Source organism: Echiichthys vipera (genome assembly GCF_963691815.1).
Source record: "Echiichthys vipera genome assembly, chromosome: 21".
NCBI lineage: Eukaryota > Metazoa > Chordata > Actinopteri > Perciformes > Trachinidae > Echiichthys > Echiichthys vipera.
In genome coordinates this window covers 12,641,160-12,748,813 of record NC_139846.1, presented here as the reverse complement: position 1 = coordinate 12,748,813, position 107,654 = coordinate 12,641,160, and the positions used below count along the sequence as shown (strand labels likewise).

Here is a 107,654-nt window from a genome sequence, read left to right as displayed (position 1 = left end):
TCTCCACTTTAAAGTGACATTCACATTTTATGCAAATTTATAAAAGGGGTGTTCAGTACCTCTTACTTTACAGATTTAAATGTTGCGTGTAAACAATGAATAAAATCATAAAAAAAGACAATTACTAGTTGAAACTTCCTGTAATTTCACTTGCTAGAACATTTTAAAACCACTGACACATTTTAAACTATAATTTAAATCTGAAACAAAATTGCCAAATGAAAAAAAAAATGATAGGACTCACTTTAAAACGATTTGTCAAGTCTCAAGTTATTGATATTTATTAGTACACAGCAGTAAAGAGGCCTAATATTCAGCTATACGATCAGAAACATCCTCCATCTCCTCCATGATATATATATATATATATATATATATATAGCTCTAATTTATGGTCAAAGTAACTGATTGGGCCTTTAACTCTCTCCATTCTGGGGATTGGTTGTAACAGCCTTACAGTTATGTGTGTTTGTTTGTGTGTTTGTGTTTGTGTTGCTGCCCCTCCTCTGGCTCCTGATTGCTGGAAACCAGTTTCATCTTCTGCATCATGCACACCTGAAACTAATCAACACTGCAGTATATCAACCCTGGTTCTCCACTTACTCTGTTTGATTGTTGCTATAGCGACAGTGCTAGTTTAGTGCTCTTGGCCGAGTTGTGCATTTCTCTGGTGCCTGTTTTGATTTTGCTGCTTCCCGTGCCACACACTCTCTGTTTGCCTGCCTGTCTATTTCTCACCACTCTCTCTACCATAACCTTCCTCGCTACGACACTCTTAACTGGATTTCCCCTCATCAGCTCCAACATCATTGCCTGTAAACTTACAATAAAACCGTCATTAATCATTCTACAACTGAGTTTGTGTGCTGCGTTCAGTAACAGATTTAATTCATCAAAATTAAAGACTAAAACGGAGTGTGTCTCACTTTGGGGGATTGCTAATAACTTAACTTAACTTTTATCTTAACTTTTATTTTAACACAATTTTCCTTCACTGAAGTATTTCTATTTTATAGTTTTCCTTTCTGCTCTGCTACTTTTCGGGACATAAGGTACTTTTTACTCTTTTCATTCTTTTCTACTTTGCAAAACTATGATGCATTGTTAATGATTAAACTACTGCAACAACAACAACAAAGCTGTTAAAAGCATCATGCATATGCAGCAGGATTACAAATACACTAAATAAGATCATTTTGCATAATGGGTACTTTTGTTGTTGACACTTCAAGACATGTACACTCACCACCTTAAGTCTACTTTACTTGTTTTTTCTAAGGCAATGAGTTTGCGTACTTTTTTAAAGTAAAGACAACTTATTATATCTCACAGTGTAATGGAAGTTACAGTGCAGTGCAGTTTGAAAAATGATTTTGTTTACTGAAAGGCAGCGGCAAACAGAAAAGTCCTCAGTCTAGATTTAAAAGAACTGAGAGTTGCAGAAGACCTGCAGTTTTCTGGGAGTTATCTTAGACTTCTACTTCTGCATCCACTGAGTAAAAGGATCTAAATCATTCGTTCACCAGTCAGAAATCAAAGAAACTCAGTGCCAGTTGCACTTCAGTTACAATATTTGCCACATAGCCTACGACTGGCTCGCTGAGTTTGCTTTGGTGTAATTAAACTCCAGCTATTTGAGTTCATCCATCTGTTGTCCCTCAGGTTTATTGATTTACTCGCTGCCTTAGAGAGCGCTTTCCTTAGCCAGGAAAAACGCTGTGTGCCGTAAAAAGATTAACAAACAACACCATGCCCTTTTCACAGATCATCCGCTCCTGGGTCTAACGCGTCATTAGCTTTGTCCATAAAAGTGGAAATGAGCATGCACATGAACCCATTAACTACTGTAATAATTTTGAGAGATTTTCAGGGTTGAAAGTTGTCACATGAACTATTAAAAACATCAACCCTGAAGATACAACTGTGCTTGATTGCTGAATGTGATGCATTTGATTAGTTTTTGTCTGGGTTTACACACAGTCAGATAGCTTCAGAATATATGTTTTAGAGTGCGTCGCTGTCAGCATGCATAAAACAGGCGGGGGCTGCAGACAAGAGACAAGACGGATGAAGTTATTTTCAGATTCTCAGTGACTGAAAAATATGAAAATGTGGGACAGGTGTTTTGCCTTAAAGTATCTTTCAATATTCATGGCACAGGTTGAATGTTCATGTGACAAACAAAGCAAAGTTTGGAAATGCGAGTGATTGAGCAAACAAGTGAGCTCTGTTCAAACGACTTAGAGACTTTGATTACCCCCAACGGATCCGATCTGATCTGATCTGTGGCCAGGAGTCATGCAGATGGACATCGGAGGTTTGCCCATTTTTCAGAGGCAGAGCTGGAGGAATAAGTTACTGTGTATCAATGCTGGCTCCGGTGCCTAAATTCACAACAGTGTCAACTTAATGGCAAAAGCCTGACTTTCTTCTCTTGTAAGACTGACAGAGAGGACGTCTCAGCTTTGATCTTTTCATTGCATATCACTCTGCTGAGAAATAAAGAAACAAAATAGAACTAGAGTGACCCACCAGAACCATGTCTTACTGGAAATATGCTGCTGTTTGTTTTAGTAAAATATAAAGAAATTAAGAGCTTTTTTCCAAAACGAGATAAAAGCCAAATTTAAAAAAAAAATGAGTTTGTCATGCCACTTTGCTGTATACAGAACCTTTTCACTGATTCATCAGTATTCATCACTGCCAAATCGCTATATTTCCTTGTTTAAAATGGTCCGCAAGATGCAGTTCCTTTCCAAACCGCGACCTTCCTTTCCAAACCGCTCAGTGAGCGTTCTATGCAATCCAACATGGCCGCGCTCTGAAGCGGGAGAGTTTTTTGTTTTGTCCGTCCGTTCAACATGTTCAGACTGAGCCATAAAAAACATTTTGACAAGATCAATTGAATATTAACCAAATGTGTGGGTCTAGGTAAAAAATGTAATTTTCCTGAAAACTATTAAAATGGATTTATAGCGTTTTGGAAAAGAGCTCCTCAAATAGTATTATACATACTATGGGCAGACTATGAGAATGGGCCCATGAGCACTGACATAAGGACAAACAGTCTTTCCGACGTATGAGCAATCCTTGTGATGCTGTGGCGCTTTTTTTTTTGTTGCTTTGCATTTTTTGTAGTCTTTACTCATCTTTCTGGGGTATTGTGTCTTTTGTGGTAAATTTACATCTCACTGTAGTTGTTTTATGTCTCTTTATAATCATTTTTGTGTCACTGTAGTTGTTTTGTGTCTCGGATTAAAACACAGAAAAGAGGGAGAATCACTTCATTCTCTGCCCAGGACGCCATTCCTCCGCTATATGTTTACACAGAATATAGTTTGTTGCTTTATTAATGCTTTGAATATCAAGTACACTGCCTTTAACAGAAGGCAATATTATATGGATGATATATTTGTGACCAAACCACGTAACTAAAAGCAGAGCAATAGCTTGAATATATACAGTGGAGATATACAGTGTGTAGATATTTGCTCTCGTGCTACCAAATGATTAAATGGATTTGTTGCGTTGTATAACATCTCAAACCTGCTGTAACTACATTTGTTTTTATTTAACTTTAAATGTGAAGACATTAAAGCTACAAAAATCAATATTTTTGGCTACAAGGGGACACAATTGTACTGTGACTGTAAAGCAGATCATTTGCAACCAATCTGCACTTTCCCTCAGCTCTACAGAGCATTTTAGCATCTTTCAGCTCATTGTTTTTGTTTTAGGACCCGTAGCTTTACCATTTTTGAACAATTGCAGCTGAAGAGACACATTTTCGGGAGTTAGTGGCAACCAAAAACAGAGCTAAAAGAATGAGTTTTGGACTTAACAGGTGGACACAAAAATTACTCCAAACTAATACGAATGAATACTGCTGGATGTGTGAATGAAGCCACTGTTTGCTAACACATTCATCAGAACATCTGTGTGGTTTTAGCTTGTTCTGCCCGTGCCAACTGAACAACAACAGCATAAAAAAATCGATTAATTATACAGCTTTAAAAAGGGTATTTTTCCTTTCAGTTCGATGGTCACAATGTTGCATTGTTGTTGCACCGCTGTTTCATATAGATTTGTAAGTATACTCATGATTAATGCACACCACTGTTTATTAGCAGGCTACATTTCTAACATATGCACTTACGATCAGTATGTAAAGTGATCCGTCACTGCCAACACACACCGTGGAAAAAGCTGTTAGAAAGCTACACTCTTTGATTCATGTTCAGCAGAGGTGTAAACAAGCTTGGGAAACTGGTCCACACATTTATACAATGACAGGATGCTTGATCTCACTTTTGACATTAATACATAATTCAGTGTGGGGAAAAAATGACTCATGTAGTATTTAAACTTTCCATCTCGTCTGGCTGAAGTGGTTGCGTTTTGTTTAGGTCTGGGCTGGTTTGAATGGGAGAGTAATCGCATAAGGTTGGGAACCAACAAGACCTATGCTCTGTATGGCAGAGGCTTTAATTTAATGACACAGTTAATATACTTGATACAATATAAAGATTCCACTATGATTCCATATAATTTAACTGAATAAATGCCTGAAATTGTAGCCTATTGATTAATAAAATGATGATGAAGAAACTTGTGAAAATAATGTTTACTTTGACTTGTTGGGCTGATAGCAGAGTTTCAGGCTATCTTTGTGTTCTCTGTTTGTCTATAAACATTAGAACAGGCAAATGAAATGAAAATGTGTGAAGTTTATATTCTTCAAGATCTAAATACTCACAAGTGGCAGAAAATCTGCAGATCTTTTCAAAGTTGTAAACATAAACATTCTAAATGTGTCCAAGTTTTATTCCTGTTGCAGTGTATGTGAATTACATCAGCTGACAGGAAGGTAACAAGGACCAAGGCTGTTGCCTAGCAATGTAATTCCATTAAAAAGGTCTATAGGCAGAAAAAACTTTGTACCGTGAAGAGACGGCTCAAGAAAGCAGGAGACTCTTGTAAGTTTTTTGTTCAATTTGTCTGTGGTTTGTGATTACGCTGGATGAGTCGAGCCAGTGAGCAGGGAACATCAAAGACTTTATGAATTGTTGAACATCCTAAGCCTTTAGGTCCTGAGTACAAAACATCCTATAGTAGATGCGAAGTTTCATCACTATATCTGAAAGCACACAATGGGAATCTAAAAGTGCAAGAAGGCAGAACTAAAAAGGTTTCTGGATTTAAAAATGAACTGAATGAACTCATCAATCAATATTTAAAATTAAATGACTTCAAAGCTGCTATGATATATATGTTTTAGATTAATGATGGTTCAAATTGCTACATACGTAGCTAACACACTACTCTGTCAGTTTAGTGTCGTAGTTTTGGCTTTACAACCAACGACACTAACAATTCTGTGTTCTCATTAATATTGTTTATAGACACTTGACAAAAAATCTTAGAGACCACTGTTAGCGACCTAGCCAGCACCAAGCGGGGACAGCAACTAGCAACTAGCTGATGAGCACTGTGGAGCTAAATAGTGAGGTATTTCCCTCAGATGGAGAGAAAACAGAGCTAAAAGGAAGCGAATATTGGACTTAAATTAAATGATAATGTCCCACTGTATCTGCTGGATACTATACTTTTTAACCCCCCCCCCCCCCAACTGCTTGCACATGGTACCACTGACACACGCCTCAAGCTAGGCATACACTAAATATCTGTTAGCAGTTGCCAACTTTGAGTAAGTTAGCCAGCCTACCTCCATGGAGCGTGCACTCCATGCCGTTTATTGACGAGAGAAGACATGGGCGCGTTCACAGGAATCTGGTGCACGTGCACTGACGAGCAGAAAATAACATTATTTAGCCGTGTCTTTGCCAATAATAAGGTTAAAAAGGAACGTTGTTGCCCTGTATTATTTTTCCCATTAACCGCCAAAAGGAGCGGTTCGAGCTCAACTGTCCTTCAAAGGTCTTCCGGAAGGTAACCACTGACAACGGTGTGTGTGAGAGTGTTTACAGCGACTGCAGAAATTGCACAGAGGACAGGAAGAGTTTCCCCAAAATCTACGTAGTTTATTTGGGCGGTGAATCGTGTCAGACTGCTCTTTAGGAGTCATGAATAATAAATTAAGACCCGAAAAGTAGTGTAAGAGGTGATCTTTAAGGAAATGTTATCTGTCTGACCAATCAAATAAACCAGTTAGCCATCCTTTGATTCATAAATATATCCTTATCATATTTTTGATAGCCGTCTGGAGACCTCAGGGAGTCTGAGTCATGGCCCCGGTAAAGAGAGATGAATAATGTGTTTGAAATGAATTGAAAATGCTGAAGCGTAGGCTGTCGACATGTGGCATGGGCACTGAACCTGAGACAAAGTTTAGCTTCAATAGATAAGAGTGGGTGCCAGAATGACTCCCCTTGATTAAATGTACCAAGGCTCAAAGTAATTTCATACAGTCTTGAACTCTCTGAAAGACTTCCTGCAGGCATATTCAAATATCAGAGAGGAGGTTTGACCTTTTGAATAAGGTTGTTTTGGGCTTGAGGTTAACCAAAGTGGTTCCCAACCTTTTAATGATATAAAAGGGGATCTATCAGTTTTGCTTGTTACTGAAGAAAATACATTCATAAAGAATATGTATCCCCCTATACCTTTTGCTAGGATTGAAGAAACTTCTCCATGTTTACCAGCATTACTAGTTATGATCTGAAATATGTGCAAAATAAAACACTTGATGGTCAGGCATCATCTGTGCATTTTAGAGAGGGGATACATTTCGTGGCAGACTGAAATTTGCAGAAGACACTCAGTCTGAAATCATTTGTATCCCCCTATAACCTTCGCGGGGAAAGAAGAAACTTCTTCATATTTACCAACGTTCCTAGTTATGAACTGAAACAAGGCAGTAGTCATAATATGGGGAGGGCAGCCCACCGCAGTGTTCAAAAATGCTCTAAATGTCCCCCCCAATGTGGTGAAAAATATAAATAAATACAAACCGCTGTGTGCCATTATTACTACCAGTTCTAGGTGTACTGCACCTGTGTGTTCTGCCAAGTGGTGCCGCTGCTCTTCATTAAAGACAGGGCAGGCACATGTTAGACCTTCTTGGAAACCATGACAAAAAGAGCATCAGACTCCGTTTACATGTAAATATATTGTCAACATCGACATTTAAAAGAGCAAAGAGTTTGGTGATTTCTTCAGGTCTCCTTTATGCCCTGATCTTAAGGTGGACCAGGTCCTGAGCCTTGTCAGATGTGGCTAATAGTGGGATCATCACATGGTATTGGATAATGTGTAAATTTCAGATATTGTTTTGAATATTGAGAAAGGTATATTTTCAGCAATAAAATATTTAAAAATAAATATTAAAACTCAGAGACATAAATTGTTAATTGTTTCACCCTGATCAAAAAGCATGTTAAATAGGTGATTACAGTCTTTCCCCCATTTCTCCATTACATTAACCTAATCATCTGAATACATTATTGTCAGGTATCTATTTGAACCTTCCATTACTTTTAGCTTGCTTGCTAACAAGATTTCAGCCACTTTGACCTCCCAACTTGTTCAAGTGTTACAGCCAACTCATTATGTAGTCGTTTTTGTGTTTTGCTTTTTAATTAAAGCCTTGGCTAATTTACATTTGTAGGCTAATCATAGGCTCATTTATATTTTTAAAATGAGTTGCACTATTCCACAGCGAAGCAGGGTGCTTCTGCAAGCACTGGTCAGCTATTGTCAAATGCTTGGCTGGCATGGACGCAGATTTAATGCCTGTCAGCAACTGTCAGTGACAATAAATAGCACAGGAAGAGACAGGAAATGGCCCAGTGTGTGTATGTGTACAATCATATAGTTATGATGGAAATTAGTCTGTATCACCTCTACTGTAGGCCTACAATGGAAATGGAATCAGGTAAACAGTAAATCATCTATGCTGTGTATCACCCAGATCTGATAAGGCAAACAAACAGCAGTGCTCCTGCAATTCTGTAAATACGCAGGAGCAGAGGAGGCCCTCGTCTTTGAGCGGGAGAAATGTGAGTCTTAACATTTCAGCAGGACCACCCATGCAGTTAAGCCTATTTGTTAAGGGAGAAAGGGCAGCATCTAAACACCAGGAGCTAAACAAGTTTCATCCCTGCAAATTAGAATCAATGAACTTTGAAGCTTTTAATTCAGATCAATTGTCCAAGGAGTGGATATATTTTTAGATTTGTTTCTAGGTTGCAACCTCAAATGTCTTCCTACATTTATATGTATTAAAATGCTGACAATCACTGTGCATGCTTTACAGTTACATCAATGTCTGTAAGATAAAAGTAGCAATAACAAATCAGATAATTATGGGAGAAGCATCTGCAGAAATGAAGCTTACCTGTGACGCTATTGGAAATCACAGTGATGGATAGTCTATAGGTTTAGGTCAAAGGTTGTGAAGGTGCATATCTCAGTATAAGACTTACTCTATTGATGTTGGGAGGATTAATGATTATCTATAACATTATCACTGGGCTCTGTGCAGAGACTAGAGCTAATGTTATGCCCTAAATAAGTCCTGGATGAAAGAAAGAATGGACGTGAGGTACTTATTTTCATTTTATTGAAACTGAGTTACATCCATCACCGTCAAGGTTGTGTCCTCTACCTTTAACTGTTAGCACAGAACACATCAGACACCACCACGTCACTCCAAAAGCGAAAGCCTTCTTTATTGTAACTTTCAAAGCCCGAGTCAATCTTTTGATGTGCAAGACATTTACGTGAAAGAGGTGCATGAGGAATACACTTGCCTTTTTCAAATATCACAGCCTGTAAAGAAAGTTCACACTAAGTTTCCAAAGACTTCTCCAACAGCCATCAGTGTTTATTCTACAACTAGGCGACATAAAAAGTCTATCTGATAAAAAGAAATAAAGCATCAAGTGCTTCTCGATCTGTCATTGAGCAAAACTACTGCTCGACTTATTGACTTGCCATATGAGAACACTGAGCCTGTCATCGTCGTTGTGTCCTTGGGCAAGACAGGTCACTCACCTTGCCTCGTGCGGATGTGTCAGACTGCTGTATGTTTGATTTAATTAGCAGCCACGCTTCTGTGACTGCTATCGTAGTTTACGCGTGTCTGTGTGAATGAATGGAACCTGGACTCAGTAAAGCGCCTTGAGTACTGAGAAAGACGCTATTTAAATCCAATCCATTATTACTCGAAGACACTGTTCCAGCTGTTTAAACACCAATGTCTGTGTCAGCACTTCAAATGTGCCCGAACAAAACCAGTAAGTCATTTCACTCCCACCTGTTGTGACCTTTCCTCCAATTTTGATTCTGTCTCACAGGTGAATAATCACAACTAAGGGTTGTTCTCTGGGGCTACAAAACATTTTCATTCATAAGAATTTTTTGGCTTGTATCCTGATGTAAATTCACTATGAAATTTTTTTTAAACTACTACTGACTAATGTCATTAACTGATGAAATATAACTAGCAACTATCTCTGCAGACGCAAACTTGGATGCAGATTAGTACATTGTAAAAGGGCTCCATCTGGTGTAATATTGAAAAACTACATCTCTGAGTTTAATGACTTCATTTATTTATAGTATTTATTCCATGTCTATTCTGTTTTGTGTGGAACTTTTTTTTTTTTTATCTGTTATGGACCACAAGAGTCATGGAAATAGTAATAAATCATTTCATTAATTAATAATTAATTGTACAATAAAAAATAGGCATTTATACTGTTGTTTGCAAATTGATGTACTGTATTAATCTATGGACAAGTAGACAAAATTACAAAGAAATTCGTTTTCATATTTAATGGCCAATTAAAAAAAGAATTATGTTTTTAAAAAAGTACAAATGAGACATTAATACACAATTCCTTTTTATTGCAATTTAAAAATATAAATTAATTAATTACTTTGCAATTTAATTTATTCAATTGTAAATATTTAATGCCCATTTTCATTGTAGTGATTCATTGATGAAATGTGTGTGTTCCTACGATCTGGATGTAGCATATAGACATGTAATCACATGTTCTGTATACTGTCTGGTCACTGCTGACTATGGAGGTAATACTGATTTCTTGGACACACAAATCAAAGATCAACAACTGGAAAAAAGGACACTATTTATTAATGAAATGTCAGTTTTACCACAGCAAGGAAAAATAAAGCCCTGTAATAATCACCAGTGTATTTGGCAGTTTACAATGAATGACATTGTTACATTACTTCCCCCCATTACAAACAGGTTGCAGCCACACACAAAAAACACTGAATCAACCTTGTGAGTCTAATTACATATAAATAATTCTGACTGTGTTTTGTATTGAACAGAATAAAGAAAACGTCCTTTTAAACTCCAGGTTTTGAACCTGAATGATTTTCAAACTGTTTCCTGTATTCAGATCAGACTTAAGACGTCCGTCAGATGTTGATAAAAGGAAAATAGCATATCAAGAGAGGGCTGACACATCTGTTTCAACTGTATGTTATAAACCTTCATAATCAACAAAGTCATCCTTCATTTCCATTTCAAGTGTTCAAATGTTCCCCGTTATTTGGTTCTACAACTTTAGAACATTATTTTACAATTCATTTCATCAACTTGGCTTGTAGTGGAAATAGTGAGTCAGTAAAACCTCCTTTGTATCAAAAATATTACAGCGTCACCAATGTCCGACACAGAAAATACCATAAAGTTGCACTTATTTATAGTCTTCAGAATTGACCCAGCCCAAGAAAGCCCCATTTATACAACAGTTTACCTTATCATGGTCATATGCAACATTAAAAGTCAATGATCCAATCAAATTCCCTGCAATTTATTAAAATACCCAGATAGCACAACCTACTAGAGGACAAACTAAAACTGTATCAAGAAGAAGCTCAACTGTGTTATCTACGGCTACACTGCATGTTCTATCTCCAGTGAAAACAACTCACTCTTTGTAAACTACGAGCTAAAAGTGACTTTTTCTAAAAAAACTCTTCGGACATCACTTTGTACAAAAAGGACGTTTGGATTGTCGGATGAGATTCAAACCTTTTTGTTTCCCTTTAAAATTCCCTCCAACTTTCTTGATAACATAGACTGGTGAAAATGACACATTGCTACTTTTTTGACAAACTGCGTAAACTAATAATTTACTTCCTTTGCTTAAACGACATAAGTGCAACTGTTTAGCTATGTAACAAAGAAGCTAAATACACAAACATTTTAAAAAGGACTAAAATGAGACATTGCCTATTTTTCAGCAGCTCTTCTTTTCTATATTCAAGCATAGATTACAACCATGATTTCTATGTTTATAACAATTTGAGAACTAGGGAGTTGTGTTGAAACCCTAAAGCAAGACAAAACAATTTAAAGTAGTAAACATAAATCAGCATATAAATAGCTTAACCCGATACGCACCACATTCAAGAACAATTGCCATACCCAACACAAAAGATCTAAGCCTAATAGTGCAGTCAACGTTTTTTGAACCAACAAATTTCTATAGTATTTTATCCATCAAATCAGCGCTTTTATATTCTTACAGAGATCAGTAGAAAAAAAGACAACACAGACAAACTAAAATAACTTTGTTTTGCTCATAAAAAATGGGTTTAAATAAAGTCAATGTGATACAATTCTCCTTTTATCACAAATCAGATAGTATGCCTTAACATCACGAACACTGATAACCCCTCAGTATCAAATGTAGTTTCCATTAAGTCATTAACTAAATAACGGAGCCCTTACATCGGAACCTTTGCAACAACTAGCTGAGCACTTATCGGTGTATCTGTACATGAGTCACCACAGTAAGGCATGAAACAACCCACAGCTTTACATTTACACATTTTACACAAAATTAGGTTTTCACTGTAGCCTAATGAGCGAATAATGGAGAACTAATTTCTAAAAAAAAAGCTGCATTGTTCCCTATTTGACTGTCACTTATCTTAGATCAAACTGCACTAAATCATTTAAATATCACACCACCACCAGTGCGGCATGGATGATGAAACTGTCAGCCATGTGTGTCCCTGTAAGCATGTCTGTTACAATCACCAACTGTCACTTAGCGTATTAAAATGATTATGCAAGATAATCAGTGGCCTGTGGTAGCAGAAATAATACTTCAGAAATGCATCAAAGCATTAACAGCGTCAACAGTTAGAGATTTGATTAAATTATTGTTTCTACATGAAAAACTTTGGTCAGCAATTCTGACTGAAAAAAAGCTCCATTTTCTTCAAGAACCGTTTTGGACAGGATAGCACAAACCTTTAGTTCCTAAAACAGACATCTCCTTTAAGCGTCTCTGTTTCTGCATCTCACTGTATGCACTCTTTACAGTCTTGGAAACAAATGTATACAAAGTGCACGTACATTCAGTACTGTATACAAGAAATTATAAACTTGTAATTACAACTGTCCATGATGCTACTTGTTAAAAATCCCCACAAAATTTTCATAGCTCGTGTGCATCAAGCCATTTGCTTCCATGTTATTCTCACCTTCGCCAAAAACTGGACTGACAAAGAGCTGTGAGCGATGTAACGCAGTAAAATGCTCCTCAGACCCCGCAGTCGTTGGTTCTGTCTTGGAATTTGCGGCTGAGGATGAGCAGGGTGGAGAGGGCGGCGACTGATATGTGGAAGATCAGCTGCCACACGTTCCTCGGGCCGAGCAGGTAGAGGTTGCATAGGACGATGATGCTCAACAGGATGAAGGACTTGAGTTTCTTCCGAGATGAATGGAACAGGTAGAGGTGGCACTGTGGACGCAGAGAGGGCATCCACATGGTGTAAGAAAGAGTTCGACAAGGGGAGGGGGGGGGGGGGGGGGTCTGTTTGAAACAAAAATGTGAACTTGACTTACCTGAAACACACAGCAGACAAACGCCAGGAGAAATGCCACAACATTCCATATACCTTCATAATCATCCTGTGTAAAAGAGAATACAATTAACACAGTTATCAACATACCTTTAACTGTACCACATTTTAGATTTATCCACACAAGCGTGACAGTTTTGCAGTTTTTGCCGACCTCGCTCTTATCGAACTTCTGCTTTTACAGCAAAATGCTTATTCGTAGTAGCCAGTTCTGCCATTCTAAAATATCTATAATCAACGTTAGCTTATACGTGACTATTTCAGAATAAAATCCCCAACTAAGTGAAAGAGCCATAGTGCAGCATTCTACAGCACTGTACTTGTAATCATTACAGATGTTGTTGTTTTGGATGTCTGTACCTTGTTATTGTCCCCTCTGACTCCCAGCTTAACTTGTAAATTTGGTTTTAATCCTAGTACTTTCAAAACCCTTGTTATTGTTTTTTTTCCCGGTAGTTGTAAAACACCGCATTTTAATCATGTCTATGTCCTGTACATATAGAATAATTGACAATAAAGTTGACTTTCTCTTAAACAAGATATATTTAGGGATTAAACAACATCATTTATGACACATCAACATGCTACGAAACATTTGCGATAGGATTTTGGCTCTGACCATACCTGGAATGTGTACTCTATGAGGTGAACACCACGGATTATGTTCAAAGACCCACACATGATATTTAGGACCAGAGAGAGAATGCCTGGCGCGGTTACTGGTTCAAGTCTTATATTCTGACCTGTTAAGCGAAAGAAAGTGACCATACAAATAGTGTAAAATAATAAAACACATCCACAATACATCCTCATTTCTGCATCGCAGAAACGTGACGTAGACCACTGAATTGCATATGTGATAAGTCATTCGTTGAACAATCTTACCAGATCCAAGACCTTTCTCCATGTGGCCATTTGCTGTGCCGTTGGTGAGCTCCACTTCCTGCAAGTTAATTACTTGAGGTGGATGGATCCTCAGATCTCCCTGGACCTCAGCCAATGTTACCTCCAGGGTTGGACCACCGCTCTGGTTGTACTGCTGCTTCAGCTTCTGAATGGTGCCGTCTGTCAATTGGCAGAATATTAGAATAAATCAGTGTTTAAATCTAAAGCATCAAATCGCAGGAGCTTTGTTTGTCATTCAACACATCCTATTTTAATTCAAAACAATATTATGTGCGCTCTAAAATTATCAACAGCAAATCTAGATGACGATATTTCTCTTCCCACTCACCAAATTCCAAAAATGGATATGGCCTGGCTGCCAAGGCAACAACAGTGCTATTGAAGCATGCTGTGAATTCCCAGCGCAGATCTTCTAGGAAGCAGAAGGCCTTAGCAACAGGGAGGCTGCAGTGGCACACGGTCATGTAGGATACACCCTCTGACGAGACGAAGCTGAACAGGTGAGAGGAGAAAAGGTGTTTAGTAAACAAACAGCCTGACGCAGCATGACATGTGAGTGTGATCGACCAGACAGCAGCCAGTCCGTCTTCAGCATCACAAAATCGAAATAGAGACCCTTTATACTGTGTATTATGTCTTTGTGCCATTAAAGACAGTTATCAAAATCCTTACTATATGTTGAGCTCCTGGCCGTTGATGGTCCCTCTGTCAGGGAAACGGGCCAGTGCCTTGCTGATGGTCCTGAGCTGCTGCTTCCTCTCCTGGAGCTCTCGGTTGTGTTCAAAGTCTGTGGAGGCCGACAGGGGGAGTCCATCCCTCACCCGAACCACAAAGGCAAACAGGATCAGAGACATGATCCACTGGGTCCATGGAGAACACACTGCCTACGTGGGATAAAGAGAAAGATCAGATCGTCAGCATTGCTATGTTAGGGCTGCAACTTCTCCTACTTTCATAATTTGACAATCATGTTCTTGAATAAACTCATTTTGGTAAATAATATGTCAAAATGCTAGTCACAAACGCTCATCGCAAGTCCAAAAAGGTCGAATGGACGTCTTTAAATGTCTTTTTCTGTTTGAACAACAGTGTATATTGTTTACTTATCAGAAAGACAAAAAAACAACAAATATTTACTAATTACTTAAGTAATTACTGTGTGTGTGTGTGTGTGTGTGTGTGTGTGTGTGTGTGTGTGTGTGTAAGCTTGTCGTTTTAAATGTGTATTTTAAAGGTCTAGCCTATTCTTTTTGATGCTTTTATTGTTAAATTATGTCTGCACATTAAGGGAATGTACTGTAAATTTCGTTTTACTGGTACAATGACAATAAAGACCATTCAATTAAATCTTGGTTGAAACTGAGCCTTTAGCAGGTGCACACCGGTTCGGATCTTACATTTTGACCTCTTAGGCAAATTAAAGTGTCCAAACATATTAAATAACACAGAGAAAACTTCAAGAACGTTTTCTATTTTCATAAACATGAAATAAAAACAAAACACTGCGTCGTATATGCGACACTGTCTAAGTCTTATAGTGAACAGACTGGCAACAGAGTAAAAGCTAACTGCGTAACTTTGGTTTAAAATGTGTGCAGTTGTGTTAAATGTTACTCTGCTTTAAGAGATTATTAAGACTTCAGTCAAGGTCAATACGTGTACTTACACCTGAACTGTTACACCTTACCTCATTATCATGGGTTTCATGCTGAACCTTGTTACTTAGCTACTGAAGGTTAGCTGACTACACCATCATATAAAGGAAATACACCAGCAGCAGGTAGCCAGCTCCCGCTTTAGATACGCCTTACGAGTACTTTCTATTACCAGTGATCAATACTACTTATAATATAACCTAAATAACCTGTTATAACATACACATGAGATGTTATATTAAGATTAGCCAACGAGCTAACTTGAAATCTTTTTCCCGGATACAACAAAACCACAACAAATCTCCGACGGCAACTCGGGAGGGACAAAAATACTATTAACCAGGCGGAGTTGTTATGGTACAGCGCAGCAACCTCTTAACTAAAAGTGAAGTTAGCACATGCTAATTGTCGGCCGTCAGTGACTAGCTAATTCCCTGGCTAGCTACTGTACAGAGGTTAGTGACGATATGTCAGTTGCACAATTTGAGACACTGTAATCTGATTTTATTCATGGTTAAGTTGAATAGGAACAGAAACTGCGAGAAAACTCTAACGTAAGCTAAGCTAACGTTAGCTGCTAGCTGTTAGCTCAACCGTTTTGGAAGCGCTAACGTTAGCTTGTCCGTAGCTGTGTAATAAACATTTTTACTGTACGGTTATGGCTTCAAATAACATGGCTTGAACTTGTCATTGGTGTGGGTATAAATGTTTGCAGTACTGACGGTTAACATTAGTTAATGCCGACTCTGTGATGATCAGCTGTTCCTTGTTCGGATCGAAAGTGATTGTGGTGCATTGCATTCATATTTGGATTGCTTTTAAATAACGTATTAGCCACTGTAGTCTTCATGACTTGTTAGGCATGTAGATCATATTAGCTGTAGTTCATGCAAATAAATACTTTGTACATTTGAGACTGGCAGAGGTTGTCTATTATTGCTGCCTATGTTTAGCAGTGCAGTTTTACGATCTGACAATACCATCCCCAGTGCACCAAACACAGTCACGCTTTGTAACATGATAGCAGTTCGGCTAATACATTGCAACATTTATATATAAGTCAGCATGTTCCAGTTTCCTTTTGATCATTAGTTTTGAAGTAATTTATATATAAGTGCTTTAGAACTGTTTATTAATTTGCTTAAAATTAAAGTCGGTTGACACACTTGACAAATAAGGTCATATATATATGTGTCTTCCTTATGACTGCACTTCATATCTTGGACCATGACTGTTCTGATCAAGTGAAAGCCACATATCTTTCCTTGTGGTTAGCAGCTAAAGGCCTGACACTAGAAAAAAAGAATAAAATAATAAGGCTTTGTTTTCCTGGCTAGACTATCACCCCCTCAACCCACATGAACACAATGTGAGGTGATGAATAGTATAGGTCATCCGTGACTCTGCATTTCCTGAACAATATGCAGGCTGTATCATGCAAAGCGTGAGAAGATTAAGCTTTAAATAAATCAGAACATTGCTGACAGATTTTTGGACGCTCTGCTTTTTTGCAGCCTTGCACTTTGCCAGCGAAACATGTCTGGCAAGGCAAAGTATTAGTCTAATATGTGATGTATTCACACAAGCTTATGACACACCTCATATTGTTATGTAGTTTTTAGTAGCAACAGTTTATTGTCTTTTTTATGGTACAGGAGGGGGACACTAAGTTCACAAGGCGGTGTCATGATTTCCTAATAATGTGACAAGGTCAAACATTGTGAGGTGCTTGTGCTGTGGTGGCTACTTGTTTACTTAATCAAAATCAAACATGTTCACACCAAAAGGACACCGACACACCTTGAAGCTGAATCGTACACTCACACTTTGTCACAATGTGATAAATTAGTGGACAGTGGACACAGGGTTAAAAATGTACAGCTAGGAAGCATTGCTGTGCTGTGCTTGGATTTGCATATGTCCCCACAGACTTCCCTCTCACTCCCCCTCCCATCATTCTCTCCCCTCCCCTTTCTGTTTCTGTCCTCCCTCACTGTCTTAAGTCTCTCTACGTTGATTTCCAACACCCTGCTCTAAAAGGCTGTCATTTGTAGGTGTACACTTCAGAAGCTTACTTCTTCTTTAAGAGAAGGGAACCTTATTCTCTTTCCTGCTTAGCTTTTTTGTACTCTGTCTACATTTTAGGTCACCTACACTTTGATCACAATGGGGGTGAAAGACCGTCCTCAGTGTTACTTTGATGTGGAGCTCAACCGGGAGCCAGGTAAGAGAATTTAAAATCAGTTAGTTAGACATGTAAACAGCCTCAGCTCACTTTCATTGCCAGTTACTTTGAACTGAAAGCATCAATCAATATGTTTAAACTCTATGTATGTATGTTGTTTCTTTTGGAGCCATGCGATAGTCAATGGTTATATGAAATTAAAGTGGAACAACCAGTAGTACACTGGCTTGGTCGACTGGTTTTGTGTGAGTAACCATGGTTGTATTAAAGTCTCGGTCTGAGAAGCTATTAGCATTATGTACTTTACAAGCAGGAACTTTGTGCCGTTATTGTAAATGTAAAGACCAGTTTAGTGGCCTCAGGACTAATTAATATAGCTTTATTGACTTATTTGGATAGGGAGTGATAACATATTCCGGTTTTGCGCCTAACATTGGAAAACTTTCTTGAAGGTGTAAGCTTCACCACAGGATTCTTCTAATTCTTGGAAACCAATTAAAATTGTGCAGTGTAGTAACATTTTCTACTTGTAACTCTTAATAGTATCTGGGCCTAATCATTTTCTTTAAGTCATTGTTTTTCATAAAGCTACATTTATATCTACAAAGCCTCATCTTCTTTAAATAGTTCTAATTTCTTTCCTTTTTTGTGTTTTCTTAGTTGGGCGCATAGTCTTTCAACTTTTTTCAGATGTTTGTCCCAAGACAAGCAAAAACTTTCTCTGTTTGTGCACTGGTAAGTAATGTTGCTTGTTTTGTACTGTATAACCACATATTTGTGTTTCAAAAAGTCTAAAAAAGAGAGAAACCCGATGAGAGCATTACATGAAACTAATCTGCTTGTACAACTGACAACTGTAAACCATGTCATTATAGTACTCAATTCAATTTCCACAAGCAGTTGTGTTGTTGATTTGTCAGATAAAAGCAGAGACATCGGGGTAACATGCTACACAACAATCATTTTCTGGGTTTAAATTGTGTCATCTCTGTGTTGCATTAACATGTCTTTCTTTCTATCCTCTCCTCTCTACAATACAAATAATCATAATGACTTAATATATAAGAATATGACATGGATTGAAAAAAAGGGCCACTGTAGCAAAGTACACACTCTCTTTGGTCATTTGATATATTGAGGATAGGAGCAATGGCTGGAGTGTAAATTGTCCAGTGACAGATGGAGTCACTTGATGGGTAGAGGGTCCTGGTCTGCCTCTCTAGATATTTCATCCCACTGAGTAGAACGCTGTGTACTGTAGTAGTGTCGGTCTGCCTAGAGATAGCCATAAATCTGCAACCAGACTGCAGATCGATCCCCCCTCTCATTTTTCACCCCACCTGGCCAACGGGAATGTGATGCTGGCAAGGGCAGACACGGGAGATGGCTGGTTAGTCTGTTCCTTTGCGTGGTCACACAAACACAACATACCACACACAACTCAGATGGGCAGTTTGTTGTGGCTTTCTCAGAGTCTCAAATTTGTCCTTTTAGGAGGAGATCAGCTCACACTATGAGAAACCAAACCCTCGAAACAAAGCTGAAGCCATTGAAGCAGAATACTAGAAGACTAGCAACCTAAGCCGCTCATTTGAACAGTCAGCTCTTTGTCCTACGAAAGCACACGTAAACGCATCAACACATCTAATGAAATCTCTGCATTCACATCTCCTTTCACCCCTGCTGGTATCACTCCAGTGGAAGATTTTTGAATGAATTCTGCAGTCCTGCACATGGGTATTAACAAAATGATGCCTGAACAAAGGCATCCAGTTTATTGAAATCCTTTACCCCAAATGTGGTTTCATTCCCTTGTTAAGCATAAACCCCATGTGGCAACGTTCAAGACTAACATTTCTTAACACCTCAAGGCATCTGTTATACGAAAAGCGCTTCACACAGTAGCAGGTCTGTTTAGAGCCCGACCGTGTGGGATTTTTGAGACCATTACCGATGATAGAGGGGAAAATTGCCTTACATTGTCAACCAATACTCGAAAACAGCACTGAAAAAATAAAATAAATTGCTACATAGACATTAGTATTGAATGTTCAGTATCAGTCAATTGCTGACCATTTAAATAGAGAACAATGTAATGACACAATTTCTAAAGCAACCCATGCATTGTTTTTGGCATTATTTGTTCTGTAAGACAAGATAAGGTTGACACCTGGATCTGGCTGGACCCTGTACTGTTTGGTCATTGTGCTTAATTGTGGGGTCAGCGATGACTATGATGTGAATGCCTGGATATTAAAGGTTCATCTGTAGTGGTCCCAGTAATATTTGTTTGTTGTGTACTGAAGTAACATATCCCATGTCATAGTTAAATGGGCTGGCTTTGCCTCCACGGCTCTCCCAGACTTCCCCAAAGCATGAAATACAGACTCTCTTTTTTTTCACCGCTTAGCCAAACTGGTTATCATAATAAACAACAGAGAAACCTACAAAGCTTACAACAGGGAGCATAATTCTTTGCTCAGGGCTCCATTACACCACTGTATCTTTACACAGCAAATATTTGCTTGCTGCCATAGTAAGGCTCTGAATGTTGAGCACAGCTCCTTTAATAGCTCCCCCGGAAACTGAAAGTGAAACTTAAGCTCCATTGGCATTGTTTCCTTGTGCTACTTTGACATGTTTCTGTTTAAAGAGGATTTTTCTTTTCATCATAATGTGTACTGCTTTCAGTTGTTTGAGCTATTTATCTCATCTGAGTTTATCTCAACACACACATACTCTTTGCATTAAAAATGGCAGCGGGAGCAACCTTGATTCAGGAAGATGATCATCCGATATATCGTGATATCAGCTGAATGTGCACGCTGATTTATTTATTCATTTTTGGCAGTTTTTTAAGCCTTTATAAGATAGGACAGACAGGAAATGGGGTGAGAGGGGGGGGGGGGCATGCAGCAAAGGGCCGCAGGTCGGAGTTGAACCCGCGGCCGCTGCCTCGAGGACCTTCAGCCTCTTTGCATGGGGCGACTGCTCTAAACACTAGCCACCAGCCGCTACACACTGATTTATTTTAAAACTGCAAAGGCCAGTGGGGTAGCTCCAACTAAAACAATCAGTCCAGCCAGAAAGTTTTTATATAGGTGCATATCGGACAACATATACATTGATGCTGATAGATACTGATATGTATGTGAGGGGCCAGTATCATCAGATAAATCGGTCTGGCTCTGTGTCTGTTGAAGGTTTTGTGTTGGATGAGAGCTCAGTTTAACATATATGTGTAATTGCAGGTGAAAGAGGAGCTGGCAAAATCACAGGGAAAAAGCTGTGCTACAAAGGCTCCACATTTCATAGAGTTGTAAAGAACTTTATGGTCCAAGGAGGCGACTTCACCGAAGGTAATTATTTCTAACATTTAACCTCATTCGCTTTGAAAGTTTGTGTTTGATTAAAATTGTTTCATATTTCTTTTTAACATAAAATCCAACGGAAAGCAACAGAGCTGCTTTGAAAAAGATGCTGCATCTGACTTTGCTAAAGGAACTATTAATGGCTTTTTTTGGTACAAAATGTGTTTCAATAATGTTTTCACGGCTAACAGTTACAACAAAAACTAAAAATAGATGCTATTAGTCTCATCAAAGTGCCAATATGTTTACGACAGGAATCCAAGAGACGATACTGTTTCCTTAATGTGGCCGCTGCTTTCAAAAATGTGTCCTTTAAACACGTTTTTTGTCCAAAATGCTGATGAGACAGCACTTTTTCTGTAAAGTTCTTTTAATGGCCTAATTATTTTATTGTGTTAATTTCTGCAGGAAATGGAAGAGGAGGAGAGTCCATATACGGTGGCTACTTTGAAGGTAATGGAATATCAAATTATCTAATAAACAGCCCACATTGTTGAAGTCTCATAAATGTTTATCTAAATACATCTTAGCAACGTTTGCATGAGAATAATATTGCATGTGCCTGTTGTGCTAATAATTGTTTCTTTTGAATTTCCTATGTATGACTCTGTCGACCTTCACTTTTCCATTGTATAGTGCTGTCTTCTGTTTAGTAACAGTAGTGGGCTTTATGCAAACAGCATGGAGAGAAGGTATTCTCTTTACTGAAAGCTACAATCTTCCTGCCTAAAATTTTCAACATATTCTTTTATTTATAGAGTGATCTTTTGCAAAATGAGAAGGTAAGAGATGTACACAGCTCAGTAACACCATGTCAACATTGTCCCCACCACCTTCCTCTGTCAGTCAAAACGGTGCGAATGTTTGCAGTGGTGCAGATGCAAATTTGTACTGTTACAGGATTTTCTATTCAGACAGCGACCCTGTTAGACCCCCCACACTCAAAACCTCGGGCTGCTCAAGTTACTTTTTATGCTACATACGTGGTATTTATAGCTGCATGTGGTCAGATACAGGCTGCAGGTTTCTCTGCTAAATAGGAAGACTCAATACGGCAGTGGGAAAAAAACAGAGGGACATAAACTACAGCTTTATATATTGGGAATCGTTTTAAATGTTGTGTTTTCCAAATTTAAAGGCAAAAGCTCGACGATATTTATGACTATTAACTGATTTTATTCTATATGTGATTATTTCCAGTGGATTTTCATAATTCAGTTTATTAAATTGTTCATACTCTTTTTCACAGCATTCAATGGGTGGTTTACGTTCATTTCGTGTGCTATGAAAGTCACCTTTAGGAGACTTGAAACTTGCTTTAGATACAACATTCACTTGGTTCCCACGGCTCCTTGAAAGTTTGTGAATTTGAATTAAGGCCATGGATGGTCTTTTTTAAAAGACAGAAATATACATGGAAATGTATATATTTTGTGCAAGAATAGAATTTGGAAGTTCTTTTGGTACATAAGTTTTTTTCAGTTCTGAATTCTGAAGTTTGCAGTTTTCAGTTCAAAATAAAGGTTTTTATTGAAATGCCTTGGATATTTAAAAAACATACTAGTACAGCAGTGGTAGAGCCAATAAATAATAAATAAGTTATGAATGAATTATTAATAAATTATTAATAATTTGTTCTCTAATTTTTAACTCCATTGTAAACATATTTGTAACTTAATGTTAGTACATCTGCTACGCGGTCTGCATGCGAGTCTCCCACTGTCAGCCTGCTAGTTCTCATTATGACATTTCCCAGTGTTGTAACAGTAATTGACCTCGATCCATGTCTCGCACTAAAAAAGTCAAATTGTATAGAAGTCAATGAGAAAATGAGCCTACTTCTTTCTTAACATTTTACTAATGAGTTCATGGTCTCAGTCACTAGTTTCAAGCCTTTTCAATACAGCATGGTGTTCATTTAGTAAATTATGGTCCCATTAACCTCTTCTTCCCTGAGCCCCCGCCGGCGGGGGCTATCACGCAGTATAACAACATCCCCCTCTGCAGCAACATGTAGCTTGCATACAGACACACATGCTGCATACCCACAGAAAGCTAAGAATCTCTTCTACACGCTCATATAAACCATTTGTATGACCAACAAACACAGTTACAACAGCGAGCAATCAAACAATATGAGGCGAAAAAACAGAAATAAGAGCAACACAGACAAATAAAGCTGGCACAGCAAGATTTCACTGCATCCACTCCATAGCAGAGTCTCCACACGTTCCAAAAATACTATTTTTATCACTCTACGACCAAGTTTCACTGATCCAGTAGCCAAATATGACAGAAAACAACAAGCGCATTTGAAAACCAAAACCAGAAATGCTGTCTTACCTTTGCAGTATCACAGTGAAAAGTTTAATCCACAGAAATAAAAACCGCTGAAATGGAAGGACAACATCTCCCAGCATGCTTTGGAGGTTTTTCCGGCTTCTTTGACCTGCTAAGCCCGCTTTTCAAAGGCTCTGATTGGGTCATAGCGCCTGTCCGTCATGTAGTGTAGCTCGTCCTTATCCCTTTGTGATTCGCTAGTCGTGTGGTTTAAGTAAAAAAAAACGCTCACAACTTGATTCTATTGGTTCTTACGATTCCAACGAGGTGTCATGCTTCAAGATTGACCAAAGTGGACGGAAGATATAGCCCCGCGTAAGGGCGCTAGCGCCGTTAGCGCTGTGACGCACGGTGACAGACTGAGGCTGGCGTGAATACACGGACTGACACTCGCTGTTCTGCTGCTTTTATGCACTTTATCTTCCTGTGGCTGTGCAAGCCAAGGATCTGTGTCTTGTAAATAGTTGTTTGCAGAATATTTTGGCCAGCACTTTGCTATTGCACTTTGTAGTGGCACATTGTTGTTGTTGCTGTTGCTGATTTCCATCATTATTGTTACTATTTTAATTACTATGTCCCTACTATTATTATATTATTACAGTTATTGTTGTATTATAGTGAATACAGTAATCTGACCCTTTTGGAGACAAATGTAGTCCTTTTGTAGGGTTTATGTGTGTGTGTGTAGGGGGGGGGGGGGTCCTATTTATTATTATTTTTTTTTTTTTTCAAAAACTGTTTTCTCTTAGATCCAAAATGACATTTAAATTAAATTAAATTAATTTTACAACGTGGTACCTAAGAAATCTCAAATGGCACTAATGGTGCCAAGTTGTGCCAAATCGTGCCAAATATGCCAAACTTGAGGACGCCTATATATTTCTTCAATAAGACCTCTATAATTGTTCCTCTGCTTTATTTCAGCAGCATCAAACTTCTCACAGGTGATGTCCAGATGTTGTTCCATGGCTTTATTGAGTTTTTTGGCTACTGTGGCATTATTTTCAAAGGGATATTTATATAAAATGACAATTTTTTTTGGGCGAGGGAAGAAATTCTTCCATTTTTGCTTTGTTCCATCTGCATTTACTCTGACACACTTGCATTAATAGTGCTGCTTACACTTCTGATGCCATCTCACATGTGTAACCTTTATTGTAATACCAAGATAATGCACATAAAGCTTGTAATTACAGAGATATACCCTATTTATTCTGAGCATGTCATTTTCGAGCAGGAACCTCAAAAACGGACTCAGGGAAGAAGAGGTTAAAGTAAAATAGACCATAAAGCAGGGTTCTTGAATTTGATATTTAAGAAGGTGTTTGAACTGGATTTATCATAGTGAGCATCTAGTCGACTTCTATTGGTCCACTTCACATGACTGTGAAGCACTTATGTTTACAGTACAGTTATGTTTTTACAAGAGTTGCATTTCCTTCTTGATTGTCTTCTGCTTTTATTTGTTTATTCAGGTCTTTAGCTTATTATTTATTTATTTTTTTATTTCTAATATCTGCTCAATTCTCTTTGTATCTTCTGTCACTGAGAATTTTCGAAATCATCCCGGCTCAATGATAATGTAACCTTGATGATAAAAAAGGCAATCATCTATCTAAAGCAAGATTCAATTAATTTTTCTCCCAACGCATGTTAAAATGAATGGAAACCAGTATAATGGGATTTGTAGTTAATAGTTTATATCATACAAAACCAGTTTGGTACTTTAGAAAAGGACTAGAAGTAACAAACAAAACAACACAAACCTTTATAAAACTGCCTTTTATGGAAGGACTGGTTGGCAAGGCAATGATTTGGTTACCTGGATTAAAATCCTGTTCTCCCCTGAATATTTCCGCTATCATGCATCAGAGAACACACTCTGAGACTTCGATACCTCTGTCTCTGCTCCCGACAGATGAGAACTTCACGCTCAAACACGACAGAGCCTTCCTGTTGTCAATGGCCAATCGTGGGAAGGACACCAACGGTTCACAGTTTTTCATGTGAGTTCCACAAAGTTAGTCCAATAGAATTTGTCTTTGAGTGTGAACGTAATCAACCTCCTCACTGTGTGCAGTTAGATTTTCAAAGTGCAGAGAAACATGGATTCATTCTTTCTTTCTTTTTTTACCTATAAATGTGTTACATTTTTTCTCTTGCCGTTTTTGTGTAAAATTTACAGAAACTCTAGCATCCTGCTCTTCCAAGGTAATGTGTCTCCAAGGCTGTGTTTCTCTCTCTCTCTCCTGACTGTATTTATTATTCAGTATTTTACATTTGTGTTCTGCACAGTAAAGTGTTTATTTCTGACATATTTTGAACAATATTCACAATTGAACTGAGGTAATGTGGCTTCCTTTATCACTAAAACAGGCTGTCAGCACCATAAGTAAGAATTGAATAGAAACTCTTGAAACATAAAGGAGGTAATGCTGTCTGTCTGTTAGGAAGATCCAAACATGGTCATATAACTGCCCGCACTCTGTTGTTGAGGGTTTTTATTGCCTGTTCATGGCTGTCTTTAATTGAAAAGCCCAGATTACAAGTTTTCTAAATGTATTTGCAATCAATTTTCAACAGACAACTAGTCTGATAAATGATTTACCTTATTAAGATTTTTCCAGTGGTACAGTAGCATCCGCACTTTGTTGAAGTTACTTGTTTATTCTCATAGTTTTCCTCCTTTCTCTCTTTCTCGTGACCCCACCCCTGCCATTGGTTGACCTTCCCTGGCATCTTGCTGGATTTCCCACAAACAGCACAACCAAGACGGCACCTCATCTCGATGGGTAAAATCTAAAAGCTTTCAAGAAGCATTAAAATGATATTTAGACTTAATAACGAACCTTCATTTCTGACTTGATTTTCCAGCATGCGATTCAATTATTTCCAGAATTCTTAGAAAAAAAACTCAATATTTGTGACTATATACTAATGAGTCAAAATAAAAAAAACAAGCATATTTTAGTGTGTGTAATGGTGTGTTTAGGTAGAATGCATAAAGTTTACAATAGCACATGCATTCAGAAGATAAATACTAGGTGCTGGACAGAAGAAAATGTGAAAGACCGAAATAGAGTCTTCACACTAGATAATGCTCCCATAAACATATGTGTGTTGGTAAAATAAATATATTTTTATAGGAGCATAAGCTAGTCTATTTCTCAGTGTTTGTGTGGCATACCTTCAGAAACAGATATAAGTTTTCAGGGCCTTTGAAGACACTGAGATCACATAATAGTCAATTCGCTGCATAGTTGTAAGAGGTGTCTGTTTCTCCCACCTCTTTGCAGAGTCCACGTTGTCTTTGGTCTGGTCATCTCCGGCTTTGAAGTGATAAAGAAGGTCGAGGGGCTGAAGACTGACTCAGCCAGCAGACCCTACGCTGATGTGAGAGTGATGGATTGTGGGCAACTTATCACCAAGTCCGCTAATGATGGTACGTTCAATAACCAATCTACACTTTCTTGAAGGTTGTCAAGGCCTTGAAAGCCTTTTTTCCCCCTGTGATTAATTTGCTTGGCGTGGGTTTTTTCAAACTGTTGTTTTCGTGAAGAGTTCCTTCACACGGAACGCGAATATCACGTGGCATAAAACCCAAGGTCGATTTTTCTGAGCCTTCGCACCACAAATAAAGGCATCAACCAATAAGCCACACTGTCGTACTTATGAGGATTATAAAACAACAACACAGAGGCTCCGTAGTGCAAATCAAGACGTTAAACTTAATTACTGCTTTCAACCTTGACACAGTTTGAGCATACCAGATCCACTCCTTCCGTTCTTACCTTTCACAATAAAAGCCCCAAACATACACTACATAACTGTTAAAAGGGAATTCATATTCACTCAGAGCATTTCAGAAATTCAATAAAAATGGTCTGCTGCTAATTAAACTTTTTATTTAACAACTGTCGGTATGCATAGTTTTGATACAAAATATTAGTAGGCGAGCATTTCGTATTTTTGCATCACTTATTTGTCATGCCCCCTGTATGTAAATGCCTTTATTCTGTTTTTTAATGTCAACAAATGCGATAAAATGATTCCAAACTTAGCCACTCTGCCCAAGTTTATTTGTACCTACTTAAGATATAAAACTCAACTAGAGACCATTTTGTGATGATATCACACCCGCTGTGACACCAAATCACGCCAGACATAAAGTTGGGGGGACAATGGCCCCTTTCCTACCTCTTACCCAACTACTTCTGCCGCCCTTGCTCGAACCACACCCATCTTTGAACTCTGCCTTCATTTTGATTTTGACTACATGCCGGTAAAGTTTCGTGACTATATTTTGCACGGTTGTGAGGCTGTGGCGGTGATCTGTCCACAGTCAGAAATATAAACACCTAGCAAAGACTCAAAACTGCCTCTGTGATAGTTCCTGCTACAGCAGCTGTCTCCAGGACCACATATTGCCATGACACACACACACACACACACACACACACTGAATCACAAGGTGTGAAAACAACACCAGTGTCTTTGTCGCAGCTGGTAAAAATTGGGTCGCGGATACATTTTTACAAAAGGCTCCGTAATTTCTTTTTAATTCTTTAAAAACATCTGGGCACTGTAAATGCTACTTATACAGGAGTTAATTGGGACGTTTTTCAGCCAGTAATTAAAAAAGCGTTTGTCATTTATGTGTTTTTAATCATTTTTGGACAGCAAGAGCTCAGAGGAGTAATTGTTGCTTTTGGTCTTTTCTCTCATGGGACTTATTGACAAGAAAAATATCACCAGACTTGTCCACCAAGCTAATATAATGTCTGGTGTATATGACAATTTTTTGTTCGTTTTTAATACAAAAGCTTATCCATTATTTTTCAGTGAGGAATACATAAGCTTATACCTCTTATTCCCTTTTTTTGTCTCCTGTGGGGAATAACGTGTGTTGCCTGTGATTGTAACTGGGTCATATTTTGTGCTCATGCTGTAAGAAGTTGGCATTTTGGTGCCAGCATTTTCCCCCACTGGCATTAGCTACAGGGCATGTAACCTGATCTTTCGTTTAATGAGGATCAGTGAGGTGATCTCTGTAAAGTTCACTTGGCATCTGCCCACCTGACTGTGCCAGGCCTGCTTTCCCTGCCCCCATCATACCACGAAGAATCAAACAAAGCCTTAGTTGTTGTAGCGTTACACCACCCTCAAAGTGACTCCTGGCATTTGAACTTTCCTTCTTTCTGTTGATAAGATGCCTGTTTTTTAATGAAATGACTTGCCGTTATGTTTCTTGCTTCAGTACTTAAAGGCAAGCGGAAAAGAACCTCCCACTCTGCGGACTCGTCCATAAGTTCTCATGACTCGTCCTCTCAGTTCTCTTCAGCGGGATCTGAACGTGAATCAGATGAAAATCACAAACATCACAAGCACAAGAGACATGTGAAGAGTAAACGGTCTAAAAAGAAAAGGAGGGAATCAAAGATGAAGAGCATTGATGATCTGCCCTCCAAGCAAAGGTAGTTTTATTTTAGTTTACATGCTTAGAATAATTACTTGCATGTACTTCAAATGAGCCAGATCAGTATATTCAAGTAGATGTAGAAGTACTGACATGATTCATTGTCAGAGATGGGTTAGTTCTTTGCACAACAAAATGTTGTTTTGCATATTGTTGTCATTGAAGCTCTCACAGTCCCGTGGAAACAGAGATGCTGGAGGGAGACGGTGAAGTGGAGGGAGAGAAGGAGCAGAGTGGAAGGAGAGAGAAGCCCGTCGTCCGCCCAGAGGAAATCCCACCAGTGCCGGAGAACCGCTTCCTGCTGCGAAGGGACATGCCATCTCAGGAAGACAAAACAGAAATGTCAGCTTTTTTGGAATATATTTCTGATATATATTGACAAGTGTACACTTGAGTAATATCCCTAGGTGTTTACTTTGAAATGTGAACTTTTCAGAGTTGAGATAGAAGAAACAACTCTTGCAGCTGACCAGAAACCATCAGTCTCCAAGTCTGGACGGAAGATCAAAGGCAGAGGAACAATGGTTTGCTCACCTCAATTAACATCAAAGATTTGTCTGTTAAGCTCTGGTGTTTATGTAATATTTGTTCTCATAGTAGTCTGCTTGTAATTTTACCTGATCCACTTCAACTAATTCCAAGGGCCAATTTGTATACACTACCATTGTCAAGGGGTCGTAGGTAGTAGACAATGGTTCCTTTAAGGGGTCACAAGCCAAGGGTAGAAACCACATCTCTTTCATTGACCCCATAAACATTTTATTTAGTTTTTTTTCCCCATGCTTATCTCTGCCTGCATAACTTTTCTTTGCCACTATTATGCAATCTGAAGTATTTTTTGTAAATATCGCTTAAAGCAAAGAATCTTTAGCATCTTGTTAATGCTAGTATTGATATACAGTATTTTTACTTTTTTGCAGAGATATCGCACCCCCACAATGTCTAAATCGCGCTCTGCATCTTTGGAAGAACGTGGCAGCAGTGAAACTCCGCCACACTGGAAAGAAGAGATGAAGAGAACCAAAGTTTATCATCCACCGAGCATCGAGAGGTGGAGCAAAGGAGACAAGTAGGACTTAATATTTTTTACTTTGAAACTTAGAACATCAGTTTTTTCTTTATTTTTCTTCATGCATCTTTTGACTTAACAGATTGAATGACCATTCCTCAAGCAGATGGGAGGACAGTAGAGACTCTGAATGGTCCCGGTCTGCAGGACACTCCTCAGACTGCAGCACTGAGAGGTCCAGCCTGCACCGCCAACAGAAGAAAGAGAAGAAGAAAGCCAAACACAAGAAGAAGGCCAAAAAACGAAAACGTGGCAAGAAAAGCTCCAAGAATAAACCTCAAAAGTTGAAATTGGGTGAAAAGTCAGTGTCTTCAGAAAGAAAGTCCAGAAGATCACGCTCTCCATCCCGCACCTCTTCAGATCAGCATAATTCGTCAACTCGGAGGAGACGGCGGTCCTCGTTGTCTTTCAGAGACTCACAGTCCTACTCTAGATCCTACAAATCCAGTCAGTCCAGATCTAGGGGGAGGTCCAGGTCTTATTCAAGATCCAGAAGCCTTTCTAGGTCCAGAAGTCGATCTTTGTCTAGATCCAGATCCCAGTCCTATTCTCGATCTCGGTCTAGATCCAGGTCAAGGTTAAGATCAAGATCCAGATACAGATCTAGGTCTTTGTCTCCATCCAGAAAGAAGAGTTCATCCAGATCCCCAAGAAAGAGGAAAGCCAGCAAGCCCAAAGCAGATGCCAAGATGCCCGAGAAGCTTCCAGACAGCAAAGTCACACCTGTCTCCAGACTCCCGAGTGTCCCGGCTCCCGAAAATGTCCCTGTGATCCCAATGAGCGACAGTCCCCCACCCTCACGCTGGAAGCCCGATCAAAAGCCCTGGAAGCCCTCTTACATCCATATTCAGGAGATTAAAGCTAAAGTTGCTCCCAGCTCTTCCACTGGACAAACAGTAGCTAGGGTTACAGAAAAAGCTCAGAGTTCCATTACACCAAAGGGTCTGCAAGGTGCCTCTGAAAGCCACAAACCGGCAGGGCGCTCACACAGCAGGTCCTCCAGAACGAAGTCCTACAGCCGCTCATACAGTTGCTCAAGGAGCAGAAGTTACAGCAGGTCCAGGTCCAGATCTCCCCATCTGTGTAGATCAAGGTCACGCTCCTACAGCAGATCAGACTCTGAAAACTCTGAAAAACAGAAAGCACATAGAAAAAAGAAGAATTTACTAGACAAGGAATGGAAAGAGTATTACGGCTCTCTGAATAGGGTAAAAAATGTAGACAGGTACATTTCCCACACCAGTAGTCAAGAGGGGTCAGGATCGGAAGAGCGTGATCCTGATATCAGTGACTCTTTGGAGAAAAAAATCCTGCAGGATCAAGAGACAAAGCATCCCAGCTCAGTGCCGGCGGAGAGCTTTAATAGCAGGTCTGAATGGGATAGTGACAGTGATAAAGTGAGCCAGAGCAACATTGCTACACTGTCAAAAAAGCAGAAACAACCCACTCAGTCCAGTGGGGAATTTCTTGGCGTAAAGTTATCTGCTCTCACTGGATGGAATTCAGAAAGTGATTCTGAAAATATAACCACCAGGATGCTGGCCATATCTGAAAAAGAGGAAGGGGAGGCTAGTTCAGAATCAGAATATGAGGGTAGCAGAAAGACGTCAGGGGCAGTGACGACCGTGCCAGAGCACAAGATCGCTGCTGCTGCCGCTACTAGTGAGTCGGAGAAAAATCCTGACAAGGCTGCAGAGCCAGAGAAGCACAAGAGCAAGAAGAAGGCTAAGCGTAAGCATAAACATAAGAGACGAAGTGAGAACAAAAGTGGTTCCCATCACAGTAAGGACCAAGGAAAGAGATCAAAGAGGAAGCACCAGAAGCTCAAAGAGACTTTTCACTGGCAGCCACCTCTGGAGTTCGAAGAGGAGGAAGAAGAGGTTGAATTGAAACGTGAGAAACACAGCCCTGGTAGAGTTTTCAAGGAAAAGCCATGTGGAGGCAGTATGAATGAAGACTTAACTTCTTTAAACAAGAATCCTACTAGAGAAAAAGAGAGGGAACAACAGAGAGCAAAAGAATGTATCAACAGAAACCCAAAACACGCCGAACCTCATCTTCAGTCATCCAACAGTAATGGTGCTCTATCGCCCAGTATCAAAGAGTCATTGGATGATATGGACATTTGTACCCCAGAGCATGATGCTGAAATTGTAGAACCTCCAGTTACACAGTGTCTTTATAATAATGCCCCTGAATTAACTGTAAAATCTACCTCACAGTCTTCAGATACGGAAAGTGGAAATTGTGCTTTACCTCACAGCAAAGAACAGCCTTCTGTTACCTCCACATCAACAGCTGGTGGACTGCGAGATGAAACAGCCACTGGCAAACCTGTCGGTACTGCAGTCAACTTCAAATGGAGGCCTTTGAAAGGAACGTCAGCTCTCGGGAATGTGAACGTGCCGCCCGTCATCACAAATAACATCCAAGTTCAAGAGAACCAGACCTCCAACACGCAGGGAGTGAGGATGGAGATAAAAAGCAAAAGTCTAGTCCGACCGGGATCTCTTTTCGATGAGGTTCGTAAGACCGCACGTCTCAATCAGAGGCCCAGGAACCAAGAGAGCTCCAGCGAGGAGAGATCTCCGTCTGTGGGAAATATGAAGAAGAAGAAGAAGAAGAAGTCGCGCTCTGTTTCTAGTCACCGGTCCCGCTCCAGAGGCTGGTCCCAGTCCTATAGCAGGTCTAGAAGTAGGTCCCGCAGCTCAAGCTACTCTTCCAGGTAAGACAGATGATTAATTGAAGACCGTAAAATCAATAAATCTTTCTTAATGCCGGAGAGTTTTCCTGGATACGATTGTTGTGAAGTGATAAACTTGACGAATGTGAAGCATGTAGTCCCGAAGCTGGAATCTGTGTCTGTAATACAGACATTTTGTTCTAGCTTTGGTAAAATGTCATTTATACAGTAACACACCCTAATTCTTTTAGGAGCCGTAGCAGGAGTCGGAGGAGAAGTGGAAGAGGACGTTCCCGCTCTCGTAGCAGCACATATCGAAGTTACAGGAGTCACAGGTACACCCTAACACTGATTTCAGTGGTGGTTTCCAGTGGGGAAGTGTTTTCAGCGAACTCAGTGGAAACCACACAGAGCAGAAACCTTGAAGTTCCTGAGGGTTCAGTGTAATGCTCTTTATTTTACATTTCAGCCATGTAGAGACTTAAGAGTGCTCAATAACCTCTGTCGTGTTTAAAATGTTTTGTCTCTATACACAACCCTCCCAAAACGTCCCATTATATTTTTCCTTTTGTGTATTTTAATGTATGATCGGTCTTGAAGCATCTTTTAAATCTGTCTGTCTTTTTTGTGTCTTCTATTAGTCAGACGCACAGGAGAAGTCATTCCAGAAATCGCTCATATAATCGCCGTCGGAGATCCAGGTCTGTGAGCTGTTTATGCAACAGACACTCAGAAATGTTTCACTTTTCATGTGAGGTGTGACTTAAGTGCAGGTATAAACCTGAATAAATCTGATCTCATTTTGTCCTAATCACAAGTTAATTTGGAATCAGGTGTGAAATGCTTCAGTAGTATTCAAGAGTTTGAAAGGATATTTATATAACTGTCAGTTTTTCATTAACTGTGACAGGAAGGCTTTAGAAATCGAGTTTATATGATAGCATGCGAACAATGACTGAGTAATACGCATCAAGAAGAAACAGGCTTTTGTGTGAGGACATTAGAGTTAAAAGATGTACGAGAATATTCAATTATTCCATTGATTATTTTGATACATCATTTTTCAAGTGAAGATTAACTGCTTTTTTTTCTTCTTTTGCTTTGTGTTGATAAGCTTATTTTTCTTCTGGTTTGTAGGACAAAGTCAGCTATTGTAAAAAAAATCGCCTTGCCATCCTCTTATATTTATAGCCCTAAAGATGAATCTATACATCAATAATCATTTGTTGTAGCCCTAGAAGAGGTCCATCCTATATTTAGTTATTAATTATAGTATCTGCAATTCCATGGAGCAGGGATAACCGATCAATCTTTTTCACTATGCACGCAGACAACATTCAAATGAAAATCAGTGACGGGTCTGAATCATCATGCATTATAACTCTGCTTTCCCTCTGTGGGAATGAAACCCTCTTTTGGAGATACCCCGAAAATAATATCTCCGTATGTTAAAGCAGGTCACACTCTTACGACAGCTATTCCAGTCGGAGTCGGAGTGCGAGCCGGAGACGAGGGCGCAGACGAAGTGACAGCTACAGAAGCTCAGACCGACGATCCCGGTAAGTTGTTCTGCTGCGAATTTTAAGGGAACACATTTTTAAGGGAAACACTATTCTACAGCGGAGCAGACACGGGGCACTACCCCGGTGTTGCTAGTGCAATTGGCAATTCAGATGCAGCTGGACCTTATGATGAATCCCACTGCTTTTCTTGGCAAGACTCTCCCTACGTAGCATTTAAGTGCTAGGATTAGCCAAGCGTCCGTGCTTGTGCGTTCAGGTCTTATCCCCCCGGTCAATGGGGCAATTCTGACACCAAGCACTCGAGGTCAGGGCCTAACCTCAACTATCTGTCTAACCACTCAGCTGTTAGGCAGGGGGAGTGTTGCCCGGAAAAGCAGCGGGATTTCTAATTACGCCACAGCTACCGGTAATGCTGAAGTCATTCATATGAATATTTCATCAACAAATCAGTAGAGATTTGGAAGGGAACATCTCACATTTTGACATAAATTGTGGCCGCCAGGTCTGAAAAGTCAAGTCAGAGCATCGACCACACCAGCAACATGAAACCACACATCGAGTTGAAGCATGTGGGCGGAGGTTCTATAAGTTCATTGTTTTTGGGACTGAACTGTAAACTCGCTGACCACACTGACAAAGGCATACAACGCATTCAGCCAAGTGTGTGTTTGTAAGTATAACATGTTTCATTATGATCTCTGTCTGTTGAAGGTCATCCCGCTCCTCCAGCCGCAGTTCTTCCAGGCGCAGAAGTCCCAGTCGCAGCAGTCGGGACAGTTGAGCCTCAGGCGGGTCGATGGATTCAAGTCTAGTGAGAGGGAACAAAACCACAAAGTCTGGACACTGTGCACGCACAATAGCAATTATTGTATCAGCAACTAAAGTTCTAAGAGAAAGAGTTTTATTCCATCTTGTTACTAGTTTAATACTGCATTGTATGACAGTGATAGTTGATGTGAATGTTATAGAATGTAAATATACGAACCACTTTACAGGCTTACATGATCGGGACTATCAGCTGAGAACAACAGCCTACAACCTCCATGTGATATATATTATGATAAACTCTGTATTTTATATTGGATATTCCTTTTCTACTTGGGTTTTTTTCTACACTGAAATGTACAATAATGATACTGTAAGTGTGTCTAATCCTCTCATGTTAAGGATTAAGTGGGTAAAGGTTCAGGTTATGCCTTAAATTCATTTTCTCTAAAAACAAAAACAAAAAACAAAGTCCTCATTCAATGGAAAAAAAACATTTTGTAGCAGTTTCAAGCCGTAATTTGTCTTTGCTCCATTCGTTTATTATTGCATTGTGAATGTTAAAAGCTGTACGCAAAGTATATTGTCTGTGATTTTGTTTTATTCAAACCGTTATGAATGTTTAAACCTAATAAATACCACAGGATCTCAAGCCTCTGTTCTTCATCAGTGTACAATAGATAATCGAGCAGACGTCAGTTCATTTGTACCTCTACAATGGCGCCATCTACCTCTCAATTCAGAACTGCAGCTTGTGTGAACCTGCGACATCAATCCAATGAGTCGTAGTGTAATGACTTTTATCATGGCCGACTTAAACACGTATTATACACTGACCAAATACTGATCTTATTATACTGTAACTGTCTTATTTTTATTCATGCAGTTCGAAGAAAATTGAAAGACTCCATGAAATGATTCAGAACTAAATATAAACTATAATATGAAATTTAAATGTGGTTCCCTCCTTGCTATTATCTGTGAATACTTCAAACTGCTGGTGTATGAGTTCCTGTCCATCTCTGGAGCTTTTGTGAGCTGCGTGCTAGAGACCAAGAAAACTCCATCAGATACAGATTCCTTAAATTATAGTGACATTTCATGTGCAAATGCAGGTGGTGTAAACGTCTACCGTTCTGTGCTGGTATCACTCATACAAATGACACAATCAGCATGCATCGTGTGCTGCACTCATGGATTAAATAACTCAAATCAATTCAACTTTATTCATCCCTGAGGGGAAATTCTTGCTTACAGACAGGTAATATCAAGCGTTGGAAGTACTTTTTTTACGTTTTGTTCATAAAAAACTATTTCACAAGCTAATGGGGAACTCTTGTAAGATGCTAAAGTGTGTATTTAACATGTAAAATAACTGTAAAGCTCACAGCAGCAGTTCCTAACCCTGAAAAGACAAATCTGATGGATGAATAAATGTTACTATAAGAACATTTCAATGTATATTTTCTCTTACTTTTTTGTAAAATTCCAGATGCTTTTACCTCGTCAGGTCTTAAATTAAACAATCTGAGAAGAAAACAACCTTTTTGTAGCATAGTAAAAAAAAAAAAAGTGACGCTTCCTAGTTTTATTGAATATAACCCTATATATTCATCTTGCATTGAATAATTTAGCTTCCTCCAGGCATTGTTTTATTTCTAAGTCTTGTTTATGTGAGTATACGTAGGTGTATGTTGTGATGATAGGCGAGACTCAAGTGTATCTGAATACATTTATGTCAATCTAAATTATAACGTGTGAATGTGCAAACAGATTACAATTCACGTCCACATTCAGGTCATAAACTGGTAGACTAGTACACAGTACAGGCTCTTACTCGTGCCTCGCCTTTCAATCACTGATACAGGATTGGATTCATGTTTTCCCTCACAAAATATGTCCTACGGTACCCTTTTTGTTAACAAGCAGGTGTTTTATAGGGTGCAAAATATGATTTCCAGGCTCCTTTGAGAGTGTGGAGGCTTCACTTGAGCTCAACGCCTCAGGCTTCATAAGGAAAAATCATTAGCCTGCTGTCACTTTTTGGGGAAATAGATGGTTCAGTTTTCAATGAGTTTCTCCTCTTCAATTTCTCCTTGTCTGAAATGTTCAACAGCACACGATTTGAAATACCTACACCATGCTTTTTTTTCTCTTTAATGAAGCAATCCAGACTACATGATTACTTTGCTCATACGTCCACACACTGTAGCTAAAAATGAAAAGCTCAATGTGAAATTCATTTAAAGATTTTTGTCTGGGCGTTGACTGCCAGCTTCTCTGTCGACACCGATGTTGTTGGCTGAGTCCTGGACATGAATTGATGAACGGCACCTGCTCCAGGTTTTTTTTATGAGCGTATTGACTTCTGCTTCATACAGTGATCCAAGGATACTTTAGGGGGGCAACACAAGGCTGATTTACTAACTGGGCGAAGTGGGCAGCTGCCTTGGGGTAAGAAAATGTCAGAAAATGAATTTACACTTCTATACATCATGGTTAATTTGTGTTTCGGACTGTTGTTCAGACAAAGCAAGATAGTTCAAGACTTAACCCCTGTCTCTTGATGAGTTACGGATATTTTTAACTGTTTTCTGATGTTTTACAGGCCAAGTGATTAATGGATTCAGCGAAATATATATTCTGCAGATTAATTAATAATTCAAATAATTTCTTGTTGCAGCCCTAACTGCATTTAAGTTGTGGTTTGTAATACTGTACACGATAAAGGCCCTATAACTGAAATTAGAGGGGCTTTAAGGCAACATCTGTATTATCTAATGTTCCGTGCATGCAAAGGGACACCAAATTACTATCTACTTTTAACACCATCATTTCAGTTTATATTATGCTAACATGGTGTCTATTTGTAAAAAAAAAAGAAAAAGAGGTGGTTAAATGTCCAATATTATGCTTACTTTCAGATTCATGCTTGATTTTGTGTTTCTACTGGAAAATGTTTACATTCTTTAATGTTCAGAAAACCTGTATTCACCGTCCGTCTCAAGACCCCTTCGTAAAAAAAAACAATCAGCTCTGATTGGTCAGCATTTCCTGTTCTCTGCATCTGCACTTTCAGCATCTCTGCACCGTCATTGCAGCCGGGGGAATAACTGTAACAGCACTGCACTTCCTATTATTTATAATATAGTTGTGACATCACAACCGTACAGAAGTCCCGACGGCTCGTTTAAAGACACAGTTTCTGAATACAGCCTGTGTGCATTTCTCTGTAGATTTACTGTTTTGATACTTTCACAGTATTTATACAGCACCTCAATCTGCTTTATAATAAAAAAGACATGGAAGTCTAACTTTTACAACATGGGGCCTTTAATCAAATGACCAAATATCTCATTTATGTCCCAATTGTGGCACTGGTAGGCAAGTGTTACACATTCAAATGGGAATAATCCTTTGTATCGTTTTTTTATTTGGAGCTTGAGACAACAATTGAAATTCTCATTTGACAGTTTGCTCTCTTTTGGGGTTCGGTTAAACTGTGCCGATGCACAAACAACACCCGTTTGGAGAACTGTGGATAGAAGAAGTTACGCCGGGATGATAAATGACACAGTGCAGTGTTCATATATTGTGTAAGTGAAGTAACAATGACTCATGCAACATGGGAAAGAAATGAACTTCTCGACCTCTGCATCAGTCGGCCCCGTGTGACGTCACACCGCTGCACGGAGCGCACAGTGAGAGGAAGCCACCCAGGGTTGTTTTTGCGCCATATGGCTGCGTCCTCCCGGTTCTGCCGCTCACGCAAAACGAAACCAGAACAAAAAACAACAAAAGCAAGTACAGTCTACAAAGAAATGCCCCTGTCTCGCAACTCCACGTTAAACAGTACCGTGTCCCTTTAAAAACGTCTGACAAAAAGCCCATATGATCCCCGAGCTCCAATCACCAATTCCTTCTGCAAAAGCAGCCTCTGCATTTTTGTCTGTGTGAATGCTACAGCAGCACGGGGGGGAAAAAAAAGATTGAGGACAAGGCAAAAACTGAAGAAATGTGACAATTCAACGGTCATTTTCATGGCGGAGGGGAAACTGCTGCGAAAGGAGTTATTCTGGGACTCCTTAGAGCCTCGAAACGCTGGATCAAAATGGTAGGCTACAGAGGAGAGCGCTGCATTTTTGTTTATTATTTTTTTTTTGCCCTTCTTTGATCTCTCTTGCAAATTTGAGCTTCTTAGCAGGCCGATCAAACTTCCAACACTTGTGATCCATTGTGCGTCGGTTCCGCCGGCTGTCACACCGTGTGTTTGTGTGCTTTGTGTCCCGAAGTTCGGAACTTGCCGACACGGCACAAGTTGGAAATCCGAAGCTGCTGAAAGAATGCAACGGCTACAATAGCTACATTGATGCGGAGAAGGAGTTAAATTCTTTCATATCAGGGCGCTCCTGCGGAAAAAAAGAGAAAAGAGAGCTCAGGTCGTGACTGGTGCAAACGTAGACAGGATGAAACTCACAACACACCAGTGCAGGACAAGTTTGCTAGGCTTTGACATTCATGCATACATTAGAGATGAAGAGTAACACCTTATCCTCTGTGAGTCCAACTGAGGAGAAGGTGTCACTCCTCATGTCTTCATAACTTCACTTTGTTGCAGGTGACACTCAATAACAGCTCAATATCCTGGTGCTTTTGAATGCACGTTCAATTCCGGTGTTTGACAGTGAAAGCAGCACTATTTTACTGGGTAATGTTCAATTGTATGGGGTGTGTGTGTGTGTGTGTGCGTGTGTGTGTTGCATTTACAGACTATCCCTCTGTGATCATGATGAACTTGCATTGCCATGATGTTTTTGTTTTAATGCCCCTTCCTTACATGATGTGAAAATGATTGTGCAGAGACAGCCAGATAGAGTTATGGGAATAGTGAGGCAGACAGTCCGCTCTGTCTCCAGGGTCATATTAGGATGCCTCATTAGGAAAGCATGTGGAGCTTGATGCAGTGGTGGAGTAATCCCAGTGCGCGTTCACATCTGGAGGCTTGGGTTAATATCTGGGTCAGGTCAGCAGGGTTAGCCCTGGTGCTCGCTGGGTGGCTTCTGGTGGGAGCAATGAGGGAAAGAGAGAGAGAGAGAGGTTTTGGGATGCTTTTCTTCCCTTTTTTCCATTTGTTTTTTTTGTGCACACATGAGAGTAAGCTGTGATAAATCAAGTGCAAAGTGTGCTCGGTGAATGCAATATGCTGGTGATCAGAGATGCTGTGTTTTTTGACAGTTTGTGTAAACACAGCCTGGATCATTTCTGCAGTTACTTTGTTGACATCAAAAGCAGATTAGGCCATGCTAATTTTGATTTAACCGATAGCCTTATAACCAAACACTTACTCAGGGATGGATAAGTGGACAGGCCGACCTGGGGAAGAGGGGTCAGGGGCCATTGGACCAGAGGATCTGGTCCAAGGGTTTCTTGTAGGGCCTGACCGATATGGGATTTTTGAGAATTTTGAGGGATTTACAATACCGATTTAAGGGGTGGAAAAAGTCCCAGATTACCGGTATGATGGCCAGTGTAGTGGATTTTGGAGCTGGAATGAAAAGTTTTTATGTACATAGTGTGCTGATATGACGCTGCAAAGGTACTCAGAAGGCTGTTGTCTTAAACTTTATTAAATAATATTTAACATTATTATACATTATACATATGTAATTCATTGTCAGCCAATTCTAGAAATGAACACTGAGAAAATAATGAATAAATAAAAATAAATAGCTAAATAAACATCACGTTCAGTATCAGTCGAATGCTGATCATTGAAACAAAGAATAAACAAAAATGCAAAGATAGCTAAATAATACTGTACTGGCCAATGAATAAAGTAAATCAAGATAATATATAGTATATATTTACCAATAAACATCACTACTGTATGTTCAATAGACACAAAAGTACAAAGCGAGACAAAACGACCACAAAAGGACATGTTGTTTGTAGGGCCGTCCCCTCTTGGTCGATTAGTTGACTTATCGGTTGTTTTGGTCTTAGTCAGCTAGGATTTCTTTAGTTGGTTATCTCTTTTTTTGCTGTTTTCATGCCAAATGACTTATACTATAAGAGAGTTATGAGCACTTATCCACTTAAAAGGGAATTTATTCTTTGTGGGGAAACTCAGTTGGCCGTGAATTAGTTATTCTAATCAGCTAGTAGGTCAATAAACATGTCAAATAAGAATTTCTTTAATCGAAGACAGCCCAAGTCCTTTTGTAGTCATTTAGCTCTCTCTGCCATCTGTGGGTCTTGCTCCTACAGTATGCAGGAGGGTTGGGGGGCTTTTACATGTGTGTGCTTAGAGGCACATTGTCTCATCATCTGTCCATTCCCTTAATCGCATAATTGTTCATTTTTTCTCTTAATTTGGGTGACTTGTGGACATGTAATGTGTAATGTAAACTTTGGATGTTTATACTGCACACTGCGGGTCATCTGACACTTTAATTTCAGCGAGCATTGTCAGGTCCTGAGTAGCTCCTTCTCTTTCCTCACAGGGTGCTGTGAGTTTTACGTAACGGCCTATTCAGGGCATTCCTGCCCACCCTTGACTTTGAGGCATCACTGTCTCTGGGTGCTGAGCGAGGAAACTGCCTTTAGTCCTTGTGACAAGTGCAGTCGTTCCCGAGCCCCGGCAACAAACTCCAGCAGACATCCTCGGCCCCCGTAGGAGGCCGCTCTCCTTGGAAACGCAGACCAGACTGTAGGTGCGGCTAATTTATGCCCCCGAGATTAAGAACAGTGGACAAGGCTGCAGAGAGCAAGGTCAAACTCACTGGGCTTATGTAAGGTTTCTTTTGTTCTTACTGGTTAAAACGTGTTTGTTCAAAGTCAGTAGGGTTCGTCTTTGTAATTCCACTTTTTGTCAAACAGCATCGGCGTCTTTTCATCTGGGAAAAACTCTCCTCTAATTTAACCCCCAATAGGTTATGGGTAATGACTTTGAACTCTATTATTAAAGAGGCCAAACAGCTTTTTCTTTCCATTCAACTTGATATGAGGATTTCTGTTCGCCTTTCATTATCAGGCATTTCTAGATATTCACAGAGTTTTCCATCCAAAGTATTCTTCTAGCTTTTAGCTGAATTCAGGCCAGAGAGAGAGACTTAGGAGGAGCTTTAAAGCAGATGGGAATGAGCCTTCATGCTGAGAACTGCCAAGCAGAAAAGAAGGGATCCTTGACCCGATAGTCATCACAAATATTTGTTTCACGTTCAGTTGTACACGCACATACATTTTCCAGGAATTACACCGATTCAAAAAAAAACCCTAAAACTGATTACTCATTCATTCAAGGGAAGTGCTTAATTGTTTTAAAGGATTCATTTGACATTTTTTGATTTCTTGCAGAGAGTTAATAAAGAAGATTGCAAACACTCTCAACTGTCTATGAAGCTACAGAATATGTCAGAATCTCTTTTTAATGTTATTGCACATAGTACATCGGAATTGGACAGTCAATCAAAATGGTGCGATCCACAACAACAATTTTTAAAATATATATATGTATAAGAAAAGGTCAAATATATGAGGAGCTCTTTTCCAAAACGCTATAAATCCATTTTAATAGTTTTCAGGAAAATTACATTTTTTACCTAGACGCACACATTTGGTTAATATTCAATGTATCATGTCAAAATGTTTTATGGCTCAGTCTGATGATGTTGAACGGACGGACGAAACAAAAAACTCTATTATTACTCTATTATAACTCTATTATTTATTGCACACAGTTATTTAGTATAGTGCAAATTGGTAAGTACATCCAGGATGTTTTTAAGGTGCTTGTGAGTTAAGAACCATTAAGTTAAATGTGAATGCATTGTTTCTTGTTTTTCATTGTTTAGTTTGCGTATGGCTTTGGGGTAGAAGCTGGGGTACCATCTGCCAGAGGGCAGCAGGTGGATCAGGTTGTGTCCAGGGTGGGAAGAGTCCTTCACGATGTTGGCTCCTCTGCCAAGGCAGCATGATGTCCTTCAGGGAGGGCTTTGGGCAACCGGTGATTTTCTGGGCGGTGTTGATGGCCCTCTGAAGGGCTCTCCTGTCCGCTGCAGAGCACCTAGCATAATATGTGGTATTACAGTACGCCAGCGCACTGTGGATGGAGCAGCGGTAGAAGGACAAGAGCCGCTTCTCCTCCAGGTTGTTTTTCCTGAGGATCCTCAGGGAGAAGAGTCACTGCTGGGCCTTCTAGAGATCCTCTGTGATGTGCGTGCCCAGGAATGTAAATCATAACTAAGTCATAGAGTGTGGTTTATACCTAGTCTGTAAAGTGTCCTGAGATAACTTTTGTTATGATTTGGCACTATAAATAAAATTGAATTGAATTGAATCTAGAGTCAGAAACCTTTTCCACACAGTCCCTATTGATGAGTAGGGGTTGAGGGCTGCACTGAAGTCTATGATGAAACAGCTGGCTAGCTTAGCAAAAAGAGTGGAAACGGGGAGAAACCACTAGCCTGGCTTAGTCCGAAGATAACAAAATATGCCTGCTATCTCTAAAGCTGGTGAATAAAGCACTTTACAGTTTCTGGTTTATTTAGTAAACACAGAAACCAAACAATTTGCAGTTCTACATGTCTCAGACAATTGGGGCCAAGAAATAGTCCGCCACAGAACCCATCGTGAAATGGCGCGTTGAGGTGCTGAGTTGAGTTTGTTACCATTGAACAAGCTAGCTGTTTCCCTCTGTTTCCAGTTTTGTGCTAAGCTAAGCTTGGGTGCTGACCATAGAGCTTCACATTCAATGCCGAGTTATAAGAGAGGTATGAATCAAACCATCCACCATAGAGAAAATAAACACAATACCCAAAATTTCAAACGATTCCTCTAAGCTCATATTCACCTTTTTGCTGCGCTCCATTGATTGGTTACGGCTACAGAAAACCCATGCTCCTCTACCTCTTTTTCCTCATCGTCCTCTCTGACCTTCCCATCAAACATATCAAGTGCCTTCTTTGACTCTTTATTTCTCTCTCTCACACACACACACACACACACACACACACACACACACACACACACACACACACACACACACACACACACACACACACACACACACACACACACACACACACACACACACACACACACACACACACACACACACACACACACACAGTGTTGCCTCACCAGAGAGATCCTTCTGATAAGGAGCTCTTTAGAGTCTAATGTTAGCCTCGTCTGTCTGTGTCATGCTATGAAAGGGATAATGAAGATATCACAGTTTCATACCGTGTAATTGCCCTTCGGGTATGTCTGCACCTGCTCACCGCTTCACATCAGAATGCTCTTTCCTCTTTAATAGATCACTTCAAAGGTGCATCTCTCACTCTTTGTGTCGTATATTTGGACAAATCAGATTCCTTCCCCCCACTCACTTGATGTTTTTCCCTCTTCTTGATGTTTTGTACTGATAGAAATATCTTGATTGTACAACACTCTGCACTTTATTGTGCCATAGGTATTTGGCGTCGCATCTCTGTGTTTACTGCTGAATGCGTGCGCGGCGGGCGAGTGTGCGCGTCCGTTCGGGGCGCTGGCTTGGGAACAGTGTGTTATGACTCCAGCGGAGCGGTGGTGTGTGAAGCGTTGTAACGTGTGTGTGTGAAGAGGAGATGCCAGCACCACGGGCCTCTCTCTTGGCCAGGCTTCCTGACTCAGCGCTTCCTCTCCCAGCTCATTGGCCCAAACGCAAACTTCCTGGCAGAACTTCAGTGTGGACACTCTAACATAACCATCCCCCCCACCCCACCCGCCTCCAGGCAGCTCCTTTGATTATCCAACCGCTCGTCAGAGTCTTCTTAACTCCAGACCACCCCCACTTGATGTCTTCTTTCAACATCACTTCTGATTGGGCAACACACGCACACACTGTTCCCATCTTTACTAAACTGATAAAACACACTGTTGTTGTCCAGCATGTTCAAAGGACAAGTTGGGGGGGAAAAGGACAAATCATGCAGCTGAGGTAATCCTGCTCACGCTGTCAAATTTTAATGTACCTTACATCGCCATGGTGCTGCTCATGCTGTTTGCATCCTTATTTTTGTTTGTGCATCCCAATTTCATGCCCGGGTAAACGCATATCAGTTGTAGATTGACTTGTCACCTGTGGTTGCATTAACATATAGATGGGAATATATTTAAATCTAAGAGTGAAAGCTGGTGGAGAACTGCACCAGAGCAATGCTGGGGCAAGTCCATACTGCTAGATTAGGACAGGGGGAAAGCCTTCAGTGTGGAGGGGAGATTGGATGTCTAGGATTAGAGCAGCTCTAACTCTGATAATATTGTCTTTATTAATTGCAGCCAGCAGTGAATGTCGTGGGTTAAGAAAGTTAAATGTTTTAATGAGCTGAGGGGAATAAAATAATTAGCTAAAGTAGTGGAAAGAGAAAACCGAATAACCAGCAGCTCATTTTAAAGTAATTCGGGATTTGCCTTTAGCTCTATCTGAAAGTGTCCTGATGTACATTTGACCTGAGATCTCATGTAGTTTCCATGTGTTGAGGCAGTTCAGTTTGTCATGGATGTTTTTATTCATATTCACCAATAACTTTGATAAATCAGCAGGTTTTTTTCTCAACTAACTCCTGTGAGTTTGCATTGCACTTACTTTTAAATCAGTTTTAGTCTATAACAATGAAGGACTGTGTTATGTGTGTTATATGAAAGGCTCCGAGTGTTGAATCCAGAGAATTACAACCAGGCATGGCTCCCTGAGGTCTACAGCATCTTTCATCTAACTGTTTACATTTTACAGCTTGCAACTCAAGTGTTTTGTGCAACAAACTGCAGACAGACAAAGGTAGTGACAAGCTTGTGACCCATAGATGAGCAGCATATATGTATACCACAAAGTAGTCATGTGTTAAATTTTGTCTCATGATACGGCTTTTTGATGATTCATGAGGGTTGATTTTGCACCAATCTGCAACGCATGCACCACTAATTCACTGGATTGTATAATCCCACAGCCACAAGGTGTAACTACCCACCTTAACACCATTCTTGTCTAATAAACTGTGCCATCCCAGCGAGTATTATCTCCACTTTTAATGTGGCCGTGTGTGTGACATACAGTGTGTGACCTCAGCAGTGAACATGCTGCCATCACCCCCCCCCCCCCCCCCCCCCGTCATTGAGCATTGATTTTTATTAGCAATTTTTTTTTTTGTCATAGAGCTGTAATGATCACCGCAGGGCTTGTTAAAAGTGAGATCTCGCCACTTGTGCTATTACCAGTGTGGCTCGACTATGCGAGCCAACATGTTTGATAACAGGATCATATGAGTGCGGGCACATTTAGATCCTCTCTTTGCATGCATCAGCGGTGTCATCACACACACTATATTTCTTTTATTTTCTGTTTACTGACGTGGGCCCAAATTCATGATTATGATGCAGGTACGCATGCATGGGCAGTCAGGGTTGCAGGCGTGTGGGCTCGTGCGTCTGCTACTGTATATGCTATATCTACCTCAAGGTCAGTGCTGGGTCCCTGCACTGATTGGATTTAGAGAGGAGAGGAGGGAGTGCACACTGCAGACAGAGGAGAAATCTTCCACCAGACACATGGCCGGATTATGAGACAACAGCATAGACCTATAAAAGCCCCCCCCCACCCCCACCCCTTTTATACTAGAGCAAGACACCCTGACTAAATGACTAAAAAGGGTGTTGCGTGTCTCAGTGGGGTCATTTCTTTCTTGTAGGGCTGTGGTAATTTTGCATCTCTCTGCGGTTGTTGTATGTCTCTTCATAGTCGTTTTGTGTCTTTGTGGTCCTTTTGCGTCACTTCTTAGCTATTTTTGTGCCTCTTTGTGGCGGTGTTGCGTTTCTTTGTGGTTGTTTTGCCTCTTATTGGAGTCCTTTTTGCATTTCTGATGTGGTTTCAACCTTTTTTTGTTCATTTTGCCGCTCTGTTTTGTTGTTTTGTCTTAGTGTGGCCGTTTTGCATCTTCATCATCGCCATTTTGCGTCAGTTTGTAGTCACTTAGTGTGTATTTGTGGTCATTAAGCATCTCTTTGTCATTTGATTTGCCTTTCTGACAAGAAATGTTGACAGTCACTCTACAGTAAACAGGGACCTTGGCCGAGGGGACCCATGAGACCTCAGGCCCTTGGGCCTGTTCAGTAATCCATCCCTCACTAGACATAAATACCGAAAGCGGGGAGAAAACAGGCAGGCTGCTTTCTTTCCATGCCAGTCTTACCCCAGCCTGTATCCTAGACCAGAGATAACACCTCAAGGATTAAGCCACGATTCTCACCCAGAGAATCAGAAATCACTTCTCTGACTTGACTGCTTTGCGACTAAACCTGTCTCTTGTTTGGCGTCGGCAGCGGGGAAGGTCTGGTGAGTACACAGAGGACGCCATGTCAGTCATTACCCTGATGACATTTTAATGGCTGTCTGATTGGACTCCGCCAGAAATGACATGCCCTTGTCCCGTTCTGTTTGGTTATGTTTACACGTGACCTGATCCATATCCTGCTGCGTAAAAGCGCTCTGACGTTTTACTGTGAGGCCAGACTTGCTGTTGTTACTTGGTGGAGAGTTTGTATTCGGGTCTGTCATGCTTTGCTCTCGTCTGCAGCGATGATGACTCAGGGATCTTTCTATGTGTGTGTGTGTGTTTGTGTGTATGCGTGTGTGCGTGCTTTGCTTTCCTACCATCCCCATGCCAGTGAGTGAGATGAGCCCTGACACGGTGCCCACTCTCCTTCCTCCGGGTGTCAGTCACGTCGAGCCCTGCGCTGGGCCCCTTAGCAGGAGGCCTTGCTGTAAAGAGGGCTGCTGAGTGTGCTCTTTACTGTAGGTTGCTCCGTGGGTGGAAGTGGCAGAACCCCGATCCTCCCACTTCCCCGCTGGGTGACAACAGGGGTCAAGGTATGAGCTCATGGGATTGCTGTCTTCATGACTTTGGATGGTCGGGTGATCTCATTTGCTCCCGGTGGTCATTTCCAAATAGACAGACTTCACTGTGCATATGGACAATTTGACATTTTGCTGGTAGCAAGTACTGTAGCACTTGTTTGTAAAGTAATATGATGAGAATTACATGGCCTGAATTAGATTTGGATTGTTCAGATTGAATTTACAGAACTGCTTTGCAACTCATGGGTTAAATAAATTGTAAAATAATAAAAGTAACTTTGGACTATTAAATTTAATGCTTGAACTGTTGATCGACAAAATAAATCAACTCAAATTTAGATTTTTGCATAAAAGTCATTTATCAAGAACAATGCTAAACATTTTCTGGTTTCAGTTTCTACAGAGGAAAGATTGGATGCTTCCCCCCCTGCTCTAAGCAATTGTAAATTTAATATCTTTTGGTTTGGGACTAGTGTTCGTGCAAAACAAACTATTTTTGCGCTGATAAATTGTGATGGGCATTTTTCTTTTTTTTCTTTTTACATCTGGTATAATTTATTTCTCAGATAACTAATCAACACGTTCATCAGTCATTACAATAATCATCTCAAATGTATTAAAAGAAATGTGGTCAGGAATACTTTCAGCTATACTTACTGATGAGTGTAGTCTCGATGATGGTTAACATGTCATCACGTGAGTTATGGAGTCATGGTCGTGTGATGACAGGTGGTGGTATATGGGGATGAACCTCCATCTCCATGTCAACTAAGAGAACGACATCCACCAAGGAGGGCCGTTGAGATGTGGCTGTGTCCCTGTGTCTGCGTGGGTTTTCTCCGGGTTCTCCGGTTTCCTCCCACAGTCCAAAGACGTGCTCGTGTTAGATTAATTGATAACTCTAAACTGCCCGTAGGTGTGAATGGTTGTTGGTCTCTGTGCGTCTCTATGTGCCCTGTGATCGACTGGCGTCCTGTCCAGGGTGTACTCACGCCCCATGTCAGCTGGGATCGGCTCCAGCCCCCCACGACCCCGACAGGGACAAGCGGTTGAAGATGAATGGATTAGCGCTGGGCAATATGGTGGACCTCATAATGACAATAATGATATTTACCAATTTTAATTACAATACGGTCAAACTGTTGCTCAAAGCGATTATATGTATTTTGTTGTTATGAGACAAAACTCCACATATGTGTAAAAGAAAAACTTAAATAATTCAAACTTCATTTGGACAGCAATTAAATAATATAAATGCAATGTGATTGCACGGAAAATTAACATACAATAATATTAAATTATCCATAAGAGAGGATTCCTGTGTGATTGTGCGCATCCTCCCAGATATTGTTCTATTTAAACATATTATTATATTATATTGATTGTCATTTCAGAACATGTCATATATGATAGGGAATGAAATGAAGAACTCATACAATAAAGCTATTACAAATACAACAGTAGAAAAATATAAAAAGTAAACACATGTATAGTCACAGATATAAAAGACTGTAAGGACCAAGATAAAAAGGAGGCCAATGCCCTGAATACTAATAAATATTTTTATCAACATGAGCCATCAAAAAAACATAAAAATAAACTGATATTCATTTTTGTCTATCACCCACATGTGTTCGTTTTACCAAGATAAAGAAGGTGATGTGAGAGGACACTGAGTTCAGTCAGAGCAGTCTGTTGGCAGGCAGAGAGAAGGCTTTAACTCCCGCCGTCTTTTCCCCCTGGGACTCCCTCCTGCCTGCATACAACCTGCCCTCCCTCGCACTATTGATGTGTCCATGACTCTGTACCGTGCTCTGACATTGGCCCCCGCTAATGGCTCAGCCTGTTCGCCGATCAGCAAGCAAACAAGACAGTCGAGGTAGTTGTTGTTTAGTTCCCGGTTTAGAATCTGCTTTCTTACATGGTGCTTGCGAAAAAGTATCAGAATAGCATTTTAGGGAAATGTTAGCTTTATTTTAACACGAGAAACACTGAAAAGAATGAGTATTTAAAACAGTTTTACTACTGTCTAAGATTTACATGAGCTGCCCTCACAGTTAGTGTCAGCTACTGAAGAGACAATGGAACTTTTAAAATGGCAGCTCCGTGGAGGTGACGGAGATGCAGACTTTACAGGGCAGTAAATCGACATGGTGCCGTCCAATGCGGAGGTGTGGGAAAGAAAAGGACATTTTCACCAGTGAAAGTCAAATTAAAAAGAGAGATATCACCCTCAGGCTCTCTCTGGCTCGGGTCCAGAGAGAAGTCCGGCCCCTGCCAAATGCATACCACCGACCCTGACATGTCTGAGCTGGGTGAGGATTCACCAGTTATCTTTCAATCATACGCTTTGATTGACATATTGGCTGTGAGCTAGACTTGCACCACTGAGTCTGACCATCTCTCAAGATAACTAAAGTCCAACAGCAGTAATTAGCTTAACCTTTTTTTTTCTTCTTCTTCTTCTCATGAATGATGCAGCCTACTCTTAGGCCGAGCAGTAATCCTGTGCATCATCCATCACAGCTTCATCAAAACTGGATTAGTGGTAAAGTAGTTTGAAACTTTTCTTTTTAATTAAAGCGTTGCCATCAGGCTGATCAGGGAAGTGTTTTTTAAATGCCCGATTATCTTCCCCAAATGCACCAGCCCTCCAAAGTTGGACAAATAAGATGTCTGCCACTAACTCGAGTGGATAGCTATATTTTGTCTTGTGTCAGTTGTGACCTTTCAGAGTTGGTAATTGTGATGTGTGCAGTGATGAGTGTATTCATCAGGCCAATTTGTTTAATTTTGAAAAAAAAAAGGCTCTGAAGGTTGGAACCGTGATTCAAACCTGCCTGTTGAAGACAGTGCCACATGATCTAAAGGTCGTGAACATCTACTAAATAGATCTTGTGGTGAGATTGTAAGACTTCCGTGTCTTTTTTGGTTATAAAGCAGGTCAAAGTGATGTATAAAACTGTGAAAGTATCAAAACGCTCAATCTACAGAGAAACGCACACAGCCTGTGTTCAGAAACTGCGTCCAAGTTGTGATGTCACAAATATACTATATATAGGTAGAAACAGTGCTGTTACAGTCATTCCCTGACTGCAGTGATGGTGCAGAGATGCGGTAGGGGGTCTTAAAGAGACAGGCGCTAAAATGGAGCGTTTCAGACAGACGGTGAATACAGGTATATTCATACAGACGGTATGTGAAAAATAATGTGTTTTTGAACATTAAAGCATGTAAACTTGTTCTGGTGGAAACCCAGAATACAAGTATGAACCTTAAAATAAGCAGGATATGGGACCTTTAAACAATCCATTAAGTGTTGTGTTAGATACTGCAGTAGAATGAGGACGATTATAAGGCGTACTGTTCTACTGTCATTTTCTATAACATGTTTAGGGCACAGTAAATGTCTTACACTAAACTAAATCACATTGCTTTTGGATTAAAAGACAACAACCTTTCCGCGTGCAACAGGCCCTCACGTTGTGTTTGGCAGATTAAAAGAGTGGAAAGGGAGCTTTGATTGCAGCCTGTTTATATGACACCTCTTGTTGGGTGCGTCAGTAATCCCCCCCGCTGCGTGTTTGTCACAGGTCAGGCCAGATATGAATAATGTATTGGGAGACATCTGACTGAGAGGCTGGTTAAAGGTGGCGTTCCCTCTAATGACAGCAAACAAGCTCTCTCCCTGACATTTCCACAGAAAGGGGCGGCGTGGAGAAAAGGGATGACAGATGATGACAGACGCAGATCGAGGGAGTTGGATGCGGTCTTTAATTGCAAAGGACTCAGTACTCAATTTGTTTGGCTACAGTACTGTTTGTGATGAAATGTGACAGGAGGATTCGTTTTTATTGCATATTGTGACAGAAGCGGCAGCTGCTATTGCCACTACTCATCATTGATCATGTTTGCCACCATAATTATTATCATTGTCATATTCTATCACCTTAGCTGTGCTTGTTTCTACAATTCCGTTGTATTAACTGTCTTAACATATACGTCTTATTCACATTACTAAAGATATTATTATAGTTACTGTTAGGCTTTGCTTGCTTGCATCTCTGGAAGTGTGTCTGTCTGTCTCTCCCTGTCCATCTGTGTGTCTTTTCTCTCTTTCTCTCTCCTTTTCTTCCTCCCCAACCGGTGCAGACAGATGTCCGTCCTCCACAGAGCTGGGTCTGTCTGACGTTCCTGTCTGTTATAGGGAAGGTTTTCGTTGCCACTGTACTCTACAGAGGAATTGTTGGGTCTATGTAAATTACTCTGTTAAGTGTCCTGAGATAACTTTTGTTATGATTCGACACTATAAATAAAATTGAATTGAATTGAATTGAATTATTGTAACTCCAGCTATCTGCTATTGGATTAAATTGCCTTGTTAAAAGCATCTGTCCAGATGAAAAAAATGCAATCATTCGCTGATTGAAGCATCTCTTTGATTCAGCAGCATATGCATGTTTGTGCTGGAGTAAGAAACACTACAGTAAGTTCAGTTGACTTTAAAGAGCGTCAGTCACTGCATTCTTCATACATGATATTAAAAGACTGAGGCTAAAGCCACATTTCTCAGGCAAAAAGTTAATGATCCATGTAGAAGACATGGAAATAAAGAAGCGGCATTGTTCTAGTTAGCCCTATGGTAGTAGCCTAAATAAAAATGTAATTAAAATGTTTTTGTTCGAAGTGGAGAGGGCAATTGAGTGAGACGGATTATGATGAGGCACTTATTTGGATGACGTGCAAATACATTTACTGAGCACAGCACTCAAATTTGTTTTCTCAAATTAAGTGATTCTTTGCACGATTATAAAACTTATAATACTATACCAAAATACGTATGTGCATGCAAAGAATATATATATATATATATATATATATATATATCGTTTTTTTTAAAACATGGCCGCTCAGTATTGAGACGTAAAGACATGTGCAGACGGACAATGATGAAATCATTTGGGAACTCATTTGGAGTCCTGTATTATACGGTATGTGTGTATTGCGAGCATCATTTGTTTGCATTTCAAATCCCTAGGATCAAATTTTCAGAGCCCATTAATGACGGCTCACACATGCGATCCTGAAGAGGTAGAAGAATAAGCGTCAAGGGATTAGGGTTGATCACACAGTTGTTTTGTTTAAAGGAATATGAACCAAATCTACAACTTCATTAAACCTTTAAAAATACTGTTGGTTTCTACTTTGACCCTAAGATATCAGTGTTTTCAATATGTTGATATTCATCCTATAGAATTCAATCTTTGACAGCTTTGTCCTATTTGAATCTTAGAAGAAGATGCCGATCGTTAACGCTTAAGCAGCATAACTTCCAGTCTGCGACTTACACTTGATCTGATTAAGGCTGCAGCGTTTTGCCCTTGGGCGACGTCTGTAGCCTTGCAGAGGGAGAGATAACCCGATCTCCACTCCTCTCTGCCTCAGAGTCCAATTTAGCAGTTCAAAACTATGAATAAATCTAACACTTCCATAATTGAATTCTTCAAACAGGCCAGATTTTCAAGGTTAGGCCCAAATGCAAATCCATTTTCCAGCTTTAACAATGAACAGTCATTTTCGTTGAACTTAAAGAGAAATATGTTGGGCTGCAGGGGAAGAAACAAAAACAATTAGTTAATAAACTAATTAAGTACAGAGATTTACACAAATGCCGTAATAGTTATTGTCCAGAAATGAATTATTAATGTAATTAATATCTTGTCGTTTTTTTTCCTTTATGCTGTGTTTTCCGGCCCATTCAGCTGTAAATACTACAAAATAAGAGATGTAATTATGGCTCACAGCTACATCATCAACATCTGCAGCCAAAACAAGGTTTATATTAATATTCGTCCTATTCTGCCTTCAAGAGACGCCTTGAATGATAAATTCCACTAATTGTTTGCAGGGTTAGTTAGTATTTATTTGGCATGGTTTCCTTAATTATTTCTCCAGACATGTTTTGTCTTGTGCATAATTCTCCGCTCCTCAGGGACAGTATAGTGAGTGGGTGTGCTGAGAGAGCCGGCTAATAGGGGGGAGATGGCACTGAATACCAATGCTCAGACCAGTCAGTCCTTGCAGAGACCAGGCACCGTGTTTGTGTTTGTTGTGCGTGTGTGTGTATGTGCGCGTGCATTTGTGTTTTCTGTGCATGGTTGCACATCACATATGCGTGAGTGTGGGTCTCTGTGTGTTTGCAGCTCTGTCCCCACTCACATCCCGTCTGGATCGAAACCCTGCCCTTCCTGTGCTAAAATAAACCCACCTTGGGAAGTTGAGGACCTTGCACAGAGCGCTGAGTGTTACACCTTTTGATTTATCTTGTATCGTGCAGCATGCATGCAGTTTGTGCAATGCACTTAACAGATAAAAACCACTGATAACTGCTTTAAGATGTATTTATTTTGACTTAGGGAATTTAGGTGCCTCTACTCTAGAATAAGGCAATATTATCACTGTCATTATTGTGTTATTATTGATGTCAATGATTGCAATCAGCTATTGTTACTTGGGGCGGCCTCTAGCTCACCGGGTAGAGCATGCACGCCATATAGGCTCAGTCTTTGGCAGCGGCCTTGGTTCAAATCTGACCTGCAGCCCTTTCTTGTCACTTTTCAGCTGCACTTGAAAGTAAAAGGCCAAAAGTAAATCTGAAAAGCTTTCATTACCTTTTATTCAGAGCATGAAACAAATTTATTTCCATCTGCATGAAGATGTAGTTGAAAGCTTAAAAAAGACTACCAGGCATAAGTTTTTAAACCATAATTTGTTTAAATGATTGTTTTTGAAGTTTGTTTTGAAATGCATAGCATCTACCAGTGCCAAGTACCGGAGCATTTACAGCCAAAGACAGTTTGCAATACCAAGTTCACATAGGTGAACAAACAAAATCAAAGCAACCCACAGCCATAAAACAAAAAACACCCTGCCTCATGTCAGATCATCATCTTTCTGTTTATCAATGATGTTATATGACTGCTCTACAATAGGCTACAGTGTCTCTTCAGACAATGATGGACCTTTTGCTTGTTTTAACACCATATGAAAGTTTCAGTTTATATCAACAAACCAAATTATCATGTTATAACAAGAAAGTTATATATTTTTTAACTCGATATATATGCAAGGTTTTTTTTAATAAGACAGTTTTGTGATTAGAAGGTGAAGTGATTAAAGGAAATGAAATGTTTCTTGTAAAAACGAAACAGTTTCACCGTTTTATAACAAGAAACATCATTGGTTTGTCATGGCGACTGTAGAGACCACACTGACTTCCTATTGAAAACTTTAACTGATCTTTTTACTACATGATAATGAAGTCCTCTCTATCTTCCCTGTCTTTCTCCCTCCATCACCTTCTCCTTCCACCATCTCCAGCTCATAGTGGAGAAGACCACAGACTTCCCCTCTGCTGAGTTCTCCCTTGTGGAGGATGTGGCTCTGCACTTCACCTGTTTGATGGACAGGCTGAATGAGCAGCGCCTCTTCCAGCCTGACCTGTGTGACGTCGACATCGTTCTGGTGCGTCAGCACAGCACCTTCCCGGCCCACAAGGGCGTGCTGGCCGCTTACAGCCCTTTCTTCCATTCCCTTTTTGCACAAAGCAAACAGCTGCGGCGGGTGGACCTGTCGCTGGACGCCCTGACCTCACAGGGCCTGCAGCAAATCCTAAACTTCATTTACACCTCCAAACTGCTGGTGAGCAGCCGCACTGTCAGCGACGTGCTCAACGCCGCTACCCTGCTTCAGATGAGCGACATTGCTGCATCCTGTCGTGACCTCATCAGCAGCCACTCGCTCAGAACCACCTGTGCCGATATGGCCAATCAGGAAAGGCTTGGTGGCGGTGACCTAGCTGCTATTGCGATGCCCTCTAGCCAACTGTACCCAGAGATCAAACAGGAGTCAGAGCTGGGGAGGGTGTACAAGAGGGAAGGCAACAGCCCGTTCACCGTAAGAGTGGAGGAGGCAGGTAAGAAGTCCTCCCAGCAGAAGCAGTATTACCAGAAGGAGGACACATCAGTGGGCGGGGCGAGCACAGGTGTGGCTGCTTTGTGCAAAGTCGAGAGCAATGGAGAGGAGTCAAAGACCACGGACGGCCACGTCTCCTTCATCAGGGACCAGATCATTGTTGAAGTCAACCTCAACAACCAAACACTCAATGTGTCAAAGGGGTCGGAAAGCAAATCGGCAAGCGTCACGGAGGCGGCCACCATGTTCGGCTGCTGCCATGACAACGAGAGAGATTCAGAAGACGATGAGGAGAACGAGGCAGAGAACGACGACACAGTTGGAGAAGAGGAAGACGACGACCTGAAGAGGTCAGATATACTGGGGCAGAGCAGCGAGGAGGACGATGAGGAGGAAGACGAGGAAGAGGAGGAGAACACCCTAAACATTCCAGGGTTGGAGCAGCCGGCCTTGATGGATCGACCGCGCCGGGGCACCAGAGCCTTTGCCATAGCAGGTACAACATCCTCCATGCGGCAGACACTCGCAGAAGCCACGCTGGCCAACCAGCGGCAGGGCGGGAAGAGGACGCTGGATGCAGAAGGCCTGGGCCAAAAAGTGAGGCTGGAGGAGAAGCAACATTTCCCATGTAAGAAATGCCCTCGCGTCTTCAACAACCGCTGGTACCTGGAAAAGCACATGAACGTAACCCACAACCGTATGCAGATCTGCAACAACTGTGGGAAACGTTTCCTGCTGGAGAGCGAGCTGCTGCTGCACCAACAGACCGACTGTGAGAAGAGCATCCAGGTACGATCCAACCGTGATTATGGTGATGGCGAAAATCCTAGTTCACAAACAAAATTTCATTAGATCAGTTGACCAATAGTAAGTCGACTTGACAGTGCTGACCTTTGAGAGAATGTAAAGCCAAAATGGAGAAAGCTATTGAAGCTTATGAGCTTTTATTCAACCTCATTAGCGACCAAGTTTGCTAAATAAGTTAGTTCAGCAGCTAGCAAGCTTACTCGCTTGGACATATTTTTTCTCTCTTCTGTGAAAACTCTGTAATCATTGCTATTGTGACTGGCTAGCATTAGCATGTTCCTGGCTCGCTAGTTCAGCAACTGCAGTATTCACCAAACTATTTTAACAACATATCTCTTAGAGACATGTGGATGAATTTCGCTGTGCCACTTTCTGCTGTGACATTTCAGATTTGACTGAGTCGCCAAAATCTCTGCAAACCCTCTGGCAAGCTGTCATTAGTAAGAAGAAAGAAGCTTAGAGTACATAAAAGTGCTGACAAACTCACCTGGGTCACCTTTTACTGTTAGCACACATGCTTCATGAGCACCAGTAAATGGTTTGGGCCTGTTTTCTGCCCTGGGTTTTACCTCCCAGGCTATAAACAGGCTGCCTCTACCATCATTGGGTTATTGCATACAAAACATACAATGAGCTTCTAAAGTGTGATGATCTGTTATAAATTAAACTACCCAACAGTATATGCAAGTGCTGTTTAATTACTTAAATAAGATTTGATCATTTTGAGTTAAGTTCAGGATCTTTTTTATTTAGAGTATTTTATATTAAATACGTTAAGTGCATTTTACTGATTATACTGAAAATTAATGATAAAAACATTAGATTGATGTTGTTTTTAAGAGGTGAAATTAAACATCAGTACAAGTTAAGACAAATTAGGGGAAATGTTTTTGAGACAAGAATATAGATTTGGTTAAAAACCCAAATCCAACATCATTAAATGTCGAGCGTATTTATATCGGTTAAACTAAATAAGATTTTCAGCAGGGTTATTGCATTAATAATACAGGAATAAACACAGCTTGTCTAATAGTTTTGCTAGACTACCCAGGTTTTCCTCGCTCTAGTCACAAACCTATGTCTTTTGTCATAGTAGTAGTCTCAGCTTTTAATATTATTTAGTTATCAGTACATGCACAGTTGCCGGTCAGAGTGAGTAACTCAGTCAGTCAGTAATAATAAATTGTGATGCATCTCAGTCCCATCACTCCGTAGTGAGCAGCTGGACTCCTGCTGTGGTTTTGAAGATCGTTTGCTGCTTTAATCACTCACTCTAATTGCATTTTTTGGTACAATGCATGCTCAAGTCCCTTTGTAAAACCACACACCTGGATTGTGTTTGTAAAGACTGTTCCTATGATACCCCAACAGCTCCAGTAATAACTATATCTGACTTTTTCTTTTTCTTTTTTCTAAGTGTGTTACATGTGGCAAGGCCTTCAAAAAGCTGTGGTCGTTACACGAGCATAACAAGATCGTCCATGGCTACGCCGAGAAGAAGTTCTCCTGCGAGATCTGTGAGAAGAAGTTTTACACCATGGCTCATGTCAGGAAGCACATGGTCGGTGAGTGGCAGTGACGTCAACGATCCTGGTTGGTTGTTTGTTACTTTAGGCTTCCTTTTCCACTGATTGTTGTGCAGGATTTGTTTTGGGTGTTGCTTTCCTCTTCCACTTTTTGGGAGATAAGCATCTCATTACCCAAACAGTCTTACCTCATTCCCTGTTCATCTCTGTTTCAGTGGTAAAAGACGTCTGTGCATGAAGTCCTTTTTATCCTTCTTATTGAAGGAGCGACTTGAGAGTTTTGATGTGGATTGTCCATTGTCCATGCCATTGTCCGTAGTGTAATTAGCCAATGAAAAAGCATCAATGTTCTTTAAGTGCAATTTCAGAGTAGCAGTCTGCTTATTTGTCCTCCTGCTGCTATTGAGTGCCTCAATATTGAATACCATTAACTGTGTGTGTGTGTGTGTGTGTGTGTGTGTGTGTGTGTGTGTGTGTGTGTGTGTGTGTGTGTGTGTGTGTGTGTGTGTGTGTGTGTGTGTGTGTGTGTGTGTGTGTGTGTGTGTGTGTGTGTGTGTGTGTGTGTGTGTGTGTGTGTGTGTGTGTGTGTGTGTGTGTGTGTGTGTGTGTGTGTGTGTGTGTGTGTGTGTGTGTGTGTGTGTGTGTGTGTGTGTGTGTGTGTGTGTGTAGCCCACACAAAGGACATGCCGTTCACCTGTGAGACGTGCGGGAAGTCGTTCAAGCGCAGCATGTCCCTGAAAGTTCACTCTCTGCAGCATTCAGGAGAGAAACCCTTCAAGTGTGAGGTATAAGCTCTTGAAATACACTGCCGCTCTTCTCCACTTAACTCACATGAAGAGTTTCACTTCAACGGATATTTCCACCAGTTTAAATGATTGGTGTCTAGATTGTCATTTCAGTTATAAATAGGTCTCTTTGTGGCCGTTGCATGTGAAATACTCATGTTAAACTCAAGGAAGGGATCCAGATGTGCTGATAAAAAAAATCATTAAAGGGCCCATATTTTAAAAAGTGACATACCATGTTTTTTCTTTTTAATTATAAAGCAGGTCGAGGTGCTGTAAAACGCTCAATCCACAGAGTAACGCACACAGCCCGTATTTGTCTTCAAACAAGCCGTTAGGACTTGTGTACGGTTGTGATGTCACGACTTTACTATGGTATGTACAAGTATTTAGAAAAAGCTGTTCAAGTAATTCCCCTGCTGCAATGACGGTGCAGAGATGCCAAAAGCGCAGATGCAGACCCCCCATAAATAATGACCAATCAGAGCAGACTGGGCTTTTTTGGGAGGGGGTTCTTAAAGAGACTGGCGCTAAAACGGAGCGTTTCAGAGTACAGGTATATTCATACAGACACTATGAGAAAAATAATGTTTTTTGAAGCATGCAAACATGTTCTAGAAAATGCAAATATGAACCTAAAAATGAGCACAATATGGGACTTTTGACAAATGATTTAGCTATCCTTATACACCGGGAAACCCACTATGTATTTATTTTGTGTGTTGCTATCTGGGATCGTTCTTACTCAACACCGCACTTTTTTAAATGAATAGTCACTCTCCCTTTGTGGATGTGGCTGTAGCTTTTGCTGCATTTGTGAGATGTGGGATGGTTTGATTGAATGACCGAACTGCTTAAAAGAACAGTTTGACGGATGATACCACACTCATATCTGTACAGTAAATATGAAGCTACAACCTGAAGTTTAGCTTAGCTTAGCATAAAGCCTGGCTTTGTCTTAACGATAAAGAACGTGCTAAATTAAGTTACCTAGTGCTGGCTGTAGTGTCATAATTACCTCAAAGCAAAGACTGACATGTTTTTGTGTTTTCAAACAATTTCAATTTTTGTATTTCACAATACATACTTTTAATTTTATTCCTAAAATCTGTCACAATGTGTTTAACAGAAATGTATCACTGCCATTTCAGAACTGTAGTGAGCGCTTCCAGTACAAATACCAGCTGCGCTCCCACATGAGTATCCACATCGGACACAAGCAGTTCATGTGCCAGTGGTGTGGAAAGGACTTCAACATGAAGCAGTACTTTGACGAACACATGAAGACACACACTGGTGAGTCACGTCTTGCACTAATTCTGAGGATTTTCAAGTCACAGTACAAACTAAGTGGAATCCCACTCTTTGTTGATATGGTGAAATGATTACCAAACAGTCAAAACTGTTTGCACGTCTAGCAGACTCACAGAAACTTTTGCACTTATTTGGAGACACGTTATTGGCCACTTGTTGTATAGAAGTCCAATACTCACTCTCCTTAAAGCTCTGTTTTGGTCTTCATCAACTCCTGAGGGAAATATCCATCTCTTCCGCTGCTGAATGATACATTCACCAGCTAGTTGCTAACCTTGTCTGTCGACCATTTGGTGCTTGGCAGGTAATGTGCAGCTGCCTTCTGAATACGATTGACTGGGCCAAAGCGATCATTACATTACAGTTATTTTGATACATCGATTTAAAAATACTGATTATTTTATGATGTTGATGGTGTGTTTTTCAGCTCTTTGTGTCCCTCTCTGTGCAGGAGAGAAGCCGTACATCTGTGAGATCTGTGGGAAGAGCTTCACGAGCCGGCCCAACATGAAGCGCCACCGCCGCACACACACCGGGGAGAAGCCCTACCCCTGCGAGGTGTGCGGCCAGCGCTTCCGTTTCTCCAACATGCTCAAGGCCCACAGGGAGAAATGCTTCCGCGTCAGCAACCCCATGGTTACCGACGGCAACGACCCTCTGGGTCTCCATCAGCCTCTGGCCTCGCCTGCCGTGGACTCTTCCGGTCAGGTGCAGCTGGGGACGTCGCTCCCCGCCATGTCTGCAACCACACCCGCTGCTGCCTCTAGTCCACGCCACCTTCATGGCATGCAGCTGTCTCTCCCCCTGTTGCAATCCATGGGGGGGCTGCCTTCCACCCCTCATTTACCCCCACCGCCTCCCCTTTTCTCTGCTGGTAGGATGAACTCCAACAACTAACAAATCTCTGTAGCATCGAAAGCACTTTTGTTACTTTGGTTTTTCTTTAAGAGGACTCCTGCAGCAGGAGATGTACCTCAGTGACATTTACACTGAGGAGAAAAACTGACTGACGGCTACATGGAGGCCTCATGAACACACACACACACACAAACACAAACACACACACACCATCTAAAACAAAAAATAGTTATTTTTTACTCTGTTAAATACAATAGATAACCTCAGAGTCCAGTAGGACGTGTCGTCACCATGCTTCTCCTCATGAATTTCACAACTCTGTTCTGGTTTCATTTGGGATTTTCCACCACCTCACACATCTCTCCGGAGCCTTGCACAATGCATTGATTGTAGCATCTTTTACAAAGTGGGAGGAAGAGTTTCCTAAATTCTCACTCATACGGGGGTCAGCAGTCGAGCAAGAACCACAATATGATGAGGAAAAAAAACGTTTTATTTTTGATCGTTCTTTGTCAAGATGTAGCGAGTGGTTCCAGTCTGACCCAGCAATAACCAAATGCTGATTTGTCTCTGAGCATATACGTGTATAAGGCATTGCCAATAACCAAATCCTGTTAGCTCACCTGCTATAGTTACATAATGTTATACAGCATTTATAATCGATCCTGCACCTTACATTTAACTCTAGTGATATTTAAAATGTACTCCTATTTGTCTCCATTTTTCTATATGTGATAGTGTGTAATTCGTGGCACGTTACGTCAATTTGTAAGGAAGCAAGAGAAGTCGTAATGCGTGGAGAGTCGGCCGCGCAATGCAGTGTGTGGTGTGTGTGTGTGTGTCCGTGTATGAGATGTGAGGCAGAGTCGTGAGACGAGGATCTTCAGATCTACGTTTAGCTAATCAACGCTTGAGCTTCCCCCGAGTCAGGAGATGGAGTAATTTGTTGACTCTCATCTTTTGCTTACATTAAGCAAGCGTGCACCTCTCCTGTAGACCTGGCTTTGAAACAATATCGCAATTTTCTGTGACTTGTTAGTGAAAACCTGATGTACTCAGACCTACAGTATATTTGTAGGTTTCATGTTAACCTAGGTTTCCCAACTAAACCCAATCTGTGTAATTAGTTAGCAGATTACCAAGAGTGTAGGGAAAATAATATTCACAAGAACCTGCTTCTGTAGCTCATTACGTGTGCACATTTCATCATGATGTATATTGTGAAATGATAAACATTATAATCTCTCAAAGAGCACTGACAGTGAGTACTTTTGGCACAACAGACCGCTTCATTAAAAGGGCTTCTGATGATTATGTCACTATTATAAACTAATCAATTTCATATAACAGTGATCCATAGAAGCTGATCAGAGTTAGTGACATGCAGCTTGTAATAGCCTACCCCTCGAACATTTGTGGCTCTACGTGCACTTTTGACAGTTGTCTGTCATAAACCTACTGAAAGAGTAGAATATAATCAAATCTTTGCTAGTAAAAGGTTCTTCTCTTAAAGGCTTGACTTTTTGGAACATGCACTTATTTGCGCTCTTGCTGTGAATTAGATGCGAAGATTAATGCCACTGTCATGTCTGTTGGTTAAATATGAAGCCACATCCAGCGGGTGGTTAGCTGCGCTTAGCACAAAGACTGTGAAAGAGGGAAACGGCAAGCTTTGTTGTGCCTGAAGGTTTAAAAAAAGTATCTGACCAGCACCAAAAGCTCACTGTTTATTATGTTAAATCTTGTTTGTTTTATATATACAAAAAAGAAGTGTAAAATTGACAATTTGCAGCTTAACTGAGTTACAAACTGTGTCGTTTTGTCCCTTTTTTGTACAGTTTAAAGAAACAAGATTTAACATTTCTGACTTATTAACATTAGTGAGCTTAAAATGTGATGGTAGGTGGACTTCTGTTACCTTTTGGACAAAGATGTTTCCCCATTTCCAGACTTCATGCCAAGATAAGTTAAACAGTTGCTGGCTGCAGCTTCATTTAGCATACAGCTAAGATCTATATCTATCTAATCATCTAAATCTCTCCAAGAAAACAAACAAACATACTTCCCAAACTGTCAAAATAGTCCTTTAAATCTGACATGTCAATCAATTAATTGTCCAAAAAGAGTCTCTGTGCACTATTGATGCACTCCTGCTCACTTTATCTATAGATAGCCTACTTGTAGTGTAGCGTAAACCTGTAAATAGTGTTAAGATGTGTTTCTTCCTTGTGATTAATTCCTCATGTTTACATTTCGAGAGTAATTTGAATGTGCCCCCACGTGCATCTTGGCTGGTACTACGGAAAATTGGAATTTGTGGATTAAGCTTTTGTAAATGTGATAAGCTGTTCATTGTTTTATTTAAAAAACAAATTGAAGCACCTTAGTGTAGTCTTATTTCTTAGCTCACCCCAGTTACATGTATTTCTTAAACTGCCATGGTTAAATAGTTAGGGCCACATCAGATGTTATTTTAAAATGGTACTTTTTATTTTGTGTCTTCATGTGTCTAACACATGTTTTGTACTTTGATTTGCTGCTTTTGTACAGGGTCCAGTTTGAGACTGCCCTTTAAATGAAAAGTCTAGAGCTGTTAAATTGTTGAATATATTCTGGCTGTGATAAATCCAATTTAGCCTTACTGGACCGAGAGCTCCAAGGTCAGAAAAGACCTACGATTTAGACATTTTGAGCAGTTTGGTAGGGTAACTGCCAACATTTTATACCCATCTAAGGATTATGCTAGTTTTTGGTAGATGGGGCTTTTGATTGTTGACAGAGAGAGGACTAAGGCAATGTCACATAAACATAAGGACTGTTGCTCTCTTGTGGTATCTTAGTAAACTGCACTCTCTTAGCTACACTAAAGGAAGAGAAAAAGCCTCCCTTAAGAGTACATTATCATTCATAGTGTGTCTCTAGTTATCACTGGAGAAGCTCAGTACTTTGGGAAATATAGGGAAAATGTACTTGCCACGTAGTTTCCAACTTAACTGTTTTGAAAAGCACCAAGAGACAATACTGAGATACTGTGGTTAGAGTTTGTGTATTCGCCTTATACTCGGAGGAATTTGAATGTCTTTGTGTTATGGATGATAACAGTAGCTGATGGTAAAGGAGGAGGAATAGTAGTTAATACTACTGACTTATGCACTTTGAATTTGATTACCACACTAGCCCATAGCGAGGAACATGTATGCAGATACAAAGTGAACAATAGATAGCAGAAAGGTGTACTGGAAAAAGGATTTCCACACAGCCGGCCTAATCCAAAGGCATACATTTTACGTTTTAATGTAGCGTGTGGATATTGAGGCCTGTGAATGATTAACAAAATCTACAGTCAATTTTGTGATGTTGTTTGTTCAAATATGGATCAGAGTTTGGGATTGGTAAGTTGCATAAAGTGGCAGACTGGGGTCTGAGGAGTCATTTAGGTGTCACCCTGCACCGTAACTGGTGTTTCTGTGTTTCAGTCCGTCTGTTTGACACTGGGCCGCTCTTTAAGTATTTGTTAGGTGCATACAGTCCAGCTGTGGCTGTTTCTGATTGGCTCCTTCTCCAATCGCTACAGTAATTAAGAGAAAGTTTTGGCTCTTACCAGTTTTCTCCTATTGAAGGGGGCTTTAATATGTGACTGTTGTTTCATGCTATGAGAAAATGTAAAGGACGTTGTCAGTTGCCAAATTGATTTATGAGAGAGATATCAATTATTGAGAGCACTTTACACTCCAGTTCAGCCGGTATGGTTTGAAGGTTGATGCAGTAGAAGTTATATGAAATAAAATCTGCTGATGACAGGTGTGATTTTGTATTTCCATGGCATAAGATTATAGGAATTACAAAAATGCAGTCACTGCCAGAAATGTGTCCTTGGCAGGTGTTAAGTCCACAGAAATTCTATTTAGACCAAAGGGACGTAAAACTGTTTGTTCAAACCCTGCAAAAATAAGTCCTCCTGTATGTACTTGCTATGAATCAGTTTGAAATGTGCTAGAATCTTAAATTACGGGCTTCCAAACCAGTGTAGTATTAATCATTTTATATTAATTATTTTATAATAAATCTGCATCATATTCCTCATTTTGGAGGTGAATAGTACTGAGCAGATGACCTGATTTGTTTTAAAATGTAAAAATCAATCAAAAATTATAAGCAAATGGAAGTAATGTAATGTAAAAAAAACAAATATTTTGTTTAACGCCACTTTACACACTATATTAGATATATTGTGTTCATGTCACAGAGTTTAGAGCAAGTGTTAAAGTCTAAAGACACCCTAGAAAGCAGACTTTATATGTGGTTTCCCTTTGTCCTGGATTATTTAGTGAACAAGTATTTCCTAAATTTAACTGCAAACAAGACAACCCCATCTGAGTCATCATCAAAGCAAAACTTAATCAAACTGCATTAAAACTGTATCAAAGACAGACAGCCCTTACATCTCCCAAACCCTTGAAAAAAGAATATAACAACCCTTTTAAATGTAAGTTTTTTTTTAATTTTAAAGTAAAATTGCAGTAAAGCTGAGATTCTACAAACCGAGAAGGGAAATATTGCACAGTTAGGTGTCCTATATTCGAGGCAAGTTGGTGTTGTGTCTTTTTAATTAGCCAGATTCTCCTTTACCGAGGCTAGCAGCCAAAGGCTTGTATTAGACTAGGCAGAGGTGGACCTGCCCTTGTCCTTAAATGCGGGTTTGTCAGTGATTAAGTGGGTGCTAGACTCGAGCAGACTAGAGCATGGCAGTTGGTACAAAGCAGAGTGCTCGTAAGATTGCCAAGTTGGATGTCTACTGTAGTGTTGGGGCTTAGCTGCTAGAGCCGAAGCGTGTATCCAAAATGATTTGATTCTGTTGCCTTCAGCTTCAAGAAAAGTTTTGGGAATATTGCTTTTTATTTTAGTAGCAGTAACTAACGTTTATTGACAATATTGGAGAAAAAGCATTGTGTGTATGTAAGAATTTAAAGAAATGTGTTTATTTTTTAAAGACGCTGTTTTGTTTTTTTAAGAGCGGAGAAGCAGTTTCTTTTTTATGAACCCATATTTTGTGTGCAAACTTCTGGAGCCCCAAAACTGACAAAAGGTTAGGCTACCACACGTGTCAAAAGAAAATAATAATGCATCAAAGTATTTAGGTTGGGATTTTTTTAGCATTGTCTGACATTTTCTAGACAAACAATGAATTGATCTATTGAGATTTTGTAGTTTTTACATAATTGTTTGTTGCAGCCCTAGCAGGGAGAAATTTAGTTTTTTCTTTGACCTCCATCAGTTTGTAAAGAAGGAGCGAAAAAAGCCACTTTTTGCAGGATTAGGGGGAAACTACTGACTCGCTTCTAATGAAACCGATAATATTTTACAGCATTTTATCAGTTTCTGGGCTCCATATAGGCCTAAACTAAAACATAACGTTGAAAAACAAATGTTGGTTACTTTGCATGTGAAAGTTTGGTTGGCTGCTCTAATAAGTTTGTTTGACGGTGACTTTTCCCCTTTTGGGCAAAGATATATGTGATAATGACCATGGGCACCAATGCCATAGGAAATTCAAATATGTATTATCCACATACCCTCTACATTTCCCATACTTACTCATACTGCAGCTGTGTTAAATCATAATGTATACTGTTATTTGCTGATTCTCTACTTTATAATGTAAACACTATGTCTTAGTTAACTCTTGTGTACAAAGACCATGTGTAGGCAGTAGTTGTCAAGTTCAGCTATATTAAAATGCTAAAAACCGTACAAGGACGATAGTGTCTAGAGGTGCTAATAACATTAGACTGTATTTTCTGTCCTTTATTGTATTATTGACTAGTGTTTACTGTCTGTAACACAGCAGAGCGTAATGAAATCATTTCAATATTAAACATTATAGGTATATTATTGCAAATGGAGATGTGTGCTGTGTTTTTGTTTCTGCACTGAGAAACTGAAATGATGTCACGTCCCAGCCTCCATTATGACTTTGCTGCCATCTGTTGGGAAATACTCAACTCTTTGCTAACACATTTTCCGTTGTTGTCAAGTTTTGGTGTTAAAAGCTTTCATTTTATTCCGTTACAGTGCAAAGAAAACTGGCTGAATAAAATAACTGAAACACATATAAAAATGTTATCCATCCAAAAATAAAAATGTGCATGTTATTAAGCCAGAAGTACAATTAGCGTCATAATTAGAACTGCTATAGCATACTAATCTTAGATGTCACTGTTTACAAATTTCTGTCATCAAACAGGGACTGGACGGGGATTTAAATCTTGGCGAGACGCAGGGTGTTGAGGCGGACCCCCAGGATAGTGGCCCCTGAAGCGTACTGGATCTCTCTGAGGATCCCAGTCCACTTCCTCTCTGTCACGTCAAACCTGAGGAGGTTAACAGACTCATGCTCATGAAAGGTAAAACTCGGACACACACCTGTAATCAACAGTGAACAAATGGTTAACATCAATTATTTCTGAAGCTGAAAATGAGACTTCCTGACATGTGGTCCGACCTGACAAAGCGCATCTTGATGAGAAAGTAGGCGTGCAATGAATGAATGAACAAATGAATAAATTTGTCTGTAAGGACCCACCTCCAGATGTCCTTCATCTCTTTGGGAATGATTTCATCACTGTCCTCCAAAGGCATCATGGCAAAACCTCCCACAGCGTACAACAAGCCAGCCAAAGACACCAGGCTCAGAGAGCTACGCTCCTGGGGAAACACTACAAAGTCTGACCACCTGAAAAATGGAACCACACACAAAGAGGTAGAGTTCAGTAAGGTGCAATACACTTCAAGAGGGCTCAAGATGCTCGATTAGGAAATTAGTATTTATTAAGCTAAATTTGATCCTAAATTGCTTCAAAATAAAATTGCAATAACCCTAAACATTTGCATTTTCCTTAGGGCCAGAAACTGTATGCGACACCCACAGTGTCAGCTTTATAAATTCATTTTGGGGAACTCACGTGTTTGTAGCGATGTCGTACACCTCCACAGAGTCCGTCAGCCCAGTGTCGGTGACTCCTGCCGCCACATATATTTTGCCCTCGTGAACGGTGGCTCCCAATAAAGAACGTGCGACCTTCATGGGTGCAAGCTCCTTCCATTCAAATCTCTTGGCGTCATACGCACACATCTTCTTCAGACAGCTCCTTTTCACAAGAGAGACAATAAACATCCTAGTGGTGTCTTTACAGTATAGGACCTTTATGGAGTAAAAATATTCCTGTTGCTGGATTAAAGAATAAAGCACCTGCCCCAGATGGATATTAATGTTTTGATCCCACTTAATACTCACTTGTTGTCTCCCTTTCCTCCAATCACATAAACAATGTCGTTGTGGGATACTGTTGCATGTCCATAGACCGGGTAAGGAAGTGGCTCTAATTCACCCCATTTAAAAGATCTGTAAAGGTGTAAATTAATTAGGATTCAGTCCTGAGAGTCGCAGTGCATTCAATCATTTGCATTAACTCTGACTTGTACTCACTGTCTGTCGTAGACCAAAGCCGAGTCCAGCGTGTGCTCCTCCTCCTTCAGCTCTCTCCCTCCCAAAACAAAGATGGAGTTCTCGGCTTCGCCAAGCCCAAACAGGAAGCGGGGTGACGGGAGGGGGGGCATCCCCAACCAATCCGCACTGACCGGGTCATACTAAGGGTCACAGGAGGTCAAACATTTGTGAATGGGACAAGAGAGACACAGACACTGTGAGTAGATGTACTCAGGTTAAACACCCTAACACCCATCTTTTTATTCCTCTGTCTGTAGCCTCATGCATGACGCTGGAAACTCGAATTTTTCCACCTTTATACAAGCTCTTTGAAATTTACATTGAGTTAGATATTCAAACCCAAAACTGAGATAAGAATATAAAAGTTTTGTGTGTGACAGCGGCTTTACTTAGGGTCATTCAGGGTTATATCATCTGTCATGTCATGATTCCAGCGTCATGTTTAATTTTTTTAGTAATACAGGCAAAATATAAATGTTTATTACTTTCTCTTCTCTCAGGTCTTTATTTAAAACCTTCCCTACCTGTAGAAAGTAAGAGCACAGTGGATCTTCTTTATTCTGTTCATCAAAGAATAATCCTCCTGCCACAAAGATCTGGTTCTCCTTGGTGACGAGGCTGGTGTGGTTCTTAGGAACCTGTGTGGAAAGTGATGCTGCGAAGCAGTCGTTCCCTGTCGGATCGTAGGCCACAGCACCTGCCTCATTCACCATCAGTATCAAGTTCCTGACAAACATGCCAAATCGCAGAGTGTCATTCAGAATGCCTGGGAGAAGAGCTTCCTCTTCTTCCTCTTTATCCTCATCCTCTCCATCTTTCTCTGCTTTACCATCCTCCTTCTTGCTTTTGCTTTTTTTAATCTCAGGCATTTTCCCCGCCAGAGCATCCCTAACGATCTGGAGTTTCTGTTGCAGCTCGGGATTAAAAGAGATCACTTTGTGTTTCTCCACTTTTTCCTTCAGGTATTCCTCGCTGACCAGGCGCAAACGAACACAATCCAGCAAAGCTGGCAGATCTTTCTCTCTGCTTTCAGTGTCCCGGGACACCCAGTTCATCAACGCCTCGAACACTGCCTCCTCTGTCTCTACGTTCAGATTGTCATTTGCTAAAATGGCAGCCAACTCATTGGGGAGCAGCTGGAAGAACTCCTCATCTCTGGAGATGAGATTAAAGCGCTCGCAGGCGTAGTTTCGGGCAGAGACGGCCAACCTGGGACAGTCCAGCATCAGGCCGAGCCTGAAGATTGCCAGACAATTACTGAGGCTCAGGCGCTTTTGTAGGAAAGACACACAAACAGTGAAAATCGAAGGGATCTGGTACACATTAGCCACTGCAAAGATGTCCTGGACGTTCTGTTCTGTCACGTTGATTTTGGAGGTGTAGAGGTATTTAAGAACCAGCCCCATGACGCCCGGCTCCACATCCTCCAAGACAATCTCTTTCTTTTTGCTCTCCTCCAGGTCAGAGAGAAAGACGGAGCGGAAGTATGAGCTGCAGGCGCACAGGACCAGCCGGTGGCAGGGGAACTCCTTGTCTTTGATCTTCAGCACACAGTCAACCAGCTTGTCGTTCTCCAGCAGTTCAAACAGACCGTCCTGGAGCAGCGTCTGCTGGTACAACCTGGGTTCGTCCATGGGGTTTATCGGTTGAGCCATTGTTCCTGGCAGGGGGAGTTTGAAGAGCCTTTCAGGGGCTTCAAATCAAACAGAAGTGGGTTTTCTTTATAGCCAAGTTTTAGTTTCTAGCCTGGAAAGAGGATTCAGAGGCACAGTCAGTCTGCTATTAGCCCACACCAGCTGAACTCAGGGACGGCCCACTCTCTCAGCTGTCCTGACCCTTCAACTGAGCTCCAACTGGTAGGTTATTTATAGTCCTGGTGCTCCGTGTGGAGCTATGGGCTTTATTCTGGAACATGAAATGCAATATCCATACTTCAGTCCCCTTTTCCACCAGCAACCCCGCCCCTGCCCACTCCCCAGGAACATCCACCCACTCTCAGACAGCTGACACATTGCTTCATGGGAAATATATCCATCCTGAGTCATGGGTGGATCTGGAGTGGATGCGTTAAGAGGAGGCTACCTCTTGGGGGTCTCTGTCACCGAGTCATTATAGCAACAATGTCACTCCGTCCATTTGTTATATTACTACATGCACATGATATTCCCATTGTGTTATGGAACTCACATAACCTCAGAACAAACTATTGTAACTTTGCTTTAAAAGATCAAATTCAACAATCAATTGTTGCGAGGAACAATTATTTTCTGTGCTGCCAAAGCCCTATACAGTATATCTTATTTCTTTATGTGAGCCTGTGAATGTTCTCATTCATCCAGGTCTTCGTTATCGTCAAAGCAATTTCAGTCAAAAGCAACTGGACTTGGTTGTTTGTCTAGGAAGACGTTTCACCTCTCATCCAAGAGGCTTCATCAGTTCATGTACGCATCTGACCAGGCTGGGACTGGTCCAACTAACTGGTGTAAGATCCAGGTATTTAACCTCTCACAAGGCCGATGATGTCACTGAAACCCTTTGTGCTCCAAGTGCCAACGCCCGTCGTTAGAGTGGCAGTCGTTGGTGGGCAGTTGGTTTCGACTTCGTTAGTGCTCTATTGAGTCTGAACGACAGTCATTGGGGTCACAGGAGGCCATGTGTGAACAGTTGTCCTTTGAGGTTAGATTGTTGAATCTCCTGGTAAGGGATGAAAGGGCAGCATTGTAAATTGGAGATAAGTGGTGTCTCAGACCTCCTCCTCTGTTTAGTGATGGTTTCTCCACTTTTACATAGATGGCTTCTTTTACTCCTCTTTCAAACCATCTGTCCTCTCTGTGCAAGATTTGGACATTGCTGTCATCAAAGGAGTGGGCTTTCTCCTTGAGGTGTAAGTGGACAGCGGAGTCCAGGCCTGAGGAATTAGCTCTTGTGTGTTGGGCCATGCGTTTATGCAGTGGTTGTTTTGTTTCTCCAATGTAAAGATCTTTGCATTCCTCGTTGCATTGGACAGCATAAACCAGGTTGCTTTTGTGAGTGTGTGGTGTTCTTTCCTTGGGATGTACTAGTCTCTGTCTGAGTGTGTTACCGGGTTTGAAATACACAGGGATGCAGTGTTTGTTGAAGATGCCACATATGGGATGACTATGTTGTTTCTCCTGTTATCTTTTTCTTTCTCAACCACTTTGGTTTTCTTTCTGGAAGCAGCTGCCGTTTTCACAAAGGTCCAGCTGGGGTAGCCACAAGTTGAGAGGGCGCCTCTCAGGTGCTTGCGTTCTTCCCCTTGAGCCTGTGAGCTAGTGGGTACGTTATCAGCTCTATGCTGCAGTGTTCTGATAACGCCAAGCTTGTGTTCCAAAGGGTGGTGAGAGTCGAAAAGTAGATATTGATCCGTGTGAGTGGGTTTTCTGTATACCCCTATGTGGAGGCTCCTGTCATTCTCCATATGGACGTCACAGTCCAAGAAGGGCAAACTGTTCTTTATGTGAAGACTTTCACTGTTTCCAGAAACTGTGAAACACATCAGTGAGCCAAGCCGTGAACACGGGCACTGTAGTTTGTTTTGTTTATGCTATAAATCCCACAAACACTGTTCGGCAGCCATAAAAACGTCCAAGCACACCAATTGTGTATTCATCCACGGCTTATAATAGTCCTTAACAAAGACACAATTTACTATGTTTTAGGAATGTTTGCTAAAAATGACAGAATGACAATACATATTATGTTTTGTAGATATTTATAAACAAGCCATTTTTTTAGGCGTACAGAAGTTGTACTTTGCTACAAACATGAAATGAGTCCCGGTGTGAAGAACTTTCATCACATGTTCAGTTGATTGATCAGGTGTGCAAAATGGCTTCAACTGGTGTGACCAGAGTTCGCAAGAGTTTCCAGTGTGAAGGCCTCAAACAGGGATAAAGCTGCAAACCACTGATGTCATGCTACAGATATACCTCACAACCTTAACAAAGAGACTCAACACTGACTCGTGTACTGGAAAAGAAGTGCCATTCTCACATTCATATCAAAACATCTCCATCAGAAAGAAAACACAAAAAAACTGAACAATTTTTTGCAGTTTATTTTATTATTTCTTTTTTTGCATGAATGACAGTTTCAAAATGAAACCTTACAGTGCTGTTATTCATTTTCAGTGGCTACTGGACATTATACTGTATATTATTTGAGTAAATGTCTTTCATTAAGCTCTATTTCTTTCCCTTTCAGGTACAAATGATGGTAAAGGTATTTACAGTTAATTCTGTTCTCTACATCAGCAGAAGCCAGGCATCCATTCGCAATTCATGGTTCAAAATCTGGACTGGTGAAAATACTTTTGACTGAGCATCCTTCGCTTTTAGTGAAGCTGACATCAAATATCTACTCTGCTTTTTCCTTGCTGGGATCTGCGACTGGTTGTGCAGCAGTGGGTGAAGCTGGAGGTGCAGCTGCAGCACTGGTCGGGCTGATGGGGGCGGTGCTTGGAGGGGGAGCGGGAGGAAGGGGATCAGGATCATCGATAAGGGCCTGCCTCCTCTCTCTCTCCTTTATCACTTGAATCAGGCAATAGGTCACAAACATGACAATGATTGTGGTTATAGGAAAACCTGGGAAAGTAAGAAAAATGTAATTGTTAGTGATTCCATTTTCTTTATTTAAATACGATGGCTATAATAATATTGTGAAACTATCAAAACGCTCAATCCACAGAGAAATGCAAACAGGCCATCAGGACTTCTATACTGTTGGGATGTCACAAGTATACTAGGTAGAAAGTGCAGAAAGTTACTGCAATGACGGTGCAGAGCTGCCAAGAACACAGCTGCGGAAAACGCTGACCAATCAGAGCAGACTGGGCTTTTTCATGAGGGGGACTTAAAAAGACAGGCGCTAAATCAGAGCGTTTCAGACGGACAGTGAATACAGGTATACGTATCTTTTGAACAGTAAACCATGTAAACATGTTCTAGTAGAAAAGGTATGAAAATGAGTACAATATGGGACCCATTAAATTACCTTTGAGAAGCAGCCGCTTGGCGACCAACTTGGCAAAGTCCAAACTGTTCAAGGCCAGGATGTTGTACAACACAATGCTCCAGAAGTTAAAAGTATTGAAGATGGCTCTGATCCGACGGGACGTTGCTTCAGACATCCCCATCTGTAAATAAAACATTATTAATATTTAAAAAGCATTTTTTGTCACTATACTGAATGAAATGCAAAAGGCTAACAAACCTCTAAAGAAGCAAAAGGCTCCATGGAGAAGACCGTGGCAGTCCACAACTCAAAGTTGAGGCCAAAACAGTTAAAGAAAGCCCAGACCAGCACCACCTCGCAGGGTCCCAGCCAGAGGATGGTGACACCGAAGGTGCACAGTGTAGCCACCAACTCCTGCACCACATTCTCATGTTTTCCACCCAGGTAATCGTACACATACCTGCAGATAATGAGACAGCATCAGAACCGCTAAATTCGTCAAAATGAATAAGACTTTATTTGATGCAATTGATCTCACTTGCAGAGCCACTCGTTGATCCCTCTGTCAAAATGTCTACAAAAGGAGAAAAAACAGGTTTAGTCTAAAGATTTCTACAGTATAATCGAATGTGCTCACGCTTTGTTAACTTAACTCACGTTTCAGCAAACACGTAGAGCATCGTGATGCATTTTGGTGGCTTGGGGGGGTCCAGATGATCCAGTCTGGCCACTGTGTTGATGATCCCAAACATGACAGCTGCTTTTACCCAGTCATAGACCAGGTTAAAGTAAGCTAGGCCCACTGGAAATAATACAGTCGCATTAGCTATGCAGTCAATGTATTGTCACACACCAAGAACAAAGAAGTCAAAATATTAAATGCAAGTATTTCGGAGAGGTGGCACAGACCTAGAGCCCAGTCAGAGGATTTCTTCAGCAGCTTCAGGTCAGTGGGGATGGTGAGGATGTACATGAAATGGAAGAGAACGTCCACTACAATGATGACTCCCAGATGAATCAGGCCCTGCAGACTGATGTTCCACATCTCCCACTCTTTCCTGGTCTGGTCTGACTTGTTGGCCTGCAGAGGGCAGCAGACACATGTCACAAAACAAGAGACCTCCACATTGCGATGCTACAGCTCAGAAAGGCCTCTTCTGTGGCAGTGGTTGGACCCCTAACCAAAATGATATTAAAGTTTTTAGATGTTCCTCTTTCTCTTCTTTCCCTTGTGAATTATTGGGCGACTTAACATCTTCAAACCTCTAAAATACTCAGATAAAAGATGGAAAGTGTTACTCTTTGGCCTGGTCATAACCAAGCAGATATTGTTTTAAGGGGTAACGAATTATAATAAATTGTACTTACTTGAACATAAAACTTATCAAAGGTCATGATGGGCCCGAAATAGAAGAAAGGGAGGTAGAAGTTGTACTTGAGCAGCTCCAGGATGTTGAAGTTTCCATCTTTCTTCTCACAGTTCTCCAGAGCAAAGCTCATACAGCGCATGATGGTAAAGCCACAACCTCCATAGAAGAGAATGTGACGCAGCTCAAAGTCACCCTCCACAAAGCCTGCCTACACAGAGGAGAAACATGTAAAAATAAAGCAGGAAACCATCCCATTAATATTCATATATTTTGTATAACTTCTGTAGAGTGCCAGCAGTTTACCTGCCAGGACACGAAGGGTTCACACTTGAACGTAGCAAGGGTACAAAGGCCGGTGACGAAGCAAAGCCAGCGTATCTTCACTAAGGAGATGCTGTAGAGCAGGATACAGTGAGACAGGATAAGGGTGACGTAGGTCCAGCCCATACTGGTCCACACGGCCAGCAGCCCATACACCATGTACACCAGGGACCTGTACTGTGGGGGACAAATGTTGTGTCACCTCCAGTGGTGGAACGTTCAAATGTACAAATTCAAGGTACTTGTAGTTTACCTTCCATTTTATACAACTTTATGCTCCTACTCCTCTACTCAGTGCCAAATGTAGTACTTTTTACTTCACTACATTTCAATTTTGATTCAATTTTGAATTTGAATGTTTCTGATAAACTGATGGGTTAAGTGTTCCTCAAATTACATTACCCCCTTGTTAATCTAAAAAAAATTATTTAAAAAAAAATGGAGCTGGAAACCTTTCAAAAATTTCAAAGAGCTGGACAGTTTTTCTCAGGTCAGAAGAAGTTGACTTTCTAGAGATAGGTGGTTCTCAGGACATATTATGATGCATTGCACAACCTACAACACCCACAGCAGTAAAATGCAACATCCACATTAATGCCGCCGTTATATTAATCCAGAAGCATCATATAGGTGTATAATAGTAAAACACAGATTTAACTGCGTAACGAATACTTATTTTTGATCCTTAAGTGAAGATTTTGAATGGACGTTAACTTGCACTGGAGGGTTTTCACAGTGTAATAGTACTTTTACTTAAGTAAAGGATCTGATTACTTCTTCCTCCTCTTGTTACATATGAAGGATACAGAGTTTTACCATGAGCCGCTGCAGTGTTAACTAACAGCAATGACTGATTGTGCCAAATATAGAGCTGCATTTCTATTTGTTGTCTTAGTAATTCTTCATCTACAGTCATTTTCCTTGCACCTGGTCGCATTCATCATCTACCGTTGGGCTAATTATATAAAAAGCGACATGTGCAATGTTATAAAAATAAATTGTGACAAAGAGGATTTCAAATGTCACCAAGTATTCATAATAACACGACGCAGTGAGAGATAAACTTGATCGTCTCTTCCACCTCATTTCACAGTGGCCCGGTGTTTTTGCTTGGCTCATTAAACCTGAGTCCTTCACGTCCTTTATTACATTCTTCTTCTTCCTGCAGCAGCTCAATCAGTTAATCAGTCGGTCAGTAGAAGCACCTGTGGAGCCAGCATGGAGCAGATCTTAGCGAACAGCACATGGCCAGAGAGAGCAAACAGGATGTGTGCTCTGAAGGTGGAAAACCACATCATCCATTCCAAATCAGCCGTATCCTGTAGATCAATGAGCAGAAAAAATCAACGACAAATGTCTCGACAATGAATGAATGAACTACAGCGTGAATGCTCTCTCACCATTTTCCTCCCAAAGTAGTACCATCCTGGCTTAACGCTGGTTTTAAATGTCTTTCTGTTCTCACTGGCTGGAAATTAAGAAGAGAAAAACAATCAAAGAAATAATAAAATTTGAAGAGACAAAGCTTAGCGTATGAGGACACTCATACCAGCACACATACATGTATAATTCCCTTGCCCTTGAATACTGATGTGAAACTTTTGTTACAAGTGACAGTGAAACTCCCAATAAATGCAGAGCCAACACAGGGCCTATTTTCTTCTTGTTTGCTCTGTGGTATTAATACTGACATCTGATCTCCTCTGCGTGGTCTGCATAGCTCCAACTCTTCACCCTCACACAGTGACTCTGCTCCTGTACTGTATGTATACTACACATTGTGTTGTCTGTATGTGACTTCCGTACATCAGGCTAAAGTTAAAACTTGTGCCTCAAGATCAGGTTCACAGTCCAGACTTGTTTTGAGGTAAACTATGAAGAGTTCATACATGCTTTGTTTTTTTGCACATCTGCATGAGAGTATGTGTGTAAATGTGGAAGGAACCAAAGTACTATATAGCCTAGTTATTGTATTTGAGCAGCCCTTTATGTATTTGTACTGTATATGATTGGATTTCACTCACATGGACTTTTGTTGCACTTATCTACCTTTGGAAAGTTACAGTTAGGATAATCATTTAAAGGGGGGGTATTAGGCTCATTTTCAGGTTTGTACTTTGAGTTTCTACTCAACTACTTTGCTTTATTGGTAAAACACATTATTTTTCTCATACTGTCTGTCTGAATGCAGAGAAGTGGGTAGCAAAACAACCGATCTCCCATTTAAACAACAGCCCCTTCTCATACATCCCATGCAATTTTGTTTCAGAGCCAATTATTAAACTGATACTGCCAACTGGACAAGGGAGGTACTGTTGGGGCTGTATTCTTCGACCTAAGAAAAGCCTTTGACACTGTAAATCAAAAGGTACTCCTTGCTTAACTTTCCTCATTTAATTTCTCCAATAACGCCCTCAACTGGTCAAAATCATATTTAAAGAACAGAACTCAGTGTGTGAATGTCAACAATCAAAAATCTACTACACTGGATACACTGACTGGTGTCCCACAAGGATCTATACTAGGTCCACTTCTGTTCAGTCTCTACATAAATGATCTGCCATCTGTGTGCTCTGATGTAAGATTCAGCTTTATGCTGATGACACTGTGATTTATACACAATGCAGCAACAAACATCAGGCCGCAGCAAAACTTATTAATGCACTGAACCGTATCACATCTTGGCTAATTCAATCATGCCTTCAACTAAATACCTCAAAAACAGTCTGCATGTTCTTCTCAAAAAAGCAATGTTGCACTCCTGACCCAGACATAATGCTTTTTGGAGAAAAGTTACAAGTTGTCTCTTGGTTGAAGTACCTAGGCCTTCTGAGTGACTCTCAACTGCCCTTTAAATCCCATGTTAAAAAAGTTAGTTAAGTTCAGTTCAACTTCAAATTTTTGCTTTGTTAGAAATTCAATGACTACCGATGCAGCTAAGTTATATATGAATGCAATGGTAATGTCCCATTTCACATACTGTGTGACCAGCTTTGCACGAGCCAATAAAACAACACTAAAACCACTTGAAACGCTTTATAAACAAACTTGCAAAGTCCTAGACTGGAAGTCAATCCCCTACCACTATTGTCTTATTTGAAAGAGGTATAAACTTTTGACTTTGGACAACGTAATAAAGTATGGCAATATTTGCCTTATTTTTAAATTTTTAAATAATATAGCCCCCTTGGAGGAGACTGTGCCTTTAGCAACTCAGCATTTTCCGTTACAGCATCACAGGAATGGAGTTCAGTACCAGGTGACATAAGAAACATTAGTTCTTATCATTCCTTTTCAGGACATTACATTAAGACTGTTAGTGTGTAAATCACTGTGCTGGTGGTGCGTGTTAGTGCTTTATGCTGATATATATATGTTCATCCTGCTTGTTTGTGCTCTATGCTGCTGTATGTGCTTTTATGTAAGTGTGTTTGTCCTGTTTTAATCTGCCACATTATGTTATGCCCACAGGGTATAATGTCTTATGTATGCTGGGTGTTTATTTTACTATCTATTTGCCTCTGTCTATCCATTTGTTCTTATACATGCAATGTAAGGCCCCCTCCTGAAAAAGCACAGCCTGCTCTGATTGGTCAGCATTTTGAGGTCATCCTCATCTGCGCTCTCAGTGTCTCATTTAAAGGCACAGTCTCTGAACACGGGCTGTGTGCATTTCTATAGGAAATAAGTGTTTCGATACTTTTACTGGATTTAGATAGCACCTACTCTATGATAATAAAAAAATCATGGACAAGACATAGTTTCCTGTTTCATTTTGATATACTAACATCTCTTTTCAAATAACTTCACTTCCTGCTCTTCTTGTGTGTCTGCCCCACCCTAATTAGTTTCACCTGTCCCTCATTATAGTGTATTTTTCACTCTTTCCTCAGTGCCAGTTTTTCTTTGTACCCTGTCAAGCAGCTGTTTCTTTGTTACCTCTGCTAGTTGTTGTTATTTTTTAAAACTTGTCTTAACCCTTTTCCCTGCCAGATTTGTGCGCCTTCATCTCTGACTGATACCCTTGTTTGGACCAAATTTTTTGGCAAGTAAATTTGTTTTAATCTAGTTCCTTTCTCTGAGTAGTGATATTGAGACCTTTCGCCTGTGGTTTTGCATGTGGTCGTAACAGGGAAACTTCAAAAAAGTAAAAATGTTTATGTTAAAGAAAAACACAATATATAATCGCTATCAGATTGATTTAAACACTCATTTCAATATTAAAAAGCAAGGTTGAGCTTTGGTTACCCAGAAAATACTCGAGAGTACATCAGGGTCAATTAAATGTCAGTTTTGGTCGTTTCTTTGATATATTGACAATAACAACCTACATCTTTGCTTGAAGTAATTTTGATGTAGCACTTTTGTGTGAGTAGTTTTCAACACAGGTAATTGTATGCATGTCAAACTGTGTCATAATTAGCAGAGTAAATACTTCACATGTATGATTATTCAAGTTCCATATATGTGTGTGTAAGTGTATACTCACAACTGGACATGTCAAAGATCCAGCTGGAAGCCCAGAACATTGCCAGACAAAGCACCGTGTTGTAGAAATAGATCTCATATTTGGGAAGTGCAGCTTTGATCCCCATGGTGGCACAGACAGGAAGAGCTCTGGAGGCTCCTGAACACACCACACCAGACCAGTCAACATTTTATCTGTACAAATAAACCAGGTTTCTTCTTTATCTCGCCTACAAATAAGGAACTTATCCCTTTGTCACCCTGACCCTCTAGATCACATTATTATATACAGCTGAGAGGTATAAACTAAAACGGAAAGTGCAACAAAGCCACTTCAATGTTCGCATGAGAGACATTTATTCCAACTGTAACTAAAAATAGTCTTCTCAGCTTGTCAGTCATTCTTGATTTAGGTCTCTGTAATGTGTGAAGTACTGTAATTACCCCGACATAGTATTAATAGCGGTGGAAAGTAACAAAATACTTAATTAATTCTTCTGGTATATATTTCTTTCTGAGACACTTTCCACTTTTACTCTACGACAATACCTCAGAGGGAGATGTTGCATTTGTGCTAATTGTACCTACTGATAGTGTACCAGTGGTGGGAGAAGTAATCTGATCCTTTACTTAAGTAAAAGTAGCAATACTGTAATGTAAAAATCTCCGTTTCCTACACTCAAAAAAGTACACACTTGAAAGTAACCCAGCAGTTTTTTAGAGTATCAGAAGTAAAAGTACTCATTATACAGAATGACCTCTGGCAGTGTTGTATTATTGGACCATTTATTGATGCTTTTGCACGTTAGCATTATTTTAACATTAGAGCTTATTGTATCTGCTTTATATAGTTTAACCTATAACAATGCATAATCTCTAACAAACCGATCACTGATATTTTGTATGCAAAAGTAGCTGTGAAAACAAATGTAGTGGAGTAAAATGTACAGTATTTCACTATGAAATGTAATAAAACAGTAGACGACAATTAAATGTAAAAAACAAGTAGCTCTGATTTGTACTTGAAAACTATACAGGTCTATCTCCAACATTATTGTACAAAACATCAGTCATTTAACACAGAGAGAACCATTTTAAAGGTTTGTTTTATTAAATGTGTTTTCAAACTTGAGCATTGCTTCTTTTACTTGAATATAAGTGGCATTGCCTGAATGTAAAAATACTGCTACAAGTCAAAGTCCTGCATTCAGAACTTTATTTAAGTGGCAGTAAAATCTAGTTTAAAGTGTCGGAAGTAAGAATGACTCATTTTGCAGCAGAATGGCTCCTTCCAGAGTGTTGCATCTTAAAGCTAATTTCAACTACTTGAAGCTCATAGTTTAGGTTTTTGATGTAAAATGTTTTTCTGCAGAGTAGGCTGAGTATTTCTGTCAAATAAATGTAGAGAAGTAAAACAATATTTTCATTATATGTAGGAGTAAAGTTAATCAAAATGAAGTACAGTAAGTAAATAACTGCAGAAGGATTTGTAAACTTCTACTATCTCATACGATTTGCATAAATATAATGATCAATATTAGCCTTTACAGCTGCATACTTTACTGTTTTTCTTTTACATTCAAGAGCTGCTGTATCAGAACCATGCAGGATCCCCAGGTGATGTATGTGTCTCTGTGAAATGATTTTTTAAAGTCCTTAAAGCCTCCTGAGGCTTGTGATTATCAGATAAGAAGAACAGTGCAGGGCAAATGGGCAAGTTTCCACCGATTACAACTCAGAGACACCGACAAAGTACAGTTGCCGGCTATTTTTAACCAAACAACTTCTCTAATGTCTCTCCAAGTTATTCTTTCGTTCTTTTGCATCAAAACAATGTTGTATGGCTTTGTACACAAACATATTCCAAATCGAATTTCAGATCAGTATATGTTTATTTTAGCTCTGTTCTGTTTTTGCCTGTTGTCTCTTCACAATTCCTGCAATTGAAATGCCACACGGTCACGCACTTCAGTTTGTCCTCCGCAGCACCTGTTGTGATACTGACCTTGAACGCAGCAGTTGTGGGCGTGAAGGAGCTGCTATAAAAACACACTTTTTCCCAAGTCGTTCAAAAGTGGAGGGGAAAAAGCTCAGATCAAAACGTCATATTACAAAAAAAAAAAGCATTTAAGAAAATGTAAACTTTTACATGTGCTCAGGGTGGACTGCAGGTCCCTCTGACTCCCTCAGAGGGAGCTGCCATCGGTTAAAGGTGACATGATGTATTTATACTTTGACCACTGACACAGAGGGGGCGGAACATAAGGGCTGCTAACACACTAAGCCGTGCATTAGGAGTCTATTAGGTATTTTATTTTGGAATGATTTAACTTCCCCTTCCACCTGGTACTACAGCAGCAATAGTAGCTCTTTTACTGTATGAGCAGAATAGTGTCTTCATTTTTTGATTAATCACTTTCAGCGTCATCACGCAAAGGATAATGAATTACTATGATAATGTGATTGTTACATTTGCTTATATGTGCATTGGGGTTATAAATGTTATTTTCCATTTTTCAAATTAAAAGCCCTCTTTTCTCTTGGTGCCATGTTCCCTATTCCTGGTTGCCAGGTCTGTTTTGGGAGGGTCTAAGCCTGTTGCAATTCTGAGCTGAAGCCAAACATCCATGCCTCTCACATTCTCCAACGAACTGTGAAACAACACGCAGTGCCGTCTAGTGACAACAACACTAAATACAATGCAGTGAGAAGTGTCGTCTATACTGCTGGGGGGGGAAAAAAGCAAAAAGAACCATGCAGTATATTATTTATTATAAAAGGTTATTCAAAGCATACAGTATTAAAGAAAGAGGAAAGTCATGTGCATACCTGGCTGCGTCTTTGTTTTCTAGCTTTACAGTATCAGTGCTACACATTAATTGGGAGTTGTTCACAGAGTTGCCCAGGTGACGGTAATACTGCTGGAGAAAGGAGGCCTCCGAGGACTGTGTTAACCGCCCAGCATGTTTGTGACTAGTTAAGCTTCACATGTTGCTGTATACTTCAGTTTATTCAATATCTGTTCAGACCTTCAGATAACTACTTTCCTATATGTAGACATATCAAATATCAAAGGCCTAAAACTTTAAAAAGGTAAAAAGTTAACAAATACTGTGGTTCCTGTTCATAAAATTGAGGAGACCCAGTTTGACTACTCCTTCTTGCTGGTCTCTTGTCCTTCAAAGATGGGGTACTTTTTCTCCACCTCAGCCCACATCATGGTGCCGTTGGCCAGATCTCGAACCATCCCTGGCAACTGGGCGACCTGCAATATCATTTTGTATATTAGAACAAACGAAAATCTGCAAGTACGACACTGTACATGCCCTATATTTTGTTAATTAGAGCTGCGGTTATTGGATTGTTACCTCGGCCCTGATCTGCCTCATTGAGTCGCGGTCTCTCAGCGTGGCTGTGTGAGGCGTCTTGTTCACTGTGTCGAAGTCCACGGTGATGCCAAACGCCACCCCGATCTCGTCTGACCGGGCGTAACGCCTGCCGATCGATCCTGAAGAGTCGTCCACTTTGTGGGACACACCGTATTTGGTCATTGCCTCAGCTTAAGAGGAGAAAGAGGAAGAAAATTAAGGATAAACATCAGAAAGAAATTTACACTAAAAGAAAAAGTTTGAGGTTTTTGGATATGCGTTTGAGATAAGAGATTGGAGATCGACAGCACTCATTAAATATTTGTTAAATATGAAGCTACGGCTTGCAGCCAGTTAGCTTAGCTTAGCCAAAAACTCAAAGAAGTTACTGCTTCTGGTCAAGAAATAGTCTGGCAAATAACCAAATGTTAAGTGAGCTTCAGAGGTACTGGTAGACAGATTTTGTTATGGACAGAGCCAATATGATTCAAGTCTTTATGCTAACCTAAGCTAACAGCAAGAATGGTGTCGTTCTTCTCATCTAACTCCCGACATGAAAGCAAAATGAGTATTTTCCCAAAACTATTTCTTTAAACTTCACAATGCTGAAATGTGAAAGTTGGTATCACACTCACACAACTGCTGGACAAACGGTGTAAACTCCTGGTTTTGGCTCAAAGGAAGGATGGAACATTTGTATGGAGCTACAGTGGCAGGGAAGCTGAAATACTGGACAAGAAAAAGAAGTCATTTAAATTAAACACACACGTGATACTCACTCAGATCTCATTCTTTGTTTTGAAGCATTCTTACCGTCCTCTGTTCATCCCCCTGCCGGATGCGGAACGAGTGCTCGAAGATGGAGTACATGATTCTGCCGATGCCAAAGGACGGCTCGATTACATTGGGAACAATCTCCTCCACTGTTGGAAAATAGAGACGGCCGTTTTCCCACATGAACCAACTGACTGTTCTGCTCTGCAGCTCTGAGGCAAGTTTACTGTCGACTCTTACCGTGCACAGTCTTCTGGAACCTCTTCACACTGACCATGTCTTTGGTCACTTTAAATGCCATGCCTTTTGTCTCAATGCTGATCTCCCTATAGACATAAACATCACCAAATTAACTTGGAATGTAGATATGCATAAAAACATTGATGAATAAACTTTAATTGACTGTCCGGAAGTACCCTTTTGTATTGAGAAGCTTCTCTTGATCAGTGATGTAGCACTCGTCACAGGCAGCCAGGTACTCCAGAACCACCTTGGCGTTTTTCTTGTAGGCCGTTCCTATGGCTCCCTTATTGGGCTCAAACTGGACAACGTTTACCACTTTGTGTGAAGAAGTCAAGGTGTAAACCAGAGGAATCCAGCTTGAAAGCGAAATAAACACATGAAGGTCCAATAGCTTATAAATAGTTGCATTTCCACTATGGTCAGCTACCCTGAATGAGGCGGGTCTATCTCGCCAAAAACGCCCCTGATTTGCATGTGAGTCGCTTAGGGGGCCGATTGCTGATTGGATAACGCTAAGCAGGGTGTGACGTGTGGTAGTACAGACGCCACAAGAACACGGTGAAGTAGGGTAGACACTTTTATCCAGTGGTGTAGTAGAACACAGCACAGAAAATTATCTGTACATGCACTGGCGTGGCACTTTGCTGCATTCTCTCTCTCCCTCTCTCTCTCTCTCCCATTTACACAGACAACGTAACATTAGTACTGCAAGCGGAGTGACAGCCTGTCTGTCAACACACACTTTCACAAAATCTTTAAGGTGGAGTGTTTCTTTAAAGTTACTTGTACATGCGTTGACATTGTGAATGCCACCTTAAATTCAACTATTCTGTATTTCTCACTTTGGGGAAGTGGGGTGCAGCGCTGCATCACTGATCAGCTGATCACCAGCAATCTAAACCCATTCAGAGTGATACGTCACCTCCGGAGTGATGAAATGTTACAAAAAACAGTGTGTGTCCAGCACACACAAACATATAAACTCTCTCACACCGAACGGCCATTTTAGAGGGCGTGCCCTGAAACTTTCCCAGCGGCCACTTTATAGGGCTAGTGGAAACACGCCTAATGGAAGGTAAAAACAAACTGGCAGAAAAGGATCAAAAATAGTCAATAAACAAAATAAAAAATTCTCAAAAGCAAAAATCAAGAATGTATGAAAATGCAATTAAGTTCACCTGAAAATGTTTTCTCTGCAACATCCAAATGGCGAGACAATTAGCTGACATTGGCGACCTCTGCTGGTAGTATCAGAAAATACACTGGGGTAGACATTACATGCTACTAATGTCAATAACATGCCCCAAAATTGAGTGATTGTAGAACGCAGTCTATATTCTAATACTGTATATACATTTTAAAGCATACAAACACATGGTTTTAATTAGATTTTAGTGTAGTTCTAAGGCTTTTTTCCCTGGGAGAATCAAAGGATATGGGTTCTTTCAGGGACTTCTCAGCCACTAGAGCGACATTGGTGGCTCTGGCGTGACACGAGAGGTCATAGCAGGAGCGGTCAGCACATCCCACGATCTCAATCCAGCCCTGAGAGAGAAAACTTCCTTGACTGATGCACATCAACTTCTCAGTCTATAAGTATGTGTGAATAATTGAGAAACTATTTACATAGGAGGTTTTGGACTCAGCGTCCCAGCAGTCGCACGCGTAGTGAGCCATCTCATTCTCCATGTGCTGACGGAAGCGCACTTTATCTTTGGACAGCCCCGCTTTAATTAGATAAAGGTAGATTCTTCCAATGAAGTAACCCAACACTGAATTGTTGATCACTCCCTGTAGGAGAAGAGTTAATAGTTAACTGCACAATGTTTGATTTAATTTCAATCAATAATCCCATTAATCTATGCATACGACAATAACACATTATTTTATACCTATAATAATAATTATTATTATTATAATTATTATTACCACAATATTTGGTCCAATAGATGCACATTTTGAATATGATGCTAAATCAATTTGATTGACAGTTTATTAGAAAAAAAACCAATTACAAGCAGTATCTTAGTATTTATGGAGTGAATTTCAATTTAAATCCAACTTAATTTATTATAATATGTATTATAGTTTAGGTCATAAAAGTAAATTTTGCAGAAGAAAGACATTTCTATGAAACATGCTGTTACAATATTGAAATATCCCATATACTGTAGTCTTATGATGGGCTGTTTATAACAAATAAGCCTCTGTTTTCCTGCTAATTCATCCTGCATACATAACGTTAAATGAGGGTTTAAACATTTGTAAGTGACCAACAGTCACAACGTCAATAAGCCAATAAAATGATTCCCACCTGCTCCACAGCATCTCCCAGCCTCATGATATGTGCAGACTGGCCGCTGGTCTGGGCCTTGGAGGAGAATAACAGGATTTCCAAGTCGGCCACGTTGGAGAATTTGGGGTGAACCTTATCATTTGGATCCACAAAGTGCTCAATCTCAGCCATGGTGAACTCCCTGCAAGCAGGGGAAGTTTACAGTCACTGTATTGTCAGTATAATCTGCAGGCGAGCAAATAAAAGGAGGCTCTGACTACCTGACGCGAATCAGTCCAGAGCGAGGAGAGATCTCGTTCCTGAAGGAGTTCCCGATCTGGGCGGCACCGAAGGGCAGTTTACCCTGGTTAAACTCCAGTAAGCGTTTGAAGTTGAGGAACATTCCCTGAGCTGTTTCAGGCCTCAGGTAACTGCAAAGTTACACAATCATTTGACACCATTTTAATACAGCAAATGTTTGTTTTTCTCACTTTAGACAGATGATGCGTTTCAGCGATCAGTACCCAGGCGTGTTCCCCCCTGGTCCGATGGACGTCTGAAACATCAGGTTGAAGGAGACGGGGGGTGTGAGGTCATTTCCTGTAGAGGGAGACTTGACGTTGTACTTCACAAACAGGTCGCTGAGCTCCTGCTGCGTGTAGTTGTCCATCTAGAACAGAGAGCAAGCGATAAGAGGGTTGTTTTTCCCCAACCAGCAGGTGTCAGTTCATCCAACAACCTTAGGCTTTGCGTGCGTGTATGTGTTTGTCAAGCACCCACCTGAGTGATAACGTCCTCCATCTGGCTCACCTTCTCTGAGCATTTCTCATCAGCCATCAGTTTTTTTAGGTGAGCTAAGGAAACAAACATCACATCAGCTGTTACTTGTGCTGCAGCTTGTTTTTTTGTTGTTTTTTTTGCATATAGCCCAGCATGACAAAAGGAAGCACCCTGCTTACACAAACCGAAATACTGAAATATTTATTACCAGCAATAGTCTCAAATATTTAATTTTTTTGCACGCAACAAGTTTCCTATTGTCTTAATGTTGTTCTTCTGGAGTTCAGGTTCATTTTGGTAAATTTCCCTGTGCTTTTATTTTTGTGATTGTTTATCACCTTTTAAACTGATTGGTTATATTTTGGCTGTAATTCTAATTTATAACATACAAGTTTCATCTCATCTCATCTTCAGCCTCTTATCCGGGGTTGCGGGGGCAGCAGCTTTAGCAGGGGACCCCAAACTTCCCTTTCCCGGGCCACATTAACCAGCTCTAACTGGGGGATCCTGAGGCGTTCCCAGGCCAGTGTGGAGATATAATCTCTCCACCTGGTCCTGGGTCTTCCCCGAGGCCTCCTCCCAGCTGGACGTGCCTGGAACACCTCCCTAGGGAGGCGCCCAGGGGGCATCTTTATTATATGCCCAAGCCACCTCAACTGGCTGCTTTCAACGCAAAGGAGCAGCGGCTCTACTCCGAGTTCCTCACGGATGGCTGAACTTCTCCCCCTATCTCTACGGGAGACTCCAGTCCCCCTCCTGAGAAAACCCATTTCCGCCGCTTTTACCCGCGTCGTCCTTCTTTCGGTCATGACCCAGCTTTCATGACCACAGGTGAGGGTAGGAACGAAGATTGACCGGTAAATAGAATTTGCACATCTACTATCTGCTCTGAGAAACAATTTGGCCTACAGCTGATTCTTCTCTCAAGGGCTTATATCTGACACCTTGTTAGCAATGTAAGGAAACAATGGAAAGCTCAGGGGAGGACTGGACTGGGTGGGACTCATTTGAATCCTCTGAATGATGTAATATTTAACGGTGGTTGGACAATGTCACCTTTGAGGAGGTGATCGGCGCGGTAGCACTCTCCGGTCTTGGCATCTTTCACCATGTAGTCAGCGAATTTATCCACATGTCCTGATGTCCTGAAAAGAAGTTTTCAACTGGTTTTAGGAAAAATCTAACGCAAATGTTGTACTTCCAAGACAAATTGCCATACATGTTTTGGAGATTGTTGGCACCTACTTGAGGACGGGCTCAGGGGTCAGCATGGTGCAGTCGATCTCCAGGATCTGCTCCTCCTGGATGAAGTGCTGCCTCCACACCTGCAGGATGTTGTTCTTCAGGGCACAGCCCACGGGGCCGAAGTCGTACAGGCCACTCACACCTGAGAAACATCAGTGTCAGGGATTAGTCTGTACATTGAAATATTTTGGGTAATATATTCCCGTCTTTAACTCTCTGGGACTTCACTTCAAACGTTGCTGATTGGTTTTCCTTTCTACTTTACCTCCATAAATGGCAAAAGCCTGATCATAGAAGAATCTCCTCTTCAAGGTGTCCTCCATCTTTACTCTGTCCACCGTGTCATCTTTGGGCTGCAAAGCCAGCTCCTAGAAATGAGGATTTAAAAAATCGCAATTTGAATTGTATTATTTTTATAAACCAGAGCTACATGCAAAGTAAATACTCTGAAGTGAAAGAGTGTGAAACCAAAGGATGTCACACCTAACACCTTTCGGTTCCACTTTCCATTTGACACAGTCAGGAAACTGACCTTGGCTTCAAGAACCCTCTTCCGGGCTTTCAGCTCTGCCACAGCCCTGTTCAGCTCTTGTTCAGGGGCACCTTTTTCCTTCAACTTGTGCACCAAGTCACCCTGCAGCAAAACGGCACACATTTGACCTAACTCTCATTAAAAAAGACCACAGGGCGAAAAGAAAAGCACAGACCTTTTTTTTTTTTTTTTTTTTGCATTTCTTCTTTCTGTAATTATACTTAAAATTATTTTTACACCTATATTTCAAAAAATGAACAAATACATTGCTGTCATAGGGAACGTGTTTGTTTCTTTATTTGTAAAATCCATTTGTTATATGACAAAATCCACTATAGCTGTTAACTGTTTCTGCCATATACATCTTGTATACGCTTTCTCTATAATATCTGATTTCACTTTCCGTGAATTGTATTTGGCCTGCATTCATATCTCTACTTTATATATATATTTAACTGAGAGTTTAATGCTTACTGTTTATTGTTTTACTTTCTATATTGATTTAGCTAAGAGTTGATTGTATATTATTGATTATACGGTATTTTCTATACCTCCCTTGTGCTTTTTGTCAGTCTGTACATGGAGTGAAAGGAAGGGTGCGCCTCAAAGTTTAACTTTCACTTTTCACTTTCACTTACTACACCACGAGGCTCCTTTTTATATTACTACTATTTCTAGTCAACATGTACATGCGACCTCTGTTGCAACAATACTGCCGAGCAACGTGTACACTTTGCATTAAAGTTGCTTTACAGGTGATTTTTACTTTGACAGACTGTGAAACGTCACCCCCGCGGTCTGTTAACTGCTTGGACACGGCAACTAAAATCGTCGGCGTTATCTCTGTATGTAAAATGATCATTTCACGACCCACATATAGAAATAGTTCAGTATAGTTTCTGCACCATATATCTAACTGCACGACACAGCCGCTCTCAGTGTGGCGACGATCATGCACTTTAGTTTGCAGGGATGATCGAGTGTGTGTGTGTTGTGTTTCTGCAGGTGTGTGAGCTGGCAGCATATCTCACCTGTTCCCTCACAGCCGCTCTCAAAGGTGCCAGTGCTTCTTCCATGTCGACGCGTACAGGTATCAAACTTCTCCTTGCAGTCAGCTGTGGATCCGATCTTAGCTTCGACACTATTTCACTTTCCTCTTCAAGCAGTCTTTAAGCAGGGGAATAAGGGGAGGCGCCTGTTTATGTACAGTCTGACTGGGAAGTACGTGGTATTGTCTGAAACAAGGGCTTTCTATTGCATCAGCCAGGCAGCTCGGATACAACTTATACAGTATAGTCTGCCATAAAGACTAAAGTGAACACAGAATAGACTTTCCAGCCTTTCAATGGAGAGTGATATTTTATTATTCCTAATAATTTGGTGCATCTGGCATGGCCGAATAAACCCCCTGGGAGGCCCCGGGGCATAAATATGTTGTTGGTACCCCTTTGACACCCTGGTTCCCCCCACTCAGATTATGAATAGAGACCCAGTAATTTGGTTAGTTGATCAAACACAAATGCATATAGGACTATGCAACATGTCAATGTAGCAGTATGTTGTTGCACTATGTTGTGAACAGGACCTGGTACATCTCTGTAAAATCTGCTGCAGACAAAACAGAGACTTTTATTATATTTCTTATTGTTTCCACGTTTCTAATAATGGTCTGTCAACAGACTCAGTAAGTAGCAAGAGTAATGAGAGTAAACACTGATAGATGTAAGGTTTCTCAGTGATGTGCAAAGGGAGGTGGCGCCTCAACGTGCATGTTTAACTTTCACTTTAGTTTTCACACCACGAGGCTCTGTATAACTTCTAGTCAAAAACATTCAATATAAAATCTGTTGCAACAATGTTGTGACGTGTACATTTAGCATTAAAACGGTTACAACTGTACTGCATTTGCCCTTTTGGCCATTAACCAGTTGCCCACTTTGTCCAGTTGTCAGCCCAGCCTCGGCATTGGACAATAAGTCAGAATGTCCAAGTTTGGAAGGGGACGATGCAGTGATATATTAAAAAAAACTAACTAACAAAAATAACAGTAGCCAAGTGGGTGACGCTGCAACATTTGAGTTTTAGTTTCACTCTAGTTTTTTACGCCACAAGGCTCTGTAGCTGCAGTGATATATAGGCCTATTTAAAAAACAACCACTGGGTCAAATTTTGCTGCATTGATGTTATTTGGTGACCTTGTGCGGTACCAATCCTGCCCACTAATTTTGCAATAAAGTATTAGACCATCTGGCTAAAATGAAGTAGACTACTTTAGAGTTTTTATTTTGTTTACCTGTTATGCTTAAAAGTTATTTAAAGTTATATGGTTTCTCCAAAATGTCATTAACAGTTAATTTTCATCAGTCCCGATCAGAATGATGATGTTGTGTTTATAAGTTACAAAGTCAAAAGTCTGGTTTAGGGAAAATGACTAGATACTAAGTCAGAATTAAAAGGTCATGATGGAAATTCTTTCTTTTTGTTTCTTTTCTTGTTCTTTCTTTCCCTTTCAATAATATTTGTGTTCCCCTCGAGGAAAACCCCACCCATGGCCTTTAGAATAATGGCATAAAAGATGTATAGTAATTTCAAAATTATCAGAATCAGAATGAGATTTAAGTAGGTTTTCACACAAGGAATTTGCCTTGGTGTTTGATGAATACATTTAAAATGTTAAGAGAAAATAAAAAATAAAAGCAATATATAAAATGTATACAGTGTATAATTCATTTTGACAGATGAGATGGGGAGTCAAAAATGTGTCATTTAGTAGACAATCTATCTACTGCAGGTCCTTCATCCCAATAGCAGTCAGACGGTATAATGACATGGCATATTCCTGTGCAATAGGTTACGCATCATGTGCATATTGACAATAATTGTATACTTGAGCTGCCGTAGCATCAGTGAATTTCATTCTATTCTATCTGTCCTCCTAACATTTCATCTACTTATTTATTTTTGTCAGAAATAGGCTTCCATATAATTGTGACTCAGCGTGGTGGACTATAGAAATACAAATGTAATATCTACAATTTAATTTGATTTAATTTTAATTTTACTGCTGTTTAATTAATGTATTTGTATTTAAATGTTTCTGCTGTTGATTAATTCAATTTTATTTAAATGTTACTGCTGTTTAATTATAATTTAATTTAAATGTTACTGCTGTTTAATTTAATTCAAATGTTACTGCTGTTTAATTTAATTTAATTCTAATGTTATTGTTGTTTAATTGAATTTAAATTAAATGTTACTGATGTTTAATTAAATTTAATTAAAATGTTACTGCTGTTTAATTTAATTTAATTCAAATGTTACTGCTGTTTAATTTAATTTAATTCAAATGTTACTGCTGTTTAATTTAACTTAATTCAAATGTTACTGCTGTTTAATTTAATTTAATTCTAATGTTACTGTTGTTTAATTTAATTTAATTTAAATGTTACTGATGTTTAATTGAATTAAAATAAAATGTTACTGCTGTTTAATTTAATTTAATTCTAATGTTGCTGCTGTAATTTAATTTAATTTAATCGAATCTGATTTAATGTAATGCAAATGTTAGTGCTGTTATTTAATTGAACTTTATTTTATTTTATTTAAATGTGAGTGCTCTTGACGAATCTGCCGTGAGTGTGCCGGTGGTGGTGGTGGTGAAAGTGCTCTACCGGAGCGGCAGCTGCGTTTACGTGTGCGCAGAGATTTCATCATCTCTTCTCTCGGTGCGGCGGTCCATGCTTCGTAGCGCAACATCAGCACTGCTGAGGACCAGCACTGACATTTCCGCATTCTGCTGCCCGGTGTCCACGGTCCGGTTCGTTCGGCAGTCGCTCCGCTACCCGCCCGGACAAAAGAGGCCGTTTTCCACGTCGGCCCGCTTGTGTACGAAGAGAAAGAAAAGCCTGTGGCTGCACCTGGCGGAAGGACAAACCATGGACGGCAACATTGAAACAATTCTCGCCCCTTTGAGGCTCGCAGTCAAAGAACAGGTTGGTATCTTTAAACGCTCTGCTGATATGGACTCTGTTTGTCGAGGAACAAGTATGTTTGTGTTGCCTGTGACCGGCTGCTTACGAAGCTGTCAATGAGAGAGGACAGCCATTGCTTGCTGGCTAACAGCTAACAGCTAACAGGCAGTCATCATGTCTGCGCCCTTTGCCACGTTTCAGTGAGCTGCTGCAGACATTTGAGTGCAGGGTGGGGTTAAGAGAAAAGGGCTATGTTAACGCTGAAAATCTCTGAAAAGTTTGTTTTTTGTAAACATGCCCAGACTCGAGTTGAAGCGCGGTTGCAGCCGGCTCAGGGTTGTTTTTCTGTGTGCCAGTCTTAACCTGTGTGCGCCACCGCTGTTGTTTAGGGGGACCTTGTGCGCCAAATGAAACAGGATGGAGTCCCTGATGTGGATGTCACTAAAGCCGTGGCTGAACTCAAAGCAAGGAAGAGAACTCTGGAGGCCAAGGTGAGTGCACTTTAACTGTGAATGCAACTACATTTGATTCAGCGAATCAAAAACCTTCTGTAAATTATTTTCCAAGCCTTACATAATTTGTGGAGGGGCAAATAAATGAGTAATAAGATTGTGGATGCATATTTACCGTCACACCTGTCAGCTCAGTCTTTAATAACCAGGCTGTGCTGCAAGTATTGATGTACAACTTCCATTAAAACTGGGATTGTCACCATGTTGAAAGGCGTGTTGGCTGGGAATGCTGGCTCCAGGTGCAGGTGTTTGACATCATGGCGGATTTCATTGGAGAATGTCTTCAGTTTGGATGTTACGCGTCTGATATCAGACATGCAATTTATTCAGAAATAAATGATGTGTAACAAAATAAGCTTTCAACCACATCTCACTGTCTTCAGAAAACTATCACAACCTGTGTAAGACCGCCTCGAATTGTGTGATTAAAGTGCCAAACACAATGGCAGCAAATCATTATTTTAATTACCAGTGAATCTTTCAATGTTTCGTGATTCATCGATTGATCTGTTGTTCAATAAAATGTCAGAAAACAGGGGAAAATGTCCATCCCAGTTGCTCAAAAACTAAGGTGCTATCTCCAAATGTCTCATTGTGTTCAAAACAAAAAGATATCCAGTTTTAATTTGATATAAAACAGAGAAAAGCAGGAAATGGGGCATATTAAGAGGCAGAAAAGTGCATTTCTGACATTTTTGCGTGGAAAAATGGCAAATGAATCTACAGCTAATCAATTATTAAAATAAAATGGTACCTGATCCAGCTCCATTTGCCAAGAGAAAACTGTGAGATACGGTTGAAAACTCCAAAAGCTACTATAGCTGTATATGATTTGTCCCAAAGATCAAGAGTGCATTCTCATGCTCAGATAATCCAAAATTTGTCCTGGTCATCTAACTCCACTCCTTAAACTCAGACTGCTTTATGACCGGCCCTGGCTGTAGAGCTTTGATCCACTGATGCAAATGTGTTTTTGTCATAAGAATTCAACCAAAAGTCCTTACCTATGATGTCATGTCTTGTATGGGTGTTTAAACTGTTTCTGGTAATTGTTTAAGTATATTTAATGAGGATAATGTAAAAAAATTCTGCCTGGTGGTTCCCACAGTCAGCTCCAAATGCTGAACTGTGGGTTTTTGTAAACAGGCGCATATTAATGCTGCGATTTTATGCATGGAAGCTGCAGCTATAGCAGCCTTCCATAGCCCGGTTGCAGATACATTGATTGAAATTGAACATTTATCATAACATGTCTCGAAGTCAGCTGTTTACTGTTTTTTTCCCTCGGACATCAGGACAAATTTGCAGACTCGAGTCAAGAATGGTGTGAATCTAATTATCTTTGCAGGAACTGTCCCTACAACCCAAAGATGACATTGTTGACAGAACCAAGATGGAGGACACACTCAAGAGGCGATTCTTCTACGACCAGGCCTTTGCCATCTATGGAGGTACGGCCTGTAAAATATAATGTTGAGAAGATTAATATTCTAGTTGAGACGTAACTCGCCGTACACCTAGTCTTTAAGCGTTCTGTTACCATGCAGTAATGCTCCCCAGGTGTGAGCGGCCTGTACGACTTCGGCCCTGTGGGCTGTGCCCTGAAGAACAACATCCTGCAGGCCTGGAGGCAGCACTTCATCCAGGAGGAGCAGATCCTGGAGATCGACTGCACCATGCTGACCCCCGAACCTGTTCTCAAGTAGGTGTCTTTTTAATGCTTTCATTTACTATCGTGTAATGTCTTCTATTGGTGTTAAACAGTGTTTTGTTGTTTGCTTATGTTTATGTAATTGATGATTATGTTGGAAGTCGCTGCCTCGTGGTTCCTGCGGTCAGCTGAAGTGCTGAACTGTGGGTTTTTGTAAACAGGCACATATTGATTCTGCGATTTTATGCATGGAAGCTGCAGCTTTAGCAGCCTTCCATAGCCCGGTTGCAGATACATTGTTTGGATTGAAATGGGGATGCATGGCTGTGAAATTCTGGGCCGATACTGATGTTTAAAATAACAATATTGCTGGTGTTGGTGGTGCATTTGTTTGTCATTTATTTCCCCTTCTGTGGGCAACAAAGAAATCTCTATTAAAAAATCCTACAAATTTATATTAAATATTTATAAATATAACAACCTTTTAATATAACCTTCTTTTAAATTAAAAAAACAATCTTTAAAACCTTATGGCACAACATTTAGCCAGTTTATAATTGATCCAACACAGCAGATAAACATTGGCCACTGCCATCGGTGAATGTCCTCTATTAGCCGAAGGCGGTCAACAAACCAAATATCGACTGATACCTTTGTTTACCGCTAAAATTGGTGCATCCCCAGATGGAATTGATTCAGGTGTTTTGTCTGTTCCCTTATTTAGGACATCAGGACATGTGGACAAATTTGCTGACTACATGGTGAAAGATGTCAAGAATGGTGAATGCTTCAGGGCTGACCACCTTCTAAAGGGTAAGCATTTTGTGCATCTCCCTGTGTGTCTTGAGTAAACGAAAAGACTCTTTCACTATAGTGTAAACACAAGATTAGTCATCCTAAAAACAACCCCAGCAGAGGTCTTTGTAAGTTTTTCATATGTATAAGTCATAGGATACCTCAGAGGGTGAGAGGGGCACAAACTTGTGTTGCCAGTGGCTGATGCTGGTTAGCCGAGCTCTGAGTATCACTGTTGCGCCTGAAGGAGACTGGAAGTGGCTGGATCAGCAGAAATCACACGGGGCTTTCATAGTAATGCAAGCGTCTAAGTTAGAGACTGGAACTGTGCCAAAATGCTCGCAAGAAAAAAGAGCTATTGGAAGAACATGTCAGTTCCTGCAAGACTGGGAGGCTAATTGGCTCAGATGACAAACTGAAATGTTATGTAATGAAAATACTGTATGTCCAATCATGTTATGTATTATCAGAGATATGTCGAGTGACCCGTAACGTCTCAAACATACTCTGAAATAATGCATGCCAATAGTTTTGGGCAAATTTCCATACTGAGGGTGAAATCAAATTAAGGTTAATTTCTTTTTATTTGAGTTTTTTAAATCTGTGTCTGGTAATTATTATCACAGCTGTTTGTGAAAGCATTGTTTTCATGTTTCTGTGTCCTAAAGCCCACCTCCAGAAGCTAATGTCTGATAAGAAGTGCACAGCCGAGAAGAAGGCCGAGATGGAGGAAGTCACCACTCAGGTCTGTTAACGGAGACAGAAATGCTCTCTTGAGGGATTATGTAGAAAAGCTGTTTCTGTTTTTTTAAATGACCACTGACTCAAAATCTTATTTTTAGATGGACAACTACACACAGCAAGAGCTGACCGACCTCTTCGTGAAATACAACGTCAAGTCACCCACCACAGGAAATGACCTCTCACCTCCCGTCTCCTTCAACCTGATGTTTCAGACGTCCATCGGACCAGGGGGCAACACACCGGGGTAAAATTAAACTTTATACTGATGAGAATCTTCCAATTGCTTGTTGCATTTGTTTCGTCGTTGAGCAGTTGTTTTGATCTACATCGCAGCTATCTGAGGCCGGAAACTGCTCAGGGAATCTTCCTCAACTTCAAGCGTCTGTTGGAGTTTAACCAGGGAAAACTGCCCTTCGCTGCTGCTCAAATAGGAAACTCCTTCAGGAACGAAATCTCTCCTCGCTCTGGACTCATTCGTGTTAGGTGAGAGATCCACCGTGTCACCTGTTGTTCTCCCAAGCAGCTCAACTTATGACATTAAACGGTGATATACATTTCCACACAGAGAGTTCACCATGGCTGAGATTGAGCACTTTGTGGATCCAAATGAGAAGGTTCACCCCAAATTCTCCAACGTAGCCGACCTGGATATCACGTTATACTCCTCCAAGGCCCAGACCAGCGGCCAGTCTGCACATATCATGAGGCTGGGAGACGCTGTGGAGCAGGTGGGATCGCTAGATAAAAAAACGCTCTGATGGATAAACTATTAGAGATCACTCTGTGCTTTCAGAAGGAAACTTTTGATAAATATCATTTGAAGATATATGGATATGTAATGCAGCATGTAGACATATTAATCAGTTTATTTCACTCAGTAACATAAGCTCAGAAAGTTCCTTCTTAAAGCAATTCTTACCTTTCTTGCATGTCTCACACCGCTTCCCTTCAAAGTCCCACCGTGTTCCCCCTGCCAGAGCTCTCTGGTCTGAGACAAATGCTGCGTTCAAGTGCCATTGGAAGTCTGAAGTTTCAGATCTTCAATGAGGCAAAGGCACTGGAATGCCAGTGAAAGTGGAACCTCCTACTAGCAACTTCGGGGGAGATCGGCATACCCCAATTCACTAGTAGGAGATTTACTTTGACAGGCATTTCGGTGCACTTGGCCCAGTTGGAGGTCTGAAACTTCGGACATTCCATGGCCCTGGAAAGCAGCATGAACGGCATCATTGAAACGGTTGACAGGCAGCAAGCTCGACTAATTATTTTATTATATTTAAGAGGACAAGATCCAGCTCTCACTCATTTTTCTGTGTCATTTAAGGGAGTGATCAATAACTCCGTCCTGGGATACTTCATCGGGAGGATCTACCTCTACCTTACTAAAGTCGGTATCGCCAAAGACAAGCTGCGTTTCCGTCAGCACATGGACAACGAGATGGCTCACTACGCCTGTGACTGCTGGGACGCTGAAGCCAAAACCTCCTTTGTACGTTCCATTGCAGTGTTTCCTTACAGCTCAGCTGGGAGTCCACATACTTTTTACTCAAAGTAAATGTTTGTCTCTTGCAGGGCTGGGTTGAAATCGTGGGCTGTGCTGACCGGTCTTGCTTCGATCTGCAATGCCACGCGCGAGCTACCAAGGTCCCCCTGGTTGCTGAGAAGCCTTTAAAAGAACCCATATCCTTAAACTCAGGCAGCTCTGATCACTGCAAAAGGAAATCTTCACTCCGTCAAACAACAAAGCACATTTAAAGCACCCAGATGTCTTGTTGTTCTCCTTAACTTCTCCACACAAAGTTGTAAATGTCGTCCAGTTCGAGCCCAGCAAAGGAGCCATTGGGAAGGCGTATAAGAAGGATGCTAAGATCGCCATGGAGTATCTGTCTCTGTGTGACGAGTGCTTCATTACAGAACAGGAGCAGCTGCTCAATGAGACTGGGTGAGTGCCATTAACAGCAGTCATACAGTATGTATAGCTGATGAAAAGTTGTGGTTTTGTTGTTTGCAGCACAGTCAGTGTGTTATTTTTACTCCACAGAGAGTTCACCATCGAGTCAGAAGGAAAGTCCTTCAAACTCACAAAGGACATGGTCAGTGTGAAGCGATTCCAGAAGACTCTGCATGGTGAGCTTTATTTGCTTATTTAGTTTTTTTATGTTGCATTTCATGTGTTTTTGTCTTTAACATCCTGGGACATTAGAAATAGATCCTATCATATGAATATTATGTTGAATACTTGACGCGACGACTTTTATAACCTTTTCTGTCCACAGTGGAGGAAGTTGTTCCTAATGTAATTGAGCCCTCCTTTGGCATCGGTAGGATCATGTACACCATCTTTGAGCACACATTCCATGTCAGAGAAGGTGATGAACAAAGAACGGTAAGTCGATAGTTTGGATCAACAAACATGGGTGATGTTTCCTATGAAAGAAAACATTATTTCTGCCTAAAATGCCTTCCAGCATAGTTGAATATGCTCTGACGTAGAGTGCTGTCTTGTGTTTCTACTGTTTATTTACATCCTTGCTATTCATTTAACCAGACCTACCATATGTTAGATTTGAGATTGAACAAGGTTTTCTCTGTTTAACATTGAATACATGTTGCAAAGCAACAGCTGGCAAAAATAACCGTTTGATTGTGTTTGGGATTGAACTTGTTTCCTTCATTACTGCAATGTCTGTTTTCCTTTTCTTCAGTACTTCAGCTTCCCTGCTACTGTAGCTCCGTACAAATGTTCCGTCCTGCCTCTAAGTCAAAACCAGGAATTCATGCCCTTTGTGAAGGAATTATGTAAGTGCCCACATAATGATAACGTATATGTTCCATTTCTGTCTGTGAGGAGGGAAAACTGCACATACTAACTCTCTTTCTCTCTCTTTCTCTCCCTCTCAGCTGAGGCGATGACCAAAAACTCTGTGTCTCACAAAGTGGACGACTCTGCAGGATCCATTGGCAGGCGCTACGCCAGGACAGATGAGATTGGGGTGGCGTTCGGCATCACCATAGACTTCGACACAGTGAACAAGACGCCTCACACAGCCACGCTGAGAGACCGCGACTCAATGAGGCAGATCAGAGCCGAGGTACAGAACAAATTCCCTTGTCTGTCTGTTTGTTTTTCACTTTCTACGTCAGATGCTCTTTGTGGCTCTTCACTATGGGCTGTCACTATGCATAAACTCACTTTTGGGGGTTAACTGTGTGCACACTTGATCTTCTGCAGTGTTCGTCAGCCATGTTTTTCAGCAGTCTGTTTCTTGCACATCTAATTGCACAGATGCACTTAAATCAATACAGCTGTCTACACAGCTGCTCACAGTTCACTTGGGATTTTTGCACAAAACCACAACCTGAATCATCTTTCCAGGTTTCGGATTCCTTCTGTTCTTTTTAAGTGTGTGTGACTACAGTCAGTGTATTGGGATAAGAACAAACATTGTGGCTACTGGTGTACATGTGTACATACGGTGCACTGTGCCGTGACTTTTTTTTCTCTGTCTGTATGGTGGTAACAAATTTGCGTCAGTTAGTGTCAAATGAAGAAGCACTACACAATGTAATGCTTGTTTGTTGCCCCTTAAGGCCTGCATGTTTTTTGCCCCTTAAGGCCTGTGTGTTTGTGTATATTACCTCTCCTTTAAGGATAATTTGGCTTATTCATACATTTTCCCATCTTGACTGTTATTCTGTGGAAAATTAATAGCATTTCTTTTAAACAAGCTTGACTTTACTCTTCAGAAAAAGAGTTCATTAAACACAGCAGTGTTTTAGCATTTAACACGATCTAAATATCTTTTACTGTCCTCAGGTCAGCGAGTTGCCTGTGATTGTTCGAGATTTGGCCAACGGCGCATTGACCTGGGCAGAAGTGGAGAGTAAGTACCCCATCTTTGAAGGACAGGAGACCAGCAAGAAGGACACAGCCGAAGAGTAAAGCTCACTCGTCTGTCAGTCACTCATGAAAATCCACGGACTTGTTGCATATGCATCACCAGGAGGAATATTGCAACTTTCTAGTGATAACCTGCAGTGGTGCACTGAGCCCTCCTTGTGTTCTCTGCCACTTCAAACAATAAAAAGTCATGTATTCATCATATCTAACAGTTGTGGAACGCTTGCACAGGAGTGTTGTTTCTCCGATGAGCAACATTTCGTCCATGTTATGAACATTTCAATGTGTTTTAAAAGGGAGAAAATGTAACAAGGTTGTTGTCATCAGGGGAAGGAGGCTTCCACCATTCCAGTTTTCAGGTAGATTGGATTGAGATATTTAACAATTTCAATAAAAACAACCAGCACTTACTGGACACCGGCACACAACTGTAATGTTTTCTATCAAGTGTGTGTAGTGGAAACGTTTCTAGACTGGTCAGGATTACGGTTTCCACTGGTTCTTTTGCTACACAGCGAGAAATCTTCTTTGGAACCGAACTTCTTGAGACCTTGATGCAAGCACAAGCCTTTATTTACTGGGTATACCGCAGGGCGTCATCCGCTAACATGTGCACAGGCAATGTTAGGTTATGGCGCACAGAATACAGGAACAGGGCGTTTATATAGGATTCTAATACATTGGTGATCATGTGGAGTACACTTCAGATGTTCATGCGTTGTCAACATAACACCTTAAAGAGGAACTATGCTAGCAGACGTCTAGCTGAATAGGCCGTCTCTGCATGTGCTTTCTCAGCAGGTGTGCCTGCTACTGGAGAAGTTCAAACAGCTCATAAAGTCAGTTTCATAAGTACAAGTCAAAAGGTCATGCTACATGCACATTTGTTCCACAGGATGTTGCACAGACAATCATAAGCAAACATGGTTATTGGTTATTTTACCTTGCAGGAAGCATCACATCTAGTAATAATTTTACTATTACCGGTACATGTGTGTACAGCCATGTCCAGTGGTCTCGGTCACAATGATCACTGGTTACTATGACTAGAAGGGCTCATACCTTCACCAACGCCATGCACTATTGCAATGTTAATGATAGGGAAAATAATTTGTGTATCCACTCCGTTTTTCCGTATTCCTGCAGAGAAACTAAACCAAAAACAGGAGTATGGGTTTATTTCACATCCTCTTTCCCTCACTTGTATCAGAGGAATCCTCAGTTGGGACATGGGACATCCTCGTTCACTCACACTATTAAACGTCCTTTATTTATGCCGTGTGCACAGCTTATCAGTCCCTGGGCTTAATGCAAAAATAATCCTACATAGACCGTCTAAAACTTTGTTTATATATGTTCATTCAAATGAATTCATCTTTCTTTACTGGAGTCATCTCTTTTTAAAATACAGTATGTGCACCCATAGTCCTTGTCTGCCTTTAAAAATTACCTTTCCCTTAATGAAATAAGTAGCTGACAATAAATTTCACGGGACTGTATGGACTAATGTATGTGAAGTGATGCTTGTCCCACCACGGTTTAAATCCTGCTGGGCGTGGATCGTTTAAACGTGTTTAGCGATGACACTTTTGCACAGGCTGCCCTTATGTGTCCTCGCTTCCCTCTCCCCTGGAAGCACTTCTCTGTCCTCGGCTCCTCCAAGATCACAGGACTCGATCAGTTTGGAGGAATGAACCCTATCAAGTCACAAACAGTTCAGTTGAAAGATGGAAGAAAAGGAGATGGGATTGTTGAGGAAACCTTAGCATGAATAGTCATTTAAACTGCCTATAAGGTAAAGTTGAGTTAAAGCTGACTAGTTCCGACTCTAGATTTTGGGACCTGGCATAAATGTCCTGCTGTAACGGCATTTTTGTTCCTGTATTCATCGGAACTCATCAAGATCCTTTGAAGAGTGTAATAATCTTGACACAATGGACCTTGCTTGCATTGCAATATGAATACAAGGATCAAAACTCCAGGAACACCTTTGTTACCAGACCAATGTAAATCAGCTTGTGACCTTCATCATGGTCATAACAATAGGCGTCCTGAATTCTGCAGGGTTTGGTTGGTTTTTAGCTGCTTTAGTGACGGGTAAATGTTTCAAACAATACACGTATCGCCCCCCCCCCCCCCCCCCCCCCCCCCCCCAGTTGTATTTGAACAGTCACTCCTCAGGCATGGAAGTTTGCATATCTTTTTTTAAAGCCCTCCAGCTCGGGCAACTGTAGATCAGCTTCTTCCAAACATCTTAAGTAGCTTCTCCAACACTGTTCAGGAGTAAAGGATGCATTTGTTCCTCCAGAGTCTTGTGGTGGAATTGAAGAGCAGGAAAGCCGATTTAATACAAACCTCACGTTCACCCTCAGATATCGTTGAAAACCCCACAAATAATTTATCCTGTGATATCTCCTCTGTCCGACTCCAGAATTGCCTCTTTGTAAAAGACAAGAAGTCGATCATTCCTCCCGCGAGATCAATCACAGACGCTTCATGTATCCCCAGGGCTGAAATCTCATCTCTGCCTTATTAAAAAACCTGTCTTGACTTTACAGAGGAATGACAAGATGTGACCTTTTACTGTTTCAATCATTCTCAACACCCCTAAATTCTAGAAAGATTTCTTGACACTGGATTAATGAAGGCTGGGTTCTCTCTGTCTTTTCAGTCAGCTCTTGCTCTTTCAGAACGAGCGTGTCTGAGTCTGTTTGTGTGCTGCTCGACAGTAAGCAGCCTTGAGTTCAGGTGGTCATGTTGGATTGTTGACTCGAAAGGTACATTTCATTGATCCGATAGGCCTTTTTTCCACGTACTACTAACATTAACAAAGGCTCAGTTCTATTCAGTGAGCCAATGTGCAAAATAACAGGACCCTGATACTGGAATTTAGCCATAGTCATTCATTTTTATGCCTCTGCGTCCCTTTCTTGTGAATATCATGGTGCCCGGAGGGATTTTTTTAAAAAATTTGGCTCGAATGTTCACTTGGACTCGAGAATTTGGTGCTCAAGGACACTGTGACCTCATAAAACATTTTTTCTTTTTGTCCATAACGCAATAATTCCTACGTTAATTATACCTTTTCACACAAATTGGATAAAATTAAGAAGCAATAACATTTTATATCCAAAAGGTCAAAAGTCAACTTCACTGTGAGATCTTAATGTTCTGCAAAAAAGCTCTTCTTAGACACCATTCAAAACCATAACTCGAGAGCAGGGGGTATTGTGACTATATTTCACATTTGGTCAGGTATTTGTGTCACGAATCTTGAAAGTGGTGGATGTTTAGATCTGGGTTGAAGATGTGTGTGAAGCAAATGCCTTTTATTGAATTCTTAACCTTAAGTCTGGAAAGACATGGACGTAAACGGATACTTGACTGGTTGGTGGAGACATACCACTGTGACAGATAATTACAGTTGTATGATAATTCTAGTTATTATTTACACCTGTGTCTTTCAGTCATACTGTCACGTGTCTGAATGTCCAAAAATGTGCTTTGGATCCAGAAAGTCTCTTTGCTGTGACTGTTGGAAACCAAACAGCCCATGTTCGAGGAAGCTCTGCACACATTGTGGTTCTGTGTGACTAATTTAAGAATTAGATCAATCAAATGAGAAGTGAAAGAGAATGGGAAATCAGCTGTAGCAGAAGTAATAATCAAATAAAAATGAAACATTCTTCTATTACTTAGTGTTGTCTTTAATAATGCAGCAAAAGAAATACAGAAATAAACATGCACGATGTGGCAGGACAGTATCAGTAGCATTGATGACAGTGTAGTATGAGGTGTAGTAAAAGGTGCATGAATCGTAATACATTTTATTGTTATTATGAACGCATATTTTGGAATATGGATTAACTGCTGAATAAAATACACAGGATATACAGTATGTTACATAATTTTTCTACATGCATCCACACTGCAAATATGTCTCTTTGTAAATGACAGCTGCCCGGAAGTCTAGATCTTTTCCACAAGGTGGCGCCACAGGCAAACTAACAATTTAGTTTTGTTTCTACAGGAGCAAAATTTACAACCACAAATGTCCAATTATAGTATTTCATTGGGTCATTTTGAACAGTCTGAGGGTATTTTTCTCTTTCAACTTTAAACTTCTGCTCATAGTAAAAATTGTGGATTGTTTTAAGCTGAAAAGAATTACATCTGGAGTTGGTTAAGAGGTGTTTACTATCACCAGATATTAGCTTACTCTTACCATTCAGGAGGAAGAGTGCACATCTGATTTATCCCTTAATCTGTGTCCAGACCTTTTGAATCTGAGATTTAAGATTCCAGCTACTATCAATCTAGCGTAGGTCTAATCATGTTACATTTCATGGTTTTGACAATAGTCTATAGGTGGGATCACACCAGCCGCAATACCAAATCAGGCCAGGGTCGTAAAGTGGTGGGGCAATGGCCTCTTCTTAACTTTCTACCCCCCACATCCGGTGCTCTGACCACACCCATCTTTGAACTTTAAAAAAAAATGAAATTGATCTCAACTACACGCATATATTGTTTTGTGACTGTATTTTTCAGGCTTGTGATGCTATCGGGGCGACAAAATCTGCCCACAGGCAGACAGACATATAAACACCCATCAAAATTCTCCAAACCTCCTCCGTAGTAGTTCCTGCTAAAGTAGGCGTCTCCAGGACCACATTATGTTATGCTGACACACACACATGCATACACAGACAAGGTAAAACTATACTAGTGTGCTGCCGCAGCTCATAATCAAAGATATATAGGTTTACAAAAAACATCATCTAACCAAGAAAACCATTTTTCTGCTATAAAAACACACATAAAAGGCTTTTATTACAAATGTATTGCTTCACATTTACTCCTGTACTGAACCAAGTCCCTGTGAAGCATCACCATGTCATCGTTTATGTAGGGTGGACCTCGAACGCTCCACATCTTGAGGAAACAATGTGAAAGAGGCCCATGCAGTGAGAGGATTATGCGTTTCCAATTCCTCACTGAACTACACCCACGTTCATAAAACATTCAAGGACCCCGCAGTCTGACAGCACACCAGATGTATTTGAAGGCGGCGGATAAGATCATCTGTGTCCTATCAAAGTTAATATCAAGACCGTTTTTAATTATTTATCAACAGAAATACACTGCTCAAGCAAAAGAGAAATGTCAGAGGCCAACCATGTTTGATGTGATGATCAAGAAGTGAATACTCCAGTGTTTAGCCTCATGTCATAAGGTAGTATTGGTTCATTATGTGGGTTAGTCTTCACCTCTGTGACACTCAACACTCCCTTTACCAAGCTGCAGTTGTGATTTTTCAAAGGGCGATTATCTGTGTCCCCAATAAGTGCTGTGCTCAGTCTAACATAAGAGATCCTGGACTGACTGCTGTTGCCTGGGTGCTGCTTCAGGGTTTCCCTGAACTGAATGTTTTTAATAGCTTGATAAAACATTTTGCATTTGTGAGAGCGAGCAACTGCATCTAATATTTATATGACGAATCTCAGTGCTCACAGATTCAAGTCATTGTGGTGGAACTGCACGACAATATGTCATGCTTTAAGTTGTGACGAATTGCTTCATTAATGCGTTTACCAGAGGTTTAAAGATCAACCATGAACCTTCGGGTTGCCAAGTTGCATAAATATTCTGTGGCAGGTGTTAATCTCCTTGCAGGACACTTCATTGACACAGTAACGGATTTCTTTGCCACTGGGGGGCAGTGAAAACAAGCTGTGAACACAAAACTGACATATCACCTTTTTCTTTCATGGCAACAGTGTTAGCTGACTATTGCTTACACACCCAGCCCCCACCACAGCATTTCCTAGTTGATCCATGGAAGTGCCAAAATCTGCAGTTCTCCGAGTGTCCACTAGGGGCATGTTTCATAATAGAGCAGTTTCTCATTGACCCCCATGTTAAACGGGCCGTTTTCCCAGCATAATTAAACCTATTTAAAGCCTGGTACAAAAACACATTCTAGTCTGTATGTTTAGGTCATATCTCCATGACAACACTGAGGGGGGTGATTTTCTTTTTGTACCAGGCTAGTTTTTATTTTATCGGAGGTTAAAGTTTATGACGTTACCATCTGGTAAGCGTCAGCCAGATGGACGTACCCCCCCCCCCCCAGCGTCACATACATGCCCTTTTTTGGTAAGAGGAAATGAGGAGGAGTCAAAGTCTGACAAGATGGCGACTCCCGTAGGCGAGGACAATTGGATCAAATTAAGAGAACAGACCCTGATGGGGATGCTCCGTGCATTTTTTATACAGTCTATGTTACACAGCCATCAAGCAGACATGAAGCAACATAAGCAGTTATTTGTAGTAATGTTTTCGGCCACCTGATGAATTAAAGTCCAATATTCATTCTCTTTTAGTCTCCACAAACTCCTGAGGGAAATATCTGTCTAACTGCTAAATTCTCTAATGTGTTTACCAGCTAGTCACTAACTTTGTGCCATCCGGTGTTTGACGCTTAGCGTACATTTGAATTATGGCCCTTTTGCTGAAAACGATTCTGTTTTAAGTAACCAAGTTGTTGGTTACATACAATCTCAGTGTCATCGAGTATCAAGTAGCAGACACAGTAACCTGAGACCAGTTGTCAAGCGCTGAGAAGTGATTGTGATTGTGCAAAGTGGCTCTGAGACCCGTGTGGTTGTGTCAGTTGTACGCTTACATTATAGTAAACATCAGGACAGAGATACTGACCCACATTGAGAGCATCATGTCGACTGAGAGATTACATCCTAATTATGAGCAGCTTGCATTTACTGGTGTTTCCCTCCTGTCCATATGTCATCATACTGTACACTTGTCTCTCAGGTGGGGTCGTTTAGGGCCGTGTGAGCCTCTGCTCCATTGAAGTGACAGCAAAGGTGGAGAGAGACGAACAGTCAGACGCGTCACCGCTGGCAACACGCCAGAAAACCACTTTATCTCCCTTGTTGTTATTCTACGGTCCACTGAGGCTGAAATAGCATGAATAATGTCTGTTTATCGGTGCATGTGGAGGGTGTAGGTCTGCAGTGCACAGGTGGATATCAGTTGAAGAGATGGGGAACAGGCTACACGATAAACGATAGATAAAACAATAGAAACAATAGATTAAAGGGGCAATTCACTTAATTTTTGCAGACTGTATAAAGTCTTGTGTGGCTGTGGAGGAGCTTTGTTAGGTCTCAGAAATATTTTTTTACTGAAAACCTGG

At 40.6% G+C, this 107,654-nt stretch overlaps 7 protein-coding genes across 16 annotated transcripts; 3 read left to right on the top strand and 4 right to left on the bottom strand.

Annotated features, from left to right (window-relative positions):
• Nucleotides 1–10,145: 10,145 nt before the first annotated feature.
• On the bottom strand, nt 10,146–15,577 carry sec22c (SEC22 homolog C, vesicle trafficking protein). The gene is made up of 7 exons (XM_083936140.1): nt 15,470–15,577; nt 14,455–14,666; nt 14,111–14,274; nt 13,762–13,941; nt 13,501–13,619; nt 12,860–12,925; nt 10,146–12,755 (listed from the first exon to the last, which is right to left on the bottom strand). Exons 2-7 carry the CDS (start codon nt 14,634–14,636, stop codon nt 12,555–12,557), a joined length of 912 nt encoding a protein of 303 aa, XP_083792266.1. The 5' UTR covers nt 14,637–14,666; nt 15,470–15,577; the 3' UTR covers nt 10,146–12,554.
• Nucleotides 15,578–15,766: 189 nt separating this feature from the next.
• nktr (natural killer cell triggering receptor) lies at nt 15,767–35,501 on the top strand. Of its 9 annotated transcripts, none has more exons than XM_083935995.1 (17): nt 15,767–15,892; nt 17,583–17,661; nt 18,283–18,357; nt 20,874–20,981; nt 21,402–21,446; nt 25,252–25,339; nt 26,096–26,125; nt 26,630–26,775; nt 28,591–28,807; nt 28,984–29,151; nt 29,246–29,333; nt 29,730–29,878; nt 29,961–32,603; nt 32,813–32,896; nt 33,203–33,262; nt 34,019–34,120; nt 34,796–35,501. In XM_083935995.1, exons 2-17 carry the CDS (start codon nt 17,604–17,606, stop codon nt 34,863–34,865), a joined length of 4,131 nt encoding a protein of 1,376 aa, XP_083792121.1. In that variant the 5' UTR covers nt 15,767–15,892; nt 17,583–17,603; the 3' UTR covers nt 34,866–35,501. The 9 variants fall into 9 exon arrangements, with proteins under 9 accessions (XP_083792121.1, XP_083792120.1, XP_083792119.1 ...); XM_083935994.1 differs by having other exon boundaries at nt 34,016–34,120; XM_083935993.1 differs by having other exon boundaries at nt 28,975–29,151.
• Nucleotides 35,502–38,826: 3,325 nt separating this feature from the next.
• Nucleotides 38,827–62,454, top strand: zbtb47b (zinc finger and BTB domain containing 47b). Its single transcript, XM_083935946.1, has 6 exons — nt 38,827–38,963; nt 55,122–56,504; nt 57,940–58,087; nt 58,718–58,833; nt 59,985–60,129; nt 60,599–62,454. Exons 1-6 carry the CDS (start codon nt 38,961–38,963, stop codon nt 61,042–61,044), a joined length of 2,241 nt encoding a protein of 746 aa, XP_083792072.1. The 5' UTR covers nt 38,827–38,960; the 3' UTR covers nt 61,045–62,454.
• Nucleotide 62,455: 1 nt separating this feature from the next.
• klhl40b (kelch-like family member 40b) lies at nt 62,456–70,291 on the bottom strand. 2 transcript variants are annotated; one of them, XM_083935948.1, is made up of 6 exons: nt 69,037–70,291; nt 68,492–68,652; nt 68,300–68,407; nt 67,968–68,153; nt 67,589–67,738; nt 62,456–67,376 (listed from the first exon to the last, which is right to left on the bottom strand). In XM_083935948.1, exons 1-6 carry the CDS (start codon nt 70,165–70,167, stop codon nt 67,265–67,267), a joined length of 1,848 nt encoding a protein of 615 aa, XP_083792074.1. In that variant the 5' UTR covers nt 70,168–70,291; the 3' UTR covers nt 62,456–67,264. The 2 variants fall into 2 exon arrangements, with proteins under 2 accessions (XP_083792074.1, XP_083792075.1); XM_083935949.1 differs by having other exon boundaries at nt 67,968–68,150.
• A 2,298-nt stretch (nt 70,292–72,589) lies between these two features.
• hhatlb (hedgehog acyltransferase like, b) lies at nt 72,590–81,861 on the bottom strand. Its single transcript, XM_083935950.1, has 12 exons — nt 81,650–81,861; nt 79,667–79,804; nt 76,578–76,645; nt 76,383–76,496; nt 75,160–75,354; nt 74,855–75,064; nt 74,396–74,567; nt 74,144–74,288; nt 74,025–74,060; nt 73,745–73,946; nt 73,526–73,667; nt 72,590–73,116 (listed from the first exon to the last, which is right to left on the bottom strand). Exons 2-12 carry the CDS (start codon nt 79,770–79,772, stop codon nt 72,890–72,892), a joined length of 1,617 nt encoding a protein of 538 aa, XP_083792076.1. The 5' UTR covers nt 79,773–79,804; nt 81,650–81,861; the 3' UTR covers nt 72,590–72,889.
• A 542-nt stretch (nt 81,862–82,403) lies between these two features.
• Nucleotides 82,404–90,023, bottom strand: LOC310963237 (glycine--tRNA ligase). Its single transcript, XM_083935947.1, has 17 exons — nt 89,893–90,023; nt 88,862–88,963; nt 88,595–88,697; nt 88,330–88,471; nt 88,141–88,229; nt 87,085–87,158; nt 86,829–86,974; nt 86,586–86,735; nt 86,344–86,506; nt 85,656–85,820; nt 85,468–85,574; nt 84,203–84,349; nt 84,027–84,112; nt 83,826–83,935; nt 83,648–83,741; nt 83,013–83,203; nt 82,404–82,909 (listed from the first exon to the last, which is right to left on the bottom strand). The coding sequence occupies exons 1-17, from the start codon at nt 89,935–89,937 to the stop codon at nt 82,796–82,798; spliced, it is 2,028 nt and encodes a 675-aa protein (XP_083792073.1). The 5' UTR covers nt 89,938–90,023; the 3' UTR covers nt 82,404–82,795.
• A 2,544-nt stretch (nt 90,024–92,567) lies between these two features.
• On the top strand, nt 92,568–100,850 carry LOC310963235 (glycine--tRNA ligase-like). The gene is made up of 17 exons (XM_083935945.1): nt 92,568–92,853; nt 93,222–93,323; nt 94,693–94,795; nt 94,905–95,046; nt 95,720–95,808; nt 96,459–96,535; nt 96,633–96,778; nt 96,868–97,017; nt 97,100–97,262; nt 97,859–98,023; nt 98,107–98,215; nt 98,332–98,476; nt 98,576–98,661; nt 98,811–98,920; nt 99,240–99,333; nt 99,436–99,626; nt 100,352–100,850. The coding sequence occupies exons 1-17, from the start codon at nt 92,599–92,601 to the stop codon at nt 100,475–100,477; spliced, it is 2,253 nt and encodes a 750-aa protein (XP_083792071.1). The 5' UTR covers nt 92,568–92,598; the 3' UTR covers nt 100,478–100,850.
• Nucleotides 100,851–107,654: the final 6,804 nt, after the last annotated feature.

What these genes read in the sequence shown, in the direction of transcription:
- LOC310963235 (XM_083935945.1), top strand. Translation starts at nt 92,599, where the DNA reads ATGCTTCGTAGCGCAACATCAGCACTGCTGAGGACCAGCACTGACATT. An exon ending in CCAGGGGGCAACACACCGGG is followed by an intron (nt 96,779 to 96,867) that starts GTAAAATTAAAC and finishes TCTACATCGCAG; the next exon opens with CTATCTGAGGCCGGAAACTG. An exon ending in TGAGGCAGATCAGAGCCGAG is followed by an intron (nt 99,627 to 100,351) that starts GTACAGAACAAA and finishes TACTGTCCTCAG; the next exon opens with GTCAGCGAGTTGCCTGTGAT.
- nktr (XM_083935992.1), top strand. Translation starts at nt 17,604, where the DNA reads ATGGGGGTGAAAGACCGTCCTCAGTGTTACTTTGATGTGGAGCTCAAC. An exon ending in ATACGGTGGCTACTTTGAAG is followed by an intron (nt 21,447 to 25,251) that starts GTAATGGAATAT and finishes TGCTCCCGACAG; the next exon opens with ATGAGAACTTCACGCTCAAA. An exon ending in AACGGTTCACAGTTTTTCAT is followed by an intron (nt 25,340 to 26,095) that starts GTGAGTTCCACA and finishes TCCCACAAACAG; the next exon opens with CACAACCAAGACGGCACCTC.
- hhatlb (XM_083935950.1), bottom strand. Translation starts at nt 79,772, where the DNA reads ATGGGGATCAAAGCTGCACTTCCCAAATATGAGATCTATTTCTACAAC. An exon ending in GATCTTTGACATGTCCAGTT is followed by an intron (nt 76,646 to 79,666) that starts GTGAGTATACAC and finishes CTTAATTTCCAG; the next exon opens with CCAGTGAGAACAGAAAGACA. An exon ending in AGCCTTTTGCTTCTTTAGAG is followed by an intron (nt 73,668 to 73,744) that starts GTTTGTTAGCCT and finishes TTTTATTTACAG; the next exon opens with ATGGGGATGTCTGAAGCAAC.
- klhl40b (XM_083935948.1), bottom strand. Translation starts at nt 70,167, where the DNA reads ATGGCTCAACCGATAAACCCCATGGACGAACCCAGGTTGTACCAGCAG. An exon ending in GCTTTGGTCTACGACAGACA is followed by an intron (nt 68,408 to 68,491) that starts GTGAGTACAAGT and finishes ACACCTTTACAG; the next exon opens with ATCTTTTAAATGGGGTGAAT. An exon ending in TACGACATCGCTACAAACAC is followed by an intron (nt 67,739 to 67,967) that starts GTGAGTTCCCCA and finishes TCCATTTTTCAG; the next exon opens with GTGGTCAGACTTTGTAGTGT.
- sec22c (XM_083936140.1), bottom strand. Translation starts at nt 14,636, where the DNA reads ATGTCTCTGATCCTGTTTGCCTTTGTGGTTCGGGTGAGGGATGGACTC. An exon ending in ATATCCATTTTTGGAATTTG is followed by an intron (nt 13,942 to 14,110) that starts GTGAGTGGGAAG and finishes GCCAATTGACAG; the next exon opens with ACGGCACCATTCAGAAGCTG. An exon ending in TTGTCTGCTGTGTGTTTCAG is followed by an intron (nt 12,756 to 12,859) that starts GTAAGTCAAGTT and finishes CTGCGTCCACAG; the next exon opens with TGCCACCTCTACCTGTTCCA.
- zbtb47b (XM_083935946.1), top strand. An exon ending in TGTCAGGAAGCACATGGTCG is followed by an intron (nt 58,088 to 58,717) that starts GTGAGTGGCAGT and finishes GTGTGTGTGTAG; the next exon opens with CCCACACAAAGGACATGCCG. An exon ending in AGAAACCCTTCAAGTGTGAG is followed by an intron (nt 58,834 to 59,984) that starts GTATAAGCTCTT and finishes CTGCCATTTCAG; the next exon opens with AACTGTAGTGAGCGCTTCCA.
- LOC310963237 (XM_083935947.1), bottom strand. Translation starts at nt 89,937, where the DNA reads ATGGAAGAAGCACTGGCACCTTTGAGAGCGGCTGTGAGGGAACAG. An exon ending in CTGAGTCCAAAACCTCCTAT is followed by an intron (nt 85,575 to 85,655) that starts GTAAATAGTTTC and finishes TTTCTCTCTCAG; the next exon opens with GGCTGGATTGAGATCGTGGG. An exon ending in ACCGTTTGTCCAGCAGTTGT is followed by an intron (nt 83,204 to 83,647) that starts GTGAGTGTGATA and finishes TCTCCTCTTAAG; the next exon opens with CTGAGGCAATGACCAAATAC.